Genomic DNA, 103,810 nt, shown 5'->3' with positions numbered 1-103,810 from the left:
TGTACTCTTGAAACTTAACCCTTGCTCCTCAGGAACGTTTTTCTCAGTGCATCTTTCATGTCCTTGTTCCTCAGTGTGTATATTACACTGGTCTACAATTTTTGAGAAATCGTCTGCTTCAGAGATAAAATGTGCTATTTATTATGTATTTATGCTTAAAATTGTTGATTGGCTCTAGTTTTCAAGATATGCTATTGGGTCAGTATATACGACCCTTGACTTGGGAATGGTGGAGGATAAGTGAGTTATAAAGGGAAGGGATCTCAATTTAAACCAGAAATGACTAAAATACATCTTTGACTGGATCTATGAATAAATCTATGACTGGCTTTGGACAGTACTTGCTTTTTAGGCAAAACAATGAATGATGCAATCTGAAGCTGGTATTGAGTCATACATGATATGAATTGCATCATGTTATTCCTAGAAGTCATGGATGATGCAATTATAATGAAGCTTACATCACTCTGCTGAACAAATTGCCCTATATGAGCTCTAGAAATCATACAGTGTCATGCTCTCTTATTTGTCAGTGTTTGATTTTGCAAAGGGACACATTTCTGTTTAGCCAAAGTGAGCAGAGATGCCTCGTATTTGTGTGAACAGTGCAGATAATTTCTGCTATGTTTGTGGTGAAGTGACTTTTGAATCACAAAAGCACAGTATAACCACTATGGTTAAGAAAGCCTATCACCTTTATTTTGGCTGCAAAATTGGAGATCAGGACAAGAGGTGGGCCCCACACATATGCTGCAACACTTGTGCAACAAATCTTCGCCAGTGGTTGAACAGGAAAAGGAAATCTATGCCTTTTGCAGTGCCAATGATTTGGAGAGAGCAAACAGATCATACCAGGAATTGTTACTTCTGCATGGTGCCTCCAGTTGGGAAAAGTGTGTCAAAGAAGAAAAAGTGGACTGTGCATTATCCAAACATTCCATCAGCTATACGCCCAGTACCCAACGGAGAAGGACTGCCGGTTCCTGATGCAACAGAATCATTCTCACTTGAGTCAGACGAGGAAACGGAAGAGGATGAAACTTCTGGTCCTGAACCATCAATGCCACAGGACCCACATTTTATCCCATCCTCCTCCTCTGAACCACACCTCATAACACAAGGTGCACTGAATGACCTTGTCAGGGATTTGGAACTACCCAAGAGTAAGGCAGAGCTGTTGGGCTCCGGACTACAGCAGCGGAATCTCCTGGCAGGTGATGTTAGGATTTCCATGTTCTATGACCGTCAAAAGGATCTTGTCCCATTCTTCTTCATGGAAGGTGATCTTGTAGCCTGCAACAACATCGATGGTGTGATGGCAGCCCTCAACATCGTTCACGATCCAGATGGGTGGAGACTGTTCATTGATTCATCGAAGACAAGTCTTAAAGCTGTTTTACTGCATAATGGCAATGTTTTGCCATCAATTCCAGTTGGTCATGCAGTCCATATGAAGGAAACCTATGACAACATGAAACAACTTTTGAGGTGCATAAACTATGACCAACATCAGTGGCAGCTTTGTGGCGATTTGAGGGTTGTTGCTCTCTTGCTTGGTCTGCAGACTGGATACACAAAGTACTGCTGATTCCTCTGCGAATGAGGTAGTCGTGCAAGAGATTCCCACTACATCAAGAAAGATGGGCCACTTCGACAGTCATTGGAGCCTGGGAGGAAAAGTGTTCAGCATCCACCACTTGTTGAATCAAGGAAGATTTTGTTACCACCCTTACACATCAAGCTGGGTCTGATGAAGAACTTTGTCAAGGCTATTGACAAAACACAAGCAGCTTTCAAGTACCTCCGTGGAAAATTTCCAAGGCTAAGTGAAGCTAAGAGAAAGGAAGGTGTCTTTGTTGGTCCTCAGATTCGTGAACTTCTTCGAGATGATGCATTTGACCATGCACTGCGTGGCAAGGAAAAGACGGCATGGAAAGCCTTCCAGTTAAACTGCGGAGCAGTGAGTGACGAGCATGGTGAGTGATTTCACCAGGACATTGCAACAATGGAGAAACGCTATCAGGGCAAATGGAGCCCATCAATGCTTGTAGACTATTGCTGGACAGTGACAAGAGATGCTCCATTTAATGAATACAAGAGACAAGCCAAGAAGCGGCAAGTAGACACCGAATAGGACTAAACTATGTACATAATAGTTTTTTGCCTTTTGTTTCATAATAAATTTTATTTATATAACCCTTTTGTTGATTTTTAAAGTGTTACATAAACAGGACAGGTGAAATATTATCATGTAAAGAAACCATAAACACATGAAAAGACCTAGGTTTACAATTTATGATTAAAACTCTACTATCTACACAATATACATAGTCATAAAATGTAAAAACTTAAATATCTTAGAAACAGTAGCCAATCAGTTGTTTTAATTGCCGTATTTGAATTCAGCACATCAAAATACATAATAAATAGCACATTTTATCTCTGAAGCAGACGACTTCTCAAAAATTGTAGACCAGTGTATTCTATGAAAGGAGGTTCAAACAAAGTGTGCACACACAATATGCGTGCGCATACACACACAGTAGCAGTGTAACACACACCAATTTTTACTGAAAAATTTCCCAGATTTTTACAAAAGCATTTTTTTTAACCAATTTGGACCTGAATTTTTAAGTTCTCAAGTTCATGAAAATACTGATTGTGTTAGAAACTCTGCTACATTACTTTAGGTAGATGTGTTTATGGAAATAATATATTAGCTTCACATTTACACTTATAATGTTAAAGTAAGGCAATGCAGTGGAAGACACACACACAAAAAACAAACATGCATGTGCATATGTGTAAGTACTGTTAAAGTACAGTTCATGAAATAAACTGCAGCATTAAACTGTTTTTACTTTCAATACGCTTACTTCACTATTTGTTGTTGTTGTTTTATTCTGTCCTCCTGTTCCCCAATATTAACCTCAATATTTAACAGACACAGATTTTTTTTTTGCATTGATTTTCACCCTTTTTTAAGTTTGTAATTAGCAATGATAAATTCCCAGGAAATTTTTAACAAAATAAAAAACTTCACACAAAGGGCCTTGCACATACACCACTACATAAAACAATAATTCCCCAGCTTTCAAGCCTCACTGCACCTGTCCTTCCACTGAAATAGGGGAGGTTATTCATTTCTCCACTCAGTCATTCCCATGAATTCAAATATGTAATCTTGTGATTTAATTTTCCATTCAAATTAATTTATAAGACACTAAAGTGTAAACATATGTGTGGGGCTTAATGGAATTCCTTCTGATTTATGTCAAGCAGGCCCAATTCACACATTTTCAACGTAGAGCACTAGAACTTGAGCAGGTGGAAACCAGAATAAATTATTCACTTCCTCATCCCTCAGCCTCTGCTGTCCCTAGTGCCCATTATCAAGTATAATGGGCCCCTTCACTGCCCCCAAACTTCTACTGCCCCTAGTGCGGATTATACAGTATAACCACCCCTTCCCCGCCCCTCAGCCTCTGCTACCCCTATGTCCATTATACAGTGTAGCTGCCTGTCAAGGGTCCTTCCCCACTCTGAACTTTAGGGTACAGATGTGGGGGACCTGCATGAGACGCTCTAAGCTCAATTAACAGCTTAGATCTGGTCTGGCTGCCACCACTCTCAAGCACTAATTCCCTTCCCTGGGTAGCCTTGAGAGACTTCACCAATTTCCTGGTGAACACAGATCCAAACCCCTTGGATCTTAAAACAAGGAGAAATTAACCATCCCACCTCCTTTCTCCCACCAACTCCTGGTGGATCCAGATCCAACCCCCTTGGATCTTAAAACAAGGAAAAATCAATCAGGTATAAAAAAGGCTTTTAATTAAAGAAAAGAAAAGTAAAAGAAGACCCTCTGGGAGAGATTAGCATACCAGCTACTCTCACAGACAACAGATTCCAAACACAGAGGATGTTCCCCTGGGCAAAAACTTAGTTCCAGAAAGAATACCCAAATACTCAATTTGATGATTCCTCTAATTGCACAAGACAGGTTACAAAGAAATAAACATAAACCTATTTATTTCCTTCACTAATAATAATTCATTGCTTCTGAATTCTGGAGCTTTCCCACTCCGGTCCAAAGTGAAACTCTCCCAGACAAAGGGAACTTCCCTCCTTCCTTTTGAACAATCTTGTCCTCCCATTGGTTCCTCTGGTCAGGTGTCAGCTAGGCTAGGTGAACTTCTTAACCCTTTACAGGTAAAAGAGGCATTAACCCTTAACTATTTGTTTATGACACGCCCCCCAAATCTCAGACAGTGTTGGACCGCACTGGCTGTGAGTTCTTTCTAAACTTTAGAATAAACAGATTAATAAAACACATTCAACTTTACATATACTACTACTTAGGTAAAAACGACAAGATTTTTCACATTTCAAGAATGATGTCCAGTTAATTCTGGGAAACTTTCACGGGAGAGTGCATCAGCCCTTGATCTGCTGTCGCTGCAGATGCCCAAGGGTCGTGGAGAGGTTCACCTCTTCCATGCCACCATCACTTTTTCCTTCATAGTAGACACCTTCAGGCCACTCCGCGTCATCTGTTCCCTGGGCTGTAAACTGGGAAACCTTTAATTCTCTGGAATAAAAGGGCTTAAGAGAATTAACATGGTATACCTTAGGCTTTATTTTGGAGGTGGGGGATGCTATGAGATAGTTAACAGCTCCTAGGCACTCCTGGACCGTGAATGGTCCTTCTCACGACGCTTCCAGTTTAGGGGCCTGGAGCGCCTTTAAGACCATGACTTGGTCTCCTACTTTGAAAGACTGTTCTTTGGAATGTTTATCATACGAGGCCTTTTGCTCTTCCTGAGCATCCTTTAGGTTTTCTTTAGAAAGGGCTAAAGAGTGTCGGAGGGTGATTTGGAGGTTGCTTACAAAGTCTAGAATGTTAGTTCCTTGAGAAGGCATAAACCCCTCCCACTGCTGCTTCATCAACTGCAATGGCCCGTTAACCTCGCGGCCATACACAAGTTCAAATGGTGAAAACCCTAAACTGGGATGTGGTACAGCCCTGTAGGCAAAAAGCAATTGCTGCAACACTAGGTCCCAATCATTGGAGTGTTCATTTACGAATGTATGTATCATGGCCCTCAAAGTTCCATTAAACCTCTCCACCAGGCCATTGGTTTGATGGTGGTAAGGGGTGGCAACCAAGTGATTCACCCCATGAGCTGCCCACAAGTTTTTCATGGTCCCTGCCAGGAAATTAGTTCCCGAATCTGTAAGGATGTCGGAGGGCCAACCTACCCTGGCAAAAATGTCTGCTAATGCCTGGCACACACTTTTAGCCCTGGTGTCGCTTAGAGCTACTGCTTCCGGCCATCGGGTAGCAAAATCCATGAAAGTAAGTATGTACTGCTTTCCTCTGGGTGTCTTCTTTGGGAAAGGACCCAGAATAGCCACAGCTACTCGCTGAAATGGGACCTCAATTATGGGTAGTGGCTGGAGAGGGGCTTTGACCTGGTCTTGGGGCTTTCCCACTCATTGGCACACCTCACAAGACCGGACATAATTACCTGAGTCTCTGTTTCTTTTGTAGCTGATATGAAGAAGCTTTTATTCTGAACTCCAAAGAATGGAGTAGACATCAGGACTGGGATTTTCAATGAGACCTGTGGCAGGCTGCAGTTCTGGAGTACACCCTTTCATGGTGTGGCACTGCAGTCAATCTGCCTCAGTTTCCCTCCTGGGTGTTCAATTACTCTCTTGGCCTTCAGCACAGCTCTGTTGCTGAGGTGATTCAGCTCTCTAGCTAAACCTTCTGCCCCACCCCTTTGGGCACAATCAAAGTCCAAATGAAAACACCAATCTTCCATTCTAAATCTGTGATGGACACCCAACATCCTTTGGCCCATTTCTTCCTGGTGTCAGCTTCCAGCCCTCCTGGATTTCTGATTACTCCCCTCTTCCCTGTTTCACAGCTATAATTTAACACAAATCAAATATGAGATTTTTAGGTCAGAATTGTGTTCCGTCACTCTATAGGTGAAATTCACCCCTCTACAGCACAGGACCTGATCACCAATTAGAACCTATTTTGGCTGGGATTGTGAAAAGACTTGAAGGGAGTTCATAGATTCCAAGGCCAGAAGGGACTACTCTGATCATCCAGTCTGACCTCCTGTACAACACAGGCCAGAGAACTTCCCCCAAATAATTCCTAGACTAGATCTTTTAGAAGAACATCCACTCCTGATTTTAAAATTGTCAGTGATGGAGAATCCACCACAAACCTTGGTAAGTTATTCCAATGGTTAATTGCCCTCACTGTTAAAAATGTACACCTTATTTCCATTCTGAGTTTGTCTCACTTCAATTTCCAGCCTTTGGATCATGTTAGACTTTTCTCTGCTACCAGGGAAGAATCACTGCTTCCCAGTGTATGCCTAATTCTTTGTTCCTAGATGTATTCATTTACATTTAGCTGTATTAAAACCCATATTGTTTGCTTGCACCCAGTTCACCAAGTGATCCAGATGGCTCTGTATCAGTGAACTGTCCTCTTCATTATTTACCACTCCCTCAATTTTTGTGTCATCCTCAAACTTTATCAGTGATGATTTTATGTTTTCTCCTGGGTCATTAATAAAAATGTGAACTAGTGTAAGGGCCAAGAACCGGTCCCTGCGGGACCCACTGGAAACACACCTGTTCAGTGATGATTTAGGAGTTCAAATTCCTTTGAAAATCAATGGTAATTGGGCACCTAACTGCCTTGGGCCAGGTGACCAAAGGAGTTAGCCATCCAACTCCTACTAGAATACAGTACAATGGGATTTTGGCACCTAATTCCATTAGCATCCTATGCAACATCCCCGCCTTCAAGGACTTAAAAAGTACTTTGACTTTATCCATTAGCATAGGAGTTAGTCACTCTACTGTAAGGAACACGGTATGGCCCAATAGTATTATAAATTGGGATCAGTTCAGTAAGGTTTCACCTTCCCATCTGGGTATCTCTCATTGAATCAATTCCCTGCCATTGCAAGTGCGTTGGGCATTGTTGCACCTCAGTCCCTCCTCTTCCCCCATAGTTGAGTCTCCTGTGGGCTGTAATACTTTGGTCTAATTTCAGTTTTGGGGTTTAGTGTGTAGGGGCTGGGTGGTGTTGGTCACCTGTGATATACAGGAGGTCAGATTATATAGCCTAGTGATTCCTTCTGGTCTTAAACTCTGTGACTCTTTGACTGTATCCCCACTTGTCTCTAACAATGAAGACCGAGGAGTTGGCTTTGCTGCCTAGCGCTCTGCCCAGGGTCTCCCTCACTTCCCTGTTCCTCAGGCTGTAGATGATGGGATTCAAGAACAGGGCCACCACCGCGTACAGCACAGACACCAGCTTGTTGAGGTCGAAGGTGCCGACAGCCCTGGGCTGGGCGTACATGAAGAGGGTGGTGGCATAGAACATGGAGACCACCACCAGGTGGGAGGCACAGGTGGAGAAAGCTTTATGCTTCCCAACCACAGATGGGATCCTGGCCACAGTGGAGAAGATGCAGATGTAGGAGGTTCCTGTCACTAGCAAGGATGTCACAAGGACAGACAGCGCTGCCACAAAGTCCAGCATCTCGATGGTGGAGGTGTCTGTGCACAACAGCTTCAGGAGAGGCAGGAGGTCACAGAAGAAGTGCTGGATGGTGTTAGCTCTGCAGAACTGTAGCCTGGAGAGCATCACAATGGATGGGAAGGAAGCCAGGAAGCCACTCATCCAGGAGCCCAGGCTCAGCACAGCACAGGCTTTGTGATTCATAAGGGCTGGGTAAGCGCAGCGGATTGCAGATGGCTAAATAGCAGTCATAGGCCATTGCCACCAGGAGAAAACACTCAGAGGAAGCTAGGGACTAGAAGAAATACAGCTGAGCTATGCATCTCCCCAGAGAGATGGCCTTTTCCCCCAACAGGAAGTTGGAGAGCAGTTTGGGAACAGTCACTGAGACATAGAAGATTTCCAAGAGGGAGAGGTTGCCCGGGAAGAAATACATGGGGGTGTGAAGCTGGTAGTTCAACTTGATGGTGACAATCAGGACCAGGTTTTCCATGATGGTCAGCATGTAGATGGTTACAAACAGCACAAAGAGCAGCCCCTTGTGCTCCGGGAGCCCTGGAAGCCCAAGATGATGAACTCATTGTGTGAGGAGTGGTTTCCCTTTCTCATCTCCACAGTCTGCTTTCCTCACTGCCAAGACATTAATTGGGAACATTGACTGAATGGAGCTTTAAGTAGGAATATGGGAGTATGTGGGAAAAAAATTCAACCTTCCCCCTCAAGCCCCCCCCCAATCCTACTTAAAATATTACTTATTCACCTACATCCAGAGACCCTTACTCTATGGCTACTCAGTGTTCGTTCATTCATTCATTTATTTCTAACTTCATGTTTACTCATCCATATTTTATGTCCTTGCTTAATGTTCATTCACGTATTATGTTAGGGTTAGTTAGGGGGAAGATCAGCTAAAAGGAAGGGAGAGGTGGAACTGAAGGGAAGGAGGGATGAGCAGGACAGAGCAGTCGAAAAGATGTTAAAGGGGCCAGGTGTGGAGTGAAACTGAGGCTATGTCTACACTACACATCACTGGCGACAGCAGGTAGGGTATGTGTAGCTACATGCTGCAGTGCAATGCAAGCTGTGTCCACGCTGGGGTGTGTAGATGCATGGCTCAGTGAAAGACAATGGCAGGGGAAACACTTCAGTAGTGGAGAGCTGCTGGAGCCTTTCCTGGCTACATCACCCTTGGCTGAGCCGTTCCCCACTTCTGGAGTCTTTCCCTGGGGCAGGGAAAGGCTCCAGTACTGGGGGTAGGCAGCAGGACACTACACAACTGACAATAGCCATGTAGACAGCACTGCTAGGGTGAGTAGAAAGCTGTGTAGGATCTGTTCTGGGACACATACAGACAGGTTTCAAATGTTTCTTTTCTTACCCAAGCCTAGGGTTGCCAATTTTGGTTGGCTGTATTTCTGGAGATTTCATCACATGACATAATCTTTAATTAAAGATTAAGCTTTAATTCCTGGAGACTCCAGGCCAATTCTGGACGACTGGCAACCCTACCTAAGCCATGCCTCACCAACTACATTGCTATTTACACCTGTGCTAGGGGCTGCCTGCGTATATATCCCACACGCCACCAAAAGAAACATGCAGTGTGGACAAACCTTGAGGTGAAGAGACTGAGAGAGGGGGAGCGTTGGGGTCCTTATGCATTATCTACTTTCTTACTAGTTGTTATTTACTTATTGCTCACTTAGGCTAGGATTTTCAAAGGAGCCTATGGGAGTTAGGTGCTGAAGTCCCATTGACAATCAGGATCCTAATTCCCTTAGTCCCCTTAGAAAATCCCAGCCTTACTGGGCAATATTGTTACTTGGGCCATATTCACACTGAAATCAATGGGTTGACGCTTGAGATTCTTCTTCAATTCTTCCTCAGCCATACTCCCAGCCAAGTCTCCGCTAGTGTCTACACTCTGCATTTGGATGGATACAGGAAAGGTCTCAGTCGTCTGGTCTGTCACTTGAATATTTCTCCTGAGCCCCTGCTACACCAGCTTTGGGGAGGGAGGGTGCAGCCTTGTGCTTTCACTTACATTCTCTTGCTTGCTTATTCAGCCTGTTTAAACTAAAAACGTGCCCAGAAGCAAGATTATTGTTGTTCAGTCTCTACTCTATTTACTTCACATTCTCCTAGCATTCTTTTCTTTTCTTTTCTTTTCTTTTCTTTTCTTTTCTTTTCTTTTCTTTTGGGATCCAGGAGAACACTCCATGTCCCATATACATCACATTTAAGTGTCCCCCATTTGCAAAAGGCCACTCATTTTGTTTCTCTGACACCATTGGAGTGGGCCAAATCCATATATCCCCCCTGAATACACAGTTGTTTTATTCAATTATGGTGCAATTTATACCATTCCATCCTACCCACTGATCCCCCAAGGGTTGCCATAGAATCCCTCCCTTTTCCTGCACTCCTGTCGGGCTCATGGGGACTACTTTGGTTGTATTTCCCTCCCAGGGTATCACAGTGCTAGCCTTATAGGTCGGGGATGTTGTTTTCCATGTGGACGGGCATGTTTTTGCAAGTGTTGATAGGTATGGGATAGTTCCATGATTTAAAACTTGTCCTTTGTTCCTCACACAACTATCATCCTCAATGGGGCAGGGCCTCCATGATGCCAAGCTTCCCCTCTCCTAAAAAGGAGACTGTGGTGTATTGTGGGAGATGGAGTCCAGCTGCGGATCCCAGCCCATAGACAAAAAAGGGGGATTTCAGGAACAAACTGCAAATCACATTTTTACCCCACATCTTTCAGTTTTCAGCAAAAACTTGAAATTTCCCCATGTACTCAAATAATGTTGGGAGCAGCACTACTTGTGCTTTGTGCGGCCATTTACCCTTCTGCAAAGCGAGTGCCAAGGGGTGCGAGACACTTTTCACACCCATTTTGCTCAGGGGCACATAGAATCATAGAATATGAGGGTTGGAAGATACCAGGAGGTCATCTAGTCCAACCCCCTGCTCAAAGCAGGACCAACCCCAACTAAATCATCCCATATGCAGACTCAAGGCAGGGAAGATTCAAGCCCATAGTATTCTGCATATTATTATTTTTCTGGAACAAACCAGGAAGAATCTTGAGGAATGGTCCAGGGCACTGCCTTGCACCTTGGAAATACAGCCTAGATGAGTAGTTTCCAACCTTTTTTCATTTGCAGACCCAAAAAAGTTTTCAAATGGAGGTGCTGACCCCTTTGGAAATTTTAGACATAGACTGCAGACCCCCAGGGGTCAGTGGACCACAGGTTGAAAACCACTGAATTAGACAAATATACTATTAGACGGTGCACAACTGGCTGGAAAACCATACTCAGAGAGTAGTTATTAATGGTTCACAATCGAGCTAGACGGGCATGTCCTTCAGGGATCTCCCTTGGGTCCAATTCTATTGAATATCTTCATAAATGATGTGGATAATGCAATAGAAAGTATACTTATAATGTTTACAGATGATACCAAGCTGGGATGGGTTGCAAGCACTTTGTAGGACAGGATTACAATTCAAAATGATCTGGACAAACTGGAGAAATGGTCTCAAGTAAACAGGTTGAAATTCAATAAGAACAAATGAAAAGTTCTATACTTAGGAAGGAATAATTAATTGCACAAATACAAAATGGGTAACAACTGCCCAAGAAGCAGTATTGCAGAAAAGGATCTGGGGGACACAGTGGATCACAAACTAAATATGAATCAAAAATGTAATATTGTTGCAAAAAAAGCAAACATCATTTTGGGATGTATTAGCAGGAGTGTTGTAAGTGTAAGCAGAGTCAGGATGAGCTCTACCCTGACATCTGGTGGTGAATTATGGCGAGGGTGGAAAAGAACTCCAGGGGCTGATCTTGTTTGCATAGGCACACCCACTCGCCTGGCATGAAACCACAGCAACTCAAAGTGGTTACTTTGGCTGGTGTGGGATCCCCAGTTTCTCTGTTATTGGGGCAGGAAGAATAAAGTTTTGTTACCCTGATTCTGTGAATCAAGGCCAGTGGAACTGTTGTATGACAGAAGGACTGAGTGAGTCATTCACCATTACCTAAGTAGCATTTGTTTGTCAAGGGGCATGGGTTACAAAACCCAGTGAATTGAGAGAGGATGGGGACAGGTATTTGTACCTGATGGTGTGGCCCCCTCCCCGAGGGGGTTGAAACACCAATTGTACTACCTCCTCTCTCCACTGTTGAATGTCAGAGCTAACTTTGATTCCCTTAGGAGTCTAGTTACAGACTGCTGAGCTGAGTTCACTTTGGGCCAATAGTGCACCAGCACTGGGGCTCCCCTACTACTAGCTGAAATCACTAAGAGCTGAAATCACAAAAGAGCTAAAGCTATTTAAGAGCTGAGATCACTGAGGCTGTGTTAACTAGTGGGGGAGCCTGAAGCTATATTGCTAAGCTAACTTAGCTTAGCAGGTCGGTGAGCGGAGCGGCTGGAGGAGCAGCTAGCAGAGCAGAGCCTTGTGGGAGCGGCCCAAGGGACGGCTGGAGCGGAGCGGAGCGGAGCGGCTCACAGGTCGGTGAGCGGAGCGGAGCAGCGCGGCTCACATGTCGGTGAGCGGAGCGGAGCGGAGCAGCTGCCAGAGCAGTTCGTGGGACTGCGGGTGGAGTGGAGCAGTTCGTGGTGAAGGCTGCAGTGGAACCCCACGGAGAAGCAGCCGGTTGGCCTCGGATCACGTAAGGTGCCCCTTAACACCCTGCTCACCCCCCCCCCCCCCTTTGAACTCTGGGGCTGCACTGATCATGGACAGAGACTTTGGGGGGTTGTCGGACTTTTGGGACTTTGGTGATTCTTGGGTCGCTGGTTTCAAGAACCAACGGGAGAGGACACGGCCCAATTTGCTGGGGTGGGTCTTCGCTCATGGTTTGGTCTAAAAACTCTAGTTGTGGTGTTTTTTCCATTTAATGCTGATGTTGTTTACCTCATGTTATTAAACATTTTCTGTTACACTCAGACTCCGTGCTTGCGAGAGGGGAAGTATTGCCTCTTAGAGGTGCCCAGGGGGTGGTATGTAATTGTCTCAGGTCACTGGGTGGGGGCTCGAGCCGGTTTTGCATTGCGTTATTGAAACGGAACCCCTAGATACAGAACCCGGCCCTTGTTGCTGCCAACTTAGATGGGCAGAAGGGTTACATAAGCAAGACAGAAGTAATTTTTCCAGTCTATTCAGCACTGATATGGCCTCAGTTGGAGTACTATGTCCAGTTCTGGTCACCACACTTCAGGAAAGATGTAGACAAACTGGAGAAAATCCAGAGGAGAGCAACAAACACGATTAAAGGTCTAGAAAACATGATCTACGAGGAAAGATTGACAAAATTCAGTTTACTTAGTCTTGAGAAGAGGAGACTGAAGGGGGATATGTAACAGTCTTCAAGTATGTAAAATGCGTTATAGAGAAAAGGGTGATAAATTGTTCTTGTTAACTACTGAGGACAGCACAAGAAGCAATGGACTTAAATTATTCAAGGGAAATGTAGGTTAGAAATTAGGAAAAACTTCCTAACTGTCAGGGTGGTTAAGAACTGGAACAAATTCCCTAGGGAGATTCTCCCACTGGAGATTTTTAAGAGTAGGTTAGACAAACACCTGTCAGGGATGGTGTAGATAATACTTAGTACTGCCTCTGTGCAGGGCACTGGACTAGAAGCCCTGTCGATGTCCCTTCTAGTCCTACTTTTCTATGATTCTATGACTGTGGGGAAACATCCCTCTGAATGGTGAAACAAAGGACCTGAATCCCCAGTCCCTCCTTACTGCCACCCCAGTCGCACAGGGGTGCTAATTAATCCAAAAGAAAGAAAGAAAGAAAGAAAGAAAGAAAGAAAGAAAGAAAGAAAGAAAGAAAGAACAAGATGCTTATTGAACATGCAACCACGATAGCCTAATTCTGTGCATTCTGTTCCCAGCCAGCCCATCTACACCCATTGCGTGTTATTCTCTCCTATAGCATCCTGCTTTGTCATGATTAGCTGAGTCAATAAGATCTTTGTAAAAACAAACAATATCATCATGTACCAAGGCTTGTCTACTCTACAGATGCTACAGCACCGCAGCTGTGCCACTGTAACACTGCAATGTGGATATTTGCTGCAGTGATGGAAGGGGTATTTCTATCACTTTAGGTAATTCTACCCCTCAAGGGGTTGATGGAAGAATTCTCCCATTGTCGTAGCAATGTCTATACTGGGGATTAGGTCAGCTTACCTATGTCTTGCAGCGATGTGAATTTTTCACATACCTGAGTAACGTAGCTAGGTCAACCTAAGTTTTATGTGTAGACCAGCCTCAGTTCTCTAATAAAATCAAAAGAGTGTCCCACCTGTCTTGAGAACAAAGGGTCACTTCTTTGGTAGCTCATCAGGCTTCTGAAAGTATGAACCAAAGAACATATCTAGGGATACAAACCCGTATGAGTGATCTCACAGAAGTCAGAAAACTACTACAGAATACCCAGGGCATTGCCTGCCTCGAACGCCAACCTCAGTAGGTGAGGATCCATGAAGCTTAAAATAACAACCAATCTTTCAATGCCCTTGTGAGCAATCCTTGCTGTAGTAATTAGTCCCAGAGTTCTCCTTCCTGCATCCACAAAGATTAATCATTGCTTGAGTGAATAAAGGTTGATGAATTGAGTCTAAAGGCTTTTCTTAAGTCCATCAGATCTTCCACAGAGTTTTGTTGCAAATGTGGCCTCCTCCTGAAGCCCTCGCTCATATAAGTATCAGTTACTCAGACAATTTGCCATCTCAAAGCCGATGTGGTCACTTGAGTGAGTGCTAGTTACTTCGGTGAGTAAGGATGGCAGAATCAAGCCCACATAATTCAGGATTAGGCCCACATTAATGAAAATGAATTAACTCGGAGCTCAGCGCTGCTTGTGAAGTCAGCAGGAAATGAGGGTGGATTCTAAATACAAACTGCCCCGGAAATTCATGTTATGTGAAGCTTTACTGTGTATCAACTTGCCACTGTGACCAGTGGCGAATAGAATGTTCAGACAGCCTTCTGAAACCAAAGTTTGGTTTCTTTTAAAACTAGGCACAAGGCATTTAGAAGGAAAAATATGAATTTTAAAACAACACATAATCTAGTTTAACTAATGGCCTTGCTTCTTCAGACACCGTAGCGGGAGCCTGTCTCTCTGCTTCCTTTCCCTGGTTCCCCCAGACAACTTGCTTTATATTTCTGCCAGCATTCTCTGGTTCCCAAGCCTTTACCTATTCTGGCATTGTCAATATCTGTTTAATTCTCTGGTTCCCAAGCCTTTACCTATTCTGGCATTGTCAATATCAGATCTCAGGTGTTTGCTGAGAAGTGGCTTTTCGGGAGCCGTTCTTTTTCCTTTCCTGATTGATTACCCTTACTGTCCCTTAATTAAGCTAAAACAGCATATCTGTACAGTAAACAGCCCAACGACCACGTCAAAACACAGTGTGAAGAAATTATTACAGAGCCATTCCAATTCCATCACATGGATACTTGTCTGGTAGATGCTTTACTCAAACCAAGTTATTGGGATCAATCCAGTAGTAACTGGGCAAGGATCTCTGGCCTGGGCTACATAAGAAGTCACACTAGATGATCTAATCATCCTTTCTGGCCATAACCCCTAAGAATCTATGAAAAGCAAGAACAATGAATATCTTAGGCCATCATCTTCAAAAGTGTCCTTGGCTTTGAGAGACCTTGGGCCTGATTTCCGGATTGCTGATCACACCCAGCTCCACAAGAAACCAATGGGACCGGCAGGTGCTCAGAACATCTGAGAAACAAATCAAGCCCCAAAGCCAATTTTTATCAAAGTGTCCACTAAATTTGAGTGCCTCTTCTTTTTTTGTCCTATTTGTGAGCTTTTGACCTGGTTTGTTTTGTTTTGTATTTGCTGAGCACCCTCAGTTTGTGGCTGGGGTTGTTGGTGCTCAGCACTTTTGGAGAAAAAAGTCCAGATTGGCTGAAGTTAAACTGAGGCACCCCAAATTAGGGGTCTCCTTGCAACATTGGCATCAGAGTCTGCCTGGGGCAGCTACCATGTAATGCTTGTTTTTGAAGCAAGGAGCTGAGCAACAAGGACCTGTAAGACTCCAACGCTTCGTTGAATCACACCGTTAGCACCCAGTTCTGATGCCATTATTGGGACCCCTTTTCTGCAAACTCTTTCATCCTTTCCCGAGTAGTGCTTTCCCAGGTGAGCAGGACCCATCAAAAACAATGAATAAAAGTCTGCAAAATCCATAATGTATTTTAAGGTCCCATATCATCTGACCTTCGGCATAACACAGGGCAGTGAATGTCATCCAGTGATTCCTGCCTCCAGCCCAGCAAATTATGGTTGAACTTGAATGTGTCATTCAGAAAGGCATCCGATCTTGGTTTAGACTGATATTTTCAAGAGACCTGGCAGGAATTAGTGCCTGATTCTGACTGAATTTCAATGGGATTTGGTCACCTCACTAACGTGGATTCTAAGACTCAAAGAGTTGGAGAATGTGGCACATCACTTGTCATGCTGAGGATAAGGCCCTTGCTCCTTGACTGGAAAAAGTCCCATACTAGATCTGGTGTATATGGCTCTGTAATCAGGCCTGGATTAAGACAGGATCCATGGATCCAGTGTCTATGCTAGGCGAATGCCCAAGGATATAACAGAGGTTGCCTACTGCCAGAGAGTATTGGAATCTTCTAAGGGGACAGAACTGGCAGACTGTTGAGCCAGAAATATCATAAACTCTTTGCTTTGTTGATGGTCCTATGGCTGTATGGAATCCAGGTCCCAATCCACCTCACCACACTCCTGACCTAGTCGTTAAGGCCCCAATTCAACAAGGTACCTTAAGTACATGTCTAGTTTTTAAGCATATTCTTAGTGCCATGGAACTCAATAGGAACTCTCACATGTTTAAAATTAAACACATGTTCAAGCATCATACTGAATTGGGGTCTAAAGTGCTTGGAGTCTGCTTGGCACAGCTACCATGTTTCACTTACTTCCGACACAAACAGTTAATGAGGAGACACACACACTGTGATTTTCCTTTTGTTTGTTCTTCTCTCATGGTTAACCTTTAATATAAAATACAATCTCATTTAGACAGAGGCTTTCAAAGCTGCTTAAGGGATTTGATCACCTTGTTCCCATTAAAACCAATGGGAATTGTTTGTCTAAATCTCCTAGAAAGCTTGGAAAATCTCACCTATATGCTTGCTATCTGTCTATGGGAAAGATAGTAGATGTCAAGATAGTCCTAACAGAGTTCAAGATCACAATTCAAGGCTGGAGAATTATGGCCTGAACCACTGGTGAGCATAGTGGGATCTGGGATTTTTTATTTAGTTAATTAATTTATTACCTTTTGTACTTTTCTATGATTACATATAATTCAGCTCAGCGGAACATGTGCTCCCAGTGTGATGCTGTGGCCAAAAAGGCTAATGTGATCCTGGGATGCATAAATAAGGGACATTTAAATAGGAGCAGAGAAGTTATTTTCCGTCTGTATTTGTCATTGATGCGACCGCTGCCGGAATACGGTGCCAGTTCTGGTGCCCACAATTCAAGGAGGTTGTTAGTAAATTGGAGAGGGCTCAAAGAAGAGCCACAGAATGATTAAAGGAATGGAAAACATGACTTCTAGTGATAGACTCCAGGAGCACAATCTGGTTAGCTTAACAAAGAGAGCTTTAAGGTATGACTAGATTGCCATCTACAAGTACCTACATGTGGGACTAAAAATGGATACTGGGCTTTTGAATCTAGCAGAGAAAGGTCTAACATGATCCAAAGGCTGGAAGTTGAAGCTAGACAAATTCAGACAGGAAATGTGGCACATTTTTTTAACAGTGAGAGTAATTAACCATTGGAACAATTTACCAAGGGTTGTGGTGGATTCTCCATCCCTGACAATTTTAAAATCAAGATTGGATGACAACTCATGGTTGCCCATGACTTTCATTCCCGCCTGATGGAAGAGACTCTGCAGCATGTTTGGAATTTTGTTGACATTCAAATATTTATGGGGCAGATTTCCAAAAGTACAGAGGGCGGTTGGGTGCCTGTCACAAGGGGCCCTGGCTGTTGAAGGGAGGTGGGCTTAGCTCTACCTCTGACTAATGATCAGCCTCCCAGAGGATGGATCTCGGGCCGGGGATCAGGCAACAGCCTGCAGGTTGATTGCTTCAAAGGCAAGAGGCCTGCTCAGTTAGGGAGAGAGACCCAAGAGAAAGGACCTAGAAGGAGACTCTCCACATCTACCAGCTGGGAGCCCTGGCTGGAGTGACCTGTTGTGTGTGTAGGGGCCGCAGGATAGGCCAGGCAGGACCAGTCTGTTCTGACTGGCAATGTGGGTTGTGCTGGTTTTGGAAAATAAACCCATCCCTGGACACACTTACATCCCCCCCGGCCCCACTGGAAGTCATTTGTGACCTTGGGAAACCTCACCCTACATTCACCGAGGGCACGTCATGCCGCCGAACATCCTCCACAGGGCCTCCTTGACCTCCTTGTTCCTCAGGCTCTAGACAATAGGGTTCAGCATGGACGTCAACACCATGTAGAAGAGGGACAGGAGCTTGTCGCTCTCCATTGAGTAGCTGGACTTGGGCCTGAGGTAGGTGATGATGTTGGAGCCATAGAAGAGCAAGAACATGATTAGGTGGGAGGAGTAGGTGGAGAAGGCCTTGCACTTCCCCCTCATCTGATGGCATCCTCAGGATGGAGGCAATGATGAAGATGTAGGAGGCCAGGATGAGCATGAAGGGTTAGGTTATGAAAAGAAGAGCCACCAGGTACACTGCCAACACGTTCATGGAGGTGTCCCCGCAGGCCAGCTTCAGGAGGGGTGGGATGTCTCGGAAGACGTGGTTGATCCTGTTGGGCCCACAGTACGTCAGACTGAAGACATAGCTGGTCTGGCTCAAGCCCACCAGCATCTGAGGAAGGGGTAGCTCAGTGGTTTGTGCATTGGCCTGCTAAACCCAGGGTTATGAGTTTAATCCTTGAGGGGGCGATTTGGGGCAAAAAACTAACTGAGGATTGGTCCTGCTTTGAGCAGGGGGTTGGACTAGATGACCTCCTGAGGTTCCTTCCAATCCTGATATTGTATGATCATATGATTCCATCCCCACCATCCAGGAGGCTACGGCCAGCTGGGCGCAGGCCCTCTTTCTCATGACGATGGTGTAGCGCAGCGGGTTGCAGATGGCCATGTAGTGGTCATAGGCCATGGCAGCCAGAAGGCAGCACTCAGTGATGGCAAAGAGGATGAAGAAATACATCTGTGTGGCACAACCCCATAGTGAAATCCTTCTGTTCTCTGACACCAGGCTCACCAGCATCTTGGGCACAATGGACGTTGTGTAGCAGATCTCCAGCAGAGACAGGTTGGTGAGGAAAAAATACATCAGCATGTGGAGGGTTGGGTGGGATTTTATGATGGCTGTGATGAGAACGTTCCCCGTCAGGGACACTGTATACATGGATAGAACCATTGCAAAGAGCAGCGCCTGCAGCTCCACTAATCTGGAGAATCCAACGTAGATGAACTCAGTCACTGCAGTCTGATTTCCCTTGTCCAGTGGTTTGTATTTGAATGGCAGAGGGAGTGAACAAAGTCACCCGCATCAGGGAAGACAAGGCATGAAAGTCATTTATTTACCTTTTATGATAAATGCAAAAATACGTCCAACTGAGATTGAAAATTTAGGCAAAGTGCTTGCAAGCCATCTAAGGAAGGTGGATGCTCAATTCCCATTAAAATTAATGGGATTTGGATAGCCAGAAAATGGAAGCCATACTATGGATTCATCTTCTAGGGCCTCCAACATTATGACCTAATTCAATCACAACTTATTAGTAGAGCTGGCTGGGATATTATCTTTTTTTCCAGAAAAAAATAAAAATTAGAAGTCCAATATCCAGATATTTTTCACGTTTCAGTTGCAAAAAAGAGAAAAATGATTTTAGTTTTTCACATTTTCTACACAATTGTGAATATGTTCTGTATGTCCTACACCTCAGTCAAGGCCCCCAGATTGCTGGCTGCATTCCTGGCAGAGGACAGGACAATGTCCTTCAGGGACTGCATCACACAGTTATTTTTCCTCAGTGCTTTGGCTTGCAGAGAGTGCTTCCTCCTTGCAGTCATGGCTTATGACCATTATCTAACCATATGCAACCCACTCAGTTATATGGTTATGATGAGCCTCAGGATCTGCCTTCAACTGATATCTGCCTCCTGGGTAACTGGTTTCTCAGCAACTGTTTTAGTAGTGAGGATGATTCCCCAGCTAAGCTTCTGTGGCCCCGATGAAATTAATAATTTCTTCTGGTGGAAATGATTATTCTGGTCTCCTGCTCCCTGGTATGCCTGGCCCCTTTTCTCCTCATTGTTGAGTCGTACATTCTTATCTTCTCGGCCATCCTGCGAATTGCCTTCTCTGATAGGAGGGAGACGGCCTTTTCCACCTGCACCTCTCACCTGCTGCTGGTGAGTCTGTATTATGGGAGCATCATTATCATTATCATCATCATTACCATCGGTGGAGTCGTCCCAGGCCTTCCATAAAGCTCTGTCTCTAATGTACACAGTCGTCACCCCAATGTTCAAACCCATCTTCTACAGTCTGAGGAACAAAGAGATGAAATCGTGCTGCAGGAAAGTTGTGCTACAGAACTTAGGCATGATCTAGGCTGTTCTTTTTGGAAGTACCTAAAGATGTTTGCTGCCCAACTCCCATTGGCAGGTCAGTGGCTAATTCCCTTAGGCCACTTTGAATAACTTAGCACAGATCTCAATAGAATTTGTTTATGTAAGTCACTTAGACACTGTGATACCAACCCACACCGGGCAGGAAGAGGATAATGAGCTGCTGTGGGTTCAGTCACCTCTGTCTCACTCCATTGCCACCATATAAATACATGATTAGCCCACACCTTGAATACTGTGTGCAGTTCTGGTCTATAAAACGATGACTGGTGTGGAGAAAGTGAAAAAGGAAGTGTCATTTACCCATTCACATAATACAAGAACCAAGAATCACCCAATGAAATTAATAGGCAGCAGGTTTAAAACAAACAAAAGGAAGTATTTCTTCACACAACGTACAGTCAACCCATGGAACTCATTGCCTGGGGATGTTGAGAAGGCCAAAACTGTAACTGGGTTCAAAAAAAGAATTAGATCATTTCATGGAAGATGCTGATGGAAAACAAGTGTTACTACATTTTGAAACTCTTACCACCATTAACCAATAGCGTGTAGATCATATAGATGTAACCCTTCTGCCCATCTAAGTTGGCAGCAACAAGGGCCGGGTTCTGTATCTAGGGGTTCCGTTTCAATAACACAATGCAAAACCGGCTCGAGCCCCCACCCTAAGAGGCAATACTTCCCCTCTCGCAAGTCTGAGTGTAACAGAAAATGTTTAATAACATGAGGTAAATGACATCAGCATTAAATTGGAAAAAACACCACAAACAGGATTCATAACATAAACCATGAGCAAAAAAACCCAACCTAGCAAGTTGGGCTGTGTCCTTTCCCTTGGGTTCTTGAAACCAGCAACCCAAGGTTCACCAAAGTCCCAAAAGTCCAACAACCCCCCAAAGTCTCTGTCCCTGGTCAGTGCAGCCCCAGAGTTCGGGGGGGGGGCATGCAGGGTGTTAAGGGGCACCTTACGTGATCCAAGGCCGATGGGGTTCCGCCGCAGCCTTCACCACGAGCCGCTCCACTCCACCAGCTGCCCCGTGAGCTGCTCCTGCCGTCCCACGAACTGCTCTGGCAGCTGCTCCACTCTGCTCACCGATCTGTGAGCCACTCAGCTCTGCTCTGCTCCACTTCAGCCGTCCCTTGGGCCGCTCCCACAAGGCTCTGCTCTGCTAGCTGCTCCTCCAGCCGCTCCGCTCCGCTCGCAAGGCTCCACTCTGCTCGCTGCTCCGCCAGCCGCTTAGCAATACAGCTTCAGGCTCCCCCACTAGCTAACACAGCCTCAGTGATCTCAGCTCTTTTGTGATTTCAGCTCTTAGCAATTTCAGCTCATAGTAGTAGGGGAGCCCCAGTGCTAGTGCACCATTGGCCCAAAGTGAACTCAGCTCAGCAGTCAGCAACTAGGCTTCTAATGGAATCAAATTTAGCTCTGATATTCAACAGTGGAGAGAGGAGGTAGTGCAATTGGTGTTTCAACCCCTCAGAGAGGGGGCCCATCCCACCAGGTACAAATACCTGTCCCCATCCTCTCTCCCTTCACTGGGTTTTGTAACCCATGCCCCTTGTCAAGCAAGTGCTACTTAGGTAATGGTGAAGGACTCCCTCAGTCCTTCTGTCATACAACAGTTCCACTGGCCTTGATTCACAGAATCAGGGTAACAAAACTTTATTCTTCCTGCCCCAATAACAGAGAAACTGGGGATCCCACACCAGCCAAAGTAACCACTTTGAGTTGCTGTTGTTTCATGCCAGGCGAGTGGGTGTGCCTATGCAAACAAGATCAGCCCCTGGAGTTCTTTTCCACACTCGCCATAATTCACCACCAGATGTCGGGGTAGAGCTCATCCTGACTCTGCTTACATAGACATCAAGTTGGGACAGAAAAATTTGTGCAAAAATAGCCAGCTGCAGTAAAGCGGCAGATTATGACACTGAGTGCAGCAGCAAGTGCTTAACCACAGTGTTGGCACATGTTTAAAATCTTAACTATAAAGATAACAAGAGCAAGGAAACCACAGAGAGACAGAGTGAGAGAGGGAGAAGATACTGCTTGAGAACAGCCAGCAAAACATTCTCCCCAGACGACCTGCAGATGACTGGCCATCGGAAGTGGGACACTGCCAATTCAGCATCACCTCTGATTGTATGTAATTGCAATTCGTGGTGCTTCTAGCTAACTGCAATAGGGTTTTTTGTGTTAATAAAAGGTGCTGTGTGTTTGAACTGTGACCACCCTACTATAATGAAACTCTTGGAAGGGTAACAAAGGATATGTCCATCAATGGCTATTAACCAAGATGGTCAGGGATGCAACCCCAAGCTCTGAGTGTCCCTAAACCTCTGTTTGCCAGAAGCTGGGAATTGGCTACAGGGGATGGATCACTTGATGATTTCCTGTTCTGTTCATTCCCTCTGAAGCACCAGGCATTGACCACTGTCGGCAGACAGGATACTGGGCTAGGTGGACCATTGGTCTAACTCAAATCATTGGAACAGCTCTTCAAATGCTTTTATGTCCCACTACACCTGCAACAGGTGTCAGACTTGGAGGGAGGGGCTAACAGGGAAAAGACCAGCTCTACTGGGGGCTTGAAGTGGGGTGCAGATCTCCAGCTCTCACTCTATGAGAGAGATCTGGCTTGGAGCAGGAACTGACTATAGATGGGTTCTGGACAGTTCCTCCCTGGGAGAGGTGGGAATGACATAGGCAGAGCTAGCCTAAGGGAAAATGGCTAGCTTAGGGAGGTGGTGGAGTCTCCTTCCTTGGAGGTTTTTAAGGCCCGGCTTGACAAAGCCCTGGCTGGGATGATTTAGTTGGGAATTGGTCCTGCTTTGAGCAGGGGGTTGGACTAGATGACCTCTTGAGGTCCCTTCCAACCCTGATATTCTATGATTCTCCCTGGGTGAACTTGTACTTTTGTGTCCCTGGCCCCCGCGGGTGCCCCCCCCCCATCGCCCCCGGCCCCAGTGGACTCCCCGGGCTCCCTAACCCCCATCAACTATGGGCCCCACTGCCTCCCTCCCCCAGTGGTTAATTTGTATTGGAAGGGGTGCTGGTGCTCAGCCCCGGCACAAATTAAGCACTAGCTGGGCAGTTGGAGAGCGGCAGTTGATGGCCAGGTGCCCAGCTCTGAGGTGACACCGCCGTCGGCAGCAGCAGCACAGAAGTACGGGTGACATGGTATATGGTGTATTGCCACCCTCACTTCTATGCTGCAGCTGCGGCTCATGGTGCCTGGCGCTTGGCCTGCGGCTCAAGGCAGGCTCTGCACTGTCACACAGGGGCTGCATCTTGCTGGCAGATGCCCGGGCCATCCCTCAGCCTTCTAGCCTCTTCTGGCTCACCTGAGGCGCCGTTTCAGATTTTTGGGGGGGGGCAATTTTAACCGTGATTCCAGGGGCTACTTAGGCACCTGAAAACTCTAGGGTTTTTTTTGTGCAGAGAATAACTTAGAAATTACTTGAAAGGAGCACTGCATCTATATATATATATATATATGGAAACACCTATTAAAGTCATATTTTAAGTTTATCTGTAAGTTTAGAACAATCAGGAGATAATATAGCAAGCTATTTCCAATCCCAAGCCTTGAGGTAACAGTTCTGGAGCTTTATCACAGAGATCGGAAGCACAAGTTGTACACTATCTTTAGTAGAGATAAATAAAATAAAAGAAATCTGCTTAAAATCTACTTTCTTTCTCCAATAGACACACTCTGTGTTACTGCCATTATCTACTCTATATTAGTCAATTATTTTTCACTCCACTAAAAATGTATTTACTTAATTTTAACATACAAAATTAAGTTTTTTTTCCTCCTTTATTAAGAACGGATATTTATTTTTTCTAATTATTTTGGCATTTATTTACCAATTACAATCATGTATGTGATTTGCTAACATTTGAATCCATCATTCTTTTACTATCAGACTTGGAACCACATTTATTTTCATACAATTTTTAAGCTATTTTACAGATATAACTAAAAATACAATTTGAAAATAAGCAACCATCATCTGCACAGTGTTGAAAGTTATGTGTTTAGCTTTTTTTTTTTTTAAAACTGGCACTGCTAAGGTGAGTACAAGTTAAAGTTACTTTTAAAAGGATACTGTTTTTTGATTTTATCACTTTAAATCATGAATGACAAAGCACAATATGGTGATAAAAGTAAAAATGATAATTATTACAGCCAGGACAGGTTAGGCATTTTAGAACTCACTACCCAAAGAAGTACATTTAAGCATAAGAGAGAAACAAAACTATGAAATGCACAGACCAGTCAAAAAACTAAAATAATAATATTGTAACCCTTAATGAACTTTGAAAGAATAAAATTGCAGAAAATATATGTGTATTGCACATTTCATAGAATCTCAGAATCATAGCATTAGAAGGGACCGCAAGGGTCTTCTAACTCCGTGCCAAGAAGCAGGATTTGTTGTGTCTAAACCATCCAAGACAGATGGCTCTCCAGCCTTTCTTTGAAAATATCCAATGAAGAAACGTTCACAACCTCCCTAGGCAGTCGGTTCTATTGTCCTACCATGCTCACAGTTCGGAGGCTTTTCCTGAGATGTAATCTAAAGCTGCTGTGCTGTAGTTTGAACCCAATGCCTCTTGTCCTACCCTCTGTGGCAAGAGAGAACAACTTTTCTCCATCTTTTTTATGGCAGCCTTTCAAGTATCTGAAGACCATTATAATATCCTCCCCTTAATCTCCTCTTTTATAACTAAACACATCCAGTTCCTTCAGCCTTTGCTCATATGGCTGCATTCCATCTCTTTGATCTTCTTTGTTGCTCATCTCTGACTCCTTTCCAGTTTCTCTACATCCTTTCTATATACTTGTGGCCAAAATTGGATACAGTATTCCAGCTGAGGTCTAGACAGCACCAACTAGAGCGTTACGATCGCCTACTGTGACTTACACGCTATGCAACCTAAAATGGCATTTGCTATTTTTGCAATAGCATTGCATTGCTGACTCATGTTGAGGTTATGGTCCACCACAACTCCCACATCCTTCTCAGCAGTTCTGTTGCCAAGTCAGTGATCCCCTATTCTGTATTTGGTTTTTCTTCCATAAATGTAGCATCTTAAATCTGCAAAATGAACAGGAGTACTTGTGACACCTTAAAGACTAACCAATTTATTTGAGCATAAGCTTTCGTGGGCTACAGCCCACTTCATCAGATGCATAGAATGGAACATATAGTAAGAAGATATATATACATACAGAGAACATGATCTTCTTACTATAGGTTCCATTTGTATCCCTAATGATTAATCTGCTTGTCTGTATAAATATATCTTTCTTATAAAATGAGTATTTGATGTATTGATGTATAGATTTTATATTAAAAGTAAGTTTAGCTGTAATGCAAGAGACCTACCTACAGGCTAAAACTCTATATGTTAAGCTAATGCATAGTTAACACCTTTTTGAAGACCCTTCCCAGGAAAAGTAAAATTAGACAAAAACACCCACGCAGATGTCTAGAGACTTTTACCTAAACCAATAGTAATATGGGGTGGAAAAGTGAGGGGTTTTGCCCACATTCTAACATATTTACCACAAGTGCGTACATACCTGTCATCTATACGCACATGCATACTAGCCTATGGGGTAAGTGTACCCTAACATTTCCATGGGGGAGGAATGAAATATGGGCATAAGAGAAAGGATTTCCAATTAAATACCCTATAAAAAGGCAGACAGCTCACCATTTAGACAGGCAATCTACCCACCTATCTGCTCCTGTCTACTCTTCATTGCCTCCACCTTTCAACTATGTATTGATACTACTCATCTTCCACATAGCTATTAACTATTGATAGGTCGTTCTTCATTCTTTTCAAGACTGTAAGTTAAAAAGGGATTTAATCTCATGTATATTTTATTTAGATAAGGCATATAGAGTTAATTTCGAAAGCAAGTAACTTTGCAGTAGCTTCCTCTGCCAGAGGTGTGAAAACACCCAAGGTGTTGCCAACACCAGATTATTATCAAAACAGGGTGTGAGTATTAATCAATTTTGAAGTTTATAATTTTATATTCTCTTAAAGAACTGTGATACAAGTGTAACTCTGTAATTCTAACTGTTTTACCATTTACTTACTATCTTCATTGATTTTAATAAAAGTCTTTATGACTACATCTGTCTCTGTGTAAAACCCCGAAATTCCTTTTATAAACTGTGTGAAGCCTGATTCAGGACGAACTTTATCTTCTGATGAAACAAATTGGTGGGCTGAAACTCATACTAATTAATATTCACAATAATCATTATTAAAATTATTAACATTAATAAAATTATTAGTTAATTAATTAAATTTAAATTAAGTGGATAAATTAAATCAACACTACTAACACACCCCAAATCAGACTACATGTTCTATGCATCTGATTAAGTGGGCTGTAGCCCACGAAAGCTTATGCTCAAATAAATTGGTTAGTCTCTAAGTACTCCTGTTCTTTTTGCGGATACAGACTAACACGGCTGCTACTCTGAAACCCATCTTAAATCTGTCTTTGTTGATTTTCATTTTGTTGTCTATAACGCAGTTCTCCAATTTATCAAGATCCCTTTGAATTTTAGCTCTATCCTCCAAAGTGTGGCAATCCCTCCAGCTTTGTGTTATCTGCAAACTTGATCAGTGTTCTCTCTATACCTACATCCAGGTCATTAATAAAGATGTTAAACAACTCTGGACCCAGAACAGATCCCTGTGAAAACACACTTGAGACCTTCCTCCAATCTGACATCATTCCATTAATACCAACAATAGTATTTGTTTGTGGTTGTTTAACCAATTATGTATCTGCTTAATGGTAGGTCCACCGAGCCCACATGTCTCCAGCTTACTTATCTAAATATCATGTGGGACTGTGTCAAAAGCCTTGCTGAAGTCCAGGTATATTATGTCCACTGCATTCCCCCTATCCACCAAATCAGTTACCCGGTCAAAGAAGGAAATCAAGCTGGTTTGGCATGACTGGTTCTTGGTAAATCCATGCTGGCTGCTCGTGCTCACCCCTTCATCCTCCAGGTATCCACAAATTGAATGTTTTATGCATTGCTCTAGGAACATCCCAGGTACTGAGGTCAGTGTGGCTGGTCTATAGTTCCCCAGCTCCTCCTTTTTCCCCCTTTTTAAAGATGGGCACTACGTTAGCCCTTCTCCAGTCTTCCAGGACCTCCCCGTCATCCATGAGTTTGTAAATATTTTTGCTAGTGGCTCTGAGATTTCTTCAGCTAATTCCTTTTGAATAGCATTCAGCCTCGCTGATTTGAATTCATTCAAATTGGTCACAAAATCTGTGATGTGTTCTTTACTTACCTCAATCTGTATCACTTCCCCTTTATTGTCTATGGGAACTTTGCTAGTCATCTGGTCACATGTTATTTTTTGTGAGAAGACTGAAGCAAAGTAGGCATTGAGCAACTCTGCCTTCCTATCATCTTCCATTACCAGCTCACCGCCTCCATTGAGCAGAGGACCAACAGCATCCTTGATCTTTCTTTTTTTTCTGACATATTTGAAGAACCCCTTCCTGTTATCTCCAACATTCCTTGCCAGCTGTAACTCATTCTTTGCCTTGGCTTTCCTGATTTTGTCCCTACACACTCATGCTATTCCCATGTAGACTTCCTTGGTGACATGCCCCTTCTTCCATTTCCAGTATGTATCCCTTTGGGGTTTTAGATAAATGAAATGCTCTTATTCAGCCACATTGACCTCCTGTGGCTCTTCTTATCTTTCCTCTCCATCAGAATAGCTTGATGCTGAGCCTCTAGTATTACATCTTTTAGGAACTGCCAGCCCCCCTCGATTCCTTTTCTTCATAATTGGCTTCCATGGGACTTTGCCTACAATTTCTCTGAGTTGGTTGAAATCCACCTTTCTGAATTCCAGTGTCCTTGTTTTGCTCTTCTCATGCCCTCCTTTCCATAGGATCTTGAATTCTATCAGATCATGATCAGTTCCTCCCAAGTTCCCACCCACCTTCACGTTCGCAACTGATTCATCCCTGTTGGTCAAAACCAGATCCAAAATAGATGACACCTTAGTTGTTTCTTTAACTCTCTGAATCAGAAAGCTGTCCCCTCCACACACTAAGAATTTGCAGGATGTATTATGTTTTGTTACAATAGTCTTCCAACAGATCTCAGGGAAGTTAAAATCCCCCATTAATACTAGCTCATGTATGTTAACTAATCATATTACCTACTTGTGGAATGATTCATTGTGCACAGGTGTCAAGTGCTAGGTCGCAACACCACTTTCTGAAATTAGGCCAGGCTGCCCCTTCATCTGTACAGAAGTGTGGCTGAATCAGATTTCAATGGCATTGTACCCATGCCACCAGAACAGCTGTACTGATTTACTACTGGACCATTGCTTAAACGTAGCTGGGCCATGCACCTTCCCCAACCCTGTGGACTATGCAACATTGAGCAAGTGCAAAAACTTGGGTGGGGGGATGGTGATGCAAGTGAAAAACTTTGGGTGGGGGGGTCACCTTCCCCATTTCCCCCAGTTGGCACCACTGGCCCAAATCCCAGATTTAGACCTCACTGAGATTCATAAACCTCCTGCTCAGCTGCCGCTGAATCCGTGAGGCACCTAAACTCACACAGCACCTACATTTTTGTAGCAAAAGTTCCCTTAGTGCATATGTTTCTGCCTCTGGGCATGTGCACAGTTACTGCACTCTGGGTGTCAGATGCCTATCCCCCAGAGTGATGCAAAACCCAGTGGAAGACAGGTGTTCCTCTGCTTAACTCACATGCAGGGCAAAATCCAGCAGGTGCGCTCTGAGCTTGCTGAAATCCACACAAAATATCCCCTGGTGGGAGGAACTCAACTGCCTCCCTTCGCACTTTTAGTCCAGTGGTTCAGGGAGTCACCTGGGATGTGAGAGAGCTCTGTTTAAGTATCCACTCTGCCTAAGGGAGAAGGGATTTGCACAGGGCTCTGCTACCTCTTGCATGAGTGTCCTAACCACTATAGCATGGACTGATCTGGGGGCTCCTCAATCTCGCCTGTTGAAGCTGTTCCACTTTGGATAAAGTGAGGAGGCGGGAGAAGGAGAGTGAGAGAGAATAACTCTATAGCCTGGTGGTTTGAACATGCACCCCCTGCTTCAACAACCAGCTCTAGCAGTTCCCATGCACTGTGGCTGCCATTGCTTGCTCATTATGACTTGCAGTCCTGTATCATTGGGTTAATAACCATACAAGAGCTACCATGATAGATAACGGAGTGGCCAACCCCTACTCAGCATGATCTATACTGTGACTCAGTAGCTACTTGAGTCTATGTGGGAACATTGCATAAGTGCATACTGACTTCTGTTAACCACAACCCTGCAACCGCACTGTCCCCAGCCAGCAGACATCTTACAGCAAAAAAACTTCAGGACCAGACTCCAAAGAGAAACTGCTGAGCTCCAGTTCATTTGCAAATTTGACACCATCAGATCAGGATTAAACAAAGACTGTGAATGGCTGTCCAACTACAGAAACAGTTTCTCCTCCCTTGGTGTTCACACCTCAACTGCTAGCAGAGCACCTCACCCTCCCTGATTGAACTAACCTCGTTATCTCCACACTGATATATACCTGCCTCTGGAGATTTCCATTACTTGCATCTGAAGAAGTGAGGTTCTTACCCACGAAAGCTTATGCTCCCAGTACTTCTGTTAGTCTCAAAGGTGCCACAGGACCCTCTGTTGCTTTTTACAGATTCAGACTAACACGGCTACCCCTCTGATGCTTTTCCAATGGCATCTCTTGGAAAGCATCTTAACAACAACAACTGCTTCCATCTTTGGCTATAACTAACTGTATTGGAAGGGCAGGTTGGGGAACCTGAGCCATCATGACTTTTGGCTGTAGCAGGAGAGAAATGTTATTACTAGGGTTTGCCTTTTGTTTTGTTTGTTTAAATCTGAACCTGATACAACACCAACTATATTCCATCTCTTCCTATTTATATTTGGAAAGTGGAACCTCTGAACCACCAAGCTCCATGTTAGCTTATTTTCTTTTACATTTCCAGGCTGAGATTCAATAGGATTTAGGCTTCTAACTCTCTTAGACTCCTTTGCAATTCCCACTCGATATCCCAATGGGGCTATACTAAATGTTCCTTTTCTCTGAAACAGATACAGGAAGAAGAAAACAGCTGTTAGAGGTTGACTTGGTCCGCCCATCTGGGTGCTCCCTGAAGAGTCCATTTGCCACTGAAGGAAGAATTCCTCATCACCAGGAGCTGTACGGGGAAATCTGGGAGAAGCTATGGAGAGGTCTCAATTGAGAAAGGTAATTTCTTTGTCATACAGAAACTTGTTTTGTTTGACCCAAAGTAGATTTCTTTCAGTTTAATAAAGCTTGTCGCAATTTTTGGATTCGATTTGACCCAAACTGATTGTTTTCCCCCCAAATTTCTCAGAACTTCCAGTGAGCCAAAAAAATCAGTCATTCACCCAGCTCTACCTCTGACTTTGGCTGAGGTTTCTAGGTACATCCACCATACACATATAAAGAGTGACTCCTGGGTAACCTCTGAGGGACTGGTGTTATCTGCACCCATGTTGGTGTCACTATACATAGCTACCAGGTAACTCGGGAGAGTGGAAGACCATAAGTGTCAATGAAGCTCTCTTGCTCTGGGTCTAAGTGAGCCACAGTAACTCCATCTTGTGAACTTTAACCAACCTGAAATGCTGACAGCCTAAAAAGCAAAGCAAAGCCTGTAACACAGATGGCTGCAGTATCGCTCACACTAGCAAATGCTGTAGTGATAAGAACGGGGGAAAGGGAGAGGGGGAAGTTCACATGCTGTCATAACTATAAAGGGAAGGGTAACAGCTGTCCTGTGTACAGTACTCTAAAATCCCTCCTGGCCAGAGACTCCAAAATCCTTTTCCCTGTAAAGGGTTAAGAAGCTCAGGTAACCTGGCTGACACCTGACCCAAAGTACCAATAAGGGGACAAGATACTTTCAAATCTTGGGGGGTGGAAGGCTTTTGTTTGTGCTCTTTGTTTGGGAGTTTGTTCACTCTTGGGACTGAGAGGGACCAGACATCAATCCAGGTTCTCCAAATCTTTCTGAACAAGTCTCTCATATTTCAAACTTGTAAGTAAATAGCCAGGCAAGCCGTGTTAGTTTATCTTTGTTTTCTCAACTTGTAAATGTACCTTTTACTAGAGTGTTTATCTCTGTTTGCTGTACTTTGAACCTAAGGCTAGATGGGGGTCCTCTGAGCTCTTTAAGTTTGATTACCCTGTAAAGTTATTTTCCATACTGATTTTACAGAGATGATTTTTACCTTTTTTCTTTAATTAAAAGTCTTCTTTTTAAGAACCTGATTGATTTTTTCCTTGTTTTTAGATCCAAGGGGGTTGGATCTGTATTCACCAGGAGTTGGTGGAAGGAAGGAGGAGGGATGGTTAATTTCTCCTTTTTTTAAGATCCAAGGGGGTTGAAACTGTATTCACCAGGAGTTGGTGGAAGGAAGGAGGGGGGGATGGTTCATTTCTCCCTGCTTTAAGATCCAAGGGGTTTGGATCTGTATTCACCAGGGAATTGGTGAAAGGTTTCTCAAGGCTTCCCAGAGAAGGGAATCCACTTGGGAATGGTGGCAGCAGACCAGATCGAAGCTGGTAGTTAAGCTTAGAAGTTTTCATGCAGGCCCCCACATTTGAACCCTAAAGTTCAGAGTGGGGAAGCAGCCTTGACACGTGCGTCTAAGCTTACAAGGCCACAGATAAACAGATGAACAAGAGCTTTTCTCACATACCAATGTGGTGCCTATTGTAACTGTTGTCTGGGAGGGAGGGGTAGGGGTAAAATCAAAGAAAGACTTGCACACAAACAGCCTGGAGTATAAAATGGGAAAATTGTTTGTATTTGTTGCGCTTCTGATTTGAGACATGCTGGTCTCCTGAGTGCCTTTTCGAGATCTTGAATAAACTTGGATTGTTTCTCCACCTCGGTGTGTTCATTAGTGCGAAGTACACCGGGCAACAAACCCTGTTGGCCCCTCGGGGCCCTTTGGGCCGGCAACAGTTTTGGCGCCCAACATGGGGCTCCAGGCTGAAATTTAGCCCTGCCTGGATCCCTCCTTGTGGCCGACGGATTACGACGACGACCGACGCCCAGAGCTCACCGGTGACTTCATCGGGGGCCTTGGCGGAGACGTGGTTTGATCGACCCCGGAGGGCACAATGGTGCAACGCACACGGACAGTGGAGAAGCAGCTGTGGGCGACGGAGCAGAACCAGACCCTTGGATAAGGTAGGAACAGTCCAGTAGGGACTTTACCTGTTTGGACCTGGGGATGCCCAATGTCTCCCTAGAGTATGGGGCAGGGACAGAGTACAGCCAGCAGGGCACAGTGTACGCCCTTAGAATTCATCCTAGCAAATTGGGATGTGTTTGGGTCAGATTCGATGCTTAGAAGTAAATTAAAAAGATTCTGTACAGTTGAATGGCCTCAATACCAGCTGGAGTGCCAGGAAAGGTGGCCACCAGAAGGATCACTTAATTACGACACAATCCTTCAATTACTTTTGTTTTGTCAGCGAACTGGTAAATGGAATGAACATCTCTATGCATATGCGTTTATGGTATTAAGAAATAGGACTGATATTTTGCACAAGTGCCATTTGACTCCAACAGACTCGGTAGTATCTGTTGCTAAACCCCAGAACCCTCCCACAGTTGTAATGCCAGAATTGGTGTCTCTTCGACTCCTCCACCCCCACAGGCTCCAGAGAGTACCCCCTTGGTGGGATTGTATCTGTTGATTACTGAGAATGTGGTAGCCCGTCCAGGAACTCAGGATCGTGCAGCCCAGATTGTGCCTGTGTACTCTCATGTTCTTTTTAACCCAGTGGACATAGCTGCCTTTAAGGCACAGGCAGGTGAATTCTCTACAAATCCAAGTAGGTTTATTTCAATCTTTGAAGGGTGTCTGGCTAATTGTAAGCCTGACTGGGATGATTGCAATATACTTATGAGAACCTTGTTGTCTGAGGTGAAGTGGAATCAGGTTATAGCTAAGGCTAAGGAGGAAGAACAGAGAAGGCATAATGAGGATAGAGAAGGCAAGCCCTTGCCTCAGGTCGCTGTTCCCCTAGTGGACCCCCAATGGAATCCGAATGAGAAGGAGGGTTGGAAGCTGCTTAACTCCTATAAGGAACTGCTTATGCATGGCCTCCAGCACTCAGCTGTCCGACATAACAATTGGGCAAAGCCTTATGAGCTAATCCAGGAAGCAAATGAAAGTCCAGTGGCTTTTCTGCAGCGTATTCGGGATACCATCAGGCAAACTACCAGTGCAGACCCAGATGATCAGGCAACTGAGGCAATTATAAAGGGTATCTTTACCAGCCGTGCGGCCCCTGATATTAAAAGGAAATTGCAGAAAAAGGAGGATTTAATGGGAAAGTCTATGGCTCAGATTTTGGAGACTGCAAATAGGGCTTATACCCTTAGAGAGGGAGAGAAGGAAAAAAGGCAAGTGAAAATGATGGTAGCAGCGGTGCAGGCCGGTGGCAGAGGAAGGTCACAGAAAGGCGGAAGGGGCCAGGGAATGAGAGGTCATGGATGTGGGCGCCCTGGTCCCCAGGAAAGGCGTCTGGGTCGCAACCAGTGTGCCATATGCCGGAAGGAGGGACATTGGAAAAATGAGTGCCCTGAAAGGGAAGGTACCCCTATGATGGCAGCAGAGGATCAAGACTAGGGGTGTCAGGGGAGACGGACCATCCTGCCCCCGGAACCCCGAGTAAAAATGAGGGTGGGAAATTCAGAAATAGACTTTTTAGTAGATTCTGGAGCAGCACGGACAGCTGTAAATCAACCCCTTCAGCTGCCAGTGGCAGACTCCCTCACAGTGGTGGGTGCCACAGGGAAAGGAACTACGTGCCCAGTGTATGCCCCAGCGGAATGTGCCTTGGGAAACAGAACTGTATCACACAAGCTGGTTTACCTCCCTGATTGTCCAACACCACTACTAGGACGGGACCTGCTTTGTCGTTTAGGTGCCACCCTGCATTTCACCCAAGATGATATAACTCTCACCTTACCCCCTGAGAATGCCTGGATAATGACCCTTGCAGTTGTGGGAGCTATGCAAGCCCCAGAGTGGAGTCAGTGGGAGGACCAAGTGTATCTCCTTGTCTGGGCATGAGGGGTCCCAGGGAAAGCAACCCATCAAATCCCTATTCATATTCAGCTCCTCCCAGGTAAAAGCCCAGTGCGAATCAAACAGTATCCGATTAAGAGGAAAGCCAGAGAGGGACTGCAAGAGACTATAGATTGGTTCCTAGAGTACAGTGTACTATGAGAATGCCAGTCAGCGTGGAACACCCCCATTCTGCCCGTACAAAAGCCCAATAGCATGTATCGGCTGGTACAGGACCTTAGGGCAGTTAATGAGTGGGTTAAGACTCTGCACCCCCTTGTTCCAAATTCATATACACTGTTGGCCTCTATAGGGGGGCAGTATACCCATTTCTCGGTCCTAGATTTAAAAGATGCTTTTTTCACGATTCCAGTCGACACCCAATCTCAAGAGATATTCTCCTTTGAGTGGGAGGACAAACGAAGGGTTAAGAAGCAGCTTTGCTGAACAGTATTGGCCCAGGGATTTAAAAATTCCCCCACTCTGTTCGGTCAGGCTCTGGCTGGAGACTTGGAGGAGTGGAATAATTCAGACAGAGTCCTACTCCTGCAATATGTAGATGATTTACTAATTGCTGCTGTGGGTCTGATCCCTTGTCTCAATACCACTGTGAGTCTCCTGAACTTTATTGGACTCCGAGGACACAGGGTAGCTCGAAGCAAGACTCAAATTGCTCTTTCAGAAGTACAGTATCTGGGATTTCACATAAGGCAGGGAGAGAGACAGCTCTCAAATGAAAGAAAGGAGGCTATCTGCCAATTTCCTATCCCTAGCAACCATAAACGGCTCAGAGCATTTCTGGGCATGGCAGGCTTTTGCAGAATATGGATCCCAGAATTTGGACTGTGGGCTAAACCTCTGTATGAATGTGTTAAGGGAGCGGATCATGACCCCTTTCACTGGTCCCCAGAAGCGGACAGAGCATTTAAAATCTTGAAAAGGAAATTGATGGAAGCCCCAATCCTAGATCTGCCGGATCTCTCTAAGCCGTTCCAACTGTCTGTGCATGAAAGGAGAGGGGTAGCTCTGGGAGTGCTTACTCAGCTATTAGGTGCCTGGAAACGTCCCGTAGCCTACTTTTCTAAACAACTGGATTGAGTTTCAAAGGGGTGGCCATCATGCTTGCGAGCAGTCGCTTGGGGAAGCTGAAAAACTGACACTGGGAGGAACTGTGCAAGTGTATATTCCCCATATGGTCCAAACCCTGTTGGATACTAAGGGTGGTCTCTGGCTCACACAGGCTCAGGTTGCTCGGTACCAGGCGAAACTGTTAGAGAATCCTGAAGTTACCCTGCAAACCTGTCCCTCCCTTAATCCAGCTACCCTGCTACCAGAAACAGAAAAGCAGGAACATGACTGTCTGGAAATCATAGATGTCCAATATTCCAGCCGCCCAGATTTAGAAGATCAACCACTCCCAAATGCTGACTTGGAATGGTATACCGATGGCAGTAGTGCTGTTATAGATGGGCAAAGGAGGGCTGGTTATGCTGTTGTGTCTCTCCAAGATACCATGGAAGCTAAGAGTTTACCTGCTGGGACATCTGCCCAGCTTGCTGAACTAGTGGCCCTAACTCATGCACTCAAACTGGCAAAAGACAAACGGGTCAATATCTTTACTGACTCAAAGTATGCTTTTGGGATATTGCATGCTCACGCTGGTCTGTGGAAGCAAAGGGGGATGCTAACAGCCCAAGGCTCCCCAGTCAAGCATGGGTCTCAAATTCTCTGGCTTTTAGAAGTGGTACAACTCCCCTCAGCAGTAGCCGTGGTGCATTGCAGAGACCATCAAAAGGAAGATTAATATGTAACCAAGGGCAATGCCAGAGCAGACAGGGAAGACAAGCGTGCTGCTACCCTGAAATCACCAACAGAGGAGAGTGCCCAAATGCATGCCCTCATCCCATCAGTAGGTGAGCTTGCAGCCCCTCAGTACTCCCATGATGACAGAAACCTGGCTGACAGTCTCGGTCTCCAGGAAAAGGAGGGATGGCTTTATTCCACGGAGGGAAAAATCCTCCTGCCCAAGGGCCTAATCCGACCAGTGTTGCAGAAACTGCATCAAACCACCCATGCAGGCAGAGAGGCTCTTACCCAGCTTATGAATAAATATTTTCTAACCTCTTGACTTAAACCCCTAGCATCACAGGTACAGGCTGAATGTTTAATCTGCCAAAAGAATAACCCTCGACCAGGAGTAGCAGTGTTGCCAGCCACCTTGGAACCTACCCCAGGCCCAGGATTGGTGTGGCAAATAGACTTCACTGAGTTTCCCCGGACCCAAGGGTACAGGTACCTCCTCGTCTTAGTGGATTGATTCAGTGGATGGCCTGAAGCCTTCCCATGTCCTAACAACACTGCAAAAACTGTGGCTCTTAAGTTTGTCAAGGAGATCATTCCTCACTTCGGCCTTCCCCAGTGGATGGAATTTGATAACGAAACACACTTCACATCTCAAGTTGTTCAAAAGATACCAAGTGCCTTGCAAATCCCCTGGAAGCTCCACACACCATGGCGACCATAAGCCAGTGGAGTAGTGGAACGCACAAATCAGACACTCAAGCGACACCTCTCAATGGTCTGTCAGGACGCCTCTCTTAGGTGGCCTGATGCTTTGCCTCTTGTGTTACTCCGCATTCGTGCTCTCCCCAAGGGCAGGTTAGGGCTTATTCCCTTCGAGATTATGTTTAGAAGAGCATGGCCTATGAATGGTACCCCAGTTCTGGCAGGGGAGTGGGAAATGGGGTGTGGTTTCTTGTCTCAGTACATGTGCTCTCTGTCTGCTGTTCTTTCTTCTCTTCACAGATACACCAAAGATTCACAGCCTCTTCTGCTGGATACCCCGGTCCACTCCTTGCAGCCAGGTGATTCTGTACTCCTGTGGACCTGAAAGGACAAGCCTTTCCAAGAGAAGTGGAAGGGACCCCACACTGTCCTGCTTGTTACCCACACAGTGGCAAAGGTCGAAGGACACAAGAACTGGATTCATCACTCTCGACTGAAAGCAGTACTCACTCCTGAACAGTGGACTGTCCAACCTGCTGAGAAAGCTTCTAGAGACGATTTGGGACTTAAGCTGTTATTCAAAAGACAATAAGGGTCACTGGGAATGCCTAGTGATCTCTCTAAACAGCCACAGCACTCTCCCCACGAGAACCCGGAGCATTGGTTTTGTCTATTCACAGAAGGCCGACCTAACCTATGGTCCTGGTCCTTTTATTTTTTTATTTGTTTGGTGTCAATAATTTTTATCTTCTGGGCATTTGGGTTGTTGTAATCACAATATGGGTTCAGGTTTAGGGTCTCTCACAACATTCCTTTTTGTCACAGAAGCACTCTTTCTGTTACATACTGTTTCACCCACATCACATGCAGGATGGGAAGCCATCCCTGCAGACATGGCTACCAATACCTATGAGGCCCTAAAACTTGCCTTTGCCCGTGAGTTCAATCTCTCCAGCTGTTGGATATGTGCCCAGACTCCCCACCATTCGGCTGGATTGCCCTGGAGAGTAGTTCCCCAAAATTGGTCAGACTTTTGTCAAAGGTAGATGGTTACCAGCAGCAGCACCTCTGACATTTTAAGTTTATGATCTAACTGTACTGCGGAAGCTCCGTATGGTCTACACAATGGCTCTTGGAATTCCCACTATAGTAGCACTCGTAAGCCCCAGCCCATTCGTTTACGCTCTCCACCCACTGGTCTCATATGTTATCAGCAAGCCAGTACAAGTAATCATACCTGGTTTGCCGGCATTAGTACATGTAGATATTATATTGGTCCTGGTATAAGTCTCACTGTTCCTGTACTAAATGCCACTGGTTGGAAAACCGGCGCTGCATTCTTTGCCCTTTCCCCACAAGCCACCCTATAGGACCTACAAGGTAACAATGGAAAGGCTAGTTATGGTGAAGCATTTTGGGTTTGTGGTACTAGTGCCTACAAATGGCTTCCTCATGGTTGGCATGGTAGCTGTTATAAAGGCTATCTCGTTCCTCCCCTCCGTGTTCTAACCCAGGCTCCCTCAGGTCGCCCCAGATATTACCAGTCCCTAAGAGCTACCATTGAACCCATCGGTGAAGGAGACAGGTTTGGGATGATATTCCTCCCTACTTATGGGGCGGAATGGCTAGCCCAACTCTACAGGAGACTGTCTAAATTTCTCGCCCAGTTTGCCAATGATACCCTAGCCATAGAAAAAGGCATAAGCTCCGACCTGTACCAGCTTCGATTGCTGGCTCTGCAAAACTGCCAGGCCCTAGATTATGTGTTAGCCTCACAGGGCAGGGTCTGTGCCCTTATTGAAGAAGAGTGTTGTACCTATGTCCCAGAGTTTTCACAGGATATTAACAAGCACATCTTGTCAGCTGAACAGGCCTTGAACCAGTGGAAGACCCAAGAAGGAGAACCCACTATTCTTGATTCCCTTTAGGGTTCGTTACCTAGTCTAGGGAGACTAGGGGGAGGCATTGTTAGCATTTTGTTCACAGGTGTTGTGATATGTTTTGTTCTTTTTCTTTTGCTCGCTTGTGGTAAAGTGCTCATACATAAGATTTGTACCTCCCATACCTCAGAAGTTCCCTTATACCCTCTCATTGATTATCCTAATTGCATGGAGCTTAATTGCATTTTGTCTTTAGAGTATGAGAAAACTCTGCCAAAGGTTTGTTGAGTGTTCTCAAAGGAGGGAATTGTTGGCATCACTAGACATAGCTACCAGGTAACTCTGGAGAGTGGAAGACCATAAGTGTCAATGAAGCTCTCTTGCTCTGGGTCTAAGTGAGCCACAGTAACTCCATCTTGTGAACTTTAACCAACCTGAAATGCTGACAGCCTAAAAAGCAAAGCAAAGCCTGTAACACAGACGGCTGCAGTATCGCTCACACTAGCAAACGCTGTAGTGATAAGAACGGGGGAAAGGGGGAGGGGGAAGTTCACACGCGTCAAAGCTTACAAGGCCACAGATAAACAGATGAACAAGAGCTTTTCTCACATACCAATGTAGTGCCTATTGTAACTGTTGTTTGGGAGGGAGGGATAGGGGTAAAATCAAACAAAGACTTGCACACAAACAGCCTGGAGTATAAAATGGGAAACTTGTTTGTATTTGTTGCGCTTCTGATTTGAGACATGCTGGTCTCCTGAGTGCCTTTTCGAGATCTCGAATAAACTTGGATTGTTTCTCCACCTTGGTGTGTTCATTAGTGCGAAGCACGCCGGGCAACGAACCCTGTTGCCCCCGCGGGGCCCTTTGGGCCGGCAACACCCAGACCCCACATCTCCACTTCCTGGCAGCCTTTGGAGAGATGAGACATTTTATTGGCATTTTATTTTTGGAAGGATGATGGACGTGTCTGGCTTTCCCATGAGCTCTCGGAGGGTGAGAAGGAAGCCACTGGGAACAGAAAGGCAAAAGTCCTGGAGTGCCTCAAGAGCCTTAACATTGCCTGTGCTGAGGTAGGGGCTCCATCATGCCCATAGCGCTAAGGAGAACAGTCTAGCATGTTAGCCACGTGGATGGTGACTGAGATGCCTGGTACAGTGGTAGGAAACTCCTCCAAAATCCTGCCCCATGGAGATATTCCCCTTGAAATACAACATTCCCAAAGCACCAGGGGGAACCAATGGCCACAGACATACAAACCTAATGACTTTTGGCAGGGCTCAAACTTGGGGGTCTTCAGTTCTAAAAGCACAAGCTCCTACCCCTTCGGCTAAAGGAGCAACACCCTTAGAATGCAGTAAGTGACTTGCTGGGGCTAATATTTAGAGGGCTCCATGCTCACATGAATTCAGTCAGTGCTTACTATAGCCCCTTTACAGCACAGAACAGAGGGGAAGGGGGCATTAGAGCCATCACCATAGTGCACAGATTGCATTAAAGTAGTGGTTCTCAACCCACAACCCACATAACACATAGAGAGCTGCATATGTGGCCCACAATGGTAAGTGGGTTGAGAAGCAATACCTTAGACAGACAGAGAATTGAGTGAGCTATTGATACTTGTCTGACTTAGTATTAACATCAGTAATGAATAGTGACTGTGTAATACTTTCTACATGTATCACAGCCCCATCTGCTGGTTGAACCACACAGAAGTTAAAAGCCAACCACTGCTGCCCACCCTTTGTGGTTACTCTGTTAACTGGCATGGTGGAGTCATGTGAGGAATATCCCAGGACTGTTACCCATCATTGAAAAGTGATGGTCCTTGGAAGGATGCAAACTCCCGTGGATCTGACATATTTGGGAACATGTGCCCTCTGAGGGCTTTGCAAATGTCACCCTAAGACTCTTCCACTGCTTCCTCCTCACAATATTCTTTCTTCAGCAGTAGGGAGAGTGACCTGGGTTTTGTGGTGCTCAAAAATCATTTCTTGAGCAGCTGCATTCATACATTATTTTTTGGACACAAAGAATAGTCCTTCTACATTACACACATTTGTTCAAACAAACAAACTCACTCCCGTGAATCGTGGAGAGTAAGGGCATGAACATAGAGCACAGTAAAGAGCACTAGTAAGTTTGAGCCATATTTCAAGTCCAACGGAAATCAAAGTGAGTTAGGCACCTAACTTGCTTAGGTGCTTTTGAAATGCCCTCTAGGCCCTTACCTGAATCCCTTTGAAAATTCTGGTCCTGGTCTGTTGGTTGGTGCATACGATTTTAAGCACAAAGGCCCAGAGTTTCAAAGAGCCCCAAGGGCTACTGGGCTACCACTGTATGATTATGGCTGAAAATGCAGATAAGATGCATTTGCTCTTGGCTCAGGATGGGGATCAGGTCATTGGGCACCCAATAAGGAATGCTTCCTAACATCAGGCAAACAAATCTGGGAACTTGAGGCTTTCTCTGTGAATTTCTTGAAAGGATCTGTACCAATAGTTGAAAAGTAGAGATCACTCAGCATTCCTAGTTCACTTGTCATTCGCTCTTTTCCCTCCTCCAGGATAACATGCCCAATATTGCTGTCCTGGGATCAGGTGGAGGTCTGCGGGCCATGATAGCCCTTCAGGGAACCTTAGTGGAGCTGAAGAAGCAGGGCCTGTTGGACGCTGTCATGTACCTGTGTGGGGTATCGGGTTCCACCTGGTAGGTGCATGTCAGTAGAAGTGAGAATGAGCCAGTTTTCCTGCACAGAGTTGGTGGCCACTGGGGCTTTCTTATTATCAATTAGCTCTGTACATTTTCAAGGCATTATGAGTGAGATTTTCAAAAGCACCTAGGTGTGTGTCTACCCTACAAGTGATGCTTACAGCAATCAGGGTGACAGGAGATAGGGTTTCAAACCGGGGACAGTGAGAATAGGGCAACGTGTGGGGGTTCTTAAGGTTTTGCGGTTCATTGGGGTTTATAAAGAGATGGAGAATACACAGAGGGAAGGAGAGGGAAGAGTCAAACGGGGCCCCAGTATTGGGCTTGGGAGGAAGGAAGAACAGTGGAGTTATCCACAGAGAAAGAGATGGGAAAGGAAAATCTTCTGACACTTCTAGCTGATCAACCAGGGCCAGAATCAGTCTCTTGTGCCTGCTGCGTAGCACCTTGTTCTCAGAGTCATCCATCAGAGTGAGCGAGAGGGGCAGAAAATGAGACAGGTGAGTGACGGTGGCCTAGTGAAATGAGCAGAGAGTGTGTGTGTCTGTGTGTTACTACCGCCCTCTACTAGGTGGGATCTCTATTGCTCCTCCCCATATTGTACTTCCTATACTGCCATGTAGTTTCCCCATTAGCTCAAGAAAGGCCCTGGGCTTTGGGTCACACTCATAATGGCCTGATTAATGTGTTCACCACCTTTGTTGGGTAGAATCAGAATTGCTTAGCATGCTCCATAGGTCCTAGAGAAGCAGATAATGGAGTTTCTCCATAGCTCAGAGTGGCAGCGGCCTTGGCTTTCAGCAGATGATCTTAGCTCTATCCTTGTTATTGCCATGAATTTCTCAGTGGCCATGGCGACAGACAGCCATGGATGAAGTCCTTGTTAAGTCACAGATTTGTTATAATGCCAGGATGACAATTATAATTCCCTGCATGAAAAATAAAAGGTATGAAAATCAAAAGGGGGAGGGGGAACTCCCCATCTTATTCCCTCAGTCTCAGCCATACCTGTTCTGGTTTATTAATAGGTGCATGCCCACCCTCTACCAAGAGAAGGACTGGACAGAGAAAGTGCAGGACTTGGAAGAACGCCTGTGCGACACAGGCGGTTGAAGATGAACTCTTCTGTCTGACTGATGTCTGGGCCTCTTTCTTTGTCTATAAAATGTTGAAGCAGGTGGGTTGTTGTATAAATTCAGCATGGTTCCACTGAAAAGTCACTGGATTTACTTAATATATCCCTTTGTCTCTCTCTCTCTCTCTCTCTCTCTCTCTCTCTCTCTCTCTCTCTCGGCAGTACTTGGATTCAGGAGCAAAAGAGTGTAAGGATAATAACACCTGCTAATATTTTAAAGCTATATAAACCCTCAGGCAACTTTATAAATCTCAGCCTCTTCCCATGAGTTCTCAAAGATCACTGTGGTATCCGAACATTTCTAAAGTGAGGACTTCAAGGCTGTATAAGGGATTTGGATACCCAGTTCCCATTAAAATTAGTGGGAATTTGGCCTCTAAATCCCTTAGGTTGTTTTGAAAATCTCAACCTAGCATCTGATCCCCACATCTTTGACTTTCCAGAATATTAACGGATGCAAAAAGAGATAGAAGGCATGAAAGTCTCAATCCCAGTCTTGATTTTTTTTAATAATGGGCTCTTCAATCTAGCAGAGAAAAGGTCTAACATGATCCAATGGCTGGAAGTTGAAGTTAAAAAAATTCAGACTGGTAAAAAAGACACACATTTTTGGCAGTGAGAGTAATTCATGATTGGAACCACTTACCAAGGGTTGCAGTAGATTCTCCATTGCTGACAATTTTGAAATCAGCATTGAATGTTTTTCTCCTAGATTATTCCACCTAAAACTGTTTTTTTTTTTTTTTTTTTTTTTTTTGGTAGGTTTCAGGTCATTTTTGGAAGGTTTTTTTTTTAACTTTTTTTTTTAAATAGCTAAATTTTCAAACAAAATACCATTTCAAACCAAAAAGTTGAAAAGTTTTATTTCAAATTGGCCAAAACAAAGCATTTAAACTTCTTCACAATTTTTTTCCCAGGTGAAGGAATTCACCACATTTGACCTGAATTCACAAATAATGTCAATGCTCTGAAAATGAATTTTTTGTTTAATTTACTGTTCACAGAAAGAAAATTGCCTGGATTTACAGCTCCCTAAATCCTATTAATTTTGATGGAACTCATGCTCTGACTCCACTGGAGCTGGAAGTGTAATTCCCAGTTGGAGGAGACACACCCATGTGAGTTCTGATGGAGACCATAGGTATGAACCCAGAAGGGTTAGCCACTCCCTCTGCTCCTGCCACTGCAGCTACACCAATATTCATACTGTGCTAGTGCGGCTATGTCTCCTCGAGCTGGTAATCAGACCTTCCTTCCCCAGGATAGATGTATTCTAAGGTACTGATCTTGCTTAGGTGCTATTGAAAATCCCATTACATGCCAATCTTCATCTTTAGGTGCCTAAAATTTTTTGAAAATCTGCACCTAATTCCCTTAGGCCCATTTGAAAGTCTCCACCATGAACTGTAAATATGTTTGCCCATGCAGTGCACACTAGAATGAGGCAACAATGACAAAAAAATGATACTGTCACTTAAAAGGGTCTTTCTAATTCCTAGCCTGAACTAATTATTCAGAAACAGAATTGCTGGGAACATCACCAAAACTTGTCTCTTTCTGTGCTAATCAATTCTTACCTTTCCAGTATGATGAGACCAAGTTATCTGAACATGAGGACACCTCCACAAGTGGGACAAATCCTTACCCCATCTATGCTGCAATAGAAGCGAACAAATTGGGCGAAGGTGACAATAGCACAGGTTAAAAAAAAAGAGGTGTTTTTTTTTTTGCATAAACCTTTCTCTCTCTCTGTCTCTGTCCATATATATATATATATATACAGTACATATATATATAATTTTCAATCAAATATTTTATCAAAGTCTTTACCAAAAGGGTTATTGATGTTCTTCATTTTCCAAAAAAACAGGTTTGACAGTAAATGAAAAATTGCCATAATTGTTTCAATAGCAACTTTGAAAACATTTTAAATACAAATGTCTATCAAATAAGTTTGTGATAAATTGCTCAATGAACTTTAAAAAGGATCAGTTCTGAAAATGAAAAGAACTTGGAAAACTTCAGAAAATGTGAAATTGTTGTTTGTCTTTTTGATTAGCTCTAGAGTTAAATTTATCACTTTTAGATTTGACTTGTTATGAGTCATTTTTCCTTTATACCTTTGGGTCCGAGTTAGGGATCGGTGGTTGGAGGGTGGGTGGAGAGGGGCTATAGTGGCCACAAGAGGAATTCTGGGATATACAAGGACAACACATGCTGACTTAGGAGGGAACACCAGATGGAGGAGGTCACCAAAGAATATGGCATGAAAATGACCATAGATGAAGGAACAGACTGAAAAATGAGGTAGGTTTCATAGGTGGAGCAAACAGATTGTGGGAGGAGGGGTGGTATTGAGAAATTATTGCCATTAGCCAAGAAGGGGACATCCAGAAACTGGTACTTGAAAGGCTCCTTTTTACAAACCCTATCTATATTTCACAGGGACCTGGTTTGAATTCACCCCCACGAATCTGGCTTTCCCAGCCTGGGGGCATTTGTGTGTACCAAAGACTTGGGAAGCAAATTCAAGGATGGGAATCTGAACGAAAAGAGGGAAGAGAAAAGTATCTGCTACCTGCAAGGTAAGCATTGAAGCCCCTTATTCTTAGCTGATAGATAGATATGTAACTCTTCTTCCAGGTGGAGTGGGCAGCAGCAAGGACTGAGTTCAATATCCAGGGGTCCCTCTTAACAATATAACACAGAAACCAGCTAAAGCCCCTGTCATAACTATAAAGGGAAGGGTAACAGCCCTCCTGTGTACAGTACTATAAAATCCTTCCTGGCCAGAGACTCCAAAATCCTTTTACCTGTAAAGGGTTAAGAAGCTCAGGTAACCTGGCTGACATCTGACCCAAAGGACCAATAAGGGGACAAGATACTTTCAAATCTTGGTGGGGGGAAGGCTTTTGTTTGTGCTCTTTCTTTTGGGGGAGGTTCGCTCTTGGGACTGGGAGGGACCAGACATGAATCCAGGCTCTCCAATTCTTTCTGAACAAGTCTCTCATATTTCCAACTTGTAAGTAGACAGCCAGACAAGACGTGTTAGTTTTTATCTTTGTTTTCTCAACTTGTAAATGTACCTTTTTTCTAGAGTGTTTATCTCTGTTTGCTGTAACTTTGAACCTAAGGCTAGAGGGGATTCCTCTGGGCTCTTTAAGTTTGATTACCCTGTAAAGTTAGTTTCCATCCTGATTTTACAGAGATTATTTTTACCTTTTTCTTTAATTAAAAGCCCTCTTTTTAAGAACCTGATTGATTTTTCCTTGTTTTTAGATCCAAGGGGGTTGGATCTTGATCCACCAGGAATTGGTGGGAGGTAGGAGGGGGGATGGTTAATTTCTCCTTGTTTTAAGATCCAAGGGGTTTGGATCTGTATTCACCAGGGAATTGGTGAAGAGTCTCTCAAGGCTACCCAGGGAAGGGAATTAGCACATTTGGGAGTGGTGGTAGTGGACCAGATCTAAGCTGGTAGTTAAGCTTAGAAGTTTTCATGCAGGCCCCCACATTTGTACCCTAAAGTTCAAAGTGGGGAAGCAGCCTTGACAGCCCCCACCTAGTAGACTGGGAAAATTACACACCACCCCTGGGTGCACCTAAGAGGCAAAACTTCCCCTCCCGCAGGCACCGAGCTTGTGTATAGCAGAGAAAACTGTGTTTCTTACCTTGTCGTGTGAAAGTCCAACAGACAAATGTCCCTTTAACACATCACTGCCCTCTCCCTCCACCGCACCCTGCTCACAGCTGCTGTCAGTCTGTGGAGACGCAGAGTTCAGAGGTGCGTTCAGGTGGGCTCACCTCCCAACTGGGGAGGGTTGGGGTAGGAAATGTCAAGCAATGTCTTAGTTGCTGCTGTCTCTGCAACTGGCTCGCAGTTGCTGCCGTTCACTCTGCGACACTGTGCCATCATGCACTCCACTGCTGTCGCTCATCGTACCACCATTCACTCCACAGCGCCATCATCTGCTCTGTCGCCAATGGTCCTGCACCGTCATGTTCTGCTGCCACCTGACTCCCCACTGTGACCTCTGTGAGTCGGTCTCTTGATGTTCCACCCAGTTCTCAGTGATTTCAATAGCAAGTGGGGGAACCTCCTTGCTAGAATTCTAATTCTTATTTTTACCCCACTCATGATATATTCTCACATGTAGTGTACTTTTGCTCAACCTTCTTCCACCATCTCATCCTTTCTTCAACCCAACTCCTACCCCAGGAGGAAGGAATAGCTCAATGGTTTGAGCATTGGCCTGCTAAACCCTGGGTTATGAGTTCAATCTTGGAGGGGGCCATTTAGGGATTGGGGGAGGGAAATCTGTTAAGGATGTGGTATTTGGTCCTGTTGTGAAAGTAGGGGACTGGACTCAATGACCTTTCAAAGTCCCTTCCAGTTCTATTAGATAGAATATTTAATAAAATTAAAAGCTCCTTGTCACAGTGTCCCCAGGCAATGTTTTGGAACTGCTCCCAACAAAGCCAGTCAGGACTTTGGGGAACCTTCTCTCCCTTGGAGCACACTGTCTTTAGGGCAAGAAGCTCACACGGCTTCACCTTCCTGGGTCTGACCTTGGAGCATTCAGCATCCTCTGCACCTCCGTGCGCTTCCCACAGTGAGTCCGCCCAGGCGGGGTCCTGTGGAAGCCAGAGGGTCCTGCACCCCCACTTTGCAGTCAGACATGACTCTTGGCCAACCAGTAAAACAGAGGTTTATTAGATGACAGGAACACAGTCTAAAACAGAGCTTGTAGGTACAGAGAACGGGACCCCTCAGCCGGGTCCATTCTGGGGCCCAGCGAGCCAGACACCCACATCTGCACTCACTCCTCGTCCCCAGCCAGCCCCAAACTGAAACCCCCTCCAGCCCCTCCTTTCTGGCCTTTGTCTCTTTCCTGGGCCAGGAGGTCACCTGATCTCTTTGTTCACCTTTAGCTATCCCCTTGCAGGGGGGAAGGGCCTCAGCCATTTGTTGCCAGGATACAGAGTGTAGGTGATTTATAGACACTGGCCTTTATCCCACCACCTAGAGACTTAAGAAATGCATAGGGGAAACTGAGGCACCCACACAGTATTCAGAGGAAACATTAAGACCAGTCCCACTTCGTCACACTCCTCCTGAAACATGGTTAACTTTTGTAGAGGTAGTGCATCCCATCCACAGATCTCAGTGTGCTTTTCAAAAGTTTAGTGGGTATCAACATACCCATTTTACAGAGAAGGAAGTTGAGGCACCAGGAAGAGAAGTGGCTTGTATAAAGTCGTTGAGGGTTGGAAATGGGAGGTGCAGGAATTGAAGTCAGGTCTCCTGTGTCTAAGCTACTGCCCTGGCACTAATGCTGTGATTTTCTGAGGATCCTAGGGAAGTTAGGAAGCCCATTTTGCATTGAATTCCAGTGGGATTTGGGCACCTAACTCCCACAGTCTCGTTTGAAAATCACAGCAAGGAACATTCATCTTCCTATTTGCTAATATCCAGTGTTTGTATGTCTTGGCCTTTTATATTTATTTATTTGGATTGAGAATTTCCAAAGGGTCAGAAGGGTTAGGCAATTGTGTGTGTGTGTGTGCGGGGGGGGGGTATTTTCAAAGGGACAAAAGGACAGTTGGGCAACCAACTCCCACACAAATTCAATGGGCTTTGGGGTTGTGATTTCTGAAATCACCTAAGTGATTTAGGATCATTAGGATCATTAGAAGTCAATGGGGCTGTGTGCTCCTAAGACATTTAGGGGCTTTTGAAAATCCCATGCTGGGTATCTAACTCCCTTGTTCCCTTTGAAAATTCCAGCTTCATTCATTCATTCATTTATTCATTCATTCCTACAAATTTGTACTATACCAATCAAATACAGTCCATCCTAGGCTCTGGGTACCTTTGATAATTCTTCAAAATGCATTTCATAATATAAGATAACTCCAACAATTAATTATACTTAGAAAACAAACAAACTTCCTAACTCTCAGGGTAGATAAGCTCTGGAACAGGCTTCCAAGGGAGGTTGAGGAATCCCACTCACTGGAGGCTTTTAAGAAGAGGTTGCACATTCATCCATAAGGGATGGTCCAGATTTACTTGGTCCTGCCTCAGCACAGGGAGCTGGACAAGATGACCTCATGAGGTGCCTTCCAGATCCTGATATAACTGTAAGCCCAGCAGGATTGTAAACATAACCCATAAATTTAATGCACCCATTGACAAAAACCACCACTGCCTCCTGAGACTGCCCTGTTTCACCTTGCTCACAACTCACTACTGGGCAGGAATGTTCCAAAAGTTATCAAACGCTCTGGGCAGGGGTTGTCTTTCTGTCTTGTGTCTATCCAGCACCTAGCACAATGAGGTCCTGCTTCATGGCTGGGTCATCTAGGCACTGTGATACTGCAAATACCAATACTCATGAGGATTGGTCAAAATTTGGTATTACCATTCTGCAGGAAATTTGGAAATTAGTTTGTATTCTAAATCAGGATGAAAAGACAAAAGTTTTCGGGGGGGGGGGAGTTGACATAGCAATGTCTCCGTTTTTTTTTCACTCCCGTGATCAACACAGGTATGCCTTATAAGCATAAATCTAGCCAGAGGGGAATCAAGCCATTTTCATTAATGACATGTGATTTTCATGGGTCTTGTTCCCCCTTTGTAATGAATGTTAACACTCATAGTCTCTGTTTGACAAACGCTTGCCCAGAACAAAATCACCCTGAAAGCTCATATATTACCATCTCTACATGAGAAATTTTACCAGTTACCCAGCTATAGGTATACCAGAATAACCCTCATCTGGACACTCTTGTTCTGGTGTAAGTGTGGCTTTCTCACATTAGCTTCAACCATTTCCAATGAGATATACACTAAACCAAAAAAGGCAGAAATGACTATCCACAAGGAAGTCATAGATTCCAAGGCCAGAAGGGACCATTAAGACCATCTAGTCTGACCTCCTGTATAACACAGGACTCAGAACTGCCCCCAAAATAATTCCTAGATTTTAGAAAAAAAATCCAATCTTGATTTAAAAATTGCCAGGGATGGAGAATCCACCACGATACTTGGTAAGTCTTTCCAATGGTTAATTACTCTCAGTGTTAAAAAATGTATGCCTTATTTTCAGTGTGAATTTGTCTTGTTTCTACGTCCAGCCATTGGATCTTGTTATATCATAATAAGTATCTATAAGTACCTACATGGGGAGCAAATCCCAGATTAGTCCAGAAGTTCTCTTATGGCCTGTGCCCCTTCTGGCCTGAGTAACTATGAATTTTAATGAAAGAGACAAGAAGGCTGAGGTTATATTAACCCTACTTCTGTTGGTGGCAGGGACAAGCTTTTGAGTTTCACTGAGCTCTTTTTAAGATACTACCTCACCCACCTTCGCTCTCTCATATCCTGGGGACAGTATGGATATAACAGCACTGCAAACAACAATGAATTTTAATTTAAGTTAGGTGTTTTTTGTAAATCACACGAGCCACCTATTTTCATATTTAGGCACATAAATACCTTAAAAACCCTGGCCAAGTACCCAATTCCCATTGGTGTCTTTGAATTTCTTCACCTTACGCCATTTGGCTGTGATTTTCAAAGAAGACCAAGAAAGTTACATTCCCAAATGCCATTGACATATATGGATATCTAACTCCCCTAGTCTCTATTGTAAATCTCAGCCTAGGGTCTATATTTTTAAAGGTATTAAAGCACCTAATGGGATTTTCAAAAGCATCTAGCTGATTAACTCCCATTTAAATCAATGATTTTAGGAAAGCAGATACTTCTGAAAAAATCGCTAGGTACCTAAATACCTTTACAAATATGGCCCTAACTGACTACCCCCAGGCCAGACAGGGAATCAGAGAGGAGCCAGGAAAAGACCCCCAAATGTTTTTTTCTGATCTCTCAGCGGTGAGAGGATTGCAAGCAAAAGGCATTTCAAAGGTGTCCCTGTGAAGTCCAGATAGTTGAACCTTCTACAGAAGGGAAATTCTGACATTTTGAAATTTAATCAGAATGAAACCAAACAATTTCAAAATGTTTGGAAAAAATCTTTTCAGGTCAATCAAAACTTTCTCTTTTTATAAAGTGGACATGATTTTTTCTGATTTAGACATTTTTAAAATGTGACTCTATATTATATAAAATTAAATAAATGTTGGGGAGGGGCAAGTGAAACATTGCATTCTGATAAGGTGCATTTCAATGTATCAAAACACTTTATTTCAGTTCTATTTTCCCCCAAAAAACTCCCATCAAAAGCAATATGTTCCAAATTTTGACCAAAATTGGCACATTCCAAAGTTTGTCAAAACGAACATGTTGCCATGGAAAGTTTAAATTTTGACTAAATGGCTATTTCTGGTGCAGAATGTGCTGTTAGTAAATTCGTAACCAGGTGTACTGTGAAGTCATGAAGTTCAGGCTTCCTTCCCAGCCCCCATCACCAGCCCAAAATCCCAACTTTCGTTTTTTTAACATCTATCCTTCACACAGCTTTCTGTATCCAAAGGAAGGCATTTCCTTAAATGCACCAAATGTCCAGAACAGGTGTCCGTTGATTCTCAATGGGCTTTGGGTGTCTCCTGAGCATGCATCAGCCCCAAGTAGCTATACCCTAAAGCAGAAAGCACTGGTACATGAATGGGGAATAACTATTCACTAGGGAGATCCAGCTACTGGTAGGTTGGCAGTGTAGTCTAAGCTGCAACTTCTTATGGGCTCTGTCTGTCATTGCAACCCAGCTCCACATGGAGTTTCTGACACTGGGGTCCTGAACCTCTTCTAGGAGTTGGCCAGGGTGGTGTTATGGGTGAGGAAGAGAAATTTAAGCTTCATGCAAGAGAGAGTTAGGGGGAGGAGCTAGAATGGACGCTGAACTAATCAGGTGGACAGGTGAGGATGCCTGAATTTTTGGCAGTCTGGAGAGTGTGTGACATGGGTGTGAGGGAGATAGGAATTGGACAATATTAATGGGATGTTAGTTTGCTTCTTATAGGAGCTCTAGAAGGACCACCAGGTTCTGTGCCTTTCAGTGGTAGGTGGACTTATCCCAATAGGCACAAATTGCCTCCTCAGCACCAAACCCCACACCAGATAACATTTGAGCATGTTTGTGGAATCTCCTCCTACCCTTCTTTGCTTGTACCTCTGGAGAGTTCAATGACTGTAGGTTTGGCAGCATGGTTGTAACTACTTCTCCCCCTCAACTGCCTGACAGATGGAGGTGAACTTTCCTTTAGAGCTGTAGGTCCAGGACCAGAGGGGATGATGCTTAGTAGTGGTGGGTGCATTTTCCCCAGGAGGCCTAAATGACCTTTGGCATTTGAGCATCTCTATCCTTCTCTGTTTGTACCTGTGGAGAATCCGATGACTATAAGTTTCACAGTGTGGTTGAAAGCGGCATTTCTTATGGGCTCCTTGTTCCATTGCAATCCTACACCACATGGGAATGTCAACCCTTGTGACCCCAATCCTCTGATAACAGTTGGCCGGGTGGAGTTGTGCTAGGGACTGAGGATGTTTCAGTTTGATTCAAGAAGGAGCTGCAGGGTGGGACCAAAGAGGGGTCAGGTTGACAGGTGAGGAAAATACTGCCAATGTTTGAATTTTGGACAGACAGATATGACCATGCCTCCACTTGGAAGAAGTAGGTCATTATGTTCCTGGATACACAGGTCATCATTCACAGCCTTTGTTAACTACAGCCCCTCACACAGCGCTGCCATGCCAGATGGCAGGCTGTTCTTTAATGATGGGATTTTCAAAAGAATTTGAAATTCAACAGAAGTCAAGTACCTAACTCCCTGAGGTTTCCTTGAAATCGTAGCCCCAGTCCTTCAAGGTGCTGATGAATAACTTCAGCATCAATAGTGGGATGTTTAAAGGAGCCTAATGGAATTAGATGCCTGACTTCCATTACATTCCAGTACATCCAGGTGCCTGAATACCTTAGGCTCATTTGAAAATCTGATCCGAGATCTATACGGTGGGTATCCATAGGGAATGCACCACTAACTGGAATGTGCATTTAGCTCTACAGAGCTCAGATTGATTTCACATCAGTGCTAGAGCAGACTGAAAAGTGTTTTACTTGGGGGGGGAGTGTTCAGACAATAAATCAAAACTAAGACAGATATTTTTTTCAGTTTTCAAAAACTGGATATGGTAAAATGTTTCCTTTTTTGGTGCAATGTTTGAGAGAAAAAAATTGCTCCTTTTCAAAATTTAAAAAAAAAATCAAAATATTTTATGTAAAACCAAACTGAATTCAGGCTGGGTTACACAAGTGGGCAGACTCAGTGACCCCAATGGTCCCTTCCAGCCTGGGAACCTATCAAGACAATATTTTTATCCAAAACTTTTGTTTCCAGATTTTCATCTAAGAACCAATTACTTTTTAACCAAAATGCCAATTATAAAATACACAAATAAATAAATATTTTGAGCAGCCCCTGTCAGCCCCAGGCAGCTCACACCGTAAGCTAGGTGTCACTGGGAGGTGAGTTCTAACCACTGCACTCCTCCTCTCACTGACATGGGGCCTGACATTCTAGGACACCAGGTTCAGACAGATTCAGCAGCCAGGTGTCTGACCCTACACTGGTTGTTGCATCCGTGCTCTCAAGAGACTTTGGGCACTGGGGACATGAGTCTTTCCTCTCTTCACCCCCAGGGGCTCACAGGACAAACAGCTGCCTGCTAGACACATTATGTTCTCTTTCCTCCCAGGTACTGCTTGCACTTGTGTACATTGTAGGGGTGTCGACCACCTCCTGGAGCTTCACGTTCATGCTACGACTGGGGAAGACTGCGAGGGGGTCTTTGGGCAGCTGAAGGAAGTGCTGGAAGGCAAGTGGACCAGCGGGACTAGATTTACCACCTGTCTCTGTTTCTAATAATTTAAGATGGGATTTTTAAATGGAGGTCCAAAGTGCACTCCTTGAGCACCTTACATAAACCCAGCTACCATGTGAATGAATCGCTGCATGCTTGTTTCCATGACAACATCCGTGTATTTGCCAATATTTTCACAAATCCCTAGGGCTGTTCTGACACACACAGGCTGAGGTTTTCAAAAAGGCCTGAGGCAATTAGGACCCCAAATCCTGTTGCCTTTCAATCAGAGCTGGGCACCGAAACTGCCTTACTCCCCTTTTGAACATCCCTGTGCCCCTGAACATATCTAATAGCTTGTCCCAAAGCTCACCTCATTTACCCACTATTTTACGCAGGTGAGAAGAGTAAGAATTCCTACAAGAAGTGCTGTGAAGTGCATGAAACCTGGGGTTTGATGACCTGGGAAGAAAGAATGGCAGAGTGCACTAAACTTGTAAGGATTTTTGAAATGGAACTTGGAGGCAAGTCATATAGAAACCTTTTGTCACTTAGATGGGGCTTTTCAAAGGCAGCCAACACCTTGACTTTCCAAATGTCTTTGCTCCAGAGGTGGTAGCAAAGAACCAGATGTGTCCTAAAAGGAAGAAAATTCATCATTTACCCATTTTCCTGCATAATTCACCATTTCAAGTGTTTCAGTTCTATCTTCTTCTATTTCCCCCTCACTTAAAGGGGAAAAACCAGAGAGTTCCGATAGCTCTTATGATATAATAGCTATGTTCGAATATAGTGCCAGTTTATGCTCAAGAGGAATGTCAAGCAAGTAAATAATTTGGCATCTTCTCTGAGTAAGTTTAAAAAATATATTTGTCATTGATTTATTTTGGTTTCTGTAAGAACAAAATGGGGTCTGGGCACCTTTGACAATCATTCCAAATATAAAACAACATATAGTGACTCATACAGCACTCCACCGCTAACAGCTCTGCAATAATGAGCTTTGCAGGAGGTCCAACGATAGTTTTGCTATGGGCACAGTTGGGTGCAAAACCGGAGAGACCTTCCTAAAGGGCGCTGACAAATTCAAAAGGGGTCAGAAAAGAGCTACAAGAATTACCTGAGGCCTGAAAAAAAATCAGCCTCTTAAGGAGAGACTAAGGCCATGTCTACATGTACAGCACTGCAGTGGGGCAGCTGTACCGAAGGAGCTGCACTGCTGCAGTGCACCTGGTGAAGATGCTCTATGCTGACGGAACTCTCCCATAGGCATAATAAAACCACCTCCGTGAATGGCTGAAGTTATGTTGGTGGGAGAAGCTCTCCCACTGACATAGCGCGGTGTGCACGAGCACTTATGTTGGTGTAACTTATCTTGCTCAAGCGGGTGATTTATTCACACTTCTGAGCGACATAAATTATGCCAGCATAAACTGTAGTGTAGACATAGCCTAAGGAAGTTCAGTCTATTTAGCGTAACAAAGATAAAAGAAGAAGTGACTTGATCACAGTCCATAAACACCTGGAGAGGAGATTTCTTAGTGCAGATGGCTCTTTGCTCTAGAAGATAGCAGCAGACCCAGCCAGCTTCATTGGCTGGCAGCTGAAGGCTAGAGGTATGGTGTGAAATTTTAACAGAGGGGAAATTCACCACTAGAAAATGTATCTATCCATGTGGTGGATTCTCCATCAGCTAGAGTTTTTAAATATAGATTAGAAGTCACTTTTGTAAAGATGTTATGGGACTGATTCAGGAGTTACTGTGTGAAATTCACTGCCCTGTGTTATATAGTAAATCAGATTAGACATGATCCTTTCTGGCCTAAACAAAAACAAAAACCAAAAAATAGATTTGTTGAATCTTTCCAAACATCTCCCTCTCTTACACTGAGAAGCTACATCTTAAATTCCTCCAATGAGCACAACATTGTCGGTATGTCAAAGAGCAGTGCATTCTCCGCAATGTCTGCTTCAATTTCAAGTTCTGGGGGGATTCGCTATGTGGAAGCAGAGCTTTGCTGCACCCAAAAAGAGAGTGAGAACTGTGTTTTTCTCCGACAGCTATATAAACCTCCCACCCTAACCCTTCACTCCACTGGTCGCCCTGTCTAGGTTAGGTTGACTTACAGCCACTGCAGTAATTATTGTGGTTTTTCATGTCCTCGCTACCTTCTTTCTGTCGATGGTGCACTCTCTCCCCAAACCCCATCCCCATCCCAGAGCTACTCCTGAGTTATGCCTGTGTAAATGCATAGCAACACCCATTGTCAGTGGGTATTGCACCCACTCCTAATGACCCAGCACGTAGGAGTCCCTGCATCCTGATGTTCTGGCAGCACAGGCTGTCGGTGTGGGAGCTAGAAAACCAGAAAAGCACGCCCTGTTCTTCTGAGTCCAGCAGCCCCAGAGGAAAAATCACCTCTGTGTTTATTGCAATTACTCAACAACTTTCTGTACAAATGCCGTAAGCAAAATGCATTTGAATTTCACTTTCCACATCTGTATATACATCCCAGGAGTGAATTTCCCTGTTTTTTAAGGTTCTGTTTTGACAGTGATTAGATTAAACAGAAAGGAATGAGAAAAGGACAGCTGTGTTGTATAATGGGCAAAAGGAGGCAGCAGAAATAGGAAAGAGGCAGCTATAGGGTATAGAAGGCAGCATAGGGTGAGTACATAGTGGGTCAGACCAATGGCCTTCACAGAAGGAGAAAAGAGCAGCTATACTGTATAATGGGCACTAGGGACAGCAGAGGGTGCAGGTGAAGAAGCAGCGGCTACACTGTATAATGGGCACTAGGGGCAGCAGAGGCTGAGGGGTGGGGAGGGCATGACTATACTATAGCCCATAAATACTTTTGAAGATAGTGTCATGAAAATTATCACAAATGTTATATCTAGTAATCTACTTATTGGCTCCCCATTGTAGAGTTGCCAACTTTCTACCTGCACAAAACTGAACACCCTTGCCCGGCCCCCAGTCCTGCCTCTCCTCTGAGGCCTTGCCCCTGACCTGCCACTTCTCTGAGGCCCCACCACAACTCACTCCATCCCCCCTCCCACTGTTGTTCCCGCTCTCCACTCTCACTAACTTGCTCATTTTCACTTGACTGGCTCCGAGGTTTGGCCTGTGGAAGGGGGTGAGGGCTCTGGCTCGGACTGAGGGGTTCAAAGGGCAGGAGGGGGATCAGGGCTGGGGGCTGGGGCGCGGGAGTGGGTCAGGGTGCAGACTCAAGGTGGTGCTTACCTCAGGCAGCTCCCGGAAGCAGTGGCATATCCAGCTTCCGGCTCCTATGTGGAGACGTGACCAGGTGGCTCTGCCCACTGCCCTGTCCACGGTTCCTGGCCAATGGAAGCTGCAGAACTGGCACTTGGGGCGGGGGCAGCACACGGAGCCCCCTGGCTGCCCCTACGCGTAGGAGCCGGAGTGGGGACATGCCGCTGTTTCTGGGAGCCACACAGAGCCACTGCAGGGAGGGAGCCTGCCTTAGCCCCTTTTAACAGCCCAGTCAGTGGTGCTGACCGGCGCCGCCAGGGTCCCTTTTTGACTGGGCATTCTGGTCGAAAACAGGACACCTGGCAACGCTCGACCTCATTGCCATGTTACCTGAGTGCCCAGTGACATCTGTGAATTCCCTGCAAGACAGAGAAATATTGTTATTCCCATTGAACAGATCGAGAACTGAGCTACAAAAATGAGAAAAGACTTTCTCAAGGTCACAGAGGAAGGGTGTTTAGGTCTATGACAATTATCACAGATGTATGAACATTCTTGTGCACGAGAGAATAAAAGTGGCAGTAAAAAGGCAATTTCTGCTTTTTGTTCCAACAAACTTTTGTGAATAGTTTTTGTTTTGTATTATCCATTCATCACTATTTGACAGCTAGTGTGGAGATGTATTTTACAAGGTTCTTTTTTAGAAGGAAATTGCAAGGAGTCCAAAATTCTCTTTAAGGCTAGAGGCATTCTCTAGAGCTGATCAACGTTTCTCAAATGATATTTTTATTGTGAGTGGAAAATGGCCATTTTCTAAAATCAAGTTTTTCACAGAAAAAAACTGTCGAAAATTTCTGGGAAATTATTAGATTGAAATCTCTGTCATTGTTGTTCACAAAAAACAGATAATGCTTTCATCCCTGTGGAATGAAACAACTTTGAAATTTCAACTTTTTTTGCAGGGGGAGGGGAATTTTTTGACCAGCTCCAACTGCCTTTCTGGGTGTTCATGGGAAGTAAATAAAAGGGACTTCAAATGCAACAGAAGGGAATGTGGGCCTTTATTTGGACAGATGACTGTCAACAGGTTGTTGCTGTATTTACCCCACTCCATAGTGAGCTAGTGTCAAAGCAAACCTAAAATGTGCCTGGGTTTTAGTATGATTCTGATATTACCCTGAGACAGAACTTCTTAATAAGGCAGCCGGGATTCTCCTAAAATGGAGTTTTACCAAATGCTAGCTCAGATATGTGTTTGTGGACAATGCTCATGTGCCACTGAGATGGTTTAGAGGCTAATTTCTCAAAATTAGAGCTGAGGTTTTTCAAGGAGCCTAAGGGCAAGATTTTGGTTCCTAAAGATACCGATAAACATCTGGGGTTAAAGGGATTTAGACACCTAAAACCAGATTTTTAAAGGTATTTAGACATTTCTGCGGTCAGTGTTGCAACACCTGACTGATTTAGGACTACGGACTGTTAAAGGGATTTTGGCTCCTAAGTGCCTAAATCCCTTTTGAATATTGAGATTTAGCCTCCTAAATCAGTTAGGTGCTGAGCGCAGCAGTGCCTAAATACCTTTAACAATCTGGGCCCTGGGCACTTTTGAACAACCCACTGGGCTTCTCTCTGTATCTTTAGGCACCAACCCATCTTTGCAAGTGTGGCCCCTCATGGTAATTATAAAAGTACTAAGCAGGGTAGGCTCCGAACTCCCACTAGTTTCAAATGGAATTCGGTACCTGTCAGTGACCAGGATGGGGGATGTCATGCCTAATGGCTAGAGCAGGAGTCAGACCTAGTGGTTACAGCAGGCACAAGTAGCTGAAATCGGAGCTGAGGGTCAGTGCCAGAGTCAAAGGTCAGTAGCCGGTGCTGAGGGTCAAAGCCAGAGTCAGAGGCCAGAAATCAGAGCCGGTTACCTGGAGCAAGGCAAGGTGGGTGCAAGGCTAGGCACAGGGCAGGATCAGGAGCTCTCGCAGCCATGGGTGAATGCTTTGAGCAGCCAGTGCCCTGCCACTGGTCATAAGAGCAAGTCTGCAGATGCCTACAGCCAGTCAGGTGGTTGGGCTAATCAGGAGGCTCAGCGGGGGGCCCAGTTGTGGGAGTGGGAGGGGTTAAGCTAGCATGTAAGAAGGCTAGCTCTGGGTCCTTACTCTTGACAGTGCCTAACCTGCTTAGGTGCCTTAGGAAATCCCACTAGAAGTTTATCTGCCAGTTTAGGCACCTTTGAAAATGCACATAGAATTCAGGGGGATTTGGGCACCTAAGTCATTGTGACCCCTTGGAAAAATCACAGCCAAAACCAACATGTGAATGAACTTTTGCAGGTGAAACCCAATCCACTGGCTTGACCAACCACAAATTCATCCACTTGATCGATGCCGGCATTGCCATAAATTCCGCCTACCCCCTCGTTCTGCACCCAAAGAAGAAAGTGAAACTGATCCTCTCCTTCGACTTCAGTGACGGGGATCCTTCCGAGGTAACGACTGTTATTTATTGTGATGTCTCCCAACGTCCCAATTGGGATCAAGCACTACACAAATACCCAGGACTTGACCCATGACCCAGTGAGGTTACACTGTTGTTAGCAGCAGTAATTTAGATTCCCTGAATGTTCTGTGGGAATCACAATTTGAGATGTGTGGACATATAGGATCCACTGGGAATATTTCCCTTATTACCTGCAAGGTCGCTTGGGCTTGGGGTAAGGGCGTATGACCAGTCATGACATTTCTTTCCCTTTGGATATCATGGAAGAAGAGGAAATTCCTTGAAGTTCAGTTTTACTCTGTGTAAAATTGGCATCTGCTTACTCCACAGATGTGCCCCTGTGTGTATCACAGTCTTATCTGATGTGCTAAATGACAGCCATTAGGTTTGACCATTTTTATTTCTGTTAGCACCAAAGAGCCAAGAGCACTCTAGCAGGAGGAGATGGGGTCAGTAGAAATGTGAACTGAGTTCCAATAAGTCAGTTAGAACTCTGCAATTTTGCTAACCTCAGCCTCACATATGACTAGTGTGCCATAGGTGATATTGTCTCCCTCTAGTGGCCACACTACTATAACACTTTGCTACTTTGTTTACATCAAGTACGAGTTTTCCTATAGGTGAATTTGAAAAAAAAAAAAAATCAAACTTGGGCTTTTGGAGGAGCTGAAAATCTGGGTTTCCATTTCTGTTTATTACCTTGGGCTGAGGTTTTCAAAGTCGCCTAAGGGATTAATTTTAATGGGAACTGGGCATCCACATCCCTTAGGAGCTTTTGAAAACCTCAGCTACAGTATATGCATTGTTATGCAAAGATTCTGGTTACACAGATATGGCAACAGGGTCATGTCCAGTTTCCCCTGGAGGCCCTCGATTGGTCAGTTCCTTAGAGGCTACTTGGAATGTTTGTATACTATAGGTGAGGAGTATTTTTATGTCTCTAGCCTGGCCATATTAGTGATGTCACATTTTATTAGCGGAGGTGTCATTTTTATTCATTTATTTATTTTAAAATCACTTTTCCCTCCTTCCCAGACCATCAAGAAAACTGCCGAGTACTGTGAGGCAAATTACATCCCATTTCCCAAGACAGACCCAGAAAAGCTGAAGGACACAGATACCCCCTCCAGTTGCTACATCTTCAAAGGAAAAGATGTTCCCACTGTCATGCACTTCCCGCTCTTCAACAAGGAAAATTTTCCAGGTAACTTAATTGTACACCTCTTCTAAAACTCTATGGGCTAAATTAACAATGGGACTTTGGTGCCTCATTGCCGGTTTAGCCAACGAAATGTCAGAATCAGGCCTCATTGGGAATCACAAAACCCCTGCTCAGCTGCCACCAAACACTGTAGGAGCCTGCACTTGCTCAGGGCCTCAGTTTTTGCAGGAAAGTGTCTGTGTTTCTGTCTCTGGGCATGTGCACTGCTGCCCCATCCCAGGCTTCCAGATGCCTAAGCCCCAGCACGATGCACAAACTGTGGGAAGAGAGGTGTTCCTCTGCCTCACTGAGCTGTGAGCTCCAATCTGGCTACTTGCTGGATTGGGCCACACACGTGTGCTACGACTATAGCAAGAGGAGGGGGACCCCCTCCCTCATAACTACTAGCCCAGGGGTTACAGTAGTCACCTAGCTTGTGGAAGGCCTTGGTTCACCAACCCCTGCACCTCCCATTGGCTGGGAATGGGGAACCATGGCCAATAGGAGCTTTGGGGGTGGGAACACTCAGGTGAGGGCAGCGCGCGGAGCCCTCTGCCCCTGATCCCCCAGGGCAGCAGGGATGCGGTGCCGGCCGCTTCCGGCAGTGGTATGGGGCCAGGCCAGGCAGGGAGCCTGCCTTAGCCCCGCTGTGCACTGCTGCCACCTCAGAGCCGCACAAGGTAAGTGGTGCCGGACCAGAGCCCGAAACTGAATCCCTCCTGAACCCCACACCCCAACCCCCTGCCCTGAGCCCCCTGCCACACCCCCTCCTGCACCCCAACCCCCTGACCTGAGCCCCTGCCAAACCCCTCCTGCACCCCAACCCCCTGCCCTGAGCCCCAAACTTTCTGCCCTGAGCCGCCTCCTGTACTCTGGATCCCCTCCTTCACCTCAACCCCCTGCCCTGAGCCCCTGCCGAACCCCTCCTGCACCCCAACCCCCTGCCCTGAGCCCCCTCCCGCATTCTGCATCCCCTCCTGCACGCCAACCCCCTACCCTGAGCCCCCACTAGGACCCTGCACCCCCTCCCACACCCCACACTCCCTCCTGCACCCCAATCTCCTGCCCCAGCCCTACATTCATGGCCGTGCATGCAATTTCCCCACCCAGATGTGGCCCTCGGGCCAAAAAGTTTGCCCACCCCTGCTATAGAGTGTCTATCGTCACAGCTAAGAACCCCAAGCAGAGACAGGTGCTTCCCTCCAGCCTGGACTTGGGTGCTGAACTCCATCTGTGCTTAGCACACACCCCTCTCCTGGGCATTTCCAGCCTAGCATGCTGGCCTTTGTGGATCACTTTCCCAGGAGCCTCTCTCTCTTCATAGCACCAGGAGCCTAGGCGCCTAACTCAGTCTTTGTGAATCCCAGTGATTTTTCCAGAGGTCTAAAATTAGGCGCTGTGACTCTCAGAGTAGACCAGACCAGCGGCCTGGTCTACACTATGGGTTTAGGTCGACTTTAGCAGCGTTAAATCGAATTAAGCCTGGACACGTTCACACGACGAAGCCCTTTCTTTTGACTGAAAGGGCCCTTTAAACCGGTTTCTTTACACCACCTTCGACGAGGGAATTAGCGATAAAATCGGCCTTTGCAGGTCGGAATTGGGGTAGTGTGGACGGAATTCGACGTTATTGGCCTCCGGGAGCTATCCCACAGTGCTTCATTGTGACCGCTCTGGACAGCACTCTCAACTCAGATGCACTGACCAGGTAGACAGGAAAAGACCCGCGAATGTTTGAATTTCATTTCCTGTTTGCCCAGCGTGGAGAGCACAGGTAACTACGCAGAGCTCATCAGCACAGGTAACCGTGATGGAGTCCCAGGATCGCAAAAGAGCTCTAGAATGGACCGAACGGGAGGTACGGGATCTGCTCGCCATATGGGGAGATGAATCAGTGCTAGCTGAACTCCGTAGCAGTAAAATAAATGGCAAAGTATTAGAAAAGGTCTCCAAGGCCATGAAGGACCGAGGCCATAACAGGGACACACAGCAGTGCCGCGTGAAAATTAAGGAGCTACGGCAAGCCTACCACAAAGCCAGAGAAGCAAATGGAAGGTCCAGGGCAGAGCCGCAAACTTGCCGCTTCTACGCGGAGCTGCATGCCATTCTAGGGGGTGCAGCCACCACTACCCCAACCGTGTGCTATGACTCCGTCAATGGAGAAATACACAGGGAAGAGGGTTCGGGGAACGAGGAAGATGAGGATGGAGGTAATGTAGGTGGCTCACAGCAGCAAGGAAGCAGAGAAACCGGTTTCCCCAACAGCCAGGATATGTTTGTCACCCTGGACCTGGAACCAGTAACCCCCGAACTCACCCAAGACCCTGAGGGCACACAGGAGACCTCTGGTGAGTGTACCTTTGTAAATATTACACATGGTTTAAAAGCAAGCGTGTTTAATGATTAATGATTAATTTGCCCTGGCAATCGCGGCCAGTACAGCTACTGGAAAAGTCTGTTAACGTGTATGGGGATGGAGCGGAAATCCTCCAGGGACATCCCCAGAAAGCTCTCCTTCATGTACTCCCAAAGCCTTTGCAAAAGGTTTCTGGGGAGGGCTGCCTTTTCCCGTCTGCCATGGTAGGACACTTTACCACGCCAGGCCAGTAGCACGTAGTCTGGAATCATTGCATAACAAAGCATGGCAGCATATGGTCCCGGTGTTTGCTGGCATGCAGACAACATCCATTCCTTATCTCTCTTTGTTATCCTCAGGAGAGTGATATCATTCACGGTCACCTGGTTGAAATGGGGTGATTTTATTAAGGGGACATTCAGAGGTGCCCGTTCCTGCTCTTCTGAACAGAAATGTTCCCCGCTGTTAACGACACGGTGGGGTGAGGGGTGAAGTGATCATCCCAGAGAATCGTGTGTGTGTGTGGTGGGGTGGTTTACTTGGGTTTGTGCTGCATGTTAACCCGGAAACCGCAGCCCCTCCTTTTACATTGAAAACCCATTTTAAATGGTCAACCCAATTCATCCTTGATATGGGAAATGAGGGCGCTGCTGTTTGAAACCATTCCCACATGTTAAGAAGGTTAAAAAAGCCAAAAGACTGTGGCTTACCATGGCTGCCTGCAAGCCGAAATCTGTTGCCTGGCACTGCATGAGTGATCTCTCATACCAAACCGGCAGGCCCTCACTATAAGAGGAAAAATGCAACCTTGTAATGAAAGAGTGTACTCATTGTTCTCTAAAATGTGTCTTTTTTAACCACCTCTCCCTTCTCCTCCACCAGCTGCAAATGTTTCTCCTTCGCAGAGGCTAGTGAACATTAGAAAGAGAAAATGAAGGACGCAGAACGATATGTTCACGAAGAGAGGGAAGAGCATCTTCGCCAGCAGGCTGGCTAACCTAGTGAGGAGAGCTTTAAACTAGGTTCACCGGGGGAAGGAGACCAAAGCCCTGAGGTAAGTGGGGAAATGGGATCCTGGGAGGAAGCACAAGCAGGAGAGCGCAAGAGGGGAGGACTCCTGTCTCATGCTGAGAAAGAGGGACGATCATTGAGTTATCTTAAGTGCCTATACACAAATGCAAGAAGCCTGGGAAACAAGCAGGGAGAACTGGAAGTCCTGGCACAGTCAGGGAACTATGATGTGATTGGAATAACAGAGACTTGGTGGGATAACTCACATGACTGGAGTACTGTCATGGATGGATTTAAACTGTTCAGGAAGGACAGGCAGGGCAGAAAAGGTGGGGGAGTTGCATTGTATGTAAGAGAGGAGTATGACTGCTCAGAGCTCCGGTATGATACTGCAGAAAAACCTGAGTGTCTCTGGATAAAGTTGAGAAGTGGGAGCAACAAGGGTGATGTCGTGGTTGGAGTCTGCTATAGACCACCAGACCAGGGGGATGAGGTGGACGAGGCTTTCTTCTGGCAACTAGCAGAAGTTGCTAGATCGCAGGCCCTGGTTCTCATGGGAGACTTTAATCACCCTGATATCTGCTGGGAGAGCAATACAGCGGTGCACAGGCAATCCAGGAAATTTTTGGAAAGCGTAGGGGACAATTTCCTGGTGCAAGTGCTGGAGGAACCAACTAGGGGCAAAGCTTTTCTTGACCTGCTGCTCACAAACAGGGAAGAACTAGTAGGGGAAGCAAAAGTGGATGGGAACCTGGGAGGCAGTGACCATGAGATGGTCGAGTTCAGGATCCTGACACAAGGAAGAAAGGAGAGCAGCAGAATATGGACCCTGGACTTCAGAAAAGCAGACTTTGACTCCCTCAGGGAACAGATGGGCAGGATCCCCTGGGAGAATAACATGAAGGGCAAAGGGGTCCAGGAGAGCTGGCTGTATTTTAAAGAATCCTTATTGAGGTTGCAGGAACAAACCATCCCGATGTGTAGAAAGAATAGTAAATATGGCAGGCGACCAGCTTGGCTAAACAGTGAAATCCTTGCTGATCTTAAACGCAAAAAAGAGGCTTATAAGAAGTGGAAGATTGGACAAATGACCAGGGAGGAGTATAAAAATATTGCTCAGGCGTGCAGGAGTGAAATCAGGAAGGCCAAATCACACTTGGAGTTGCAGTTAGCAAGAGATGTTAAGAGTAACAAGAAGGGTTTCTTCAGGTATGTTAGCAACAAGAAGAAAATCCAGGAAAGTGTGGGCCCCTTACTGAATGAGGGAGGCAACCTAGTGACCGAGGATGTGGAAAAAGCTAATGTACTCAATGATTTTTTTGCCTCTGTCTTCACGCACAAGGTCAGCTCCCAGATTGCTGCACTGGGCAGTACAGCATGGGGAGAAGGTGACCAGCCCTCTGTGGAGAAAGAAGTGGTTCGGGACTATTTAGAAAAACTGGACGTGCACAAGTCCATGGGGCCGGATGCGCTGCATCCGAGGGTGCTAAAGGAGTTGGCGGGTGAGATTGCAGAGCCATTAGCCATTATTTTTGAAAACTCATGGCGATCGGGGGAGGTCCCAGATGACTGGAAAAAGGCTAATGTAGTGCCCATCTTTAAAAAAGGGAAGAAGGAGGATCCGGGGAACTACAGGCCAGTCAGCCTCACCTCATTCCCTGGAAAAATTATGGAGCAGGTCCTCAAGGAATCAATTATGAAACATTTAGAGGAAAGGAAAGTGATCAGGAACAGTCAGCATGGATTCACGAAGGGGAAGTCGTGCCTGACTAACCTAATTGCCTTCTATGATGAGATAACTGGCTCTGTGGATGAGGGGAAAGCAGTGGATGTGTTATTTCTTGACTTTAGCAAAGCTTTTGATACTGTCTCCCACAGTATTCTTGCCACCAAGTTAAAGAAGTATGGGCTGGATGAATGGACTGTAAGGTGGATAGAAAGCTGGCTAGATCGTCGGGCTCAACGGGTAGTGATCAATGGCTCCATGTCTAGTTGGCAGCCGGTTTCAAGCGGAGTGCCCCAAGGGTCGGTCCTGGGGCCGGTTTTGTTTAATATCTTTATTAATGATCTGGAGGATGGTGTGGACTGCACTCTCAGCAAGTTTGCAGATGACACTAAACTAGGAGGCGTGGTAGATACACTAGAGGGTAGGGATCGGATACAGAGGGACCTAGACAAATTAGAGGATTGGGCCGAAAAAAACCTGATGAGGTTCAACAAGGACAAGTGCAGAGTCCTGCACTTAGGACGGAAGAATCCCATGCACTGCTACAGACTAGGGACCGAATGGCTAGGTAGCAGTTCTGCTGAAAAGGACCTAGGGGTCACAGTGGACGAGAAGCTGGATATGAGTCAACAGTGTGCTCTTGTTGCCAAGAAGGCTAACGGCATTTTGGGCTTTATAAGTAGGGGCATTGCCAGCAGATCGAGGAACGTGATCGTTCCCCTTTATTCGACATTGGTGAGGCCTCATCTGGAATACTGTGTCCAGTTTTGGGCCCCACACTACAAGAAGGATGTGGAAAAATTGGAAAGAGTCCAGCGGAGGGCAACAAAAATGATTAGGGGTCTGGAGCATATGACTTATGAGGAGAGGCTGAGAGAACTGGGATTGTTTAGTCTCCAGAAGAGAAGAATGAGGGGGGATTTGATAGCAGCCTTCAACTACCTGAACGGGGGTTCCAAAGAGGATGGAGCTCGGCTGTTCTCAGTGGTGGCAGATGACAGAACAAGGAGCAATGGTCTCAAGTTGCGGTGGGGGAAGTCCAGGTTGGATATCAGGAAAAACGATTTCACTAGGAGGGTGGTGAAACACTGGAATGCGTTACCTAGGGAGGTGGTGGAGTCTCCTTCCTTGGAGGTTTTTAAGGCCCGGCTTGACAAAGCCCTGGCTGGGATGATTTAGCTGGGAATTGGTCCTGCTTTGAGCAGGGGGTTGGACTAGATGACCTCTTGAGGTCCCTTCCAACTCTGATATTCTATGATTCTATGATTCTATGAGCTCCAGATGTCCTCCCACGCTGATAGAGCACAGCAGAATGCGTGGACGTAGTCAATGTCAGACATGAGAAAAGCACAATATGAACGAGAGGAGAGGTGGCGGGCTGAATGGTGGGATGAAAAGAGCAAGTGGCGGGCTGAAGATGATAGGTGGCATCAGCTTGCAGACAGAAGGCAAGAGTCAATGCTCCGTCTGCTGGAGCATCAAACTGATATTCTCCAGCGTATGGTTGAGCTGCAGGAAAGGCAGCAGGAGCAGAGACCGCCGCTACAGCCCCTGTGTAACCAACAGCCCTCCTCCCCAAGTTCCATAGCCTCCTCACCCAGACGCCCAAGAACACGCTGGGGGGGGCCTCCGGCCACCCAGTCACTCCACCCCAGATGATTGCCCGAGCATCAGAAGGCTGGCCGTCAATAAGAGTTAAAGTTTTAAACTGCAGTGTGTCCTTTTCCTTCCCTCCTCCCCCACCCATCCCGGGATGCCTTGGCAATTATCCCCCTACTTGTGTGAGGAATTAATAAAGAATGCATGAATGTGAAATAACAATGACTTTATTGCCTCTGCAAGCGGTGCTCGAAGTGGGGAGGGGAGGGGAGGGTGGTTGGTTTACAGGGAAGTAGAGTGAACCGGGTGGGGGGGGGTGGAGGGTTCATCAAGGAGAAACAAACAGAAGTTTCACACCGTGTGAATTGGGAGTGCTTTGTTCCAGGTGGGCCTTGAGTGGGCCTGACTGTTATATAAGGGCAGTTAGCAGCGAACCAGCTGAGCGGCGAACAGCAGAGACTAACAGCAGGAGTTTGCCTGGGAGTTCGCGTGGGGAGAGCGCACTGAGGCTTTCATCTGCAGGTTTCTCCGAGTAGTTCCTGCAACAGTTGAGGAAGCTCCTAAGAGGACGGTGATATGGAAGGTGAGCGATCAGCTGTTGTAACCTGCACAGGTTGTGCCATGTTTGTCTTTCTTCCGCAGGACAGAAGTGACTTTGTCTGTACAAAGTGCAAGCTGGTCTCCATATTGGAGGAGAAGGTTCGAGGGCTGGAGAAACAAGTATCGACTCTGCGTTGCATAAGGGAAAATGAAGATTTCCTGGACAGACGTCAGGAGATGCTTCTACGGCCACAATGTTCTGAAGATTCAGAGCAGGCGCAGCAGGGACAGAAGGATTGTGAGGAGGTTTGGCAGCATGTGACCTCCAGAAGAAGAAAGAGGAGCGTCCATGCACCAGCAATGGAGATACAGGTGAGCAATCGTTTCCATGTTCTCTCTACAGGTGCTAATGCGGAGAGTGGACTAGATGGCCCATCTGAGGGAAGGGAGCAGAAGGAGACTCCACCGATTGGAAGGCAAAAGATGCACTGTCCTAGGGATGGGGGTTCCACGACCACCACTCCCAAGAGGAGGAGGAGGGTGGTGGTGGTCGGGGACTCCCTCCTCAGGGGGACTGAGTCATCTATCTGCCGCCCGGACCGGGAAAACCGAGAGGTCTGCTGCTTGCCAGGAGCTAGGATACACGATGTGACGGAGAGACTGCCGAGACTCATCAAGCCCTCGGATCGCTACCCCTTCCTGCTTCTCCACGTGGGCACCAATGATACTGCCAAGAATGACCTTGAGCGGATCACTGCAGACTACGTGGCTCTGGGAAGAAGGATAAAGGAGTTTGAGGCGCAAGTGGTGTTCTCGTCCATCCTCCCTGTGCAAGGAAAAGGCCGGGGTAGAGACCGTCGAATCGTGGAAGTCAACGAATGGCTACGCAGGTGGTGTCGGAGAGAAGGCTTTGGATTCTTCGACCATGGGATGGTGTTCCAAGAAGAAGGAGTGCTAGGCAGAGACGGGCTCCACCTAACGAAGAGAGGGAAGAGCATCTTCGCCAGCAGGCTGGCTAACCTAGTGAGGAGGGCTTTAAACTAGGTTCACCGGGGGAAGGAGACCAAAGCCCTGAGGTAAGTGGGGAAATGGGATCCTGGGAGGAAGCACAAGCAGGAGAGCGCAAGAGGGGAGGACTCCTGTCTCATGCTGAGAAAGAGGGACGATCATTGAGTTATCTTAAGTGCCTATACACAAATGCAAGAAGCCTGGGAAACAAGCAGGGAGAACTGGAAGTCCTGGCACAGTCAGGGAACTATGATGTGATTGGAATAACAGAGACTTGGTGGGATAACTCACATGACTGGAGTACTGTCATTGATGGATATAAACTGTTCAGGAAGGACAGGCAGGGCAGAAAAGGTGGGGGAGTTGCGTTGTATGTAAGAGAGGAGTATGACTGCTCAGAGCTCCGGTATGATACTGCAGAAAAACCTGAGAGTCTCTGGATAAAGTTGAGAAGTGGGAGCAACAAGGGTGATGTCGTGGTTGGAGTCTGCTATAGACCACCAGACCAGGGGGATGAGGTGGACGAGGCTTTCTTCTGGCAACTAGCAGAAGTTGCTAGATCGCAGGCCCTGGTTCTCATGGGAGACTTTAATCACCCTGATATCTGCTGGGAGAGCAATACAGCGGTGCACAGGCAATCCAGGAAATTTTTGGAAAGCGTAGGGGACAATTTCCTGGTGCAAGTGCTGGAGGAACCAACTAGGGGCAAAGCTTTTCTTGACCTGCTGCTCACAAACAGGGAAGAACTAGTAGGGGAAGCAAAAGTGGATGGGAACCTGGGAGGCAGTGACCATGAGATGGTCGAGTTCAGGATCCTGACACAAGGAAGAAAGGAGAGCAGCAGAATATGGACCCTGGACTTCAGAAAAGCAGACTTTGACTCCCTCAGGGAACAGATGGGCAAGATCCCCTGGGAGAATAACATGAAGGGCAAAGGGGTCCAGGAGAGCTGGCTGTATTTTAAAGAATCCTTATTGAGGTTGCAGGAACAAACCATCCCGATGTGTAGAAAGAATAGTAAATATGGCAGGCGACCAGCTTGGCTAAACAGTGAAATCCTTGCTGATTTAAACGCAAAAAAGAGGCTTATAAGAAGTGGAAGATTGGACAAATGACCAGGGAGGAGTATAAAAATATTGCTCAGGCGTGCAGGAGTGAAATCAGGAAGGCCAAATCACACTTGGAGTTGCAGTTAGCAAGAGATGTTAAGAGTAACAAGAAGGGTTTCTTCAGGTATGTTAGCAACAAGAAGAAAATCAAGGAAAGTGCGGGCCCCTTACTGAATGAGGGAGGCAACCTAGTGACCGAGGATATGGAAAAAGCTAATGTACTCAATGATTTTTTTGCCTCTGTCTTCACGCACAAGGTCAGCTCCCAGATTGCTGCACTGGGCAGTACAGCATGGGGAGAAGGTGACCAGCCCTCTGTGGAGAAAGAAGTGGTTCGCGACTATTTAGAAAAACTGGACGTGTACAAGTCCATGGGGCCGGATGCGCTGCATCCGAGGGTGCTAAAGGAGTTGGCGGGTGAGATTGCAGAGCCATTAGCCATTATTTTTGAAAACTCATGGCGATCGGGGGAGGTCCCAGATGACTGGAAAAAGGCTAATGTAGTGCCCATCTTTAAAAAAGGGAAGAAGGAGGATCCGGGGAACTACAGGCCAGTCAGCCTCACCTCAGTCCCTGGAAAAATTATGGAGCAGGTCCTCAAGGAATCAATTATGAAACATTTAGAGGAAAGGAAAGTGATCAGGAACAGTCAGCATGGATTCGCGAAGGGGAAGTCATGCCTGACTAACCTAATTGCCTTCTATGATGAGATAACTGGCTCTGTGGATGAGGGGAAAGCAGTGGATGTGTTATTTCTTGACTTTAGCAAAGCTTTTGATACTGTCTCCCACAGTATTCTTGCCACCAAGTTAAAGAAGTATGGGCTGGATGAATGGACTGTAAGGTGGATAGAAAGCTGGCTAGATCGTCGGGCTCAACGGGTAGTGATCAATGGCTCCATGTCTAGTTGGCAGCCGGTTTCGAGTGGAGTGCCCCAAGGGTCGGTCCTGGGGCCGGTTTTGTTTAATATCTTTATTAATGATCTGGAGGATGGTGTGGACTGCACTCTCAGCAAGTTTGCAGATGACACTAAACTAGGAGGCATGGTAGATACACTAGAGGGTAGGGATCGGATACAGAGGGACCTAGACAAATTAGAGGATTGGGCAGAAAAAAACCTGATGCGGTTCAACAAGGACAAGTGCAGAGTCCTGCACTTAGGACGGAAGAATCCCATGCACTGCTACAGACTAGGGACCGAATGGCTAGGTAGCAGTTCTGCTGAAAAGGACCTAGGGGTCACAGTGGACGAGAAGCTGGATATGAGTCAACAGTGTGCTCTTGTTGCCAAGAAGGCTAACGGCATTTTGGGCTGTATAAGTAGGGGCATTGCCAGCAGATCGAGGAACGTAATCGTTCCCCTTTATTCGACATTGGTGAGGCCTCATCTGGAATACTGTGTCCAGTTTTTGGCCCCACACTACAAGAAGGATGTGGAAAAATTGGAAAGAGTCCAGCAGAGGGCAACAAAAATGATTAGGGGTCTGGAGCACATGACTTATGAGGAGAGGCTGAGAGAACTGGGATTGTTTAGTCTCCAGAAGAGAAGAATGAGGGGGGATTTGATAGCAGCCTTCAACTACCTGAAGGGGGGTTCCAAAGAGGATGGAGCTCGGCTGTTCTCAGTGGTGGCAGATGACAGAACAAGGAGCAATGGTCTCAAGTTGCGGTGGGTGAGGTCCAGGTTGGATATCAGGAAAAAGTATTTCACTAGGAGGGTGGTGAAACACTGGAATGCGTTACCTAGGGAGGTGGTGGAGTCTCCTTCCTTGGAGGTTTTTAAGGCCCGGCTTGACAAAGCCCTGGCTGGGATAATTTAGCTGGGAATTGGTCCTGCTTTGAGCAGGGGGTTGGACTAGATGACCTCTTGAGGTCCCTTCCAACTCTGATATTCTATGTTCTATGACCGTAGCCTGGCCACTCACAAAACTCGTTTTCAAAGCTTCTCTGATGCGCACCGCACCCTGCTGTGCTCCTCTAACCGCCCTGGTGTCTGGCTGCGCGTAATCAGCGGCCAGGCGAGTTGCCTCAACCTCCCACCCCACCATAAATGTCTCCCCCTTACTCTCACAGATATTGTGGAGCGCACAGCAAGGAGCAATAACAATGGGGATATTATTTTCGCTGAGGTCTGAGCGAATCAGTAAGGTGCGCCAGCCCGCTTTTAAACGTCCAAATGCACATTCCACCACCATTCGGCACTTGCTCAGCCTATAGTTGAACAGGTCCTGACTCCTGTCCAGGCTGCCTGTGTACGGCTTCATGAGCCATGGCATTAAGGGGTAGGCTGGGTCCCCAAGGATCATGATAGGCATTTCAACATCCCCAACGGTTACTTTCTGGTCTGGGAAGAAAGTCCCTTCCTCCAGCTTTCGAAACAGACCAGAGTGCCTGAAGACGGGAGCATCATGTACCTTTCCCGGCCATCCCACGTTGATGTTGGTGAAACATCCCTTGTGATCCACCAGGGCTTGCAGCAGCATTGAAAAGTACCCCTTGCGGTTTATGTACTCGGTGGCTTGGTGCTCCGGTTCCAAGATAGGGATATGGGTTCCGTCTATGGCCCCACCACAGTTTGGGAATCCCATTTCAGCAAAACCATCCACTATTGACTGCACGTTGCCCAGAGTCACTACCCTTGATATCACCAGGTCTTTTATTGCCCTGGCAACTTGGATCACAGCAGCCCCCACAGTAGATTTGCCCACTCCAAATTGATTCCCGACTGACCGGTAGCTGTCTGGTGTTGCAAGCTTCCACAGGGCTATCGCCACTCGCTTCTAAATTGTGAGGGCTGCTCTCATCCTGGTATTCTGGCGCTTCAGGGCAGGGGAAAGCAAGTCACAAAGTTCCATGAAAGTGCCCTTATGCATGCGAAAGTTTCGCAGCCACTGGGAATCGTCCCACACCTGCAGCACGATGCGGTCCCACCAGTCTGTGCTTGTTTCCCGGGCCCAGAATCGGTGTTCCATGCCATGAACCTGCCCCAGTAACACCATGATTTCCACATTGCTGGGGCCTGTGCCTTGTGAGAGGTCTATGTCCATGTCAATTTCCTCATCACTCTCGTCGCCGCGCTGCAATCGCCTCCTCGGCTGGTCCGGGTTTCGCCTTGGCATGTCCTGGATCTGCATATACTCCAGGACAATGCGCGTGGTGTTCATAGTGCTCATAATTGCCACGGTGATCTGAGCGGGCTCCATGATCCCTGTGCTAGCTATGGCGCCTGGTCTGAAAAAAGGCGCGAAACTAGTATCTGACGGACCAGGGGAAGGAGGGAGGGAGGGCGGGCCGAGTGACGACATGAAGTACAGGTACAGGGAATTAAAATCAACAAAGGTGGCTGTGCATCAGGGAGAAACACAAACAACTGTCACACAGAATGGTCCCCCCAAAGATTAAACTGAAAACCCTGGGTTTAGCAGGCCGTTGATTTGACGGAGAGAGGGGGAAGCAAATGAATACAGAACAAATCTATTTTTTACATCTTAAGACGACGGTGAAGCATGACTGATAGCCCTCGGCATCTTCTGGGTGCTTGGCAGCAAATACTGGACGCTTGGCAGTTAGTGTACTACGATGGCCTTCAGGCCTATTGCACAATCTACTGCTCAGGGAAGACTCTGCTAATGTGCGATGATCCAACTTGTAATAGGATGGTTACCAGTCGTAATACACCATCTACTGCCAAAAGGCAAAAGGCAAGGGGCTGGTGCAATGCAGCCCTACGGCTGCCAGCCCCACAACTGCCAGCATCCAGATCGCCGATGAAGGCTACCAGTCATGCTGCACCGTCTATCACCAAAAGGCAGTTAGCTGCTGCTGCTGTGTAGCAATGCAGTCCCACGTCTGCTGGCACCCAGATGACATATGGTGACGGTGAGCTGAGCGGGCTCCATGCTTGCCGTGGTATGTTGTCTGCACAGGTAACCCAGGTAAAAAGGCGCGAATCTAATGTCTGCCGTTGCTCTGACGGAGGGGGAGGGGCCTGACGACATGTACCCAGAACCTCCCGCGACACTGTTTTGCATCATCCGGGCATTGGGATCTCAACCCAGAATTCCAATGGGCGGCGGAGACTGCGGGAACTGTGGGATAGCTACCCATAGTGCAACGCTCCGGAAGTCGACGCTAGCCTCGGTACTGTGGACGCGGTCCGCCGACTTAATGCACTTAGAGCATTTTATGTGGGGACACACACAATCGGCTGTATACAACCGATTTCTATAAAACCGGCTTCTATTAATTCGACCTAATTTCGTAGTGTAGACATACCCTCAGTAACTCAACACCTGAGTTCCACTGTGAACCTCGCCCCATGTGTCTGAATCGGAGCTCACAGACTGAAATGGAGCTACACCTGACTGACTAGTGAAAATGAGCAGAGGAGCTCAAGTATTGCGACTGTCTACCAGAACTGGGTCCATCTAACCCTCTGTGCTGACTCTGACAGTGGCCAACACCACATGATTCACAAGGAGAGGCACAAAACCCTTTAATAAACAATTAAGAATAAACCTTTCCCAGGGAACTAGTTCATGTATGGGTTTATTCAGGCAGGTTTAATATCTTTTGCATTGTCTCTTAGTCCAGTCTGATACAGCCATGGATGTTCGTATAATATCCAACCCTTCCTACAATCCTTCTGAGAACTGGGTCCTGCTAGTATCCTGCAGCAATGAGTTCCACAGATCACTCAGGTGCTCTACTAAATAATCTCCCATCACCAGTTTTAAATGTGCTGCTTTTCAATTCTTTGAGAGTCACCCTGGAGACAGAAATTAGGCCCTTTGGTTCATGCTAATCAAGCCAAAAGTGCAAATCCTTATTGATCAATGTTTTAAATAATTTTATTTATATTTTACCCAAATCAAATGGATTTCTCTGGATTTGCACCCTTTGTAACTGAGAGGAGATGTGGCAGAATAGGTCACCTTCAGCAGGGAGTGGAAAGGGGGATACAAACTCCCTTGGACTCAGTGGACAGATTCAGCTTTGACCTGCTGCACTGTAAATACAAAGGCAGATCCACAAAAGGATTTGGGCACCTAACTCCCATCAACCTTATGGCTGTCCAGCAAAAAAAGGTGTCTGGAAGATTATTCTGCATTTTCACTAGTTTGCAAAGGGTAGTGAAATAAAATAGATAAACTGAGAGAGGTGGGTAGGGGTTAGCTCATCAGTAGAGCACCTCTTTGTGGCCAGGGGTGGCCTAGCAGCTCTCTCCCCATCTGGAGCCCCCAGCTGATCACCACCCTGGTGGGCTGTCTTTTTCCAGGACTTGTCCCTCCAGCCAGGTCACAATGTACATCCTCCCCTTCCTGGGTACCAGGTTCCCACAAATAAAGGTCCAGTGTCCTTATATCAGGACTCCGGCACCAACTCTACATCCTAGGGAGCTTGTACAACCTTGCCCCATGGCTTCCAGTCGTCCTTGTCCCCTTCTCAAGGACCCTAGGCCGTTTTCTCCAGTGGCTGATAGGAGAACCCTGGCCCTCGCACTCTACCGGGTGTCAGCCCAGGGGCCCTATAAACAACAGATGAGTTCTGATCCTTCAAGCTTCTGCGGCTGCTGCCTCCCTGGGCTTCCTCCTCCCATGGCCTTTTACAGACCTTCTTCCTCCACAACATCTCTAGGTTCAGCTTTGTTTCAGGGCCAGGGCTCTCCCCTTCAATCCTCTAACACAATCCCTTGTTAAAGGCCAAGAAGGGTACTGCGGTTGCAGAGGGCAACCCAAGGGTAGGCAGAGGCAGCAGGTCCAAACCCTCCTTGCCAATGATGAGTGGCAATTATACTGCAATCCGCCCCAGTGAGCGGGGGCTAGATGGTGACTGGCAGTAGCCTATGACTAAGGCAAGGTGGGGATAGAGGGTTGGGGGTTCACCTGGGTGGGGAGACCCTGAGACTGTGGGGGTATTGCCAGGGGGCATCACCCAAAAGATAAGGGGCACCGGGTCCTGGGAGGGACCTCACATTTGTCTTTGTTGAATTTCATTTTGTTCTCTATAGCCCTGTTCTCCAATGCATCAAGATCCCTCTGAATCTTACCTCTGTCCTCCAAAGTCCTCTAGATTTGTGTCATCTGCAAACTTGACCAGTATGCTCTCTATTCCTACATGCAGGTTTTTAATAAAGCTGTTAAACAACACCAGACCCAGAACAGATCCCTGGGGAACCCCATCTGAGACCTCCTTCCAATCCAACATCATTCCATTAATAGTTACTCTTTGTTTGTAGTTGTTTAACCAATTATGGTTTAACCGCTTAATAGTAGTTCTGTCGAGCCTGCATTTCTCCAGCTTACTTATCAGAATGCCATGTGAGACTGTGTCAAAAGCCTTGCTGAAGTCCAAGTATATTATGTCCACTGCATTCCCCCTATCCACCAAATCAGTTACCCTGTCAAAGAAGGAAATAAAGCTGGTTTGACATGATTTGTTTTAGGTAAATCCATGCTGGCTTCTAGTGATTATCTCTTCATTCTCTAGGTATTCACAAATTAAATCTTTTATACGTTGCTTTAGTAGTTTCCCAGATATTTAAGTCGGCCTGATTGGTCCATAATTCCCCGGCTTGTTATTTTTCCAATTTTTAAAGATGAGCGTTATGTTAGCCCTTCTCCAGTCTTCCGGGACCTCTCCTGTCATCCGTAAGTTCATAAATATTATTGCCAGTGACTCCGAGATTTCTTCAGCTAATTCCTTCAGCCCTGCTGATCTGAATTCATTCAAATTGGTCTGAAAATCTGTGACATGTTCTTTACTTATGTAGATCTGCTTCTCTTCCCCTTTATTGTCTATGATAATGTCACTAGTTGTCAGGTCACATGTTATTTTGTGTGGGGGAAAAAATAGGAAAAATAGGCTTCAAAGGGATGTAGTGGAATCCCCATCTGAAGATTTTAGGAACAGCTTGGACAAAAACCTGTCAGGGATGGTGGAGGTTCACTTGGTCCTGCCTCAGCACAGGAAGCTAGAGTTGGTGACCTCTCAAGGTCCCTTTCAGCCTGACATTTCTGTGAGTCTATGAAAACCTCAGGACTTGGCTATGTTGTTCTCCTGCCTCTTTAGGTATCTGGATTCTATGGTTCTGGGAGCAGTAAAAGTGTAAAAGCAGTACAATTGTTTCTTTCTATTTGGCACTGTGACAGGGATGGGACTCACCACCTGGTGCCTCCTGCTGGTTGTCTCTGGGAATTAGCTCTGTCCAGTGGAGCACCCCCTCTTGGTGGTGTCCCATCCATCGTCTCGCCCTCGGTTGGCGTCTGAGCCCGCGTCGCTCACCAGCTCGCGTCATCCTTTTCAAGCCACTGCCCTCTGGCAGTGCCCTTAGTCCATCCACACCCCCTTCCGGGAGAGGGGTGTCAATTAACTGTCTCTTTGCGCCCCAGCCAATGTGGGCAACTGCACCCCCAAAGTCACACCCCTCTTGGCAGGGGGTTTGTGCAGCCCAAGACGGCCACTCCTGTCGGCCGGATGTAAGGCAAGGGAGAAGGGGGGGACCCAGCCCCCCCCCACTACTCTGGGTCCCAACCCAGGAACCCTCTAGTGGCAGCCGTCCTGCCCTCCTTCTCTCCCTCCGTCTGTCCACATCCCTGGGCCGCTTCCCCTTTGGCCCCTCGCACCGGCTAGGCCCTTCCCCTCAGGGCCTGCAGCCTGGCAGACACTGGGCTGGAGTTCCCTTCTGCTCCCCCAGGCCTGCCCAGCACTGCGCTGCGCTGTCCCAGGTGCTAGTATCCCACCTCTGGAGACAGATCTTCCCCTCTCGAAGGCCTGGGACAGACTGCCTGCTCTCTCTCTGAGCAGTCTTTTTATAGGGCTGAGCCTGGCCCTCATTGTCTGTCTCCAATCTGGGCCCTGATTGGCTCCCACTAAGCCCTTCTCTGATTGGCTGCCCGTCTGCGCAGGCACACTGGCCTGCTGCAGCCCACACTCTCAGGGAGTGGGGCAGTCCGCCCCACTACAGGCACTTACCCACCTGTTTTATTCCTAGGTGAAAGAGAGGACTTCAGACACAGGTTTACCACCTTTACTTCATCCTACCCAGAGGACGATGTCAAACAACTCCTCAAAAGAGCAAAGATGAATGTATCCAACAACAAGGAGAGGATTCAGAAGGAGATCCAGCAGATTGTGTCGTCCTTTCATGAAGAGCAGAAAATCTGTGTCTGGCTCTGACTCGCACATTTCCAGCAAGGCTGTTCACTGTGACCAATTAGAACCTAAGTAGAGCAGGGAGGAGTTAGTTTTCCTGGATAAGATTCACAAAGGGATTTAGGCACCTAACTGCCCCTGTAGGTGCCTGAGTCCCAGATTTAAGCACCCCTGGGATTCACAAAAGTCTTGCTCAGCTGCCACAGAACCCTGTAGTATCTAAACTCCCTTGGCACTTAAGTTGTTGCAGTGAAATTTCCCTGGGTGCCTATGTTTCAGCCTTGGGGCATGTGCACTGCAGCCACTATCTCGGTGTCCAGGGGCCTAAGCCCCTGAGTGATTCCTGACCCAGGAAAGACAGCCATTCCTCTGCCTACCTCACCTGTGGAACCTGAGTCCTGGTGCAAGAAGGAGGAAGATGGCCTCCCTCAGAACTGTTAGCCCAGTAGTCAGCATACTCAGCTGAGACCGAGGAGACCCCAGGTCAAGTCCTCTCACTGACTCAAGGGGAGAAGGGATTTGAAGAGACATCTGCTACCTCTGAGGTGAGGGCCCTTGTCACTGGGCAGTGGGATAGTGTCATGGTGCGAGGGCAGGAGCGAAGGGGGGAGGATGGTGGCTTCAATTCCCCCGTTGAAGCTGTTCCACTGTTGATTAAAGAATTAAAGAGAAATTTCACCAGAAAGAGAGAGAGAGCAAGGGTGAGAAGCCTGATGGATGCAGCACTCCCCTCTGAGTTCACAGATGTGGGCTCTAGTCCCTCGGCTTATAGCCTGCAGTGGTGGTCCCCACAGGCAAGCTGTGCAGAGTTTGTGCATTGTAGTGGGGCTTAGGCATCTTTATGCTTAGAGCAGGGCAGCCATGGACACGCCCACGGGCACCTAGGGAACTCTTACTGCCAAAACATAGGTGTCAACTGTGATAAAGCGTCTACAGTGTCCAGTGACAGCTGAATGGGGTTTGAAAATCCATCTCGTTTTGTTCCATGAGACCTACCCAGGAGATTTCTAATGCATTGTAGGCTTTATTGACTGTTCAATGAATGGCATAAAAGAAAGTTATGCCATGTTACTACAAACATCCCAGGGCTAGTGATATAGAAATTAACTAACAAAAGAAGAGGATCCCATTACAAATAAGAGGCCAGGTTATGAGCTCAGTGAGAAAACAAAGGACCAGCTCCCCTCTGCCTGCGGGGAAGAAGGGATTTGAGCAGGGATCTGCCATCTCGCAGGTGGCTGCCGGAACCACTGGGCTGTGAGCTATTCAGACATGGAGCATCCTCAGTTGCTCCACCTGAAGCTGTTCCACTGGGGCTGAATAACAAAAGGGAAAGGGGACGGGATATTGGATCCCTCCCTTCCTAGCTAAGTGCTCTAACCACCAGGCTAGATAGTCATTCTCAGGCCAGGTCTACACTACACATTGGCTCATCCATTGGCCTCCAGTGGAGTGAGACTGATTTACATCAGATGGAGAATCTGGCCAATTGACTCCAAAGAAGCCAATGACTTAATCCAGTGGGGAGTTGAAGTAGGATTCTAGCCCTCGTGGTTGGAGAGGAAAGCTGGAAATGTGACCCCTACATGCTCAGGAGCCAGAAGATGAATAAACCTCCACATAACATTGTATCTTTTCTTTTGTTTTGTTTATATCTCATCATTTTTAAGCCATTCTCATCCTTTTTTCAGACCTGTCTCATTAAGTTTGCATACATGGGTTGAGTTTCTGGGCTTGCCTTTGGGCCAGTTTCCCCTGTGATCATGGGGTGCATCAAGGTTCCTTCCCCACTCTGAATTTTAGAGTACAGATATGGGGACCTGCATGTAAACTTTTAAGCTTAACTACCAGCTTAGATCTGGTTTTACTGCTACCACTCCCAAGTGCTAACTCCCTTCCTTGGGTAGCCTTGAGAGACTCATAGACTCATAGACTTTAAGGTCAGAAGGGACCATTTTGATCAACTAGTCTGACCTCCCGCATGATGCAGGCCACAAAAGCTGACCCAACCCCTTTCCCTTGACTCTGTTCTTGAAGTCCCCAAATTCTGTGATTTAAAGACTTCAAGTCACAGAGAATCCTCCAGCTAGCGACCCCCGCCCCATGCTGCGGAGGAAGGCGAAAAACCTCCAGGGCCTCTGCCAATCTACCCTGGAGGAAAATTCTTTCCCGACCCCATATATGGCGATCAGTAGAACCCCGAGCATGTAGGCAAGATTCTCCAGCCAGACTCTCATTGGCCATTGATACTATTTACCAGCGATGGCATGCTGTTGATTTGACTAAAATCACGTTATCCCATTAAACCATTCCCTCCATAAACTTATCTAGCTTAATCTTAAAGCCAGACAGGTCCTTCGCCCCCACTGTTTCCCTCGGAAGGCTGTTCCAATATTTCACCCCTCTGATGGTTAGAAACCTTCATCTAATTTCAAGCCTAAACTTCCCCACGGCCAGTTTATGTCCATTCATTCTCGTGTCCACATTAGTACTGAGCTGAAATAATTCCTCTCCCTCCCTGGTATTTATCCCTCTGATATATTTAAAGAGAGCAATCATATCCCCCCTCAGCCTTCTTTTGGTTAGGCTAAACAAACCGAGCTCCTCGAGTCTCCTTTCATACGACAGGTTTTCCATTCCTCTGATCATCCTAGTGGCCCTTCTCTGTACCCGTTCCAGTTTGAGTTCATCCTTTATAAACATGGGAGACCAGAACTGCACACAGTACTCCAAATGAGGTCTCACCAGTGCCTTGTACAATGGAAGCAGCACCTCCTTATCCCTACTAGATATACCTTGCCTAATGCATCCCAAGACCGCATTGGCTTTTTTCACTGCTACGTCACATTGCCGACGCATAGTCATCCTGCGGTCTACCAGGTCTCCAAGGTCTTTCTCCTCCTCCGTTACTTCCAACCGATGCGTCCCCAGTTTGTAACTAAAATTCTTGTTAGTCATCCCTAAATGCATCACCTTACACTTTTCACTATTAAATTTCATCCTATTTCTGTTACTCCAATTTACAATGTCATTCAAGTCTCCCTGCAGAATATCCCGATCCTCCTCCGTATTGGCAATACCTCCCAACTTTGTGTCATCCGCAAACTTTATCAGCCCACTCTTACATTTGGTTCCGAGGTCAGTAATAAATAGATTAAATAAAATGGGACCCAAAACCGAACCTTGAGGAACTCCACTGGTGACCTCCCTCCAACCTGACAGTTTACCTTTCAGTATGACCCGCTGCAGTCTCCCCATTAACCAGTTCCTTATCCACCTATGGATTTTCATATCGATCCCCATCTTTTCCAATTTAACCAATAATTCCTCGTGCGGTACCATATCAAACGCTTTACTGAAATCGAGGTATATTAGGTCCACCGCATTTCCCTTATCTAATAAGTCTGTTACTTTCTCAAAGAAGGAGATCATATTGGTTTGGCATGATCTGCCTTTGGTAAAACCATGTTGTAATTTGTTGCAATTGCCATTGACCTCAAGGTCCTTAACTACTTTCTCCTTCAAAACTTTCTCCAGGACCTTGGATACTACAGATGTTAAACTGACAGGCATGTAGTTACCCGGGTCACTTTTTTTCCCTTTCTTGAAAATAGGAACCACATTAACTATTCTCCAGTCCAACGGTACCACCCCCGAGTTTAAAGATTCATTAAAAATTATCACTAAAGGGCCTGCTATTTCTCGCGCCAGTTCCTTCAATATTCTTGGATGAAGATTATCCGGTCCGCCCGACTTAGTCCCGTTAAGGTGTTCAAGTTTGGCTTCTACCTCGGATATGGTAATCCCCCCTCCTTTATTCCCCTCTGTCACACTGCCACTATTCCTAAACCCTTCATTTGCCTCATTAAAGACTGATGCAAAATATTCGTTTACATATTGTGTCATGCCTACATTATCCTTAATCTCCACTCCAGCTACAGTCTTCAGCGGTCCCACTTCTTCTTTCTTTGTTTTCTTCCTATTTATATGGCTATAAAACCTCTTACTATTGGTTTTAATTCCCCTCACAAGGTCCAACTCTACACGGCTTTTGGCCTTTCTCACTCCATCTCTACATGCTCTGACCTCAATAAGGTAAGTTTCCTTACTGATCCCTCCCCTCTTCCACTCTTTGTACGCTTTCTGTTTTTTCTTAATCACCCCTTTGAGACGCTCGCTCATCCAGCTCGGTCTAAATCTCTTGCCTACTAAACATTTTCCCTTTCTCGGGATACAGGCCTCCGACAGCTCCTGCAACTTTAACTTAAAATAATCCCAGGCATCATCTGCCTTTAGATCCATAGATATGTTAGCCCAATCCACTTCCCTAACCAGTCCTCTTAATTTATTAAAATTAGCCTTTTTAAAATTGTAAACCCTAGTCTCCGATTTAATTCTGTTAATCCTTCCATTTAGTTTAAACCGAATTAGCTCATGATCACTCGAGCCAAGGTTGTCCCCTACAACCATTTCCTCAACGAGGTCCTCACTACTCACCAAAATCAAATCTAAAATGGCCTCCCCCCTCGTCGGTTCAGCTACTACTTGATGAAGGAATTCATCAGCAAGCACATCTAGGAACATCTGAGCCCTATTATTGTTACTAGAATTTGTTTCCCAATCTATATCTGGGAAGTTAAAGTCTCCCATAATTACACCGTTCCTATTAGTATTTACTTCCCTAAAAACATTAAATAGTTCTCTGTCCATATCCAGGGTAGATCCTGGTGGTCTATAGCACATCCCAAGCACTATCCCAGGGGAGGCTCTAGTAGTTCTTTTACCCAGTGTGAGTATTGCCCAGACAGACTCTGTCTTATCCATTCCATCAGTCATTATTTCTTTACAGTTTACCTCATTATTGACATACAATGCCATCCCCCCACCTTTACCTTTGTTCCGGTTGTTCCTAAACACCACATACCCTTCCATACCTGTACTCCAGTCATGACTACTGTTCCACCAGGTTTCGGTTATTCCTATGATATCTGGTTTAATTTCTCCGACTAGGAGCTCCAATTCCTCCATTTTGTTACCTAGGCTTCTCGCATTGGTGTATAAACATCTTAATGTATGCCGTTTAGCCTGTCTCCCATTAGTTATGCAATTTGTTACGGACTCCTTACTGTTCATCCCCCCTCTCCTTCTTATGTCCAATCCCATCCCCCCGGTGAGATCTGTTCTTATCTCATCACCCTCCTTTTCAATGTTGGAATCTGGCGTGGAGATTAACTGGACATCTCCCAACCGTCTCCCCCAAATTCCTAGTTTAAAGCTCTTCTGATGAGATGTGCCAGCCTGCTTCCCAGAAGTCTATTTCCTTCCCTACTCAGGTGAAGTCCATCCCGTGAGAACAGTTATCTGTCCCCGAAAGCCTCCCAGTGGCCATACATCCCAAAGCCCTCCTTATAGCACCACTCCCTTAGCCAACTATTTATCCTCACAATCCTGTCAGCCCTTTGCTGCCCTTCTCTAGGAACAGGCAGAATCCCACTGAAGATGATCTGAACCTCGATTTCCTTGAGCATCTTCCCCAGTCTGGCATAATCTCCCTTGATTCTCTCTAACGAGAACCTAGCCGTGTCATTTGTTCCTACGTGAAGGATTATCAAGGGGTTCTTACCTGCTCCTTTTAGGATCCTTTTCAGCCATAGGTCCACATCCCGTATCTTAGCACCTGGTAGACAGCACACCCTTCTGTTCTCTGGGTCCGCCCTGGTCACAGGCCTGTCTAACCTCCTCAGTATGGAGTCCCCAATCACGTAAACCTGCCTTTGCCTGGTGACAGTGCGATCTACTAATCTATTCTCTGTTCCCTCTAGTTGTAACCCGTGTCCGTTCCTATTTTCCCTTATACTCCCCCTTGTGCCATCCTGTATCCTCCCGGGGCCCATATTTGGTGCTGTCTCCATCAACTCCTCCCCCCTCTCTATGGGACTAGCTGCTCTTCTCTTCTTCCTCACTCTCCCACCTTCAGTTACCATCTGCTGCCCCCCCTCCTCGTTATCCAAACACCCAAACCTGTTCCTGAGTTCTATTTCCCCTTCACTGGCCCTCCTTTTCCTTGGCCTGCTTCTCAGGGTCACATGCTTCCACTGACTTTGTTCTCCCTCTGATAATCCCCGCTCACACACCGAAGCCCCTGCTTCCACCTAAACCTCTGAGCATTCCCCTTCAACCCCTCCTTGCCTTTCCTCCATCACCTGCTCAAATCCCCTTCTAAACTCTGCCAGGCTATCTACCTGCATCTCCAACCCTCAAATCTTTTCTTCCAGCAACTCTATTAGGCGGCACTTCATACAAACATACCTCTGTTCAGGCTCCCCTGCTAGCACCATATACATACCGCAGCTTCCACATGCAATCATCTGCATTGTGTCCCCTGCTGCTTGGCTCATGGCTGCTGCAGTCTCTGCCCACTGCACCTAGGGACACAGAACACATGACATGCCGCGCCCTCCTGCCTCCCCATCCACCTCCCACTCAAACTCCCCTGTTAGCAGCCCTGTTTGCTGCCTCCTGTGCCGCTGCTCGCAGCTGTGCCACTGCCTGGCTGGGCGGCCGCTTTTATAGGCCCCCTACTCAGCCAAGCTCCGCCCCCTAATCAGGGCTCGGCTGCCCTCCCAGCACACTGCCCCTACAGGCCTCTACAGACTCCTCCACCAATTCCCTGGTGAATACCGATCCAAAACCCCTTGGATCTTAAAACAAGGAAAAATCAATCAGGTTCTTAAAAAGAGGGCTTTTAATAAAAGAAAAAAAGGTAAAAATCATCTCTGTAAAATCAGAATGGAAAATAACTTTACAGGGTAATCAGATTCAAAGAGCCCAGAGGAACCCCCTCTAGCCGTAAGTTCAAAGCTACAGCAAACAGACATAAATACTCTAGCAAAAGGAACATTTACAAGTTGAGAAAACAAAGATAAACCTAACACACCTTGCCTGGCTGTTACTTACAAGTTTGAAATATGAGAGACTTGTTCAGAAGATTTGGAGAGCATGGATTGATGTCTGGTCCCTCTTAGTCCCAAGAGCGAACAACCCCCAAAACAAAGAGCACAAACAAAAGCTTTCCCCCCACCAAGATTTGAAAGTATCTTGTCCCCTTATTGGTCCTTTGGGTCAGGTGTCAGCCAGGTTACCTGAGCTTCTTAACCCTTTACAGGTAAAAGGATTTTGGAGTCTCTGGCCAGGAGGGATTTTATAGTATTGTACACAGGAGGGCTGTTACCCTTCCCTTTATAGTTATGACAGGGTGTGATTGCAGCTGGTGTGGACAGTCCCCAGTGCACTTTACTGTAGCTACTAAGTGCTGGAGCATTAAAGCCACGGCAGAGCACACTTCAGCACAGACTTGCCGTGCAAGAAAGGTCACAGGGTTCCAGGTGGGCTCCTACAGCCTAGGCTGAAGCAGACAGTGCTGCAGTGCTATTGCTCCGGTACCTGAGTGAGCTAGATTAAAGCTGACTCAGGCATGTCTACACAAGCTGCAGTCACACCCCATGACTGCAGTGTAGACATACCCTTCACAGCAGCGTTAGTTTGAGGCCTAACTTTAGTGTCACTTGAGCTGTGGCTTTTGTCTCTTGAAAAAGATACATGTTTTTATAGTAAAACCCCTCAACTGTGGGATTTGTAACTGTACCCTGGATTTTAAAACTTATTACCAATTTCAGGCAGAGCAGTTTCTTTGGGTTATCTTTTTGTATTCTGGGCAATTTGTTCATGCAAAACTTAAAAAAACAAAGTAACGCTATTTTTTAAAGAGCTCCTTTAACCAGTTTGAAAGCTCTAACAAGTCGTTTTACATTTTATTTTAGTATTGTAAAGCCCTTCTTTTCATGAGGGTTTTGTCTAACATTACTATTACCTGGGGACTTATTTCTTCACAATTCACATTCCTGTAAACTATTTTTACAGAGTGGTTTCTTATTCTGCAAGTCGTTCAGGCAAAGAAACAAATCACTAAAATTACTTAAATCTTTCTGTAAGTTGCATCACTGAGATGATAGTTATTTGGTGATGGAAATTAAGTAAATGGTATTTTTTTAAATGTAAACCATGACAATGTACGTCAGTAAATAATCTCCCTAAACAAAGGCTGGGTTACTTCAGTGGTCCTTATCATGTGCAAAAGACAGAAGGGTTTTATTTAGCATCGCCTGCTGCAGGTGAGGTGCTCCCTTCAGCCATTTCACTCAGCAGCCACAGGCAAGACACTGGGAGCTGTTGTCAGTTGGCGGCTGCAGTTGTGTGTTCTCTCTGTGTGCAGTACCAGCTCTGCGCAGGTAGCTGATTCAGCAAATCTTAATCTAACTGCTCAAGAAGACCACAGACTCGGTATGACACTCTGCACCCCATATTCACCATAGTGATATGATTACGATATTATTATGATGCATCTTGTACAAAATATGTCATGTGAAGTGTCAATGGGAAAGTTATGGTTTGCTGAATAGGATTATCCTATTTGTGTGCATGTATCATTTTTGTATCTGTAGTTATGAATATTGACTGTGCATCTTTATTTCAAATGTGCTTACTCCTGGGTGACACCCACAAGCTAGTTTACATCCAGTCTAGTCAGCACATTGTGAGTGGACTATTCAAGGTAATGGCCAATTGGCAAAAACAATGGGTCATGGGATTAGCTTATCCTCACCTGATGGGCTTTCCTGTGGATGTTTCAGCCAGTATATAAGTAATGGCTGCTATGACTCATCAAAGTATGCATGGGCATGTGACTAGATCATGTGATTCTGGACTCCATCTTGTGCCTGTACTTTTCCACAAACTGTGCCAGGAACTTTGTTTGGAACAAAGACGTTCCCTCCACATGGCAGAAGCTATCAAAGGGGAAAGTGACATCATCACTGGGACTCACTCCCCCTACAACTCAAAACCTGGGAACACCTTGGAAGAAAAGACTGAACTGGGGACAGGGCCGGCTTTAGGAAGTGCAGGGCCCAATTCGAACATTTTCGGCGGGGCCCCAGCAGGGATGACTAAAAAAAAAAAAAAAAAAACCGTAAAAAACCCCCTTTCATTTTTTCCACGTATTATTTACACTTTCCATAGCTATATGAATAATAACAACATTATATATTACACACATTGCATCATATATTATAAATATCAAGTTGGTTAAGAGGTACTTTATTGTACACCTGACCTATATGTTTTTAAAACTTTATCTTCTTTGCTTTTTGTTCAGCAAAATCTTTCAGTATATTGCCTAATTGTAAGCTCTTCATTACTTCGCATTCAATTGACATGATTGCCAAACTGTTTAATCGGTCTTCCTGCATTGTTGATTGCAGATATGTTTTAATTAGAATTAACTTCGAGAAGCTCCTCTCTCCTGAGGCTACAGTTACTGGAATAGTCAGGATGATTCGAATTGCTATAAATAAATTTGGGAATGCTGTTGATCGGTTATTATGTGCAGGAAATTGAAGCATTTTTAGGGGGTTTCTACAATCAGTTGGAAGAATTGGCTTTAATGCTTCCAGTTCTTCACAAAGCATGTAGCCATTTATGTCAACTGATTTTACAGTTGAAACTTGTTCGTTTTCCTGCACTAGTTTCACATCTGTCAATGCAAGTTCCAGATCTGCAGCAGATTTTCGTATAGTGTCCTTGGGAAGATTTTTGAATTTGCATAAAAATCCAAATAAACTCACATGCCTTTGTAACTGTTGAAACCTTGGTTCAAGTGACTGTAAAGCTTTGTCTGAGGCCTGGTCTACACTGGGGGCGGGGGGGTGTCGATATAAGATACGCAACTTCAGCTACGGGAATACTGTAGCTGAAGTCGACATATCTTATTCCAACTTTCCTCCCGTCCTCATGGCGTGGGATCGACGGCCGCGGCTACCCCGTCGACTCCGCTACTGCCGCTCGCTGCAGTGGAGTTCTGGAGTCGACGGGGAGCGTGTTCGGGGATTGATATATCGCGTCTTAACGAGACGTGATATATCAATCCCTGATAAATCAATAAGTCTGGACATACCCTGAGACTCGATTGAAGCATTGTACTCTATAAGCTTCTTTTGGATCAGAAGAAGGCTCATCTGCAGATTTGTACTCAAATTGTTTTTTTTTCGTTTGTGCAAGCTTTTAGCCTGGAATACTGGAGGCACATCTAGATCTTTGGGAAGTTCATTGGCACCAATTAACACTTCTTGAAAATCCTTCTCTCTGTAGGTTTTTAATCTTTTACAAAGCTTTTTGAATGAAGAAATTCCTGCAGTAATATCCATTGGATCACTCTGTAGCTCTTTGCTCACAAAATCCACTTGAAAAAGTAAATCATGCCAGAAAACTAGTGAAACCAAAAACTTATAATTCTTCATTTCAATAGCCAGCGATTCAGCTTCACTTTTTGCTTGAGCATCATCAGTTATTTCTGCTACCTCTACTAGTGCATCATAAAACTCCCGTTTGGTACCAGAGAGCTTTGACGCTTTGTATTCTACATTCCCATCGTGTTTCTCAAAGAGGCTTTACAGAAAGGCCAGTAACAGGGGCTGCGGGCAGGGGGTGCGGCAGGGGCTGGAGACAGGGGTTGGGTGTGGGCAGGGCAGGAGGTGCGGGGCTGGCTAGTGATCGGGGCTGGCTGAGGGCAGGGCAGGGGGTGCTGGTCTGGCTGGAGACCAGGTCTGGCTGCGGGCAGGGCAGGGGGTGTGGGGCTGGCTGGAGACAGGGGCTGATGCAGATAGGGCAGGGGGTGCAGACAGGGTGTGTGGCAAGGGCTGGCTGGAGACAGGGGCTGATGCAGGTAGGGCAGGGGGTGCGGCAAGGGCTGGCTGGAGACAGGGGCTGCGTCTGGGCAGGGCAGGGGGTGCGGGGCTGGCTGGAGACAGGTGCTGGCTGCAGGTAGGGTGGCGGGTGCAGGGCAGGGGCTGCGGGCAGGGGGTGCGGCAGGGCTGGAGACAGAGGTTGGGTGTGGGCAGGGCAGGGGGTGCGGGTCTGGCTGGAGACCGGGGCTGGCTGCGGGCAGGGTTGGGGGTACTCACGGGGAGAGCGGCTCGGAGCAGCCCAAGCAGCAGGACACAGCCCAGGCCCAGCAAAGCAGCCGCGGACCCACCAGGCGGCAGCGGGGAGCCCCAGGGCCAGAGGTCCGAGAAGCAGCAGCAGCAACAGGGCCAGGAGGTGGCCCACATGGCTCCCACAGGCAGCACAGCACCCCCGGCCATCGGAGGAGGAATTACACACTACCCGGCCAGAGCCCATCAAAGCTGCAGCGACCCCTCCTCGCAGGGAAGCCAGTTAGCAAGCGGTTCTAAAACCACTTCAAAATTTAACCATTGGGTATGAACTGGCTGCAGCTCACCACTGGCTGAGGGGGTCAGAGCCAGCCCCAGCCCACCCTGTACAGTAAGTGCCCCCTCCTCCACTGGGGTAGCAGCAGCAGCCCGGGGCTCAGGGGCTATGTAAAGGGCCCGGGGCATCCCTGCTTCTACCGCCCCGGCCCTTTAAATAGCCGAGGGAGCCCTGGGGAAGCAGCAGGGCTCTGGCGGCTATTTAAAGGACCGGGGCAGCAGAGGCAGCTGGAGCCCCGGCCCTTTAAATAGCCACCAGAGCCCCCGCTACCCCAAGTTTCTGGGGGCTATTTAAAGGGCCCAGGACTCCCCTGCGTCTACCCCCCCGGCCCATTAAATAGCTGCCGGGCCCAGGGGAAGCAGTGGGCTCCAGCGGCTATTTAAAGGGCTGGGGCGGTAGAAGCAACGGGAGCCCTGGACTTTTCAAATAGCCCCCAGAGTCCCGCCGCCGCTACCCCAGGGCTCCGGAAGTCGGGGTCTGGTGGCAATTTAAAGGGCCTGGGGCTCCAGCCCCTGCTGGAGCCCCAGGCCCTTTAAATTGCCCCCTGGGGAAGCCGGGCCACCCCATTATGGCATGCCAGTGGCGGCAAGGGTGCAGGGCCCTCATAGGCGCGGGCCACGATTCAGGGGAATCGGCTGAATCTACCTAAAGCCGGCCCTGACTGGGGATGTGGACCAGGGATTTCTAGCCTGTGTATGGAAGACTGGTGGACTGTTAGTTCCATCAGGGTGAGACGCTGCTCGATGCAAATCTAGTTTATAGAACTTAGATTGCAATTTTGTTTTATTTCTTAGGTGATCTACTTTGATCTGTATGCTATTACTTATAACACTGCTCTACAGCCAAAATGCTTCTGAAATAAATGTGCTCAAACTTTATTAATTCTGGGTCACTAAGAACGAAAATGATGCTTAAAATTGTTGATTGGCTCTAGTTTTCAAGATATGCTATTGGGTCAGTATATATGACCCTTGACTTGGGAATGGCGGAGGATAAGTGAGTTACAAAGGGAAGGGATCTCAATTTAAACCAGAAATGACTAAAATACATCTTTGACTGGATCTATGAATAAATCTATGACTGGGTTTGGACAGTACTTGCTTTTTAGGCAAAACAATGAATGATGCAATCTGAAGCTGGTATTGAGTCATACATGATATGAATTGCATCATGTTATTCCTAGAAGTCATGGATGATGCAATTATAATGAAGCTTACATCACTCTGCTGAACAAATTGCCCTATATGAGCTCTAGAAATCATACAGTGTCGTGCTCTCTTATTTGTCAGTGTTTGATTTTGCAAAGGGACACATTTCTGTTTAGCCAAAGTGAGCAGAGATGCCTCGTATTTGTGTGAACAGTGCAGATAATTTCTGCTATGTTTGTGGTGAAGTGACTTTTGAATCACAAAAGCACAGTATAACCACTATGGTTAAGAAAGCCTATCACCTTTATTTTGGCTGCAAAATTGGAGATCAGGACAAGAGGTGGGCCCCACACATATGCTGCAACACTTGTGCAACAAATCTTCGCCAGTGGTTGAACAGGAAAAGGAAATCTATGCCTTTTGCAGTGCCAATAATTTGGAGAGAGCCAACAGATCATACCAGCAATTGTTACTTCTGCATGGTGCCTCCAGTTGGGAAAGGTGTGTCAAAGAAGACAAAGTGGACTGTGCATTATCCAAACATTCCATCAGCTATACGCCCAGTACCCCATGGAGAAGGACTGCCGGTTCCTGATGCAACAGAATCATTCTCACTTGAGTCAGACGAGGAAGAGGAAGAGGATGAAACTTCTGGTCCTGAACCATCAATGTCACAGGACCCACATTTTCTCCCATCCTCCTCCTCTGAACCACACCTCATAACACAAGATAAACTGAATGACCTTGTCAGGGATTTGGAACTACCCAAGAGTAAGGCAGAGCTGTTAGGCTCCAGACTACAGCAGTGGAATCTCCTGGCAGGTGATGTTAGGGTTTCCATGTTCCATGACCGTCAAAAGGATCTTGTCCCATTCTTCTTCATGGAAGGTGATCTTGTAGCCTGTAACAACATTGATGGCGTGATGGCAGCCCTCAACATCGTTCACGATCCAGATGTGTGGAGACTGTTCATTGATTCATCGAAGACGAGTCTTAAAGCTGTTTTACTGGATAATGGCAATGTTTTGCCATCAATTCCAGTTGGTCATGCAGTCCATATGAAGGAAACCTATGACAACATGAAATAACTTTTGAGGTGCATAAACTATGACCAACATCAGTGGCAGCTTTGTGGCGATTTGAAGGTTGTTTCTCTCTTGCTTGATCTGCAGACTGGATACACAAAGTACTGCTGTTTTCTCTGCAAATGGGATAGTTGTGCAAGAGATTCCCACTACATCAAGAAAGATGGGCCACTCCGACAGCCATTGGAGCCTGGGAGGAAAAGTGTTCAGCATCCACCACTTGTTGAATCAAGGAAGATTTTGTTACCACCCTTACACATCAAGCTGGGTCTGATGAAGAACTTTGTCAAGGCCATTGACAAAACACAAGCAGCTTTCAAGTACCTCCGTGGAAAATTTCCAAGGTTAAGTGAAGCTAAGATAAAGGAAGGTGTCTTTGTTGGTCCTCAGATTCGTGAACTTCTTCGAGATGATGCATTTGACCATGCACTGCGTGGCAAGGAAAAGACGGCATGGAAAGCCTTCCAGTTAGTGGCAATAAATTTTCTCAGAAACAACAAGGCAGACAACTACAGGCTGTTGGTGGAAAACCTCCTCAAGGCATACAAAAGCCTTGGTTGCAACATGTCACTAAAGATACATTTTTTGCACTCTCATCTAGATTTTTTCCACCAAACTGCGGAGCAGTGAGCGACGAGCACGGCGAGCGATTTCACCAGGACATTGCAACAATGGAGAAACGCTATCAGGGCAAATGGAGCCCATCAGTACTTTCAGACTATTGCTGGACAGTGACAAGAGATGCTCCATTTAATGAATACAAGAGACAAGCCAAGAAGCGCTGAGAAGACACTGAATAGGACTAAACTATGTACATAATAGTTTTTTGCCTTTTGTTTCATAATACATTTTATTTATATAACCCTTTTGTTGATTTTTAAAGTGTTACATAAACAGGACAGGGAAATATTATCATGTAACGCAACCATAAACACATGAAAAGACTTAGGTTTACAATTTATGATTAAAACTCTACTATCTACACAATATACATAGACATAAAATGTAAAAACTTAAATATTTTAGAAACAGTAGCCAATCAGTTGTTTTAATTGTCATATTTGAATTCAGCACATCAAAATACATAATCAATAGCACATTTTATCTCTGAAGCAGATGACTTTTCAAAAATTGTAGACCAGTGTAATCTGTCTTTCTGTAGTTATAAATCTGTTTTATATTTTTTACTTAAAACAGTGTCTTGTTTGAAGTGCAAAGGGAAATCTGCTCAGGAACAGGGGCCGGTGCATTATCCTCTCTACATTGAGGGAGGGGTGGACTGGATAATAAACTTACACTGGTCAGGGTTTTGACCAGGGCAAGACGGAACAGCTCTGGGGTCCTAGAGTGGGGGCTGAAGCTTCTCTATTTTTGAGTGACAGGCAAAGGCATTCATGTAGCTGCAGCCAGGTGTGTCCCTGCCTGTGTAAATGCTTGTGTGAGTGCAGGACCTGGAGAGATCTGCAGTTTGTCACAACATCACAGTGAGTAAGAGAGGAAGGGAGTCCATACTGGTGAGACAGAAGGCTCAGCGGTTCCTCAGTTCCAGGTTGCACCCCAGGATAGTCTGCCACACTCGGTTCAGTGGCGAAGGCACTCAGCCAGGTTTATCAACGAAGCATGGCCCTAGCACCCTCTGTATGCTGCAGGTACACAAGCACATGTATGTTTGTTACAATGCACTCAGTTCAGTGAGAAGTGGGATTTTCCACTCTACCCTCGGCTGGACCAAGACACCCCTTGTGCGACCCCTTTTGCTGCACTGATACAAACAAGTTACATATTGCCCCTCTGATGTGGTGAGTTACCACCCTTTCCCTTGTACTTCTTGGTTCCATCAAAACATCTCTATCCATCACACTGTCATACTGACCATATCTTTAGGAGGGGTCAGTGTGTCCCTTTAACTTCAGGCAAATACATTCACTACCATCCTTGGTATTGGGGTGTTCTGGTAGGGAATGTGTTTGCCTGACTGCCCTGTACCTAGCACTTCTTAGCAATGTGTCTGTTTTTGCAATACCAGCCCTGTTCTTGCAAAGTTCTGTGAACTTGCAAGCAGGCATGTTTTGTATCAGGGCCTGACTTCTGCCTATAGCCTGACTCTTGCTAACTTTGCTTTATATTAGCAGGGCCTGATTACTTTACTTCAGGCCTTAGTCCTCATACCAGGCCCCTTATACCAGGCCTTATGTCTCAGTTTTTCTCTTTCTACTGCAGGAGTAAATTAAAACAATAGTCCAGTATCACACGCACCTTCCCTAAGGGAGGGACTGGCCCGCACCCATCTGTAGTCAGTTCCTGCTCCCAGCCAGGCCTATCGCATAGAGTTAGAGCTGGAGATCGGTCCCCACTCTCTGCCAGCCCCCAAATGAGCTGGGCTTTCCCCTGCTAGCCCCTACCTCCGGTAATGGGGCATAGGAACATAAGAACGGCCAGACTGGGTCAGACCAATGGTCCATTTACCCCAGTATCCTGTCTTCCAACAGTGGCCAATGCCAGGTGCTTCAGAGGGAATGAACAGAATAGGCAATCATTGAGTGAACCATCCCTTGTCGTCCAGTCTTCAGGTAGTCAGAGGTTTAGGGACACCCAGAGCATGGGGTTGCATCCCTGACCATCCTGGCTAATAGCCATTGATGGCCCCCATCCTCTGTTACCCTTCCAAGGGTTTCACTGTACTGGGGTGGTCTCAGGAATTCCCTGAGGACACGACACCTTTGTCCAATAAGTGACTGACACAAGCAGTTCAAACACACAAAGCCTTTTATTAACACAAAAATTCCTATTGCAGTTAGCTAGAAACACCTCAAACCGCAGTGACATCAATCAGAGGTGATGCTGAATGGGCAGCTTCCCACTTCCGATGGCCAGTCATCTGCAGGTCATCGCAGGAGAATGATTTGTGACCCTGCCTCTTGCTAGCAGTTTTAAATCAGTGTCTCCTCTCCCTCTCCCTCTCTCTCCTGCTTTGGTTCCCTGGCTCTTGTTTATCTTTACAGTTAAGACTTTGGACACGAGACAACATTTTGGCCTTCACACCATCCCTGGCAATGAGGTCCACAGGTTCACTGTGTATTGTGTGAAGATGTACATTTTCTTTGTTTGTTTTAAACCTCCTGCCTATTAATTTCATCATGTGACCCCTAGTTCTTGTGTTATGTGAAGGGGTAAGTAACACTTCCTTTTTCACTTTCTCTATACCAGTCATGATTTTATAGATATCTATCATACACCCTCTTAATCACCTCTGTTCCAAGCTGAACAGACCCAGTCTTTTTAATCTCTCCTCGTATGGAAGCTGTTCCAGGCCCCTCATTGTTTTTTGTTGCCCTTCTCTGTACCTTTTCCAATTTTAATATATCTTTTTTAATTGAAATGACCAGAACTGCACACAGTATTCAAGGTGTGGACGTGCCATGGATTTAAATAGTCACAATGGAGTGGGGCAGAGGTGACTGAGCCCATAGCAGCTCATTATCCTCTTCCTGGCCAGTGTGGGTTTGTATCACAGTATCTAAGTGACTTGCATAACCAAATTCTATTGAGATCTGTGCTAGGTTATTCACAGTGGCCTAAAGGAATTAGGCACTAATCTGCCAATGGGAGTTGGGTGCCAAACTTCCATAGGCCGTTCTGAAAATGACAGGATAAATCATGCCTAAGTTCTGCAGCATGACTTTCCTGAAGGCCCCCTTCACCTCTTTGTTCCTCAGACTGTAGATGATGGGGTTGAACATTGGGGTGACGACCATGTACATGAGAGACAGAGCTTTATGGAAGGCTGGGGACTGCTCAGCCAATGGCGACACATACATGATATGGTATTCACCCACAAAAGCTTATGCTCCAATACATCTGTTAGTCTATAAGGTGCCACAGGACTCTTTGTTGCTTTTTGCAGATCCAGACTAACACGGCTACCCCTCTGATACTTGATATACATGATAATGATGGTCCCGTATTACAGACTCACCACCAACAGGTGAGAGGAGCAAGTGGAAAAGTCCTTTTGCTTCCTGGCACAGGAGGCAATTTGCAGGATGGCCGAGAGGATAAAAATGTAAGACACAACAATGAAGAAGAATGGGACCAGGGATACCAGGGAGCAGGAGACCAGAATAATCATTTCTGCCATGGGGTTTTCTGAACAGGACAATTTGAGCAGCTCCTCCATATCACAGAAGAAATTATTAATTTCATTAGGGCCACAGAAGCTTAGCTGGGGAACCATCCCCACTGCTAATGCACTGACTGAGAAACCAGTTATCCAGGAGGCAGATACCAGCTGAAGGCAGACCCTGAGGCTCATCATAACATTATAGCTAAGTGGGTTGCATATGGCTAGATAACGGTCATAAGCCATGACTGCAAGTAGGAAACACTCAATGCAAGCCAAAGCACTGAAGAAGAACAACTGCGTGATGCAGTCCCTGAAGGACATTGTCCTGTCCTTGGCCACAAATCCAGCCAGCAACTTGGGGGCAATGACTGAGGTGTAGCAGGTGTCCAGGAAGGACAAGTTCCCAAAGAAGAACTACATGGGGGTGTGAAGCTGTTGATCAGCCACAACTAGCACAACAATGAAAATGTTCCCAGCCAGGGTCACAATGTAGATCACTAGAAACAGCACAAATGTAGAATCTGAACTTCATCAAGGTTCCTGAATCCCAGAAGAATGAACTTGGTGATGGATGTTTGATTTTTCCATTGCATGTGTCCCATGTGTTCTCTGGACAGAAAGAAAGAAAGAAAGAAAGAAAGAAAGAAAGAAAGAAAGAAAGAAAGAAAGAAAGAACTTCTCTCCCCAGATCTCCAGGTATGTCCTTGTTCTACCATCCCTTTTAACTTTATTCAGTATTTATTTAAGAAGTGATTTTCAAAAGATTGAGGGTTTCTCTACACTGCACTTTTGTCGTTAAAACATTTGTCGCACAGGGGTGTGAACAAAACATCCTCCTGAACGACAAAAGTTTTAACGATGAAAAGTGCCGGTGCGGACAACGTTTTCTCGGAAGCTGCTCTCTTGTCAACGAAGCAACCGCCCCTTGTGGGAGGGGGGGCTTAGTTGGTCATCAAGAGAGAGCTCTCCCGGTGGCAGAGGTGACTACACTGCTTACCTTACAAGGGCGTGGCTGCAGCAGCACCGCTGCGCCGTTGTAAGGTGTGCAGCATAGACATATCCTCAGTTAGGCTCCTAGTGGGATTTTACAACACCTCAGTACCTAAAATTCATTGATTTAAACAGATATTACGTGACAAGATGCTTTTGAAAATCCCACTAGGCTCTAAATACCTTCAAAAATCTGGCCCATAACCTTTTTAAGAGCATTAGCAAATCCATCTAGGAACGTCTCTGCATCTTTAGGCACCTAAATACCTTTGAAAATCTGGCCCCTAGTGTATAATACTTTTTCACCTGACCTGATGACATATGAGTTGTTACAACACTACAATATATCTGCTAACATGACAACAGAACTTCACAGAAGGGCACTTTTTGTTACCTCTGTAAAGAGAAAAAAATAACAGAGGCATATGTCAGCAAACCCCCGAGCAACTTACCTAAAATATAGCACATATGGATGAGATTCTCACTCCACTCCCATTGTATTGGCATAATGGGGTCTTAATGGAATTGATACAAAACATTTTTTTTCAATGGACATTTAAAATTTTTAGCCAAAAAAACTTGAAAAGAGAGATTTTGGCCAAAAATTGGAGTTGCAATGCCTCCTGGGATACATAGTTTGCACCTCATGTCTCCATTCTCAAGAAGCTAGGATTCCCCCATCTGGACTACATCTTCCATTATGAAGCAGGAACAGGGACTCCATATTGCAAAGCTAGCCCTCACTAAGATCATAGAATCATAGAAGATTAGGATTGGAAGAGACCTCAGGAGGTCATCTAGTCCAACCCCGCGGTCAAAGCAGGACCAACACCAACTAAATCATCCCAGCCAAAACTTTGTCTAGCCACACCTTAAAAATCTCTAAGGATAGAGATTTCACCACTTCCCTAGGTAACCCATTTCAGTGCTTCACCACCCTCCTAGTGAAAGTGTTTCCTAATATCCAACCTAGACCTCCCCCACTGCAACTTGAGACCACTTCTCTTTGTTCTGTCATCTGCCACCACTGAGAACAGCCTAGCTCCATCCTCTGTGGAACCCGCCTTCAGGTAGTTGAAGACTGCTATCAAATCCCCCCTCACTGTTCTCTTCTGCAGACTAAAGAACCCCAGTTCCCTCAGCATCTCCTCATAATTCATGTGCTCCAGCCCCCTATTAATTTCTGTTGCCCTCCGCTTGACTCTCTCCAATTTGTCCACATCCATCTTGTAATGTGGGGCCCAAAACTGGACACAGTACTCCAGATGAGGCCTCACCAATGCCGAATAGAGGGGAATGAACCCGTCCCTCAATCTGCTGGCAATGCTCCTACTAATACAGCCCAATATGCCGTTGGCCTTCTTGGCAACAAGGTCACATTGCTGACTCATGTCCAGCTTCTCACCCACTGTAATCCCCAGCTCCTTTTCTGTAGAACTGCTGCTTAGCCAGTCGGCCCCAGCCTGTAGCGGTGCCTGGGATTCTTCCATCCTAAGTGCAGGATTCTGCACTTGTCCTTGTTGAACCTCATCAGATTTCTTTTGGCCCAATCCTCCAATTTGTCTAAGTCACTCTGGACCCTATCCCTACCTTCCAGCATATCTACCTCTACCCCCAGTTTAGTGTCATCTGTGAATTTCCTGAGGGTGCAATTAATCCCATCATCCAGATCATTGATAAAGATGTTGAACAAAACCGGCCCCAGGACCGACTCCTGGGGCACTCTGCTTGATACCGGCTGCCAACTAGACATCAAGCCATTGATCACTACCCGTTGAGCCCAACAATCTAGCCAGCTTTCTATCCACTTTATAGTCCATTCATCCAGTCCATACTTCTTTAACTTGCTGGCAAGAATACTGTGGGAGACCATATCAAAAGCTTTGCTAAAGTCAAGATAAATCACATCCACCACTTTTCACATATACACAGAGATAGTTAACTCATCTGTCATAAATATAAAGGGAAGGGTAACAACCTTTATGTATGCAGTAACATCAATTCCCTCCTGGCCAGAGGTACAGAATCACTTACCTATAAGGGGTTAATCAGTTCAATTTGCCTAATTTGCACCTGACCAAAAGGACCAATGGGAGGGGGGGGGAATCTGGGGTGGGAAAGAGAAGGTTTTGTTGGTGCTCTTTGTTTTGTTCCCTTTTGAGACAACGAGAGAGACCAAGCAGGTAATTCAGCTCCTATTAAAATGATACATCTAAAATTCCAGAAATTGTCAGTAATAGCAAGGAAATGCATTAGATTAGCTTTTGTTTTAGCTTGTGAATTTTCCCTATGCTAAGAAGTAATTTTATTCCTCCATTTTAACTGGGAAGCAGAGTCAGAGGGGAATCCTCTGTGTTTTAAGTCTTTTTATTACCCTGTAAAATTACCTTCCATCCTGATTTTACAGAGGTGCTTCTTTTACTTTTTTTTAATAATAAAGTTCTTCTTTTAAGCATCTCATTGTTTTTTGTGTCCTAAAAACCCAAGGGTCTGGTCTGTGCTCACCTGGTTAACCTATTTGGTTGGTAGATTCTTCTCAAGCCTCCCCAGGAAAAGGGGTGAAGGGGCTTGGGGGATATTTGGGAGGGGGATAGGGTTCCAAGTGGCCCCTCCCTGAATGTTTGTTTAAATCACTTGGTGGTGGCAGCAATACCGTCCAAGGACAAGGAAAGGAATTTTTGCCTGGGGTAAGTTTTTAACCTAAGATGTTGGAATATAAGCTTAGGGTGTCTTTCATGAGGGCCCCCACATCTGTACCCCAGAGTTCAGAGTGAGGAGGGAACCCTGACATCATCATAGAAGGCAATCAGCTTGGTCAGGCATGACTTGCCCTTGATGAATCCATGTTGAGTGTTCCTGATCACCTTCCTCTCCTCCAAATGCTTCAAAATGGATTCCTTGAGTACCTGCTCCATGATTTTGCTTGGGACTGAAGTGAGGCTGACTGCTCTGTAGTTTCCCAGGTTCCCTTTCTTCCCTTTTTAAAATATGGACAATATATTTGCTTTTTTCAAATCATCTGGGACCTCCCTGATAGCTACCAATTTTCAATGATAATGACCAATGGCTGTGCAATCACATAAGCACCCTTGGATGCATTAGATCTGGACCCATGGACTTGTGCATGTCCAGCTTTTCTAAATAGTCCTTAATCTGTTCTTTCACCACTGAGGGCTGCTCCCTCCTCCCAATACTGTGTTGCCCAGTGCAGCAGTCTGTGAAGACCGAGGCAAAAAAAGTATTGAGTACTTCAGCTTTTTCCACATCATGTGTCACTAGGTTGCCTCCCCCATTCAGTAAGGGTCCTACACTTTCCCTGACATTCTTCTTGTTGCTAACATACCTGTAGAAACCCTTCTTGTTACCCTTCAAATCTCTTGCTAGCTGCAACTCCAATTGTGCCTTGGCCTTCCTGATTACACCCCTGCATGCTCTAGCAATATTTTTATACTCCTCCCTAGTCATCTGTCCAAATTTCCACTTCTTTTAAGCTTTCTTTTTTTCAGTTTAAGCTCACCAAAGATCTCATTGTTAAGCCAAGCTGGTCGCCTGCCATATTTGCTATTCTTTCTGCACTTCAGGATGGTTTGTTCCTGCACCCTCAATAAGGCTTCTTTAAAATACAGCCAGCTCTCCTGGACTCCTTTCCCCTCATATTAGCTTCCCAAGGGGATCCTGCCCACCAGTTCCCTAAGGGAATCTAAATCCAAGGTCAGTATTTTGATACTCTCCTTTCTTCCTTTTGTGAGGATCCTGAACTCAACCATCTCATGGTCACTGCTGCCTAGGTTGCCACCCACTTCTACTTCCCCTACCAATTCTTCCCTGTTTGTAAACAGCAGGTCAAGAGGAGCATGGCCCCTAGTTGGTTGCTCCAGCACTTGTACCAGGAAGTTGTCCCCAAAACTCTCCAAAAACTTCCTTAAGAGATTAGGAGAACATGATGCATTATGTGGGATGGATGAGGAAGCCCAGCCTGTAGAGGAGAATGGGGACACTTGGAACAAACTACAACTCCCAGGAGGCACTGCAACTCCCATTATTTAGGTAAATTCTCCCAGTCCTTAGACCCAGTCCCCAGTTTGCATCCCCATTTAACCATCAGGCTCAACCAGGTTCAACTGTCCTTGCAATATTTCCCATGGGGAGCTGTGACCAGGGGTGAACATAGTGTCCCTAACCAGCCTTTTTGAAACCAAGTATCATTTAATCTCAACAGCAGGAGTCAAAGCACAACACAACAATGGGGTTTTGTTCCCAAAGCAAACAGCCAATATTCAGCTGCCTTACCTGAAGTTTCAGAGTAGCAGCCGTGCCACAAGTACTCCTGTTCTTTTTACCTGAAGTTGTGGTAGGATTAACTTATCCAGAGATTCCACTTCTGGCTCTGGGGGGAACAGTCTCTATCCCTGAAGCCTTTGAGCTACAGCGGCTTGGATTTTCACTCCCAAAGCAGTTTCCTACCTGTCAGCCCTCCTGTCTGCAGTCACCAGCCTGGTGGTGGTAAAACTTAAAAGGCACTGACACCAGGACTGCCCTTATAACGGGTTCAGGTTGCCTTTAATGGTGCGCTGAGGTTTGGGGCTGTGGGTGTTCGCTGAGGAGTCTGGGGTGCAGAGGGAGCTCAGGCAGTGGATGTGGAGGAGGTGAGGGGGAAGACCCCCCCCCACCTTACCCTCAGAGACACATGATAGACTGAGGGAGCAGCATGGTCAGGGAAGCCAAGCCCGCACCCTGCCCACCCAAAACAGCTGCCTGCCTGGCTCCCTGCTGCCTGTGTCTGCAGCTGCTTGTACACAACCAGTAGCACCTCTTGTCCTGGAGGAGAAACAGCCCTCTTAACCCTGCCCAAAATGACATGGCCCTGCCCGGCCACCCTTTTGCCACCCAACCCATTTCCAGACCCCACCTCCAGGCACCCCTCTCCCCATCATTAAGCAGGACTGGAGGAGGTGCAGAGTCTGGGCTGCCCTATCTCATGGGTATGACTTTTCATCTCCAACCCAAACCTGACACTTATCTTTGGGTACTGTACCAAAGCATCCCAAACCCAACACCTATAGTCATGTCCCATCAGGTTTGGGTCAGGCGCAGGGCTCTACTCCAGTAGAACTATGGCATTACACAATTTTACAACTTCTCGAAGGAGCCAGGTGAGACAATACAAAGGCAGACAATGCTACATAGACATAGCATATCTGGGGCGGGGGGACGGGGACGGCAGGATGGGGAAGTAATAAAAGAGGAGAAGTGTCCACCTCTTTCAACAGCTGCCTGAGTGCTGGACACATCTTTGTTTGTTACTGTTCCAACAGACATCTGATCCCCTAGCTGTCATTGGGTAGCATGCTGCTCCACATATAGTGCCATTGAAATGACTTATGGTGTAAAGTACAATTCAGTGTGAGCAAGAGAATCCAAAGCTGCCCCTTACTCAGGCAAGTAATTTTTTCTCACAAAGAGGCAAGAGGGGCAGGGCTTAGCACACGGCCCCCTCCTTGGCATCTCCCATGGGCTAGCTTGGTCATCTCCTGGCAAGGGCTGGCTTTTATGGATCCCATATCCCTCCTCATTCATTACATAGAGGCCTGGGCACCTCACTCAGGCTTTGTGGATCCCAGTGATTTTCTAGGCACCTAAGAGTTAGAAGTGTTGATGCTTAGTGCCTAAGGGCCGGTCTACACTGAAAACTTACATCAGCAGCGCTACGACTCTCAGGTGTAGCCATGCCCAGCTAACCCTTGGTGCAGACAGCGCTAGATCGACAGAAGAATTCCTCCAGCGACCTAGCTACTGCCTCGGGGGGGGGGGGGGGGGGGGGAGGTAAATTACATACAAAACCCCTCCTGTCACTGCAGTGAGTGTCTACACTGAAACCCTACAGCTGTGCTGCTGTAGCATTGCAAGTGTAGACATATCCTACATCCCTTTGTGAATGTATTCCTTTGTGCTCTCACTTACTGTGGAACAATCAGCTGGTGGTGGAACACAGCCAGGCTATTTCTAGCATTGAGGCACACGAGGTGAAAAATGATGGGACATTATTTATTTATGTAATATTCATCACACAGAAGGAAAGAGGGTTGTAAAATGTTATTGTCACACACAGCACAAGAAAAAAATATTTGTAAATTAAGAAGCAGTAAGAAATTCACCATTATAAATAACAGGCCAGATTCTAGCCTCCGTGTAAATGTGGAGTAACATCATCAGCTTAGGTAAAGTTACTCCACTCTTACCAGGGGTGTAAATGAGATTGTATCATGGATCACAGCTCGGCACAAAATTCCTTTCTTACTTCCATTCCTTTTCTATACTAGGAGAACTGACAAAGAAAACGTGCAGACACATTTGTGTGCCAGGCAGCTGTAATATTATAATTCTGCACAGTGTAAATTTCTGTGTGACACTGGTGTAGGGTGACCAGATAGCAAGTGTGAAAAATTGGAACAATTTTTGGTGGGGTGGGGGTATAGTTGTGTATATAAGACAAAGCCCCTAATATCGGAATGGTCCCAATAATATCGGGATGTCTGGTCAATCTAGAGTGATGCCATGTGAGCATTGACAAACCAACATATATGTATGTATGTGTCTAAGAATCATATCTATCTATCTATCTGTCTATCTATCTATCTATCTATCTATCATAACCTATTGTATATAAATCTATCTATCTAGCTACGATAACATTATCTACTGTGCATCTACTTATGTGTCTAATAATCATATCTATCTATCTATCTATTGTAACCTATTGTATATGAATCTATCTATCATCAAAAGCTATTGTATATAAATCTATCTATCTAGCTAAGTGACTATTATCTACTGTGCATCTACTTATGTGTCTAATAATCATATCTATCTATCTATCTATCTATCTATCTATCTATCTATCTATCTATCTATCTAGGAACATTTTACCAAATTCATCATCCTGTAGCCAGGGCTACATTCACAAAAGGACTTGGCTCCTAGCTGCCATATTACACACCAGAAGTCCAGCATCAGGCCCCACTAGGAGTCACCAAATTCCCACTCAGCTGTCGCTGAATCCTGTAGACGCCTTATCTCAGTCAACACCCACGTTTTGGCAGTAAGAGTTCCCTAGATGCCTCTTGGTATGCACACAGCTGCCCTGCTCTAGGCATACAGATGCCTAAGCCCTACAGCAATGCACAAACTAA

General features: G+C 46.0%; 1 protein-coding gene, 1 long non-coding RNA gene and 3 pseudogenes across 2 annotated transcripts; 2 read left to right on the top strand and 3 right to left on the bottom strand.

The window, feature by feature from the left end:
* Positions 1–7,162: 7,162 nt before the first annotated feature.
* LOC103306982 (olfactory receptor 6B1-like) lies at positions 7,163–8,170 on the bottom strand (annotated as a pseudogene).
* A 9,848-nt stretch (positions 8,171–18,018) lies between these two features.
* LOC101949021 (olfactory receptor 10A4-like) lies at positions 18,019–20,184 on the bottom strand (annotated as a pseudogene).
* A 1,614-nt stretch (positions 20,185–21,798) lies between these two features.
* On the top strand, positions 21,799–39,666 carry LOC135975287 (uncharacterized). Its single transcript, XR_010592216.1, has 4 exons — positions 21,799–22,420; positions 30,453–30,609; positions 32,299–32,587; positions 37,284–39,666. It is a non-coding gene; the product is annotated as an uncharacterized LOC135975287 (long non-coding RNA).
* A 147-nt stretch (positions 39,667–39,813) lies between these two features.
* On the top strand, positions 39,814–78,837 carry LOC112060933 (cytosolic phospholipase A2 gamma-like; the record flags this gene model as incomplete). The annotated part of the gene is given in 12 exon segments (XM_065565220.1): positions 39,814–39,936; positions 41,430–41,572; positions 42,604–42,675; positions 42,677–42,752; positions 44,296–44,410; positions 45,156–45,170; positions 45,173–45,295; positions 53,428–53,547; positions 55,931–55,996; positions 59,080–59,234; positions 60,281–60,460; positions 77,800–78,837. Coding segments are annotated over 12 exon segments (1,362 nt in total), but the record flags the coding sequence as incomplete, so codon positions are not given.
* Positions 78,838–94,961: 16,124 nt separating this feature from the next.
* LOC135975286 (olfactory receptor 10A7-like) lies at positions 94,962–96,609 on the bottom strand (annotated as a pseudogene).
* Between the last annotated feature and the right edge of the window lie 7,201 nt (positions 96,610–103,810).

The sequence above is a fragment of the Chrysemys picta genome, chromosome 13 (assembly GCF_011386835.1).
Source record: "Chrysemys picta bellii isolate R12L10 chromosome 13, ASM1138683v2, whole genome shotgun sequence".
NCBI lineage: Eukaryota > Metazoa > Chordata > Testudines > Emydidae > Chrysemys > Chrysemys picta.
The sequence above is the reverse complement of the archived record's forward strand: the minus strand, read 5'-3'. Positions and strand labels throughout refer to the sequence as shown.